Source organism: Cyprinodon tularosa, unplaced genomic scaffold (assembly GCF_016077235.1).
Source record: "Cyprinodon tularosa strain WSP-4 unplaced genomic scaffold, ASM1607723v1 ctg32, whole genome shotgun sequence".
NCBI classification, from domain to species: domain Eukaryota; kingdom Metazoa; phylum Chordata; class Actinopteri; order Cyprinodontiformes; family Cyprinodontidae; genus Cyprinodon; species Cyprinodon tularosa.
Genome location: NW_024039030.1, coordinates 1,169,116 through 1,313,294, shown reverse-complemented (window position 1 = coordinate 1,313,294; position 144,179 = coordinate 1,169,116). Strand labels below are relative to the sequence as shown.

The 144,179-nt window shown below is 37.4% G+C and overlaps 1 protein-coding gene and 1 long non-coding RNA gene across 30 annotated transcripts; both read left to right on the top strand.

Annotated features, from left to right (window-relative positions):
• Positions 1-29,658: 29,658 nt before the first annotated feature.
• On the top strand, positions 29,659-30,231 carry LOC119788551. The gene is made up of 3 exons (XR_005281487.1): positions 29,659-29,769; positions 29,852-30,028; positions 30,103-30,231. It is a non-coding gene; the product is annotated as an uncharacterized LOC119788551 (long non-coding RNA).
• A 69,734-nt stretch (positions 30,232-99,965) lies between these two features.
• pax2a (paired box 2a) lies at positions 99,966-134,018 on the top strand. Of its 29 annotated transcripts, none has more exons than XM_038293035.1 (13): positions 99,968-100,616; positions 101,720-101,885; positions 102,303-102,323; positions 102,731-102,928; positions 105,837-105,922; positions 106,049-106,168; positions 107,058-107,102; positions 116,799-116,974; positions 119,903-120,023; positions 127,753-127,968; positions 129,417-129,518; positions 130,488-130,574; positions 131,569-134,018. In XM_038293035.1, exons 1-13 carry the CDS (start codon positions 100,574-100,576, stop codon positions 131,688-131,690), a joined length of 1,503 nt encoding a protein of 500 aa, XP_038148963.1. In that variant the 5' UTR covers positions 99,968-100,573; the 3' UTR covers positions 131,691-134,018. The 29 variants fall into 29 exon arrangements, with proteins under 29 accessions (XP_038148968.1, XP_038148963.1, XP_038148961.1 ...); XM_038293033.1 differs by having other exon boundaries at positions 101,705-101,885; XM_038293032.1 differs by having other exon boundaries at positions 101,702-101,885.
• Positions 134,019-144,179: the final 10,161 nt, after the last annotated feature.

The window sequence follows — 144,179 nt, the reverse complement described above, 5'->3', positions numbered from 1 at the left end:
TATTTTTCAATTTGCTGCTGCAGTAGTTTAATTTATTCTATATAATTTCTTTTTCTGAGAGGGACATTAATCACTGACTGTACATTTTAGTGCCTCTGGGACTTTTTTAATCAATAAAATAAAGGGATAAGAACCTCAGGCTCTTAGAATGGCTAAAGTGAGAGCTTCTTTGTGTAACACTTTTACTTTTACAGTCTCTTTTAGTTTGCTCAAATTCACTTACAAAGGTGAGAACATTTTATTTGCTCTATATTCTTTTAATTAAAGTTGTAAATGTTGTAGATCTAAAAAAGACTTGTCCTGATTTTTTTTTTTTTTTTTTTTTTTTTTTTTGACTTTGATTATAAGGAGGTGACAAAAAAACACATCTCAGAAATACCGTCCATATCAATAAGCCCCCTGCCCCCTAGTAATGATTCTGGTAGTTCTATATTTCTGGTCTGTTAAGCTGGAGGCCTAACCACTTTTATCCTTTTTTTTCTCTCTTTTCTTGTTGTTTCTTCACCCTTTTACATTCATTTTATGCTTGGCTATTCCGTAGGCTATCAGTATATTAATGCCATGGCTTAAGCCAAACAGCCTCTGCGAGATAAGCCTTGGGGTTGTCATGTGGCTGCTCACAGTTCATACTCTGCTTTCCTCTTTTCTTTGAAAGCTAAAAATCATTAAATATTTATCTTTTTTATTTTCCTTATTCCTTAGCATATGCTGGCATCTCCGTCCCATTTTGGTGTTTTTAAAGTTTCTTTTATTTTTCTGCTTCATTGTGCACAATAGGCATATCTTCATTACTTATTGACTAGTTTTAAAGGCTTGACCTTCGTGAGGTGTGAGTGAAGGTGGGGGTTTGACTGTTGGTTGATGAAGGGGTTTGTTGAGATGGAGTGGGGGTGGGCAGGGGTGTCTGTAAACTCTGATACATAATGCTGTGAGCTATAATACTCTGTGCATGGCTGGTCGCAGGCCCGCTAATCACAAGGAAAAAGACCAGACTGTCTCACTCCATAAACCAGGCCCAGAAAGAAGACAGCCACGGGGGCACAATGTCACTTGTAAATCCCAAATTAAACTCAACTGCCCAAAGCTTCCCAGTGTAAAAACACACTTCAATCCCACCTTCCCTCCGTTTTCCTCCTTTTCTCCATGAGGTGTAAATGCATGGATGGAGCGCTGATACGTGTCCGAGCGCTAACGATGTCAAGGTTGCAGAGTGGTCAATTTGTGTGCTTGTTGGCAGTGTTTTGCTTTATGCATGCATTTCATTCTGCAAAACTTGTGGTGCAGCTGGGCCTGCTTAAGGCTCCCATGGCAGCACTCTGATTCAAACATTTAGCACTTGTCACTGTTAATGTTTCAGAGTTAAAAAGAAATATAGTGAATCATAAATATGTAAACAAGTCTATGTTAAGTAAAAAATGTTGGCAATGATGAATCATTTTATGTCCCATTTCCATCTGACATTTATAAGCGTCAGAACATTTTAACTAAGATACAAACTTTGATGGATGGACAAACAATCCATCCATATGTAAATATGTAAAAATAGAAAAGATTGAATCCCTCAGTTGAAAAAGCAGCATTTAATATCTTGCAATGAAGTTCTTCTGGACTATGAGAGTAACTCTTCTTCACACCCCCTACAACTCGCATAACAGGACTTTACCAAATTTAGATTCTTATGCTGGTTAGACCAATTCAAAACAAAGATTTTTCTATACAGATGCTGTAACTTGATTTAATTGTATTTAATGCTCAGACTAGAAGTGATACTAACAAATAAATTAATCATAAACAAAATATGATCTATTCATATTTATCAGAAAGCTGAAGGTATTCCTTTAAAAATAACATATATAAAGCTGTTCATGACAAAGACTTTACATCTATCTGACTAATGTAGACTAATGTAATAGTTTCATTAGAAGAAAAGCCCTCTGTCAGGCATACTTACTCCTTTGCTCATGTAAACTATTTATAAGATTGCAGTGACAGATAGAACTTAACCTGAACTCCTAGCAGCTTCTTTAGTGTTTATGTTAAAATCTTGTAAGCATTAATTTACTATTTTCTATCTTGTTTTTAAATATTGTTTGGAGAAGCCTCCAGTATTTTATGAGGCCATTTTGTTTATTTGGTGTTTATTAAGATAAGATCGTATTGCACTTATTTATTGGTATGGAGATTTGTTTTATTGTTTCTTTTAACTGAAACCTTTGTATAATGAGCTGTTGATCAGTCACTTTGTCTCTGCAGACTATACCTTTAGCGAAATGATTTAAATGAGACAATGTCAGGGAAAGTCCTCCAGTGTAGGAAGGCTGAATCTTAGTTTTGGTTACATTCATTATAAGCAAAAATATAATGGAACACAAAAAGCCCAAATCAAATTCGAAATCAACATTAAGAAAGTATTAAGTCAAGAGTTTATACAGTTAAATAACCAGGTTATAGCTTTTGACCACCATCATTTGTTTCTTAAAGTTGAGCTGTACAGAAAACATGTTATATTAAATTTGAAAACAGTTGTGAAATTATCTCATGTTAATTTTCTATCACAAAAGTCCTGTATTTTAACAGATGAACACTTTTGAGAGCCAGTGTACCAGACCAAAGGGTGGAATTGGTCTGCATGCATCCCTCCCTCAAACCCTTATCTACATTGTGTCATAGATACTAAAGAATTTTTTATGTGCATATGGGCTAGTTTGAGGCCGCTATAGGGGAGGGAAAATGGTCTCCTTCAAGGCAATATGTTCATTAAGATAATGTGTTAGTTCCAATTAAACTAACATTAAAATGGTCTCCATAAAGAGTCAGAGTCAGCGTTTTTCCCAACTTGCTCTTTTAATTACATCGTTCCTCTCCTGTCATTAAGGATATTAAAAATTCATTAACAAGAATAGTATTGCGCACTGCAGCGCTGCGACAAATCAGAGGGACTTTCATCTCAAGTTGTCAAGAGATTATTGCCGTTAGTATTTTCATCTGAAAGGTGTTAAGCTGCATTTAAGCTGCACTTCAAGAGATCTCAACAGGTTACTGTGGTGCCAAACTGTCAAGTTATTTAAACCTTGTATTTATCCGCTAGTAGTTTTAAAATGGAATTTAATATGGAAAGAGGCAGACATTTAAATGATGAATGAGTTTTAGGAACATAGGGTTTCATGTGTTGTATTTAGCCATTTATTAAATGTGCATTTATTTGCTGCGGCATCTAGTGTCCTCTCTAATGTGATTCCATTGCCGGTTGTTATGTTTTCTGTCAGTTATATTTCTCGCTCCTAATTTGTTTTCATCAAATGTGTTTATAGCCAGTTGAAACTGTTTTACAGCTTCGCTATTGAACCGTGCTGCTGCTGCTGCAGGAAATGAGTCTGTCCATGAATAACATAAGTTCTGCCAGCATCATCCTCGCAAGAGAGAACAAGGGAAGGACTCAAAATCTGCATCTCTTTAATATTAAAACTGTGAGTTTATCGTTATGCTCCTGCACAGCTCTCAGTAGACGGTACAAAAGCGGACTTTCTAAACCTTAATGAACATTGGTGCAGTGCCAAAGCTGACTCACTTAATGACAAAGATTAAAGAGACACGGCAAACATTCACAGGAAACGCAGCAGGTGTTCATTTTGAAATAATTATGGGGTTGGCATGATAGGAAGAAACAATTAAATGAATAAATGTAAAACAACAGTATTTAAATGTTTTGTTGGCACACATATGACATTGGTGCCCTCAAAATTTCCCATGTGGTCTGATTAAACACCCTCATTTAAATGTTCAAATACTAAAAACATAATTTATTTTCATCAGTGTCTTATATTGATTTTTAATATCTTAGAAGCAATGAGTGTAAAGAAAATAATAATAAAGCTGTGATTCTTGAAGTAGTGTTCAACTGTTTTCCTGTTCCTTAGCATTCATTTGTACTTTAACTAGTTGCAAGCAAATTATAATGATTTTAAATTCTCTCTGTTTTGACCCAGAGAGGGTTATTAGTTTCAAACTAAAATCTCTTTTTTTTTTTTTTTTTTTACTTTATTACACTTAATACCACTATGTATGCTTTGACAAATTCTGTTGTGGCTCATTTCTGACACTCTTTGGATCTGAACAACAAAAAGCAAAAAGTCATATGACAAATATTTTTGTTGTATTTCTCAGTAATATTACATCAGCTATATGTGAATCATCACTAGAAGTCCTAACAACATTCGGAAATAAACAGACTTGACAAGTTTTATAAATTAAAACATAAAAATAAAGTCCATACTAAATGTAACAGAGAATGTAGAAGAAAACCACGACTATTATGGACAGATGAGTGTAATATGCAAGTATTATGACACTATAACAGAGGACATATTTGGCATCAACCAAACACTGCATTCCAAGTAAAGAACCTTATACTAGCTCTGAGGCATGGAGGTGAAAGTCTCATGGTTTGAGAATGCTTTGCTGTGGCAGGACTAGGAGAGCTCATCATCATACGTGACCAGAAAAAAAAAAAGAATTAGCAGAATTAGAGCCTTTAATCTGAAAGTAATCTAAAACACAAAAGAAAATCTACCAAGGATTGACTAAAACTAAGGAAATAAGAAAATCCTTAGCAAAATCCTCAGTTAAGTGAGGTTTAATACAATCTCTTTTCTAAACCAGGGTAGAAGAGTGCTAGATGACTGCATATTTAAATGTAATTATTTAAGGCTTAGAGTATTTTAAGTTTTTTTTTTTTATATTAAATTATTTTATTGTGTTTAAAGCATTCTCTTTTCTACAAATCACATAAAAGTTGGTATATGTAAGCTTTACTATTGAAACAATATTTTCTGCAGGCTTGTCTAAGTTTTTCTATGTTAATTTGTGTGTTAATTTTAAAATAGCACTAGTAATAATCTTTTTCTTAATGGCAGAATTTAATTGTTAAAGCCAGATAAGTGTAACTCACCTTTAAAAATAATTAGAGCTGAATTAACCATCATTTTGAAGCCAGGACCACACATTAATTAGAAATAAAGTTTATAAAAAGTAAAATGCTTCTGAAAAAAATAAACAGATAATAGTGAACATGGCAATATAAACATTTACAAGGAACATGAAAACTTCATACTTTAATAAAATTAAATCTAACAGAATTAATGGAAATGGTAAGGATGCTACTGACCTCATTGACATTTTTGCTGAATTCAAGTTTGATTTTAATGATGCTTTAAATTCTAAGCTGCACAATAATTATTTAAGAATTATTTCTTGACCTATTTTAATTGCTTATTTTAGATTAAGGATTCCTTATTCACCAATATGGCACTACAATACTGAATGAATGGTAAAACTCAAATAGGCACAGCAATAATGTTAAAATTACAGTGTTGCTAAATAAAATACAAAAAGACTTAAAATTATACATAACAGAAGTTCCTTTTTAAGTTAAAATTATTCTCTATTGTGAAATCAGTAAATTCTATTTATGAGACTAAAGCATGACCACTGAATGAACCCTTTCCTACATGCACACCTTCACTGAAAGCTGAGAAAATAAGAACATAACGTCACCATGTTATCAATATTCCATTAGGAGCTGTTTGTGAATTCAATCTTGCAGCAGCCACCAGTGTATCATAGAGCACTGAAATATTCATATCCTCCTAATTAATTGGCATCAGAAGGGTGCCTTGTTTTGTTTTTCAAGCAGTACAACGGTAAAGTAAGCCGGAGTTTAGGCTGAGATATTCAGCGAAGCAGTTCATGGGATTAGTGCAGAAAGTTGAGGGCTGAAAGTTACCATTATATATTTATTTTATTCTGTGTTTATTATCTGACAAGTAATCTTAATCAACAATTAAAGATCTGGCCTTTGCTGCTATCCAAGTTAATGCAGTTAGTCCAACTCAGAAACATCAGTTATTGAATTGCATTACTTGGATCTGTGGGGCTTCCATTACTCACTCTGGCTAATCTGTAATGACTGGCTATCATCACTCAGCCAAGCTAAAATGGGCACCCTTATTGATTGTACTCCAACCACAAAAAAAAGAAAGAAAATCCCACTGTCACTCACGTCTAAATCCAGTTATATATTTTAGCACAAACTCCTCTCCATTTGAAGAATTTCCTATTGATTATGTCTGTTTGCATTGGCGAAATGGTGTGTTTGTTTGAGCTGCAGGCGGACAGCTGCATGCTTTTTTTTTTTTTACATACTTGCTGCATGTTGGCCTCAGTGTTGTGACCAAGATATATCCCAGCCGCGTTGAAGATCCATCAACCCTGACAGGTCCATTGTGCAAGCACTCTCTACAAGCTCAGACCAACATCTCACACTAAGGTATCATTTTCATAGACAAAAAATTCAAAAACAGAAGTGGATTTGAAAGGCTACAGCAGCCAGCAGATTCCTGGTCATTTTATTTTTGACCAATCTTTTTTTTTTTTTTTTTTTTTTTTTTTTTTTTTTTACCCCAACAAAATAGATAAAAAAATAACTCAAAAAGAAGAAGAGATCTACTTTTCTTTTCCAGCAACTTTATGTGTCAAGGTATTGTTCATTTTTTTAAAGCAAACATCTTCTCACACAAAGATACCTTAAATATCTATGGATGAATGATAGTAGCTCACTATAGTCGTTCCAAAACAAAACAAATAAATGAGGTCCTTGGAGGCCTGCAGATTCAGAATTCCAGAAATGAATGGGTATTTGAATGATTGCTGCTGTGACAGGCTTGCTGTGATAGAATAACACATTCTGTTAAACAAATAGGCCCTTGAGTGCCGCTTGGTCCCAGGGGTCTGTCTATAGCCCTGAGGCTGAGGTTTTCAGAAGGATGGGCTGCTCACAGCATGGCAGTACGCTGACGAACACAGTGTCTGAAACTCCAATACTACCCGAAAAACTATAAGTATATTATTAATTTTTTATAGCATAATGGCTCAACTAAGCTTAAAATTATTGATGCAAACAAATTTTGAGTTTTACCAAATTAAAATAATAAATCTTGTCCTGATTTAAATGGGATAGAGTATCAGTAGAAGGAACTAAAGGTTAGGACAATAGCAAAAAGTTCTTCTTTTTGTAAGAATGGCTCTAACTATTTTCACATTTTATTGTGGTGACAATGTGAACAAAGCAATATAATAAAAAAAAATGTATATAGCTCATGTACATTGTCTCCATATTTTAGGAAAATAATGTGTCATTTGAAATCAGAAATTTTCAGAATTTTGTCTCAAGCTCCTTTCAACTGCATTTAATCTACGAAAGATGGTGAGAAGAAGCTATGGAGAAATTGAACAATGAGCAAGTAATTCATATATTTTCATCATTTGTTGTTACACTATGTGGTAAATTGAATATACAAAAATATGAAAAAAATATTATTGAAAAATTCAGAATAAAATTTGTGATACAATAGAAATAATAAAGTCATGGCAAAAGAAACAGATTCTGTAGCAAAAAAAAAAAAAATTTTGCAACTTTCATTCAAATATGTTGTACATAACAGGATATTTCCAAAGTGACAAGATATTAAAGGACTTTGTCTCACAAAATTGACTTTTTCCTTTTTTATGTTCAAACCAAATAAACCGAAGCTGAGATAATAAAAATAGTCCAAGTTTGATCATCTTGGGTCATTTTGACAAATTAGAAATCCTTTTAAACCAAAAAATACCATCCAACATGTCCAATACACTTTGAAATTGTTAAATAGAGTTACCTTAAATTACATCAACTTAAAACGCAGTTATTATTTGGTACAGTAATGTATTTAAAAGAGATTCCAGTGAGACTAGATCCACTGGAACTGGGCTTTGTTCACTGGTGCCTTAAGAGACATGTTGCTGCCGTTGTATTGGCCTGAATCTTACCCTGCAGCTTGCCATCCCTAAACAGCACGCTCTTTGATGATGTCATGGGGTAAGATAGGCGCCATTGTAGATATGGGCTTCCAGAGAACTGCTACACACTGTTTTAGCATCTGCTGAAAGAGAAACACCCTCCCGAGTCGCTTTGACGGGGGATTTTTCTAAAAGGGAGCTGGACAAAAGCCACAGTTTCTTCTGTGATATCCTGTTAAGGCTGTTCTGGAGTCAGCCAAGCATGGCCTTCCTTCAGAGAGCTGGGGCAACATCATTCAGCTTCCTTCGTGTGTTTCAAGGCACACAACAAACCCTGTGGTCCACAGCTCAGTGGACAAGGAAAAAGACCGGCACGCATTGTCTTTTTACCTCTACACACATTCAGAGGCATGCACATGGTGCACAAACCCCACCCCCCCACCACCCCCCATTTGGGCATGTACTACACACCACAAATAAAGGACAGTTGGCCTCTGTTTTAATAAAGGATTTTAGGTTATTAATTTTAGCAATATATTATCCACTGCAAATCTGACCCTTGCATATGACCTTACTGGCAACCTGTTTACCTTGGTATAAACTAAAACCACAAGTGATCTGATTCAATAAAGTGTAAATTATGCTTCCATTTTCCCAGGGCCCATTTAAATGACTAATTTTGTATAATTAACAACCCCAATCAAACTGAATCTGAATTAATGGAAGCACTGATGAATTGACGACAGGTAGGTGGGGAGGGCCAGTGGGGGTGAGGGAGGGGGCGTACCCAGAAATACAGCTAACATATCTCAGGGGTAAACATGATAGAATTACAAAATGAGCAGCTTGCAAACTGTCTCATCTTTGATGAAGAAACGTTTAATTATCCCCCTGATGGAAGAGGTCCTTCATTGTCTGAAGCTAATTTGTCCCTTTTGGCTACTTCCCTACTCCAGAGGCCCCTCTGTCTCAGGTTACCCCCCTCCTTCTCTTCCTTACCAGCTCACTGCCACCCCAGGTATCAGCATCTCCCAGTCCCAAAGACATCCACAACCAGGAGTAGAATCCAGACAGTATTTTGTTTGTTGAGTGCAGCCCTAAGATCTGGCCTCTTGGGAAAAGATGAAAGAAGCTGAGCCGCCTCCCTCTCAAGGAAAGGATCAAGCAGGTCAATTTCCTCTGACTTTGTCCTGTCTTGGAGTTTGTGTTCCCTCTTCCCACAAAGGCCACCATTGGTCTATTCCGGAGGCTCTCTCTCTCTTAGCTGCCCCGTTGTTGCCCTCATTTGATTCCCAGAATAATAGATGGCAATCCACGCCTCCTGAGCACAACTCCTTTTTAAAAAGTGAAACAAGAGATAACACTCCCTAGCATAGAAGGGACATCAAAATAGAAACAGATACTGTATAATTCTTTCTAGTTTCAACAAAAACTTCTTGTAGAATACCGTGAAAATAGAGTTACTACTCAACAAAAACATTTTCTTTGTGAGCCATTGAGAAAACGACACCTAAAACGTCTCCCTACATGTTAGTATTCCATTTAGCCTTGAACGATTTCTCATGCTTTTCACATAATGGAATTAAATACACTCACATTAGGCCTGACAGTGGATCCAGTTCACATTTAAATGCAATTTCAAAAGGGGCATATATTTGCATAGTGAAATAAAATTAAGACCTAATTATGCAAATAAATCATCAAATGCGACAGAGGATGCTTTTCAATTTGCTAAATGTCTCATTTTTTAAGGCAATATCTATTTATAAAATGGCTTTGCACACATTTTGCATAGCACACTATTTAGGTTGACTGCAATCAAAAAAGAGAACACAATTAATCTCTTTGCATTAAAAAAACAAAACATTTCAAAACTGACCCTAACTTCATCACTCATTGCTCTTTATGTGCTTAAGAGGTGTGCATAATTTTTACGTATAATTATTTCTTTAGACACAAGGTAAATAAATCAACGTATCACTTACGTATATCCACTGAGAAATAGAGCTATTGTATTTGTAACAGAATTTGAACAGAAGTGACTTCAAAGATCTGCCTGAGTGATTAACAGAGGTTAAAACAGCGGTAGTTTACAGTAGGGCAACACTGCTCAGGCTTTTCTTCACCAGACCGTTTCCTTGAGGTCTAACTTGCAGATTCCATCTTTGACCGTATTAGTCTTTATTCAAAGGGCCAGAGCACAAAGAACAGAAAGCTGCAGAAAGGTTTGAAAAATAACATGTGGAGAAATTACAAGATTATCTCATTCTATGCATCATTACTTTTGACCTTAGCCATGTCCAACTAGCTATATGGAGAATTTTATTGGAGGCCTAATTCTAGCCAGAACCTTTCCCTGTGACACAGACTTGAAGTTTGGGTGGAGTGATACAATTTTGTAGGGTAAGTTTACAACAACAAGAAGAAAAAGACAAAGAGCCACTGATGTTCTTACAGTGTACATTAAATTAGATAACATGATTTGATAATATCAAAGCTATAAATCAATACATTTTTCAGTTAGAAATGCTTTTCTTTGTATTAAAGATGAACCATCAAATCTACACTGATTAGTAAGCACACCATATATATATATATATATATATATATATATATATATATATATATATATATATATATATATATATATATATATATATATATATATATATATATATATATATATATATATATATATGTATATATATGAAATTGTAATTGCCCTCCTTTTACCTCTATACAAATGCACCAAAAGCATGTACTTTAGTGGTTATTTTTAGTTTTTAATAAAAACAAATAGAACTTAGGTTAGTAAGCTGATCTGTACAAGGGACATAATTCTTCAGCTTCTGTTACATTAAAAACTCCTGATTTTATTGTCTTCTTTTGATGTAAGTCCTTTGAGTATCAAAAAATAATACAATTTTAGAAGTCAAAATGTGTATATAAATGTGCAACTCTGCAACTGACCAATGATGACTCCAGCACAGTTTCTTGCTTTCACGTTAAACTAGTTTATGTAATTTAAGTTATTATTACATTTTTAGGTTTTTAAAACAACAAACAAAAATGAGAAATATTCCTTAAATTTTCATTTTTCTAGAAACATTTTGAATTGCCTCAATGTGGTATTTCATACCATTTCATTAGGCATAGATTATAAGAAGATGTTGCAAATACAAGATGTTGAAGAAAAACAGAGTTTTGTGATTTTGTGACTGCAAAACTAATTTTACATTTGTAATGTTCTTTTTAGCTTTGTTCTTTATTCAGCAATTATTTGTAGCACCATTTTTACAAAAAACAGAAGCCTATTTCCGTTGCTAAACAGATTATTTAAATGTATTCCAATCTTATTCATTTAAGAGAAAAAATGTATTCAAAAATGTTTAACTACAGTTTAGACAAACCATTCGTTAAGTTTAGAAACAATTAGCTTGTTTATCCAACATGAAAAATTTGAGTTAATTTTTTTTCTTTACTTTTTCCTTAATTAATTTTTTTGCATATTTTTAACCAAAAAAATATTATTATTACCTTTAGAGCTTCCCATTTGGTCAGTGATCTATAGTTTTTACATTGTGTGTTCTAATTTATATCAAAGATTTTCAAAAAAAATATTTTCATTTTGTGTATGTATCATTGAGGGATGAATAAAGGTCGATTTAGGTTTATTCTATTCCAGTCTATTCTATTCTACTCTAACGGGATTACATTGGAATGGCAGTGTATGAGTTTAACTGTTGAATTACCATCTAAATTACCTAAACAGGAAATTTGTAAAACAGGTCCTATCAATTGATAATATTAAGTTAAAAATCTCACACCAAAATCTTTCAAATGTAAATCTTTAAAATCTAAATTTCTTTAAACAATTTAAAATCTTTCAAATCTAACAAATGGAAATTGTGTGGTTCTAACAGGTCAGTGGGATCTAAGTATAGGGCTGCTTTTGGTCAAAATGCTTCTTATGATAAACAGTTATCAATGCAGATGTTTAAGATAAGGTGGTGGATGAAACAGGTGGGAGGTAATGAAGAGTAACATAGGGTAATTGATGACATGTCCTTAACACTGGGGATATTGTTCCATGACTTAATCTTTGTCATCAGAGTAAGGACAGTTTGCATGCGTGTGACACGGGCAGAGGATGGAGAGCTTCAAGGCTTACTGTGTCAACTTTCTCTCTCCCTGTTTCTCTTTGGGTCAAGTAAACAGCCTTTGCAGGGACAGCTCAGGGCTAGTGTCTGACCAGCCAGGCTGAAAATGGCCCTTGTCCATTCCTGCCATGTAGCATTTTTTCCCCCCAGCTGTTTGTCCTTTGTCATGGACACAGCTTGTAATAAGAAGAGCCAACATATTTATGAAGTGGCCGACCTCGCCGGTGGATAGGACTTTAATCCGGCGTGCACAGAACAGCTTTGTTATTCTTTAACAATTCCCAGGCCTGCGCAGTGGAGGAGAGTGCCTATGCTGCATGTGAACAATTGAACATAATTGTTGTTTAAGGAAACTAAACGGAATCAATATCAGTAAAGGACATTGTATTTGCCTCATTTATGGCTTTATCTGACAGTTTCTATTTAGGCTTCAACTGAGCTTTTTTTTTGGAGGGGGGGTTAAGAAAGGAGTCCTTTTACGGGTTTAGCTGTGTGTGTGCTTTCAATAGGCAGCAGGGAATTCCCCTTTAAACAAACAACAGGATTAACAAGATAACGCAGCAGTCTCCACAAAAGTGAAAGTCAAGTTACATTAAACTGAGGTTTTTAGGGCCTTACCCAAACGTTTACAGAATATTTAAAAAATAGAATTTGTCGTAATAATTTATTTTATGTTTTTTTCAATCAAATATATTAAATATTTATTTTTCTTGTCAATGAATCATGGTATAATAGTCTGCAACCAGTTGACTGTAAAGAGGATGCTAATTGTTTTTTTAAAGAAAAGGTTCACGTAGTGGGCAATTAAAAATTCAAGTATTTATGCAGACTGTATAAAAAAGTTTGTTATAAATCTGAATTGAATGCTAGTATAGGTCACATATGTCAGAAGAATAAGAAATAGTTCAGAAAATGTTTCTATACGTTCTTCAAATTTAAGGGGAAACACCACATTTCATATACACTTGTTACAATATAAGACAAGACATCAGAAAAGATGTCCCATATTATGAAGGTCTTGGATTCTGGTTCACAATTGGGTACAATTTCAGATGCCTAAAGGTGCAATGCTATTCCGTTCATGCCTGCATTAAAAAAATATGGCCTATATGGTAAGGTTCCTTGATAACAGTCCTCCTGTTCCAGTCTTCTGCACCTTTCAGGTGTATCACTGCTTCAACACACCTAGATCACATAATCAGGTCATTAGCAGGACTCTGGGGGACTTGGCTGCATACTGAGGAGGTAATTCAGCCGTTTGATTTAGGAGTAAGGAATTGAGGGAACCTGCCCCTAACGTAATGCTTTTTGTCTGGCAGCCTGGAACCGCTGCAGCCTTCTGGGGCCGGGTATACTGTAGGTGCATTACATGGTTGGCCTTTAACTATTTTGGTCATACTTAAAATCATACATCTCCAGGTTCGAGTAAAATTGAATGACATACACATAAATAAGCAACACCACAAAATCACCCCGAAGAGTTGACGGTCTACAAGAAAAGGCTACTGTAATATTATTGTTTGGCTGCCTACTTAAATTATGGAAAAAAAAATTTGATTTAATAAAATTAGTCAGGCAATTAAAATGCTGTCTTCAGATTTTGTTTGTAGAGCAAACTGCCCTGTCAACATATGCTCCGTATAGTATGGCTGAAACACTTTGACAGAAATATGTAAATTTATAAGGGAATGTTTGGCTAACACACTGTTAAGAAACAGAGACATGTTCCTTTGCTTAAAAAAATATTTATTTAACTAACAAATTTGCTACTGTACCTCAGGATGACAGTAAAATACCCTTTGAACAGGCTGGTTGAAGCCAGTAAGAGAAACATTTCCTTCTTTAATAATGTCTGAAAATTTGCTGATTGATAAATAAACCATTACTTTAAAAGCAATATAAAACAGCGGATTGTTTGCACACACTTACAGAAAAAGGCTTGATATTTACAGACACTTGATGAGATTACAAGTGAAGTGTTTAGTATGTGGCAGCAATATGCTGTGGGACTGATTTGTTGCAGGTGTACATAACAAAATAAATGTCATCTTCACACTGAGTGCCACTGGGAATTAAATGAATAATAAACAACTGTAAACAGTTGCTCTTCTCTGAATAATCACAATACTGAGATTACTTAGAATAAAAAGATTTTCAGCTTTGTCTGCCCTTTTCTCTGGTTGGTGAAAACACCATGACAAAAACTTAGCATATATTACCCTAGAAACCCGTTTCTAGGGCAATTTCCTAGTAAAATGTTTAAAAGTTAAGTGTGCACAATGATGTGTGAAGCTATTCAACAGGAAACATAAAGACAGATGGTAATACTTTTAGGAGATAACATGAAGGCTGAATAGAATACAGAAACGATGTTGTGCCTGAGCTAAACATCTGAGTTGTGGGGCAAGTTAGCTGTGGAAACAAGGGTATATGCAGGAATTATTACTGTACATTGAATTTAGAGCCTTTTTAATACTTTCATAACTTTTTTAAACCTTTCTAATTTTACCTTTTAAATAAAACCCTTTTTCCTTAAAACAACACAATTGCTGGAACTGTGGTGGAAATGTTTTGACTCTAGATGTGTGACTCATTTATTAACTTATCAAAAACTACCAATTTTTCTGTTAAACTTTTGTAGCAGGTACAAGCAGTAATGCTTATGAGTCATATCCAATTATTTTATTTAAATTAAATTATATTTTAACTGAAATGTTCAGTAAAGGGGCCTCAACGTTTAACACAAGTGGAAATCTAATAAGGAAACTACAAAATCCTGGACTAGAATTAAAAAGACAATTGGTTTTTCAAACCTGTTTTTAACCACATTCTAAAATTGCTTATCCCTTGTAAAAACATAATACTCTTGTTTAATTGAGTCCGTTTTGGCTAGCTTAGGTTCCTATAAGTCGAACTAACCTAGTTTTGCTGAAAAGGCTAAGCTTGATTTTTAACCTTTAGTATTTACAGTATGTCTGTATAGTGTACTGTGAGTGGTGCAGTCTATACCCAAGTTACACAGCATTTCTTATGACATATAACTTCATTTCCTGCCACGTCAGATCTGTTTGCCTTCTAGCTTTGCAAAAACATAAGAAACTGAGTCTGTTTGGGCATCTTGTGAGACTAGTGAGGTGGAGAGAGCTGCTTAAAAATGCAGTTTTTTTAATGTAATAATATAAACATTTAAAGAGGTTGTTTTAACATCTTACCACCAGGGGAGGAGCTAAAGGGCTGGGAATCAGATTAGCCCCCCCTAGATTATTGGCATGTCAAGCACCAGGTCATTCTAATATAGTAGGTGGCACAATGTGACACAAATGCTTGTAATTTACCCATCTAGAGGAAGAACTTTACTGTAGACATGGGCAAATCTGAGATTAAGAGTATGATCAGGCAACAAAATAAAAATAGAATTTGAGAAAAGTAGAAATGAGGATGAAATAGGAGGATGGTTTAACAGCAGACAAAATGTACCAGGAAAAATAACTACCCTAGGGAAGAGAAAGATGCAAAGTTTATTATTAAGAAAAGCAAGATTTGAACATATTAGACTTAATTATACACTTTTTAAACTTCAAAAAACATAATATAGGGAATTTTTCCCACTATGGAAAGGATAAAATGAGACAACATGTACACTGGAATATCAGTAACATGAGCATTAGAAGATCCATGGATAGAATTTCAGTGATTTTGCCAAGTGAAATATGCCACTTTATCAATCATAAGTTTACATCAGAGAAAGACATCTAATGATTACAGTTAAATGGCTTAAATGTATTTTAATTCCCTCTATAAAGTCATGATTACAGCTGACGGGTATATCAAGTGGTCCTTTTATTTGGTTAACATGATCAAATTGACTCTTGTGTCACGAGCGATGACACCAGTTGTAATTAATTTCTCCATTAAGAGAGGCCAATGTGACAGCCATGCAAACAGAGCACAGTGACAGCAAGGACACAATACCTTCAGCAGTAAGACAGCCCAGCAGCCAACAAGGAGCAGTGGGTAATCACATTATCTGTTTGCAGGGAAAGTGTTGCTCATTAAAGGAACAACACAGACCACAATGTCTGTCGCAGCATCATCAGCATATTTGCTGATCTGGCTGATTTAATATCAGCTATGTATTAACATATCATAATGAACTTTTGAAAATCTATTCCAAATTACCAAGGGGAGCATTGAGAGCCTGTGGGTACTTCCACCAAGGGTCTTACACATTAGAAGTAATATAGATATAGATTTTCTCGCATTCTTAGAATATACAATGTAAATGGAGTAGAGTGAATTATTACAGGAAGAAAAAGTGGCATCAACACTTTAATTTTACTTTACATTTTCCCATTTTGTAGCTGTATATTAATGTATGAAAATAAGTCAGATTTAATTAAAATGCAAACTTCATCTCTTGACATGTGTGCCTTTTCTACATTATTATACTGTCAAGCTCACAAGATTCCTGCTTGCCATCTTTATAGAAATCAGTTGTGGGTTATGTACAACTGGTTTAGAATAATGTGTTTTTTTTCTGCCTCCAGGGTCTCTTTTCACTTATGGGAGATTCATTAAAAAGTGAAACCAACAGTTCTCCTCCAGCACCGAGACCTGGGGGCTTTTTCAATGGTGGGGGCAACTGTCCAGCATTTTCACGACAATGCTGCCATATGGGGAACAGAAGGATCAGCCACTGACTCCCTGCCAGAGCAAAAGCAAACACCAATCCACATATGCATAGAAGTGGTCATTTAGAGCCACTATGTTTTAACATAACAACAGATGAAACACAGGAGTCATTTCGCTTCCACTGAGGGGCATTGTTCCCTGGACTCTCTGCCTCTAAAGCTGTCACCATATGAGGCAGGATAAACTTAGGGGCCCAGGCCTGGGTGTAAATAACAAAGAGAGCCTCACTTACATGCTTCCTAAATCCTATCGAAAAGATGAAAAGAAGGGAAAAAAACACTCCATTTCCTCATCTTGTGAAAATGAGCTTAACACAAGACAAATGAATTTATTTAAGACTCTTCTCACACCGTCTTTGTGTGTTTTTGTGCTTTTTGCTATGTCATTTTGGAAATCTGAAGCAAAAAAGCTCCAATTGTTTTAAAATGTGGGATTTGATTCATTGTTAATCAGATTAAATCCATCAAATAAAATCAAATAATTCAAGCTTTTATCCTACAATCTGTCAACATCTTAGAACAAAAAAAGAAAGATTAACTAACAGTTATAAATTATTCATTTCAGACACTTTACAGAACATTTTTGGAAAAATAAAATATTAAAATAACATTCCCAACCATCTGTTTAGATTTCTAGCTATAATATTCTATCCAAGCTAGAGGGCTTTTTCCTGACAAAATACTATATAAACGTGTTTAGAAAATAATGTTATGGTATAAATATTCTCCAGTATGTAGATATGTAATAAAATGACAGTAACAAAATAAAAGTCTATCTTAAAATTGTATAAGTCTATTCCATATAAATATGTTAAAGATATTAATGCAATTAGCCTTACTTCAAAGGCATGTTTTGTTGTCAGAAAACTTCTTGTTTTAAAAGTGAGTAAGAGAAAGGCTTTTTAGTTGTACTGTATCATTACCCTAGAGAAAGATTTCATAGATCACCATAGTCTAATACACTCTGATTAACTTTAATGTTTATATATTAAAAATGCTTTGTTTAGCATGCAAATCAAATGTTTTATTCTGAAAATGTTAAAGACATTAATCTCTCAATGTACAGCTTTTACTGTTAATACTGTAAAAGAATATTAAATAAAAGCTTTGATTTGATGCTGACATACATATGAGCTATTTTGAAGGATTTTTCCAATTCTTAGGGGTTCAAATATTTATGATACAAAATCTCTCCTCTAAAATAAATTTCCACATACAAAAATCTGTGCATCCAAGCACTTAAAAGGCTTAGGTTTAGGTAGGCAACAAGTTTGTGTAAGCAGGTCTTAGCATTCTCATTGATGAGATTTTTTTCCTTCATTTTATCTCTAAAAAGCAATGAGCCAGTTGAGCATTTTGTGCAGGCTGGAAAGTAGCTGAATGTGTATTTCAAAGCTGGTCAGCCAGTCAGTGAGCTACTTAACAGCAGCAATACTGTAATAAAGACTCGCTGATGGGAAGGTAGCAATGGAGCTGAACTTCTTACATTCCTCTGATGCTGCCTCATTATGATTTCAAGGAGTAAATTATGTGCACCAACATCCTGAGACTATTCCTCCCACCAACCAGTTCATTTTGCTTTGAAGAAAAGGTTGTATTTGTTAAATAATGACTGGAAAACAAAAAAAATAATTTCAATTTTACAGTAAAAACTTTAAAATCTAGTTTTTATAAAGGTTCTTGTTCCACTTAGGCGCCAATAAGCACTTAAATATTATCGTAGAAGATGCATTTAGCGCAAAAAAAAACCCCCCAACATAAAACCTTTTAATCTTTTTTATTAATGCAGTAAGACAAATTGCAAATTTACAGTCATATACAACGTTTAAAAAGAAATGATTGGCGAAAAACTTGCTTTATATATTTATTAAATGCAGCTAAAGCACTGTTTAAGCCAGAAGGAATCTCAATGACATATAATACAGACTTTTAATAACCAGAGGGTGTTGGGCTGAAGCGGGAAGCAGTCAGCTGCTTCACTATAACCAAATGTTACAGTATAAAACAGCATGTCGCGCTGCGATTTGACATGGTGCAATGAGATTAGATGAAAATCATTTCTAAGTGAGGGTAAATTACAAGTCTATTGAAAACAGGCTGACTTGAACTTGTCTATGTGCGACCCAAGCATTGGTTTGAAAATGAAGATATTGTCTGAGTCTAGGTAAAAATGACCTGCCATCTTAGAATGTATTCTGTTGTTAGAGAAAATAGATTTTTAAGGTTAGGGTAGTCGTATCAAATAATATTTATAATTTTATTTATGAAGTACTTTAAAGTTCTTTAAATGGAAAAAAAAAGACTGTTACCTAAACGGTAAATAGAACTTAACAAAATAAAATACACTAGAACAATAAAAGCTGTACAAAAAACAACAATCAGGGCAAACAAAGTTAAAATGAACAAATATATCTGAATAACTTTCTGAATTTATAGGTTTTTTCTATCTGAATAGAAAAACCAAAATACTGGCATGGCTTCGGGGGTGGACGACATCTGCCCCAAATACCTTAGAGCTCTGGATGTTGTTGGGCTGTCGTGGCTTACTAGCCTCTTCAAAATCGCTTGGAGGTCGGGGACTGTGCCCCTGGACTGGAAGTCTGGATCGATGGTTCCGCGTCAAAAGAAGGGAGATCGGAGAGTACGGTCCACTTTTCAGCTTCCCCGTGAAGGCTTATGCCACGGTGCTGGAGAGGAGAGTCCGGCTGATGACAAACCTTGGCTGCAGGAGTAGCAGTGTGGTTTTCTTCCCGGCCAAGGAGCAATAGACCAACTCTAGACTCTGCAGGGTACTTGAGGGTTTATGGGAGTTTGCCCAACCAGCCCACATGTGTTTTGTGCATTCAACCATGTCCCTCATGGTACCCTATGGGGGTCACTTCAGGAGTATGGAGTAGGGGGCTCTATTCCTAGATGTCATCAAGTCTTTGCACAAGTAGAGCAAGATGTTGGTCCACATTGCCGCTATTAAAGGTATAGAAGACAATCCTTTATTTCCGGGTGGATCATCTCAATAGGTGGTCCTCCTAATTGTCATCAATAATTCTGGTGATATGTTTAAGTAAGGCCATCCTACATGCTCATGTAGCAAAGTTTTTTTGCACATGTGCACTTTCAGCCGCATCTGTTTGGCGAGCTACGGTATCAGACAGTCATTGAAGCTCACCTTTCTCACCGTGGTTCTTTGAAAAAGGCAGAAGGTCATGAGAGAAAAAGTGTCTACGAAGCGTAGTAAGCATGCTGTACTGTTTCGGTCTTTTACTTGTCCCAATCCCTCTTACCAGTGCTGCGCCAAATTTATCGCATGTAAAGTAAGCAGAGTTGTTTCAGCTTGTTACATCAGACGTGACCGGCACGGTGTCTTGGTGTCCGTACCTTTTTTCTTATTGGTATCACGTAAATTATCAGGCTGACGTGGGTTTGATGTTCCCACTGTTTCCATGTAATGCAGTTTATGCATACACCAACAGTGGAGAAAAAATAAACAGTAAACCTGCAGACTGAGGGCAAAATGCTTTGTTAGGAACATATTAATCTGTCTTTTTAATTTTCATCAGAACTCTTGCTGCAGCATTTTGAATCAGCTAAAGGCTTTTAAGTATATTTTTTGAAGAATTATAATAATCAAGCCTTGAAGTCACAAACACATGGACTAGTTTCTAAGCATCAGCTCTTTTATAGTACTTGCTCTCATTCTATCTCTTTCTTTACTACTGCTATACCATTTCAACATCATGTTTCAAGGCATTTTATTGATCATTTCAACATATTAGCATGAAACAAAACAAAATTATCTTCCCTGGTACCAGAGCAGCCCTATGTCAAGGTATATATATATATATATATATATATATATATATATATATATATATATATATATATATATATATATATATATATATATATATATATATATATATATATATATATATATATAAAATAAAGAAGATAACAAGCAAATACATGAAATAAATATATATAAAAGTCTACAACATTACCACAGTTGTGGGTAGAAATTGGACCATTATCATGACTCTTGAAGTATAGGCAAGTTACCACAGAGAATTATTTATTATTATCTATCATTTTGTTTCTGCGCTTGGCTTCCTGTCCCCCGCAACCTGCTCGGTGCTGCCTCGCTGCATTGTGCTACAGAATCTGTCCGAAATCTAAACATTCACATACAACATGGAGAAATTAACGCTGAATAATGTTTCATTTTCAGTTGAAGAAGTCACTAACATATCAGTTGTATAATGAATGCTGATTCACCCAGTAAAAACGGACAGACAACCATTACAGACGGAGTTAATTAAACATTGGTTTCATGTTCTCTTGTCTCAAAGGATATCAAGTAAAAAAAAACATCAAAAACATTGTACCATATTTATACAATACTTTTCATAAAATGGATAAGTTGATGGAAAAGGACATAAAAGTTCATTGAAAACCAACCAACTTACCACCTAGCATGTCGGTCACATGAAGGGATTATTGGGTAAAGAGAAAATCTAAGCAATACATACAAGGTTTTTATAGAAAAATAGACCAATGCAAAGGTATGGTTTCTGAGACTGCTTTATAAAGATGACAAATAGGTGTGTTTTTTAGCATCCGATTTAAGATTCTTCAAATAATTTTAAAGTCCAATAATATGCAGTTATCTACTGTGTTACAGCCACACTAAGATCCTGGAACAATAAAACCGATAGTGACTCTTTTTTTCCAATGGAAATTTATTTATGTAAATCAAAATTAACTTGTTCAAGGCGGTTGTTAGATGGTACATTACCTGAATTAAGAGAACTGCTTATATTTGATTTTCTTAGGTTCTATTTAATAAATATTTAGAACTGTTTTGTATTTTTTGTAAATTAAAAAAGTTATTTATCATTGTTGCAGCTAGGTTTCTAACAAAGAAGTCTTCCTCCCCAGTAAAAATGCCCTCTATACACACAACTGGATTCTCTTGCTCATTAATACCATGACCAGGTAGAGTCCTTTGACATTGTGATCCATGAACACATGTCTCAGACTTTGTAGCACATCAGGATGACACCTCAAAAAAAAGGAACTCGCCCTTTGGCTTCTTTCGAAAGACAACACGTGTCAGTGGCCCCCTGTGGGGCCTGTCAGGGGGTGAAGAGGTTAGGCACTCTGTGCGCCTTAACAGATCCCATCTCTTCACGAAGACCACCATAATGACTGCTAATTATGCTGCCATCTGTGGGGCGGCCTGTGTTATGTAGACACCTGTTCATTAAGTAGGATAAGAAACTTTTCTGACCAAAAAAGAAAAGAAAAGAAAAACAACTAACTCTGGATCTTTCCTGCACCCAGCGTTCTCTAAAACCTCATTAGCCCACATGCAAAATCCAATAGAACTTCTGAGCATACAAAATTGAACCGCTCTGTGTTACTAATGATCAAGTGAATTTGGTGTAAAACGTTTCCAGCATCAGAGCAATCACCAAGGTTAACCAGTTTTTTTGCAGAGGAAGCCAATAAAAAGCTCTCAGATATCTGCTGAGGGGAAGCGCAACTTGTCAATCCTCTGACCCTAAGAGGCGATCTGCCATTACAACTTCACAGAAGACTAATGAGAACCATTCTTTTTCCCCCACCTTCAATAAAATGTCAATACCTATTCAGGCTATGTTCAATGCTACCTGTTTTACTTTCACTTGATGTGTTTCCTAAAAATGGCTACCAGCTGCAGGCACTGTCCTAATAACTAATAGTCTGAAAACAACATCCTGCTATAGAAGCTCATATCCTGCATTTGATAAATTTTGAAAGGCTTTAAAGGTTGTCTGCTCCACTTTCAGCCACTCCAGACACATTCATCTAATCCCTATCTTTCAGCTGGAGATTTATGTAAACAGATGATGGTAAAGCATCACATATTTCAACTATTTATCTGTAAAGCTTATGACTCTATTTAGTTTTAGATCCTTGGAGATGAAGCCAGCACCGTATTCATAAAGTGAGGGCCAATTAGGATGTTGACGGATTGAGTTTGGAAGATAAATTTGGGATGTAAAAAGGTTGACATAACTGCTGTATCTCTTTCACTGCGTATGCGGCTCCCAATTAAGTGAGGAGAAGCAGTTCCCCCCCCCCAGCCAGGATCAGCATGTCTTCCTGACAGATGAGCTACTAATGAGAGCAAATCTCACAAAATCCTCAAGAAACATGATGAATTGAATCATTTTCACCCTGTTCATTTTTTTTGTGTTCACATATGAAGCCAATGCAAAACGTTTATTTAGTCAACAAATGGCAAATGAGTAGGGGGGTCAGTCGTTGCTCACACCATCTCTATTGAACTGCTGTTTTCATGCATTTTCTCATTATTTTATCCTCCTTGCCTAATTACAAATGGAGTATGGATGTTAAGGGAAATTTTTCATCCTGAGGCCTTAGCCTGCCTCCTTCCCAAATATGCATCAGCCAAAACACGAAGCTATGTCCTTCATTATATTTTCCCAAACCTCCACCATATGTTTGCCTATTATTAAAGAACCAGCTGAAGATGTCCTATTTTCAAATCTAAATTACTAAATCTAGCCTTAATTGATCCACAAACGCTGTCTTGCGGATGGTATCAAAGTCAAGCTTGGGAGAGACTCAAACAGATGGCTTAGTCTTATGACTTGTATTAACACCTTCGAAGTTTAATGAACTGTTAATTGCTTTTCTAATACATAATGGGGGCAGTGGAATATAAACAGTAATGCAAACAGATTATCTTGTAGACAACAGATAAACACACTTCAATGTCACCTTTAACTACCTGGAAGAATGAAAACATTTAAAATAGGAATATAGAATATATATGTACATACATATATATATATATATATATATATATATATATATATATACATATACAGTATATATAATGAACTGTTACTAACTGAATTGCTGACTCAGTTGGTAACTCAGTAACTAACTGAGTTGGTAACTGATCAACTATAACGAGTAACTATAACCAAGTGCTATATGTGGAAAAACATAAACCATGCAAGTGAAATCAGTATAGCACTGAGAAAGTAGAGAACATGTGTTGATTAAAGGCAGCCAGCTGTCAGTCAGTGTGAAGATAATGTGAGGAGTTTATTTAAATTATAGCTTCTAACTGATGTTTATAAAGTCTTTGTTTCTGCACATAATGAGCAAATCACAGAAACATTTACCCTTCAGTGAGCACTTTTTCTGTTGGAATATGGTCATTAAATCAGTGGCTGTGCATCATCGTCTCTGTGTGTAAGGCATGCGGAAGTTGCAAGTTGCAACGTGTCTATTATGTGCGCTTACATCAGGAAATTGTAGTCCTTATTTTTACATTTTAAGTAACGAAAAACAAATCTGTTTAAAAGCATAGTAATCACTAATGTGTTGTTGGCTTTTAAAAATGATTAGTTACAGTCCTATTTACTGCAAAAGTAACGTAGTTACTGTAACATGCTCCTTATTAAAGCATTTGTCTGGTGGTTATATACCAATAAAGGTGACCAATGCTCCACTTAAATTAAATTCAAGGTCTTCTTTCCATAGTCATTGTACTTTCTGTCATACTTTTTAAGAAAATAGTATGTGAATACTATTTTTTAGTTTATCATTCTAGTTTTTTTGTTTTCTTTTGTTTTGTGTAATTTTTTTTTTTTTTTTTTTTTTTTTTTACAGAAAGTAAAAAACTAACTGAAATTAGTCTATGGTTCCCTGTTGCGTGTACCTCATAGGCACCATCTTGGTCTTGTAATGGAGCGAACATTGTTAGACTCAAACCTTTAAGCACAGTACTTTGGGAAATTATCTCATCTTTAAGGTCAATATACTTCTGTAATGAATTGTCTCATTTTAATCATCAGATGTTAGATTTTACTCCTGTGCTCTCACAATTTAATGGAGTTGGCATTGCAGCTTAGCTAACAATAATAATGTTTATCATATTCCAGCTTAAAGTCAGTGCAAGTAATGCTTTGCATGCTTAAAATCCATTTCCATAACTAAGTGTAATTTCCCTTCAGTTTGTTCCTGTTTAATGAGGTGTCTTGTTTGTGTGCTTTTCAATGTCACAGGAAAAGTAATTCAAGCGACTGTATCTGATTTCAATCAAATTAACTTTACTGTGCTGTCACTTAGCAAAAATAAATAAATAAATTAAGGTAAAGATTTTAATGGTTAATCAGATTTAGATCTAAATTTATTTTTTCATTCCTTGCATTTCTGCCTTTCTATTCAAACTTCTTAGTGATGGAATTTGTAAATGCTTGAGGGTGGTTGTAGAAAAGTCAGGGGGTGGAGGAGTGAAAATGACCAACATTGATTTATCCTTGCTGTTCTCTTGTCTGGTTGGTACCCTCAGAACACCTCGTTGCATCCCATTCCCTCCCATTATCTCCCTGCGATCACCGCAGCCCAACGAGTTTCCTACAGGGTCATAAATACTTCCCTCAGACCCCATACTGCTTCCACATTATCCTCCAGACGCTGCCTAATGACAGCAAAAGACAGACAATGCATCCTCTCTCTCGTGACAACCATGCTTCTCTCTGTTCATACATATTTTACAGTGGTTGAAAAACATACACCTACACCAAGAGAGGCCAGCAGCAGCAATGTACCCCTCAGACTTTGCATTTAAAATGGTACATTAAAGCAACATGTCTGAAAATATCGTGCATGAGTGATGTTGGTAATGACGGCGTTTTCTCTGTGTGAAAGCCATATGTATGGTTTTCTCCACTTTTTAAATCTCCGGGAAAGAAATGTACTGAATAGAAAAAGGGACAAACAACAACGAAACAAAAAGAAATGCTGTCACTCATAGGCTTTGTTATCAAAAGCATCTAGTGAGTCAATTACTCAACAGATCTCGATGGGAGACAAGCTATTAGAGACAATGAATCAAATTAATTATTTTGACGCGCTGGTCATCCGGATCAATTAGGAGCCACACACAAAGAGCCATCAGCATAAACAAAGTGTTCCTTTCAAGCATCCCAAGGACCTGTCACACAGAAAACCACATTCATAAACCACATTACTGTGAGTCTAAAAAGAATGATCCATCTGATTTGCTACGGAAATGCTGCTGGGTCAAGTGGGTGGTCAATTGTTTTATTGTTCTTGTGTACAGACAATAGAAAACAATTTGATTTGATTTGGCATTTTACAGTGGAAGCACATTACTGGGCAAAGCAATGACCTCTACAAAACATTTGGCAAGCTTTAGAACTGGAAGTTCTCTTGACTGCAGAAATGTTCTTCTTTGCAAACAATAAGAAGGGGCAATCATCATTTATGCAGACATTTACTCTATTCTTTATTATGTTAAGCATTGCAGCTGCCTCGAGGAGTTAATTAATGAAATGTGAATTAGATCCTGGACAAGTCCATTATATGTCCAACAGATAGGGCTTCTTAGATTGTTTTCAGATTGGTGCAAGTAATTGTGTTACAATAAACGTCTTCAACAAAACGGGCTCAAATTGGAGGGAACCGGACTTCATTTAGACAATATTCCTGTTCAATATTTTCTAAGTTGCAGAGGAGAAATAAAAAAACAATGCAAATATGTAAGAAAATACTCAAAACATCTGGTTATCTATACTGCGTATTTGTTAAGTCCGTCAAAAAAACTAGCAGCAGCAACAATATTACATCTAATAATGAGGAGAAAATGGAGTAACACAAACACATTGTAATTCCATATGTTTCAGAAGTTTCAAGTTCATATTAAAGACAGACCGACTGAATCAAAGCTGAGAGTGCTGTTTATGCGTTTCAGTGGAGTGCAAGGATTGTTCAGACTCCTATACTGGAGAAACCAAACAACACCAACACACAAAAGCATCAAACAGCACAGTAGAGCCAGTAGTTCTTGCCAAGATTTAAAGGTACACTTTGACCTCTAGAGCAAAGGACAACAATTTGATGACCAAAATGTTCAGATTTTGGAGAGAGTGGACAGATGGTTTCAAATAGTTCTCCTGAAAGACTTTTTGGTAAAAAAAAAAAAAGAAAAGCCTTTACCAAAAAGAAGGGACATATGGGGGTTTTATCTTCCAAGTATCTACACCTCTGTCCATGAACTAATTCCAGAGGTTACACAAGCACACTCATCATAATTTATATGGCCAAATATAAAAATCATACAACACAACAGACTTCATTAACTCAGGAGGAAGATGGGTGGGTCATTGGTCATTTGGATCTAACTTGAAATCTGCTTAGGAGAAGAGTTTCAACTACAGATTTTCTAGTTCAAGAGAACACAATTGACAAAGCCTCCTGGATAGTTGTTGAAATATTTTCAGGAAAATAAGCAAAAGTCAAATTGTCTCAGATTTAAATCTGTTTTGCTGTTGCCATAACATGGATGATTAATAATTTACACAGGCATTTAAACATCTAATTCAGAAAAAAAAAAATTTAAATCTTCTGTTTTATTCAGAATATTTGTTGAGATCTTCAGTCCGATGAAACAGTTAAGTTTAGCAGTGTAAAGACATTGGGAACAGTTGAGCCTTTTTCACTCTACGTATATTTTCATATATGAGACTTACAAATATGAGTTGTTAAAAGGATAGAACTACATCTACATCTGAACTCCTTACATCTGTAAAATGGGGTGATTTCTGAATAAATATTGTATGCATTTAAGTGCATTGTAAAAAGACAACCAATAACCAAAGAACAAATTATGCCAAATTCTCTGACTTGATCAGGCATAAATTAGGGTTTTCCTATTCATACATTTCACATTGTGTTTGCCAGACTATAGTTAGAGAGTCAGCTGGATGAATGAATTGGCCAGCCTTAGATCCCTTGCATTGTAAAGCTGCCACATGCTCTATTAGCCCCCATGGTTCAAATGTGTACATTAAAAGACAGAACAAAATAAGACAGAAAAGCCAACTCTGCAGCATGAAATCAGGACACGATCATCTTTTGGTCTAAACACAAATTTTCGTTCCACGCTTCAGTTTACATCATTACATTCTGTAGCATATGTGCCAATTTGGGCTCTCAGAGGCTCTCCACTGTCATGGAGACCGAGCACTTATTGTAAGCTGTAATATATGACCTCGTGTTGGGCATATTCTTTGTGGGGTCTGACACAAGTCGTGCACTTGAGAGGGACACGAGTGACTGAGCATTGCTTTATTGAGTAAGCCTCCTGATAGAATGCCATGTTTAGACTTGTCATTCAAAGCAAAGAGCCTTCAGCTGAAGTGGATGCTATGCTTATTTTATGCACTTGAGCATTGAGAAATTTGAGCCATAATTGTTGGTAAGGAAAACATTAGAATAGTGACAAAACCAGAGATTCTGTTCATTTTTACTGTGTTTTAAAACTTGACTTGTAGCAGATTTGTTTTTTTTCAGTGTATGTCATTGTCTTTTTGTCCATCTTTCACCCTCCAATGAAAGGAGGAGGGAATCAGCTAATTAAGGCTGTAAAAGGGCTGCTTGTAATTCGCATGTAAATTGTGCCTTACCTCAGCAGAAAATTTATTACAGGAGACAATGTCAACTTTTACATGGAGAGGGCTATTTGCATTTTTCGAATTCATTACAAGGGTGGTGCTGCAATCATAAGCCATAATACCGACCCCTACTATCCCTCCATTCTCTTGCCACCAGTCTAGCCATCATTACTGGGTAGAGGATAATCTGATGCGTTCCTCTTCAGTGGTCACTCAGTGGTAGTATGGATGCAGAGAAGAAAAAGAGGAGAAGGGGAGAGAAAGAGGTAATGGGAGTTTTTTCTATGTGAAGCATAAAGCAGTCCACCACCTTGTTTATGTATGTGTGTGTGTGCATGTTGCCCAGAGTACATCTGTGCTGCAAAGCCACACCACTCTCTCGAGCGACAGACACCTTGTTTTGATTTATGCAGCCTGAGATATGAGTGCTGGTTACGCAGTAGCAAGACATCGATCTGACAAAGCAAACCAAACAATAAAGAGGCGAGGAAGATGATGTGCCCAGTGGAGTGGAGAAATGGAGAGTGTACCTATAAGAGCTAATTATCTGAGCACATAATTCTTCAGGTTAAGACAGGGAGAGCTGAACACCAGCCAAGCCACAGCTGTATGAGAAAAGGGCCTGGGCAACACACTAGGGCTAAGGTCCAATACCATGACCAAGAATAATTTAAAGTAAAACATGTGTATAGATAAGAATAACAAGACACTATAAGTGAATACAGATAACTGTGTTATATGTCAAGAGAAGTTATGAAAAAGGTAAGACTACCAATATTTGAAACTGGGCTTAAGCTGAAAAGGTGTTCATGTGTGTTCAGGAAATGAATAAAAAACTGTTACTATAAAGGATTATTGCAATAATTTCATGGTCACCTACATACAATAGTTTTTATTTAAAAACGCTGCTTAGTGACTGAGGGAGAAATTATATATATGCCAGGATGAGCGATGAGCGTGAGTTGGAATAGTGGTTTTGTTATGGACAGCACTGAAGATTTCAAATGGGTCTCAGCCTTTTGCTTTGACCACCATAAGGATGACATTGGCTTATTCAAGTTTCCTAAGGATCCTGAGCTGCTTTCAAAGTGGGTGAAGCTAGAGGGAGCTCGTCTGAAGTGTTTTCCTGCACGTGTTTCCCTTCCATGCGTTTTCTAACAGGGCAGTTGCAGTCATATTAAGCCGAGCATACACTGTGCAATATTTTCAATGGGTGCACTTAGGTACAGCTCAAACTGTACGACGAAACCGCAGGGTTTAAAAATACACAGCTTACGATGTGTGTTCTTACACCGTGCAGCCCGACGCTCTGATGCTATATACCTGCTCACACTGTACGTCCAGAGACCACACGATGGTGGTGGTTTCTGTGTGACTTGCAGAATCCCTGTCGTCCAAACAAGGTTAAATTGTTGGGCTCACTGGATTGTGTGCTGAGCTGCGTTAGGGTTCTTTCTCACCTTTTCCTCCTTAGACTCCAGTCCTGACGAGCCTCCAGCTGGTTCCAATTGGACGCAATCAGGGAGCAGTATTTAGAGGAGTGGATTCCCTGGGACGGACGCCAGTCGGTTAAAGTTCCACACAGTGGTAACCTACCTGCTAGCTCTCCTAAGACCGAACCGATAGTTTAGACTTAAGCTTACCTCCGTGTCCTCCTTCTCTCTCCTAGAAGCCTTGCTGTTTCCAAGCCGGTCCTCCTCTCAGTCCTCCTGGATCCTCCCCTCGACTGCTCACCTGCCTGTCCACCCTCTGGAGCTCTCAAGTCGAAGCCCTCCATCTCTGTCTAAGACTCAATCTCAGTGGGCTCTTCCAACCTCCCCTCCAGCTGCACCGCTCTCCAAGAACTGTAAGAAATCAGCATCTTCTCTAAATAACTCAGATCCTCCTGCTAGCATCTAACTTATATCTCTCTCCGTGCAGTTCCTGAAGAAGCCGCTGTTATCCGAACCATCACGCCAGGCTGAACTTTATTCTGTAAAACTTTTCAATAAACAATCTAACTGCTTCCCTACTCGCATTGTGTCTGCGCCAGAGTCAACTTTTGAATCATGTCATAAATAGCTTAGGACCGTTAGAATAGTTTTAACTCATTCATTGCCAGCATGTAGTCTAGCTTACTTTAAATTAGCCAGTAAAAGCAATACTGATTTTCTGATAAATTGTCTATTTTATAAAATAATACTCTAAATCGGAAATCTTTAACAGGGGGTCTGCCAACCCAATGGGGTCCATGGAGGTACTGCATGGGGGTCACCAAAGTTTTGGTTGATTAGACTTTTTTTTTTTTTAATCCCCCCTGAAATTTTTTCCACTACTTGAAATGTCTTTAAATACACATTAACATGAAATTAACACACTGTAGTAAACAGATAAATGGAGACAGAAGATGTCTTTCAGTCATCAATGCACACATTCAGCGACACACAGGGGCTCTTTCAAGCTGGGCACCATTTCATTCACAACACCTGTCCCGCCAACGAGGAATCAGATTCAGAATTACTTTAATAATCCCAGGGCGAAATTACTTTCGTTACATGACTCCATATGTAATAGAGTGACTATAGGACCAGTTCGATATAACACAATTTCATATAATATATATAAAATTAGGGGGTCTCCACTCCATCTCGTCCTTGGCCTGGAAAACGTTGAAGACCCCTGTTCTAAATGAATATTTGAATGGTGAGTAAAATTATTTATTTTACTCACCTATTTTCAGGCTAATTTGAATGTATTTAATGGATTTGTAAGGAGTTTTTTTTTTGATTTTGAAAATTGTTTCAGCTGTTTCTATTTAATTTCATTTGAATAGAAAAAAATACTTGACCTGAAATATTGAATTGAATTAAATTAATTTGCAATTTTTGGTGAGGTTTTCTTCCATATCTTGATAGATTTATTGCCAAAAGATTTTGGCCTACAATGACCATGAAGCTGATCCCAGTGGGAAATTTGTCCTCTGCATTTGTCCCTAACTGTGTAGGGGAAGTGATAGCCATGTCAGTCCAGGGACTGACTGCAGTTAAGACTGGGTTAAAACTAAGCCTGTTTGATTCGTAATTGCTCAGAAACACTTTTTAATAAATTAATATCACATCATCACAACTTTAAAACTGTTTGGAAAAGGCACCAAGAGTCATTTGTGACACAACACAATTAATTTCTATAATGTTTTCAAATGGTCAGCGCTGTTGGTTTGTCGATAAGAGAAGTCCTCTCTTCTCCGCCTTTCACACTTGCCACACTGAGACTGCCAACTGCCTCTATATGCCACTCCAGCATGTGGGTACCCTAGGTTATGAGAGCTATAATTTGACTCAGATCACTGAGAGTATGGATCAGCATGTTTGAAATTACTTGATGATAACTCGGTTGAGGGACATCTTTGCAACCAGGCACCCTTATGTGTGCAAAACTTACATAAATATTTTGCCCTTTTTAACGAATTTCGAACTGTCACTAAGCTATGAACACCTGCTTCTGTATACTGCTGTTCATCGCAGAGACAGCTGTCTAAGGATTAAATACTGTACATAGCAGGAGGTGACAAAAAGCGCTGCAGCAGTCAACACAGTATTTCAATTAAAGAATTGGTGATATGGTCTGTACTTCTGTAGGGTTTTATCCAGTCTGAGGACCCCAAAGCCATTCACACTACAGTCAATGCAAATGTGCCTCCACCCCTGCTGCAGATACTCTCCTGCACCTCTCCAAAATCGTAGGTGGTATCTGATTGGTCAAATCTACAACCGCTCTACACTATGCGTATTTCCTGTTTGGTACCTTGCTGGCTTGTTTTGTTTGTATAACTGCCGGTCTATTGCTGGAAACGACTCGTGAAGAAGGACCAGCTAGAAGAGCGAGGAACAGTGGGACCCTTTTTCCACCTGGATCCCCAGTCTTTTTTGCCCTCATGTGCCTCTGTTGTCGCACAAACTTGTGAACATGTGAGTTTCATGATGCAAAAAAAAAAACTACATTGATCAATTATTTTTAACTACATATTATCTACTTTCCTTGGCCACTCAATTCAGATGATTACAGTATACATTCTTCAAATTGTTTATGGTAGAAAACCACTTATCATTCATTTGGGCATGGGCTAGCATTCTTTGATAACACCAGGGCTGCCCAAAGTCCATCCTCTTGGACCTTTATCCTATTTGCTGCTTCAGGAAAACTGATTCCATTAATGGCTGAGAAACAGGCCTTTGCTAAAGCTCAGGACAGGGGGCCCTCAAGGGCCAACATCGGGCCTCCCTGGATTAAACCAAATCACTGATAGGATGATAAATAAGAGATTTGTGTGCATGTCAGATAAATTAATTGACTTCTGAATGTTACCTGATAACAGAAAGTATCAAGGTCAAAAGGTTAGACTAAATGAAAGAAAAATATTGTGTTTGACATTTCCTAACTGACATCCAGACATGGTTTAAACTTTGAGACTTGGTGGTTCTTACAAGTTTTTCTAACTTTCATCTCTTAAAATGCTGACTGCAAAGTTCTACAAGGCAAAGTAATTGCCTTATTATTCAGCTGAGAGAACTGTGAGGCTTGCTCCCCAGCTTGTATAACAGCCTTGACTGACCCTTATAGTTTTATCAGGGAATCATTACAATCATCGAGAGAGTTCACAACTCACTGTTCAAATACATTCTTCCAGTCCTGTGTCATTTCTCTATAAGCCAAAAAAAAAAACAATAATAATAATATTTACAATTATTACTTCCTATCTTGCAAACCTATTCCCTGCTTCTGTAAGCAAGGAGCCTTTAATTAGACACAAGCACACATACACAGAGGACTAGAGGCGTTGGGCGCTCCCTGTCATTAATAACGCTATATAAAAGCAAAGCCCGAATGCATGTGACACTTTAAGTAGTTTGGGAAACAAGATGTAATCTGCGTCTGGTGCCAGGAGCAGAGCAGGGCTGCATGTGGGGAGGGAGAGAGGGAGTGTGGCCTGTAAGTCAATGCAAACAGAGCAGTGTGAGTGCATTACTGATGAAGACATTATCTCTGAGTTATATTCACATAGATAACGGGGAGGGAAAAGGGAAGAGGACTGCAAGAACGACCAGCAACATGAAACCTCAAGAAGGAAAAGCAGCTGAAATATTGCTAGAATATTTGATGGACCAAGATGTCAACTATGTAGTGCCATGTAAAATAGTTTAGGCATTATATATTAGTTATTACTTCACATTTTAATGTGTTTTGTTTATATTTTATGTAACAGGCCTGCCATAAATGTGAACTGAAGAAAGGCTATAGATTTTATAGAGTATTTCATCTAGAAGCAATGCATTGGTATTCCAGACATTTCTTTTCTCCTAATACATCTAAATACAATCTAATACAATTGTTTCCCTTGACAGGTAGCATAATGTCCAAAGTTTTCTCTTTTGTTTAACTTAATCTCTGTAGAAATACAGATTTTCATTTTGAATCCTAAAAAGATTGTTAGAGAAGCTTAGTGACCAAAAAGCATTATGAAAACCTGGTAACAGAACACACCTGAAAGACCTGAGACTAACCTGAGAGGGTTAAAGATGAGTTTGACCATGAAGCATTATACAAAGCTTTAAATTGTCTCACAACATTGCTTAATCTATCATCTAAAAAAAATAATTGGTGTGGTATAACAGCAAGCCTTTCAAGACATGAAAGTGACAATTTCATTTGTACAAAAACGTTAAAGAAAACATTTTATCCTTTTTTCTCTCACTTGTGAATAATGTAGCACTTTGTGTTGGTTTATTATACTGAATTACCACCCCCCCTCCACAAAAAAAAATAAAATTTAAAATATAGATTTTTTAAAGTTTAAGAGTTTTTTTCCATTTGCATATTTTCACAAAGCAATGCTTTACTATATTAATCTAAGTTAAGCAGTAAATGCCATATAATAATAATTGTGGTGACAGTTTTTTTCTTGTTGTTTGTTGGTTGTTTTTCTGGTTTCTTCTGTGTGGCACGTTGTGCGATTTCTTGGCATTTAGTTTTGGGAGAGACAGGAGACCACAGCAGAAGACGAGGTTCCATTTAGTGGCACCCTTGGCACCCATCTAACCTTGGCATACAGCTGGGCATGCTCCACTGGCTCTGAAAATGCTGAGGTTTGAATCCAGAAATGCCTTTGTGCAGCACAGACTACCAGACAAATGGTGGGAGGCCCCATTAACATCCCCAACTGTATCGCATAAGTCAAGACTACATGGTCAACCCAGTGGATCTGATCTCCTATACCTCTGCAAGCCTGTATATCTACTTGAAGATGGAAGCTATCATGTAATATAATGAAATAATACCAAATATTCAATGATTGGGTAGATTTTTCTTAAACGTTGCTTTAATTTGCAGAATCAGTTACAGCACATTCACTTAACTCAAGGTTAATTTGTGCCATTGTTTTGTTGTTGGTGTGTTTGTATGTTTAATATAACTGATGAATTCTAATTCTGGCAAAACAGAATGGCAACATTAACCAGCCATGGCAGTCTGGGAAACAGTCCAGCTGGAAACACAAAGGGGGTGCTGCTTTCCCTGCAACCAAACTTGCTCCACAGCCAAAACAGCATCTCACTTCCAAGATGATTTTACAAAAAAAAAAAAAAAACTTTAAATAAGGATTAAATATTACTTTTTATCTTTGGGTCTCTGTCCAGTCAGTGGTCCTAATTATACAATGATTTGTAGATTGGTTTTAAAACATTTTATCTTGCATGTAACAGCACACAGTGATAAGATGAAGGGGTGGTGATTTGCTATATTCTCGGTGGAATGTTTAAGGATTGACTATTTTTAAATTTTACCTAGCAGTTCATCTTCCACTCCCTCTTGGTGTGCCTTTTACTCCACCAGCCTGGTTGGCTGCTCAGTTTGTGGGATGTATTTCTGAGCTGTGTCTTGTATGGGAGTAAATGTTGGAATGAGGGTCAGGAAAAGTGCATCAGCTTTAAGTTTGTGTGTGTGTCTCTGTGGGTGGTGGGTCCCTTGTGACCAGTTTTTCTTCTTAACATGGCAGTTTCTCAACTTCTTAATGAACTATCCTAGTCCTCACAAATCTTATTATGACCAAAAGTGTTTTTGTTGATTTTTTTTTAAGTCAGGGAATTCAACAATAAAACATAAGCACCTAGGCTTTCAACATCCTCCCTCTTCCCAGGGCTGTAACCAAGGATCTGCTTAAGATTTAATTTTCTATGGCCATAAAACAATGCTGTCACAATTCTGAGGTGTTTACATTTAGATTTTTTTTGTGTTTCCCAATAATTTTTGTTTTCTTTCCTAGTTTATTCTACTGCTCTGTGTTCATTTTCAGGTAATACTGTAATGTCTGACCAGATTTTCCAACAGCCTTCTTTGTATTTCTGCTCAGGCTCCTATGTTTTAATTAGTCTTCTTTCCTTGGCTGTCCTACCTTTTTCTCTTTCTCGGCTACAACTTCTTTAATCTAAATTAGCCCTTCTGATCTGAATGTAACTCCACCAACCATACCTCAGTATATATGCTCTGTGATTCTTATTGTTTTCAGCTGGATCCTTGTGTTACCATTCTTTTATGTCCTTCAGTATTTTACCTCATTCTTTGTCCATGTTCAACATTTTGATGTCCTCGCAGTGCAACCGTGCCTTTTACTAACGAGCAAATATTCTATTAACACCTGGGTAAGTTAAGAAAAACTTAACAGTTAGAGAGCAAAACGAAAGATGGTCATTAATCTCAAGAGGTCAGGTACAACAGAGAGCAAACATTTATTTGAGTACAGGTCTCTGGTGACCTTATACAGTATGGTAAATAAACTCACTGGGATAGTACCAACTTTTCTTTCTGAGAATTTTTTAATTTTTATTTGTACATTTCAGCATTTGGATGCTTTGGGTTCCATCTATCCACCCACCCACCCATCCATCCATCCATGAATCTGTCCATCCATCCATTCATCCATCCATCAATCCATCCATACATGAATCTGTCCATCCATCCATCCATCCATCCATCCATCCATCCATCCATCCATCCATCCATCCATCCATCCATCCATCCGTACCCCTAATCAATAAATAATTAATGAACAATCTGGACTTGAGCTTAAGTTTCTTGCAACCAGAGGACACTGGATACAAAACTTACAAGTTTCTTTAGGCAAGAAAACTATTCGACCCAATGAGGAACCCTGACACCCTGACATACTGAGATGGTTTGCCACCTAGGGCTCAGCTTGATAAGTCGATGCAAGGCTACCTTCACATGGGCACACCACTGGTAGGATTGTTTGAGGTTGGATGCTATGTGAGCCGGTGGACATGTCAGGGGAGATCCTAAGAATATTGTTCAAGAAGAAGTTGTCTGCCTTTTGAGTCAGAGTTTAACATTATTTTGCACAGATCTAGTAATTGATCACTAACGGAGAATTCCCAATTTTGTTGTAGACTATTTGTTTAACAAAGAAGCAGGCTGAATTAAATTCATCCATTTCAATGCTGCAGAAACACATTAAACATGTTGATCCTTCTCCCCTCCGCTGAAACACTACTCCTTACAGTACCACTCTAGCCCACTTGCAATGGATTGTCGCATCTTAGGTCCTCTTAGCCTGTCGAATTAGAACGGATGGAATAACCAACATTTACAGGTGCTGGTCATAAAATTAGAATATCATGAAAAAGTAGATTGATTTCAGTAATTCCATTTAAAAAGTGAAACTTGTATATTATATTCATACATTACATACAAACTCATATATTTCAGATGTTTATTTTGTTTAATTTTGATGATTACAAATGACAACAAATGAAAATCTAAAATTCATCATATCAGAAAATTAGAATATTACTGAAGACCAATAAAAACAAAGGATTTATAGAAATGTTGGCCAACTGAAAAGTATGAACATGAAAAGTATGAGCATGTACAGCACTCAGTATTTAGTTGGGCCTCCTTTGGCCTGTATTACTGCAGCAATGCGGCGTGGCATGGAGTCGATCAGTCTGTGGCACTGCTCAGGTGTTATGATAGCCCAGGTTGCTCTAATAGTGGCTTTTAGCTCTTCTGAATTGTTGGGTCTGGTGTATTGCATCTTCTTCTTCACAATACCCCATAGATTTTCTATGGGGTTAAGGTCAGGAGAGTTTGCTGGCCAATTAAGAACAGGGATACCATGGTCCTTCAACCAGGTACTGGTAGCTTTGGCACTGTGTGCAGGTGCCAAGTCCTGTTGGAAAATGAAATCTGCATCTCCAAAAAGTTGGTCAGCTGCAGGAAGCATGAAGTGCTCTAAAACTTCCTGGTATGTGGCTGCGTTGACCCTGGACCTCAGAAAACACAATGGACCAACACCAGCAGATGACATGGCACCCCAAACCATCACTGACTGTGGAAACTTTACACTGGACTTCAAGCAACGTGGATGAAGTGCCTCTCTTCTTTTCCTCCAGACTCTGGGACCTTGATTTCCAAAGGAAATGCAAAATTTACTTTCATCAGAGAACATGACTTTGGACCACTCACCAGCAGTCCAGTCCTGTTTCTCTTTAGACGCTTCTGACGCTGTCTGTGGTTCAAGAGTGGCTTGACACAAGGAATGCGACAGCAGAAACCCATGTCTTTCATACGTCTGTGTGTGGTGGTTCTTGAAGCACTCACTCCAGCTGCAGTCCACTCTTTGTGAATCTCCCCCACATTTTTGAATGGGTTTTGTTTCACAATCCTCTCCAGGGTGCGGTTATCTCTCTTGCTTGTACACTTTTTTCGACCACATCATTTCCTTCCCTTCGCCTCTCTATTAATGTGCTTGGACACTGAGCTCTGTGAACAGCCAGCCTCTTTAGCGATGACCTTTTGTGTCTTGCCCTCCTTGTGCAAGGTGTCGATGGTCGTCTTTTGGACAACAAAGTCAGCAGTCTTCCCCATGATTGTGTAGCCTATAGAACTAGACTGAAAGACCATTTAAAGGCTTTTGCAGGTGGTTTGAGTTAATTAGCTGATTAGAGTGTGGCACCAGGGGCCATCAATTTTGAACCTTTTCACAATATTCAAATTTTCTGATATGATGAATTTGAGATTTTCATTTGTTGTCATTTGTAATCATCAAAATTAAACAAAATAAACATCTGAAATATATGAGTTTGTATGTAATGTATGAATATAATATACAAGTTTCACTTTTTAAATGGAATTACTGAAATCAATCTACTTTTTCATGGTATTCTAATTTTATGACCAGCACCTGTAGTTTGGAATCTCCCCCCATCCTGCCTTTAAAACACTTTATTCCCACTGCCACCCCTTTACTCTCAGGCCACCACCATCATAACCTACTGCCCCCTCACCTTTCCTGCCCTCTCTCTCCTTCAGTGCTCTTCTCCCACTTCAAGTGCCTCCCATAACTCCCTTATCCATCTTGTGGAGAAAAAACATCATTTATTCTGTACTTCCCAGATAATTTACTTTTTCTCTCCCTCCTTCCATTCCTCTTTTCTTTCCATCCTCCTTTCTACAGGAATTCTCCATTTCCCTATAAAATGAAAATTCATCTGGAATTACATCTTATGTCATCATTATGTTTATTAAGCGTGGATGATGTATATGAGGAGCTGCGGCGTGCCGCTGAGTGCTTAATGATGCATAAGATTAAGCCGAGCCTCTCAGCTGTGCTGAGACTCCCCTCTGCTTCCCAGGCTGCAGACACACGCTGAGGGAACAGGCTCCAAACGGCCATCAGGTGAACATGGGGAAAAGGGAAAGCCTCTTTGTGTGTCAGCAGAGAAGTAGGGAAAGTGCGAGGCTCGTGAACAAGAGTTGCTGATTGGGGAGGATCAGAAAGTTGGCCTCAGCTTCAGAAGAAGAGATTAAAGTGCTGTTTGTAACATTTTGTAAAGTAACTATCTGACATTGTGTCGGCAGTTTGTAATAACCGCAGTGATTTTATGTAATACTCCTACTTTTGTCCTCGTATGTTTGTTATCCAAAAATCTCCTTTCTCTGATCTAGCCACACTTTTAATTGTAGCTCACACATACACATTCTTCACACAAGCACACAAGTCCTCCCTCCGTTCAAACAGCAGAAGCACCACCAGTCTGACAAAAACATTATCCTTCTGGTGCTAAACAATCCAATAAACCTCTCCACAGGGAAGAACTTAACCTCTCCTCTCCTCCGATGCTTGCATCCGCACCACGTGATTGGTGCCACAGTAAATTCCAATCATTAGTCTTCTCATTCCACCATCGCACAGGAAAGGGAGAAAAAAAAAATCCACCTCTATTAGTAATGGAGACCTCGTCAGAGACCTTCCTCTAAGAGCCCTGCCTTCCCAATTCCCACAGGAAAAATCCCCAGCAAAAAACTAATTCTACTTTTAATAATCTGTCATCAGGACCAGAGGCAGTCATAAATTATGTGGAGAGCATGTGCAGGAGCAGGCCACGAGAGGGAACTCAGGAGGAAAAAAAATCAAAGCTTGAGTTTGACAAACTTTGCCGAAGATAAATAATAACTTACAAACGGTATTAGTTGTAAAGTCACGGCTGAATGCCCCGCCAAGCCGTTTCCCTTGCAATCTATGCAGGATGAAGAATTTACAGACACACCTATCATCTCCTCACTAACACACACACACATGCATCCTCTTTTTTTCATTTTAACTCCCCCAGTCTTTTGCTGAAGCTCCTTTGCTTTTTCTCTCACAGCAAACAATGTTTCAGTTTCATCATTAACCCTCCTGCTTACCAGGGACAGGTGCAGAGGGAGTGATTCTGTGGAGATAAAGCAGAGACAGTAAGGTGCTTAAGAGACAGCGTGGTAGGGGAAATGGTCTCTTCCTCCTTCCTTTGAGTAGATAAACATAAACAATCAGCCTCCCACATAGACACAGGGCATAGTAAAAATACCAAATAAAAACTACAATTTGAGACACATTTATATGTAGGTTTATTATTGCTTTTTTTAAGTTTTTTTTTTTTTTTTTTTTAGTGACACAAAGAAATTAAACACAATGACTAAAGCAAAAAGACGGACCCTTCAGCTCTGGGCTTGTTTGTTCAATGTTTGCACGTCAATACCTGCGGTAACAATCGACATGCATCATAATCGGCTCCTTCCATCGAAGCTTGGCTGAAGGCCCATCGCCATGGTGTCAGAGACCAGTCAGGTGATGTATCTCACCACAGCCAGGCATGAGGGGAGGGACTGGCAAAAATAACTCAGACATGTTCCCACAAGTCTGTGGTGAAGCTCTATTGATTTAATCATCAACTGAGAGACGCGTTCTTGGCTAACACAGTGTGGGGTCATGGGATGTGTTAAAACAGATAACTGCCTTACCTTCATCAAAAAAATGTATAAACAACAAATATCACTGCAATTATTTATTTTTTTATCTTCATCTGAAAGTCATAAATTGGCCATTTTACAATAGGGCTTTTAGTTACTAAAATAATAAGGATGTATCCAGGTCTCCAAAAAATCTGTTAAAAAAATAGTAAGAAGGGGAAATGATTTATCTCTAATAAATGAAAATAAGGGGAGTAAAATAAAGTCTACATGAAAACAATTACTTTTTAACTGAAGGTTAAAATACAAACCTCATCAAATTGTAACAGTTCTATTACAATAGAAGAAGTTTGCAAGTTACTTTTCAAAATACAAAAAAAAAAAAAAAAGATTAGTCAATCAGAAGATAAAGAAGAGTAGCAAATAATTAAAAACAGCATTTAAAATCAAACAGTCTGGTCATTGGCTATTCAATAAAATCATTCCAACAGTCAAAACTCAAAACTACAGTATGTATTGGTCATGTTTATATGTTTAGAGAGAAATGATGGGAGCATTGATCAATGTGCTCTCTGAAAGCCTACCATAATCTGAAAGCTTTTGTTTGTAAAACTCCCTTGCAATCTCTTAATGTTTTTAATTTGATATGGATCAGATGAACATGCAGCACTCTTCAGAAGAGAAAGATCCCCCTGGATGTAACTCCATTGAACAATCAGTCAACTAAGTCGGCTTTGTATCATCTCAAAAACATGAAACGGTAAGGGTATTCCAGTTAAGAAAAGAGCATAGAAACACAAGTCTAATATCATAATAAAGTAATAATGTTCAAACCGTTACCTTGAAAAAAAAATCAGAAAACTGCAGTTTATTAAAATGCTGCTGTAAAATTCATGGTCAGAACATGCAAAATCGGTCATATTCCACTACCTAAACTAAAACACTGGTTACCATTTGTAAGATAAGTCATTTTGCAACTTTTCTAAATAAAGCATTATTGTACATGCTCTTGGACTTAAATACAATCATGAATGTCCACTTTTTTATTCTTCCATCTTTGGTGCTAGCTTGTTAAGCAAATGTTTTTGGGGAGGGGATGAGATCTTTAATGATGTTTTTTGCATTATAAGCTTTTTTCCAAAAATGTGGTCTTATGGTCATCGGCTTATTTAAAAGAGCCCAGTTTGGTTCAAGGATCTGCATGTGCCTTTATGTATAGTCCATCAGAGCATCTGGTTCACAGCAACTGAGATATTTGTGGATCTACCTCTTCAGTGTTTGTCCTGTAAATTAAAACAGTTAGTTTTACTCCAGCCTCAGCGGTAAAAGGAACTTAAAGCAGAACTTGTTTGTGCAACAATCTTGCCAAGTTCAAAGCCAGAAAACATTTTTGTGAGTCTCGCTACCTGTTTCTACATTGTTATTGCTTCACAGATAAAGACAATCAAGCCCGATTTCTGTGCAGATTTTGGCTTTTCAAGGACTAGGTGATTAACATTGTAGTCAAAACATGAACAACCTGTTTAAATCTTTCACTAGACTTACATCTCAAAGTTTTGTATCTTGTTTCTGATTCTTTCTTTTTTAATTTTGAAGCTCTATAAAATTAGTTTATTTTTAACCAGAATAAACTACAAATCTTCACCAGTCCTAAGATTTTGATCAGCAGTAAATGTGCCAAGAATCAAGTCTACTGTAAATCAGCTAACTATATTCACAACTAAATAAATAAAAATAAATAATAACTGTCAGTACAAGGAAACAATTATTAACAGTGATCTCAAGGTAATATAGTTGATAAGTTTAATATGAACTATAGTTGATAAAGTTTAATATGAACTATGTCTTATCAATAGGATAATATTACTCCCTCAGATTTCAAAACACATGTTATAGCATATTATGGACTTTCTTATAAAAAGGAATGAAATTTGTAGTTTTGAGTTTCTTCTTCCTCCTTATGCTACCTGAAGAGAGTGTCTTCTTATCTGCTCCTACAAAGGTTCTGTCTGCCACATGCCTTTGTTCAACAGTGAGTGGAGCTTGTCTATACTGGCAGTGGATGCTTGGATGTCCTGGATGTTCTGCTCCTTTGCTCATGTTGAAATGTCAATGCCAAGAGGTTGTGCTTGAAAAAAAAAAAAAAAACGTACCATAACTTACACATGTTTGAGCTATGAAAGACAGAGTTCACAATAATTGATTATTGTTAATTTTGGGGTGTTTTTTTTTTGTAATGATATTATTTAGTGCCCAGTGCCAATTCCAAACATTATAGTTAGCTGTTTAAGATGTTCATTCTAGTGCCATCTTTAGTCAGCGTAAGCTACTGTTTAATGAAATAGATCCTCTCATTGTCTGATTTTTATTTTTTATTTATTTTTGTTTCAGTTATGACTATCAAGGGCCAGGTGCTGACAATTATTATCATATGTGAGTTAGGGTCCATCAATTATTTTTGAACTATAAGAGTTGCTCATCTTCTTTATAATCATCTAGACGACATTAGACATTCAAAACCTCTTCAAATACTCTTTTGGATGCTCTCAATAATCCTAACTGCCTAAAGAGTAAGGGTATTTTAAACTTAGCCAGAGCATTCCTTGCTTTGCTTTGACCGCTTTTTTTTATTTTTCATTATTTCTGTCATAAAAGCATGTGTAAATTCAGTTCAGTTCGGTTTATTTATATAGTGCCAATTCACAATACATGTCATCTCAAGGCACTTTAAAGAAACAATTCAAAAAGATTGTACAGTCAAATTGATTCAGTTTTCTGTCTAAGGAAACCAACTGATTACATTGACTGATTCACTCTAATGCAATCCCTTACACCAAGCATGCTTATAGAGACAGTGGAGAGGAAAACTCAATTTTAACAGGAAGAAACCTCCAGCAGAACCAGGCTCAGTGTGAGCGGCCATCTGCCGAAGCCGCCTGGGGTTCAAGGAGATAGAAGTAGACATAGAAAAAGAAGCACAGATACACAGGCAGCCCCTTCAGGAAACACACAGCCAGGCAGATGAGCTCCGAGCCAGCTCCTATGACAGAGGATGAAAGAGAATACATACAGTTAGTCACAATCAGAGAAACAGGACTACACTGTAAAACAGGCCGAGCTCCAACATTTATAAACAAAGGTATTGATTTCTCTCCAGGATGGGGTCCCAGCCAAAGAGGAACAGACCAGATGAAGCTATTATGAGAAAAAGCAGAGAGAGCATAACATTAGAGATTGAACTAAGAAATTCTGCCAAGTGGGAGAGTAGAGAAAGAATGAAGCAGAATGTTGAAAAAGGGGTCCCTATGTCCTCCAGCAACCTAAGCCTATAGCAGCATAACTATAGAGATTGCTCCGGATAACCTGATCCACTTAAGCCTACCCTTAAATGTTGACAGGGTGTCTGCCTAAAACTGGTAGTTGGTTCCACAGGAGAGGAGCCTCATAACTAAAAGATCTGCCAAACATTATTATTTCAGAAACTCTAGGAACCACTACTAAACCTGCAGATTAAAGGCAAAGTGCTCTGTTAGGAACATAAGGAACAATCATACCTCTTATAAAGGATGGAGCTTTGGTCATTTAAGGTTTTATATGTCAGAAGGAGGATTTTAAATTCTATTCTGGATTTAACATCTGCCTATGTTGAGAGTTTCATGACCCTAGAAAGTAAATGTATTATTCTCTACTGGAATATTTTTTCACAAAACTCCAATTGTATGGTATTTACAAACAAAAATGCTATAGATATACATTTAAATAAAACACACCCCTGTGTCCCACCATTCTATGTTTTATTACATATATATAATTTATCAGGGACTAAAAACCACACCCTACTTTGATTTATAATATCACTTAGTAAATGCTAAAACGTTCCTCAACAAATTTCACAAGTTACCCAATGTGAAGGAGTTTCATTTTTGGACTCTGGTATTATTTTTTTCCTTCTTCTATGCACCTGTTTTAAGTATTAGATGTGCATAAGACCCATGGTAAAAAAAAAAAACACCTGTTTAATTTTTAAGCCACAGGTCTACAAGAATACATCTAAAACTGAGGTCCTGAAAAAATCTCTAGTTTTTAAATCTCTTGTAAAAATCCAGTTGAATGAATGGTGAAAGAGAAAAGTTTTGCTCTAGTTATGCTTTGACAGTGTCTCTTGAAACAATAAACACATAAAACAGAAAACAAAGAGAGGGAGAAAGAAATGTGTGCATACAGTACTGGGATTTGATGTCTGCAAAGTCAAGTGCTCAATTTTCCTTTCACTCTCCAGCGATACCAAAGAAGCTCAATCATATTGGGACAGTAATATGAATCAAGGACAGCTCACTCACTCTCAATTGCAGCACAGTCTAACTGGGACCATGGGTGCAGCAGAAACTGGATTCTCAATTCAAATGGGAGAGCGAGTAGGCTGGTCGGACTCTCGGGCACGTCTCAGGGCTGATAGATTACCTTCTGCGGTAAGGACAAAGGGAATGAAGATGACTACTCTGCCAAAGCTGGCTACAGATGAGACATGCACGGCTGAATGACCATGGTACACCTCACCCATTTGTCTATGTGCTCAAGATTTGCTCTACCTATGACAAAAGAGTCAGTACACCACACTATTGAAATATAGTCTCCCCTTTATATCTTGGAATACCTTGTTACAATTTTCATTTTGAGTTAGATATTGAACACTTTGGAGCATCCATCAACTGGATCAACCACTTAATGTTCCTACATGCACCTATTTATTACACCAAATGTGAAACGCAAGCATCAATCTAACTTCCTATCAGTTAACTTCGTCTCAGAGGTAACATCTGGTGACAAGTATGTAATGTTTGTAAACTGACAACATTTATTTGAGCTTTACTTTTCATATCTACTCAAATGGCTTTACCCTACAGGTACACTGACCAAATAGCAGACACTACCACGAACAACAAGAAGCTTGAAAAAGAACCTATAACATTCAGAAAGAGGACTACTTTACCAGCTTGACCACATGTTTTGGTAAAAAAAAAAAAGGCTGCATAACTGACCCTTTTTTAGGGTTTAATCCAGCTTAAATGTAGGGACAAAGTGTTAAACTGAGTAGAGAATAACTTTCAAGACAAAAAAACAGAATATTTTTAATAAATATATTAAGACCTTAGCAATAAATATAACATGTTTTAGAATATCTTTAATCATTACAAAGCAATTCAAGCTTTGTAATGATATATATATATATATATATATATATATATACCATGAAAACCATCACCTGCTTACATGGGATGATGAAAAACGGGCCTCTAAAATTTTTAATGAACTCAAATTGTTTGCAGCTTTAGCTCGATGTTAACATTTACTTGTTTTTCATATTCTTTTTATACCTTTATCACTGTTTCTTTTTTTTCAGAAATGAAATCACAAATAGGTGATTGGGACTTATTGAATTATTTTGGAACCAGGTTTTATTTGTCTAAAATAGGTTGGAGGCAGATTTTAAGCAACCAAACAACAGGAGTAAAACAGACTTTTAAGTTAGGAAAATCAGGGATGCTATTAGGTTTTACACTGTCCTAATAGTTGCTAAAAGTCGATACATAATGTCATTGTCAAATTAGCAATATGAGCAAAAGTATTGCAGTCATACCCCATGATCATTAATTTATTTTAGTATTTTTATTTTCTTTGGTCTGGTTCTGTGTTTAACTTTATGGTACATGTGGATGTTTAAAAGCAATATATAGTTATTAAAATATTGTATATAGTTATTAATCTGTAGAGACCAAACAGCACAAAAAATTTACTAATTCAGTTATTTATCTTTGGATTGTGATTTCTTAGTCTGAGACACCTGCATGCATGCCCAATTCATTTGCATTCTGAACTCTGCAAGTTTCTGATTTCATCTGAGAAGGGAGGCTGTGCAAGGAAGAAGCTGCCTCTCGAGTGCTTTCAGATTAGGGTGACCCACATATTACTATATGTAGAGCCTAAGACTGATGATTTCTTGTTTCGCTAAGAAGTCACTATATTGATCGTTAGTCACTTTTTGAAAAAGAGAGGCCAGGGGGCTCTGAATACTTGTTGAATATAGCAACAAAGTTGCTAACGCTGTTGATGACTTTATCATTATCTTTAATTACTCTTTTTCGTACTGTAAAATAATTGTCTCACACATAGATACAGCAGTGTGTCAAGCTTAAAACACTCACTGGCAAAACCAGGTGTAATAACTTTAGCTTACTTTCTTCACCAAAGTCTCATACTGATAGTAACAAGATAACGCTCTGCTTCACTGTCTTGGCCTTAAGATCTTGCAACACCACCAGTATTTGTAGGTGGTTACGATACTGAATTCCATTTGAGTTGTTTTGCATTACATCAGTAGGCGGTTTTTTTTCTGTTGTTTTTTGTTTTCGTTTTTTTGCATTGCGTCCATTAACCTAGATGTTCTTGAGACAAGGTTCACTTGTATCTCAGCCACAGTCGTATATTACAGTGCATCTATGGTGGCAGTGGCAGTAAGTCATTTTCATCTGTTCTCTTTTGTCTCTGCATATTCCACAAAGCTGCTGCTGCTCTGCACTTAGAAGGTCACCTCTTTCATCAGCTATTCTACTTGCATTCCAAATCGTATGCACATGAAAAATCTACCTCTAAGTTTTTTTCTTCCCGGTGGCAGATTAGAGATAGAATTTGCAGTATGAACCTTTTGCATGCTAACCTTTGCAGATGGCCCCACTATTGTGGGAAATGGATTGCCTAATAAACCATATCATCCAACATATTTGCCGCTCGGCTGACCAAATGGAGGCTGTATTTTTTGAGTAAATTCCCTTTGTCGAATTTGTCAGTGTTCATGCTGCTATTGTAGCTTTTAGTTAGAGGGAAAGGATCCTTAGAATATCAGCTTAAAGCGTTCCCTAATTTGCAGACTTTGCAAAAAATAGATAAGTTTATGGTATTTATTCAAGGAGCAAACAGTATTTGTATGTTTTCTTAATGGATTATGCTTTCAAGAAGATCATGTACTACTCAACAGTGGTAGAAAACTGTTAGTAACCTTATTTCTCTTCATAAACTGGTACAGTCATTAAAGCTATTGCTGGTATTATACAACAAGCAACATTTTTTCTGCTATATGTTATGTGACACAATGATCACCACAAATGTTGCAATCTTTATGGACCAGTTCTGACATTCATCTTAATAATCTCTCGCTTAAGTTCCCAACATAATTTTTTCTTTATTGTATAGTTACTGAAGAAAAATATGGTGATACAGAAACAATGCTACTTCAAATCCTTGTAAGGTTTTCACATGGAATCTAATTTCACAGTAGAGCCCTAATTTATCGCTCCCAGAAAAACCTCTTTCATCAAACTTTGCATATGAGCAGCCAAGTGATGCACAGGCTCTTAACGGCATGCTTTGCCTCCTTTGGTGAGTCGGCCAACCAATCCATCTTCGTGACTGTGCTCAGAGCCGAAGAGTGGGCAACCGATGCTCCCGTCACCGCGCTCCTGTGGGAGATGGATAGGGGGCTCCATCGCCCACCTCCAGTCCAGTACCAGCCCAGTGGCACAATCTGGACCTCTGCGCTGAGGGCCTTGTGGGGGATCTATGAGAGGGCTAAGGAAGGCAGGATGGAGGATGCTGTGCCTCAGTCATTCATGTAGAATCCAGATCCTCGCCTCCACAGGAGACTAAGCCGGACCTCCTGTTTGTGTTCCACAAAACAGAGTGAGGGTGTCCAAGTCATTGCCTGCCTGTGCAGTCGCTAATGCAGGCATTATATCTATGCCAAAATGTCATCCAGTAATGTGATCATCAGCAAGAAAAGAAAAGTTACAGACACTATATGAGTTGTTTAGCATATTAAAAGGCATAAATTGCAATCTGCTGAATAAATCTGTGACCTCCATCTCAAGTTATGTCCTTCATTGGCTGTTAGTCACTGAAGTGTCTGATGGAACAACAAATACAATAAATGATAGCCCTGATTCCTCTTAATCTAATATGTCTCTTCAGTGTACATGCACTATTACAACAGCATGTCCTTCAGCTGAAGGAGGAGTTTTTTTTTCATCTTTTCATGTCGTTCATCATGGCTGATTTTAAAACTGAAGTGAAAGCTTCTTTTATTAATCACGGAGAACTCAAGTCAAGGCTTTTCACTCCGTCGCTTGCATCCAATTTACAGCGGCTATAATTCATGCTATGCTAAACATTTCGTGTAAAATGTCACTTTGTGTTTGTAATGAATTTCCACATTAATAAGCAAAATTTCTCACAGTAGCGGGATCAAAACCTATGAAATCTTCGAAAGTGTGATGCACCAAAGTGGTACCTATGACACATGATGTAAAAATGTAATATTTGGCGCAAAGTTTCTGAAAGTTACAGTAATCTGACATCAATCAGGACTTTTTAAGACCTATGAATACAGACCTAAAACTAAGAATTGAGTTTTTGCAGAATGCATTATGCTAAACATACTGGACAGGTGTGACCTGTGGTTCCGAGTAATGCTTCTGAAAGAAAAGCATTTTGTCTCAGGAAATGTAAAGCAATAGTTCAGATGAGCTAAAGCTATTATCAGAAACCATCTCCTTGCCTATTACAGTTGGGACTCCCAGTTTTAGCTCAGTGTTACTGTTACTATTTTCAGGTTGCAGTCATTTATGCGCCAACTGTCAGACCACCAGGATGATTTCCTAACTACAAGGGCTGGTATAGCTCTGTAACATACTATCTTCACAGACCGAAGAGTAGCAGTTGTTCAGGCAGATTTTTACAACAAAAAGCAACAACCAGCACAACTTTACCAACATCACATAAGTATTATTTTGTTGTGTAAGCAACTCATTTTGACAAGAGGTTATGGCAATATCACTGGTAATAGCTTCACAGAACATTGCTTCAAAAAAACAAACTATCCTTTAAAGAATAGCAAATAAAAAGGCCTTTTCTTGCCAGAATTAGCACTGTCATTAACTCCAACCCTCATCTCTGTAAAGGGTAGCTCACTCTATAAATCTCATGCCTCCAAATCAGAGGCCTTGTGTTACCTTCTATGTGGAGTATCATATATCCCTCATTTATTGCAACCTGTGGGCCTTTGATCAAGAGGAGTCCAAAGAGGGGGGTCAGACAAAGTGTTTCATTTCATTCAAAGCTTGGTTATAAGGGCAAATGCACCTGTCACACACCAAGCAGGTGCACAAGAGGTGATAAATCAGTGCTCCCTCTTTAAGTTAATTCTACTGTACTTTTGAGGTTTGAGTGTCAGTGATGCTTTAGCTTAGGGAAGTATTGTTTCGAGATCAAAAAGCTATGATAATGCAATCTGTTTCATTATGGAGTTTTCCTTCACCACAGCTTGACCATCTCCTTTCCTGCAGTGTACACTGATGGCAACATCCATAACCTGTCCTCTGATATTTCATTCCCATACGGGTGCCGTGAACCTAAGATGTAATCGATACGCAGACACAGAGGCCTCCTGTGTTATTACAAGAGGGACAATGTCTGCTCAGCTTCCCATGCCGTTACACAGTTCAGGCTTCCAATTAACCTGAGCGGATCCCAGTGCCAATCACACAGGGCTTCTATCGACAAGCCCCATGAAAAGAATAATGTTGTTAGGATGATGTAGCTCATGGTGGGGGTAGGGGGTGTGGTGGGAGGGCTGCACACACACACACACACACACACACACACACACACACACACACACACACACACACCCAGACACACACACCACACCCCCACCATCCCACCAAACCCCAACCTCTACCCCTCTCCCCCAGAACTGACAGGGACGAGTGTTGCAGTCATTTATCACCTCCTCTCTGGTCACTGAAGGGCCAAACAGGGCCGCATGCTTCTCACACCTTTGCTTCAGTAGACTGCAGTCTGAGAAAGTGTGATTAGAATACTAAAGCATGGAGCTGTATCTGATTTTCACAGCAAGCAAAGCAGGCCTTACATGTAAAGAAATGGAAATTGACAAGTAAAACGGTGGTGGATGATAAATCTATAATAAAATAAATGCACCAATGTTTTGAAACTATCTAACAAATAAAGGGCCAGATCAGGAAACAGGAGAATGGAAACACATTGCCTAAAGCCTTTTATGTGCTATTGCTACTTTTCTTCTAAATATCTACACTGATATTCTTGGTATTAACAAGCATCAGTTCTAGAAATATCTTTATTGAAAGAAAATATAAAAGGCCTTTATCTTGAATGAAGAAACTGAAATTCATATAAATATATACATAAACAAACATAATTAAGGAGTGTTTGATTTCTGCTCACTTTTGTTTAAGTGGACTTTCCTGGGGTTGAAGGTTTGGTCAAAGACCATGACCTAATTGATTTAAAATAGTTTGGTTTTGTCCAATTATATGATAAATTCAATAATTCATTACATTACATTTATATGAGCTTAGATGTTGTCTTTGATAACTTATGTATAACTGTTATATATAATAAATATCTATTAAGAAGCCTTGAAAAGCTCTGGGCACCAATTTCCTGCCCAATATTGTTGAAGACAATTCAAGAACAGAACAAAATGAAAATTTTAATGTCACTATTTCTTGTTTGGATTTAAAATAAATAAATGGACAGTATCACCAATTCTCTAAACAGAGACAATTCTAAATAGATGTATAAATTATTGACACTTTGGAATAACTTGCCTCGAAACCTTTGCTACATTCACAGAAAATTATCTTCCGAGAATCCGAGACTCCATCTGATATCTTCAAGTGTTTTTTGTGTTTTTCTTATTTAATGTTATTTTGCATCATCTTTTGTGCATGATTTATAATTATTAACTGCTGTGTTTTGAGAAATTAATTTTTGGAGGATTTTTTTGTGTTCTTTTTATTGTTTGTTTTTAATTTTGACCCCAGGAAGACAAATAAAATAATTGATGGCCCAGATTCCTCTTAGTCTAATATGTCTCTTCAGTGTACAACCACAACAGCGTGTCGTTCACCTGAAGGACTTTTTTTTTTTTTTTTGTCTTTTTATGTTGTTCATCGCGGCTTATTTTAAAACTGAAGTGAAAGCTTCTTTTATAAATCCTGGAGAACTCAAGTCAAATTACTTTGCTGTATTGACAGGTGATCAGAAAAAAATCTATGTAAACTTTATTAAGCTGGACTTAGAGAATATTTTATTTTGTTGGTCCATTTTCTTTCTCTATAAATCCTGTCTCAAAACAGATGTGCACTAACTGTCGCAGTGGGACGAGGGATCAATCCATTTATTTTTCTACCCCCTCACCTTCTCTTCTGTGAGACATCATACAAATTGAGACTGTATATATGTTACAACAGCAGCCAAGTGTGGCCTACTAGGATTTCAGCTGTGATTGAGAGTGTGTTTAGACGCTCAGGGCCAAACTCTAAAAGCATTGTTACATTGACAAGGCCGACACAAAGGAGGAATGTCTCTCTGCATTTGCTCCCTCCTTTCTTGGGCACTGCTGCCACTGGCGACTTCAATATTGATTATTGTGAGGCAAAAAAAATCAGCTCAAGGAGCACAATCATTAAGACAAATGCAGTTCCACTCAATGCCAAATGCACAAAGACTTGAAACTCTTTTAAACATAGGTCTCAGTATGTCACACTTTAGAAGATAAAGTGCACACAACTTATCTGTGGAGGCTCTGTCTGTTTATTGCCACTTTGGCAGGTAAATATCTTTACTTTTTAATTAAACTAAAAAAAACTTTAAAAAAAAATACAATATCAAGGTAAACGACATGCAGACTTTGTACTTCATTCAACACTAAACATATGAACAAGTAAAAGCAAACATTTGTTCAAAGTCTTAGTACACAAAGCTGTTAAAAAGGCTAATACCATTACTTGTGACAAAACAATATCTCTGACAATGTAGTTGTTTAGTTAAATTCTCTTTAAGTGACAAATCATTGTGGAAGTTGTATTTTAAAGGCCCTCTGTTTGGGTCTCTCTACATGAATAGATGCCTGAGCATAACACAAAGACCATCACATGACAAAGACATAGAAGGAAAGTAAAGATATTAATACTGCCACCGTAAAATGTAGAGATCACTTAGACTCTAAGGAAAAAAACTCATATTTTAAAGACAGAAGTAGTTGCAAGACCTATATGTAATTTGTGCAAGCTCTGAATAGAAAATTGGTTTAACTTTTTTTTTGTTCAATGTAGTTACACCTATACCTACTGTACAGAACCCAGGTGACATTTAGAAATTTAAGGGTTCTAAGCCCTGTAAACTCTGCAAGTTAGAAGGCCTTCTGTCAGTATATCACTCACAAAGATTAAATAAAAAAATATAGTCTACCTGTAAAATGCATATTTATTACTTTTTTATTCTGCATAAACTGCAGAGGTGATGAAAATTCAAGTCACATTTTCATGTCTTTTGCAATTGTTCTGGTATTCTTTGAGTAATCCAATAAAAAACCTAGTTGTCAAGAGAATTGAATGTAGATCAAAATGTAATCAAATTTGTTCATTAGGTTTGCACTGTAGATTTAAAAGCAGATTTTATGGATTTAAAACACACAAGAATAAGATAAAGATAATATGTCAAATAGAAAGAGAGCTGTATCTTCACTTTTCATGGATTATATCAACAGGTTAAAGCCATGATACCGACCCGAACTCTTTAGTACAGTTTGAACAGTGCATTATGTTGTCACTTCACTTTCATAAAGTTTACACTTTCATTTGATCAATCTTTCCAGCTTAGCTCCAACAAAAAGATGTCAACAGATTTAATGTGGCCCTCTTACCTTTAAAACTTTCAATTTGTTATGTTTGGCCAACCCATTAGTTGCCATTTGTTATCATTAGTGTGATAGAAGCCTCTTCCTTGCAGAGGCAGCAAAAAAACTGAATATTTTCACATTAGACAGAGCTCCACTGATGCGTCAGATTAATGTTCCTTTTAGAAACAGAAAAAGGTGGGTACAGCATCAACTTCAGGAGCAGCTCCATAACTATTACATTATGCTGTCTGTTTATTTGCTTACTCCCTTGATGGTTGGATAAGTCCTAACATTTTCATGATGTTTGAAAATAAAGCCTTCGTCTGAATGTGCTTTAAGAGCCCGTGATGAATGCCATATTTGTTCCCTTGTGGCTGCTTGTGCTATATTTAGCTACAGGTAAAAATTAAAGTGAGAGTGAGCAACATCAGTAATTTCATGCCTCAGATTCCCCCAAAATAAAATCATCATTTTGGATACAGTAAATCACTTCTGATATTGTCTTGAGTATTTTGTGAAGAGATACACAAGATATTTTTTTTGTTTTGTGTTGGGTTTTTTTTAGAGATCTGAAATATAATTGCACAAGAGGAAGAAGTTTTGAATCAGTGAGGTCTAAAATATATTTTTCTTGTTGAAGTGGGTGGGACTTTGCTTCAGGCTCATGTTTCTGCCCTGCCCAGTTTGAGCGAGAAGCAACATCGCTCCCAGGGAACAGGACATGTGTGGGGCCGATTCACTTTGTAATACTCTAAAGGTGATTAATGGTTTTCTTAATATATTCACGGCTGTAATAGAAGCCCCCCTCAAAACTAACCTTGCATAAAAATGCAAATGAATAGAGACAAACTGCTGAAAAAACCTCAATGGGCAGGGCTAGGCCCAAAAGCCTTGGGAAATGGGTGTGCATATTTATTTATTTGACGTAAACCGACTTCAAATTGCAGATTAGACCTTGTTTTTTATTGGTGCAATTGAAAAATGTCTCTTAAAAAGAGATTACAGTGAGGAAAGTATTATTGAATGTATTTTCACTGTTAAACAGAAAAAATATTTTTTTATCTCTAATGATCGGACTAAAATAAATGTTCTTATATGGATGTCTTGTCTTTGCAAGACATAAATAAAAAATCCAATTTAAAGTTATCCATCTAAATTATTTTCCATCCAGTTATAAGCCAAAAAAGCCTCATCCACAGCTAAACAAAAGATGATATACTCTCATTTATACACCCTAGTCTACTCAATATGTGAAGTAAATTATGTCCTTTTAACTCACAGGCAAATAAAAAAGGTATGAAATTTGATCAAGAATAATGAGTAAAAAATTGTTTACCTAATTTAAATCACTTAAAATTCACTATTTTAAAAGACAAAATACCATTAGATTAAGTATAAATAAATGTGTATTTTATTCACCAGGTCAAAATTACCAACTTTATGTATAAGAAAGGTTTATGTGCAGCCTTATAAAAGTACGACGGAGTATTAGGGCCACACATGAAGAGAAAAAATATTTTTGCCGTGACGAGATTAAACTCGACATGTCGACTTTAAAGTCGATGTTGAGTTTAATTTCGACGTGTCGACAATAAAGTTTAAATTAGTTCAAGAGAGCCAACCGCTGCACAGGATACACGCACAGAAGCCTATACAGTTGCAGCGCCTCAAAGACTACCTTCACTCTTAAAACGCAGACTGCAGCTGTGGAGCGCGGTTGCTCTTTTCTCCAAACTTTGGAATGTCGAGATTAAAGTCGCCACGATATATCAACTTTATTCTCGAAATGGCGAGTTTAAAGTCGACACGTCGAGATTAAACTCAACATGACATTTCAACTTTATTCTCAAAATGTTGAGTTTAAAGTCGACATGTCGAGTTTAATCTCGTCATGGCAAAAATATTTTTTCTCTTCATGTGTGGCCCTAATACTCCGTCGTATAAAAGTAAAAGTCACGTTAGTTTTTTTTGTTTTGTTTTGATGACCTTAAATCATTAATTACAGCATTCTTTTTTAAAGATATCTCCATAATTATAATCAACAGGCTGCAATAAGCATAAACCTATTTAGATTAGAAATAAATTGCCCACAATGTCCCAATGTCTGTTGCATGTACAACTCAGCTTTCTGCAGGAGAAAATCCAAATGAATGTCACTGGTTTTCCTATTGCAAATTCTTACTCTTTATTAAAACTGCATAAAAACATTAACTTGGAAACCGCTGTTACCTCATTTTATAAGCTTGTCCTGTTCAGAAATATCCTAAAGCCTTTATGTGTTTTGTGTAAATTTATCGCATTATGTTTGTATACACAGTGGTAACTCAAACAGGAAAACAATACTTATCTACTTGTACAGACTTAATTTATCTCCGGAATACATTAGATAAAGATTGCGTATTAGATTTCAGTCCTAATCCATGTTTTAAATCCTCAGAGTAGGAGTCCCAGTCAAGTCTAAGGTGTTGTTCTCATGAACATAAGATGCTAGCTCTGCCAGTTGAAGATTTGAAAGGAGCTTTAAAGCTGCAGAGCCACCCATAAACAGGAACCTGTGATATAAAACTTAAATATATCAGAAGTTTACTCAACATAGTTACTGAGGCGCCCTCTTTATAAACCTTTTTTTTTTCACTGTTATTTTCACCATAAACAACGTTGATTAATTATCAAGTCAAAATCACTGAGGATTATCTTTGCAGAATATATCACTGTCAGAAAGACTGTTGAATATTGCATTTACACCAGAAGCATTTTAATTACAGAAGTCTTAACAGATTAATTAGAGCTCAGGAGGCAGTGGAAAATGGAAAACTGAAAAAAAAAGAAAAAGCAGTACGGTACTTATTCAAAACTAGAGTGAATATTTTATTTCTTCTTCATTATGTGTTTAGCTCGTCTACATCAGTAATTGCTTTGTATATGCATATATATATATATATATATATATATATATATATATATATATATATATATATATATATATATATATATATATATATATATATATATATAGGGAGAGAGATATATACACACCTCTCTCTCTCTCTCTCTCTCTCTCCATATATATATATATATGTATATATAATTGTATATATTAGATTGTGTATTACGTTATAGATATGACCTATCTTTAGTATTTCAGACAAAGAGCATACAAGTGATATTGTACTGTATAACTATACCATCACTATTGGTTTTATTCAGTTTGTAGCCTCATTGAGTTCAATTGTTTTGTGAAAATACAGACCATAATATTGTTTTTGGAGCTTTTAAAAGAAAGTAGAGAGCTGTAACCTAGCTCAAAAGTACATTTGCATCCTGACAACAGGTCATATATACATGAATGGTCTGAAAAAGTGAAGTCAGATAATTATCTGAGCTCCAAGATTTGAAAGTTTACTAGCAGGTGGGACGCTGCTGATGAACATCTTTCAATGTTAGAAATGAAGATTGATGCCTTATATTGCTGTTATTAATATATTGATGATCCTGTCAAAACATTACAAATCATATTTTTTGTTAATATTGATACATTAGCTGAGATAATTGATTATATTTCTGCAAGCCTCTTAATTGTTAACCATCTGCTCCAATTATAAGAACTCCCATGGGGAAAGCCGTGATAGGTTTAAATGAGTGGTTTGAGAAGACTGAAAGCACCCTGGAGCTCTTTTTTCTTCTTTTTTGTTAGCTTACATTGAGTATTTTCCATAAAGTCCTGATTCGTGTTTCAACAACTTAAATCTTCAGGAGTTAGCTTTTAACTTTTTGGTTCACTTCCTTCTGAGCTTAATGTATACTTGAGGAGATTTTAAAAAATGGCATGGCCTCTCGCTACGTTTGCAGCTCTTTATAGTATGATACATATCATAGTAATTTAAAAATTAGAACTACACTGAATCTATATAAAGATTATGATGAGTGTATTATTTTTTATGGGAGGTAAGCAAACAGTCAGGTAGCACTCACCTATATTTTCCTGTTACATTGCATGTTCCTGGTAGAAATCTACTTTTCTGCTAAAGTAATCTTCGTTGTTCACATTTCATAAATGATTTGATTAATTTAAATCATTTGTTTTGTGGGAAAGGTTCTTTTTAATTTGCCTTGTCTACCCAATTGGTTCAATCCAGTTCAATTCAGTACTATTTGCATTCTGCATTTTAAGCACAAGTGAAACTTAAATCAAATACACAACCTAAACCAACATTATAAAAGCAAAGATAGTAAAAGACAGTCTGTTACAATATATTAACTCGAGTAAGGGTTTCATTTTTTTTTTATGACAAAAATCCATACTTTTCCTTACTAATAAATGCAGTTAAAGGCATACTATGCAACATTTTTCAGTTAATTAATGTGTTCCATAACATTTTGGATGATTAAATGAGTCATTTCAGGTCGAACAAAGGTTTTCTCGGCCGCCCTGGTGGTCTGTAGGGGAAATACCGCACTTGCAATTGCAGGAGCCCTCGGCCCGCACCCACAGGCTCAGAAGTCTTGTGCATCGCGAGAGTCAGTCTTGCTTTACGGCGAGAATTTGGCTAACTACAATCTTTGTTATTTAGACACAAACAAATAACAAATAATGTATGAAAACAAAACAACAAAATAGTCACTTACCGCAGTAGACATGGTGATTCGTTGCGTTCGCCTCTCTGCTAAGCTCAAAACAACCGCGCCTGGCTTGACGGAGAAACCAGGAGAACAGCTGAGCATATTTATGACAGTGCACTTTTACTTTCGCCCTCTGGGGGGAGCCTCGCTGGAAAATCAACACCGGTTGCATAGTATACCTTTAAATCTAATTCTTACAGCATTTGAAAATTGGGGCAAAAAAAAAATAATCTTGAACCCTTTTATAAGTAGTTTTTTTTATTATTATTATTTTTTTTTTGTAGGTTCCAAAAAACACGACACATTGCATATACATGTTCACTCTGCTTCACAGAGTTACTATTTTGAATCAGATAGACAAGCGCAATTTTTTTAACATTTATAATTTTACTGACTCGGGTAAATATCTAAGAATTGCAAATTATTAGTTCTTTAGCAGTTCTTAACACATTTAACGACTTGTAAAATTAAAAGCCGTTTGATGTGTTCTTCAGCATTTTGTTGTTCATCTTTCCCAGTGGGGTAATCTACAGCAATGCCTATGTACAGTAGAGGAATTTGATTACAGGAACCAAAGGTAAAATATTTGCTAAACCACCACACCACCTCGGCTGATTTGCCTTGTCTTCATAGTGCACCTCTGCATATGTTACCCTGGTAAATAACGCACATTTAGCATCTATGTTATATAAAAAAAGCAAGATTCATGAGACCAGGCCATCGTCTTCCATGGATTCATGGCCCAGTTCTGTTACCCTTATGCACAATGTAGATGAGTTTTGTTGGACAAAGTAACATTGATCCCTTGACTGCTCTGCCATTATTGCAGAAGACTTATCTGTGTAATCTGAAAACTTTTTTTAGATTTAGAATCAACTTAACCAGCTGTTTGAGAGTGGCTTTATCAACTACATTTTTGGAAAGGATCCAATTAATTTGGGCATAATGTGGGTACTGAATTATTCTGAATATTGAATATTTGTAATATAAAGTAAAAGCAAAAAGTAAACAGAATTTATATCCTTTACTATTATTGTGCAGGTAAAGCTTAAACATTGGTTAGATAGAAGCATATTGTTTTATTATGAAATTAGTCTAATCAGATTTTTTTTTTTTGCCACAGTAGAAGTCGTCATTATCTAGAAATTTCTCTGTAACTTTGACACCTTGCTTAGATTTTGAAAAAATAACACCAAAAGGTTAAAGAAAATAAACTCATGACTTGATTAGTGGAGAATTAAAAAAGATTGGTGAGGGCATTTAATCTTTCAATAATCATAACAGGCGTTGATGTGAAACTGTTATCACTCTCCTTGGCCAGTTCACAGTGGTCAGCGGTCCACATCCAGGAGACTAGATTGGATTTATTGCTACTGGGCCAAAGGTAACAAATACATGCAATATAAGAGGTAAGATGGATGCCATTATCACTGGGAGGATTTTGTGGCCATCATGAGAAGCAATCACATGGAATAGATTGGTACTGCAAGCAATAATTCATATTAACCTTTTATACCTTAACTGGACATTTCACTTACAGGAGAGCTAAACAGGATGCAGACTTGCAGACACACAGAAGACAGCTTTAGGCTGAAACAAGTCAGTTCACAGAAAGTTTTCACAGATTACTTTTTGAGGATAAAAAGATCTGGTAGGTCAAACTCTGACGCCTGTGGTTACTTATAATCTATCAACACCCTTAGGTATGTCACTTGGCTGAGGCCAGAATATCTTCATCTCCTCTGCAAAGTAGACTGAAACTTTCTAAGATCCCTCAGAGAGGTGGGATAAGGTTATGAGAAGTCATGTAGAACAGCTCTGTGTGGCAACAAATCTGAGTTCACTCTTCTGGTCTTAGTTTAGAAAAACAGAAAATGAAACCAAACAAACCAACATGTCTTAATGTCTCACATTTTTGTCCTAAACACAAAGATTTAAAATATATTTTCAAGAACATTTAGCTGTACATACTTTCTTTTTAAGTTTCAATTCAGTGTAATTACTTATTTGGAAAATAAAGACATGCCACATATATGTTTTAAAGTGTTTGGTAATAGATTTTTAATGTTCATTTGTCTGTGCCCTGCAGGCTTGTATCTTTGACATTTGAAATAATTGTTGTTCGAAGGATCATCACCAGGGGAGCGTTGTGAATAGTGCAGGGACGATTTGAGTAAATGAGTGTGTCAGCCTGTTTATTTGTAACGATAGTGCCTCTAGGGCTGCCGCAGGACAGCTATTAGAGGGTCTGGCCATAAAGAGATGGAAAGAAAAGCCCAGAGATCACCCAAAAGTTACCACTTAATGTGACAACTTATCAGACAAAAGCTCCCCCATGGAGACAAGAAAAATGATAAAGAAGGAGGAGGGAGAGAGGGAAGGAGGAAAACATTATTGTCCACCAATAGAATAATACAAAATGAAGCTGAAGTAACTGAATCGTAATTTTTCGAAGAGGCTGTCGTGTCAAATATCACTTGTCTATTCAGAGTCACAAGCATTGTCCCCATATGCTTCACATGTTGCATGATGGCTTTTAATCCCTTTAGGCCCAAGGGCACACGGGGAGCAGGGTAGGGCATCCAGTGCTGGATTTAATTAGATGACTTTGATACCTCACGCCTGTGGCAGGATATCAGTGCAAGTGTGCTTACAATGTAGTGTTTAGGAGGTGCTCAATAACCCGGCTGGTCCCAGCAGGCCTCAAATCATGACAGAATGTCGCTCCCTGCATTTAAAGAATCTGACTCTCTGATGGACGGAAAGATAATTGCAGGAAGAAAAGGCATTTATGTTTTATCCAAAAGACATATGGAATACACAAAATGCACATTTTGGGAACAGGTTAAATGTCTCTTCTCAGAGACAAACTTAGATTCATCTGCAAAAGTATATTTTTTCATTTAGGCTTTGCTTCCAGCAATTTGGGAGAACTAAACTTAGTATTTTAGGATGATCTAAAATAACTGGTTCTATTTGTCCATCTTTACTTGCGAAACAGATTTAAAACAAAAAAGTCTTAGCTGTTTCTCTCTCTGCGAATGGCATGCTGCTCTTTGCTGTCATGTTGTTGTGTTGTGATGTGATCTGGTTGAACTCTAAAGTGCCTTGAGATAACTTGTGTTGTGAATTGGTGCTATATAAATAAACTGAATTTAATTTAATTTAATTGTTTACCCCAAATGAGTTTCCTGCAGAGGCCCAGTGTTTTTGTGTATGTTTTTAGTGCATTTCGCTGGCAGCATCAGAGCGCCAACAATTAACCTGTCATAAAATAACCTTTCTTTTGGTTGTGGGTGCACTGGTAAAGATTTACACTTTTTCTAAGCCCTTTTCAAAATGACATGATTTTGTCTTTTTGTGGACCTGGCATTATGGATTGAATAAGGATTAAATGATTGCTAAAAGCAGGGCAGCACAGAGACAAACAACCATTCACACACACAAGGAGAATTTAGAGAAGCCAATTAACCTAACAGTCATGTTTTAGGACTGTGGGAGGAAGCCGGAGTACCCGGAGAGAAGCCACGCTTGCTCAGGGAGAACATGCAAACTCCATGCAGAAAGACCCCAGGCCAGGAATCGAACCCAGAACCTTCCTGCTGCAAGGCAGCAGTGCTACCCACTGCTCAGTGGCACTCAGTGGCTTTAGTTGTGGGATGTTCCTAGAGTGTGAATTTCTGCCTAGGTCGTATCTATTAAAGGAATAGTACACCCAAAACATGATTAGCCTTCATTTTCTACTCACCTCCATGCTGAACAACACTCTGGAGTACTTTTTTGATATCTCAAATGCATCTGGAGATCTGGGAGGCTTCTTGCTGTCTGCTGACATTCAAATAATGGAGGTCCATGGCGCCCGAGACAGAAAGGTCCATAAAAGTCCACAAAAACGTGTCAATATTCCTCCATACTGCTCGTCCAATGTAATCCAAGTGTCCTGAGTGGGTAGCATCCAGAATTTACTCGAAACGAAGTAATTTAGAATGTTTTTAGAGCATAAACAGTAGTGTATAGGATTTCCTAATAGCGCCCCCATGCGCGCTCACGATTCTACGGAAGCCGGCAGACCAAACCGGAAGGAAGTGCGCATTCAGCGTCTGGTCTGCCGATAATGCAAGCGTAGAAGAAGAAATGTGCTGTTTACCTGTGCAAAGAAAGAAACAACGAAAGAAAAATGTCTGAGGACTTCAGTGTTGAGGAAGAGCATGAGTTCTTTGCCGAGCTGAATGCGCTGGTTTGGTCTGCCGGCTTCCGTAGAATCGTGAGCGCGCATGGGGGCGCTATTAGGAAATCCTATACACTACTGTTTAGGCTCTAAAACGTTCTAAATGACTTCGTTTCGAGTAAATTCTGGATGCTACCCACTCAGGACACTTGGATTACATTGGACGAGCAGTATGGAGGAATATTGACAAGTTTTTGTGGACTTTTGTGGACCTTTCTGTCTCGGGCGCCATAGACCTCCATTATTTGAATGTCAGCAGACAGCAAGAAGTCTCCCAGATCTCCAGATGCATTTGAGATATCAAAAAAGTACTCCAGAGTGTTGTTCAGCATGGAGGTGAGTAGAAAATGAAGGCTAATCATGTTTTGGGTGTACTATTCCTTTAAAATTGGTCCATGGAAAACACTGTGAACAACATCCAACAAGGTCATGAATGGCCAAGGTTTGTTGATGCACAGCCCATCACATTTGATGATATTAGCAAGAAGGAATCAGTTTAGCAAATCACTCAGATATCTAACTAGTTAAACATAGGTGGGTTCTACTGGATTCTTAAATTTGATAGGCCCCACCTTCCAACTTGCGGGACAAAATGCTTCTGCTGCCATCTAAGTGGTAGATACAAAAACAAAAATTCAGAGGTCCACGCAGGACAATGCTTTGACAGGTCAGGGTTGGTTTGGGGGTATTTTCTGTTTATCTGTAGTATATTTCTTGGAACTATATTACCCATTAGTCTTTGGGCCTTAGAAAAGGCTATCAACACAGTCACGTGTACCTTCTAACATGAGAGCAAATAAAATTAAAAGCACACTGGCTTAGATGGAAGACACAAAGTTATAGACGTAACCTCTCTATTCGATTTGAAAAGCATTTGGGCGTAAACAGTTTTCTAGTATATGAAATATAAAATAGAGCAAAACTTCAATTACATCTAAATATACACTCATATTGTTGTAGTATTTTTTTTCAAAGGGTATCCAACATGGGCTGCTCAGTGGCGCACTGCTGTATTGAATCAAGAAGGTTCCGGGTTTGATTACCGTCTTGCGGCCTTTCTCCATTGAGTTTGCATGTCCTCCCTGAGCATACATGGGTTCTTTTCGGGTACTCCGGCTCCTTCTAACCATCTAAAAAAAGATGACTGTAGGTTAATTGGCTTCTCTAAATTCTCCTTTGGTGTGTGTGTGAGTGAATGATGGTCTGCCCTGTTTGTCTCTCTGCTGTGCTGTCCCGTGTTGCCCTGCGATGGACTGGCAACCTATCCAGGGGGTACCCCGCCTCTCGCCCGTAGGCAGCTGGAGATAGGCACCAGCACCCTTTGCAACCCCAGCTGGAATAAGCATGATGGATGGATGGATGGATGGATGGATGGATGGATGGATGGATGGATGGATGGATGGATGGATGGATGGATGGATGGATGGATGGATGGATGGATGGATGGATGGATGGATGGATGGATGGATGGATGGATGGATGGATGGATGGATGGATGGATGGATGGATGGATGTGTATCCAACATGTAGTTTAAATTATAATATTACCACCAACATTAATAGGAGTACAGCATATCCTAATACTGTGATTAACTTCAGTTTTATACATTGTTGAAGAATTAAAACATCTCCTTTAAGAGTAAAAACACAACATTTCGGTTATATTTTTCCTTTGATTCAACTCTTGCTTTTGGTTAGCCTCTTGCTGAAACATCTAAGATGGAACAGGAAACTCTTCCATTGTACACATCTTCTGGTAGTTTTGGGGGGGGGAAAGTTTCTTTTCCACTAGAAAAAAAATTCTCTGCAATCACACTACAAATATGGCCAGACTTAACAACAGAAATATCTTGAAAGTACATTTACTACCCTGGTGGCTTGCTTAGTCCAAACAAAAGAATGTTTTCTGCATTTGGTTTGGACTGAGGCCGGCTTGTACCGTATTTTCACGACTATAAGGCGCACTTAAACGTCTTTTTTTTTCCTCAAAATGTGCGGTGCGCCCTATGGTGCGGTGCGCCTTATGTGTGTTGTAACTGCGACTTTTGAGACCTCCTCATTGAGGAGATGATGAAAGAGTGGCTGAATGTAAGGAGACCAGGTGTTTTTTTTCCACCCCTCACCATCGCTGTTAATATGTAACTCCATGCGTGCCCATCTCACAGCTGATGTGAAAAACATGGGGAAACAAATTAACGCTGTGCTCGCTGTTCAACCGCTCGACATCGCCGGACCCAGCAGGTGCAGCAGAAGCAGCGAGTTTACATGCAAAGTCAATGGTGGACGCGCATATAGGTGCAGCACGTCGGGAGCGTTTAAGCATCTGACGCACCGCCAACGCGCTGCTGCTGCTCAGATGGAAAAATTGAAGTTTTGCTGCTGGACGCGCCGCATCAACCAATCAGAGAAGCTGATCTGGGAGCTGGCTGGGAGACAGACACAGCGCTCTGATGACATGATATTAACGCAAATGAAAAAGGCTGGATGAATAAGGAGATGATGAAAGGCAGGTGTATGTGAGGAGACCAGGTGCTTTTTTCCACGCATCACCATCGCTGCGTGCCCATCTCACAGCCGATGTGAAAAAAAGATGAATCAAATGAACGCTGTGCTCGCCGTTATCTCGGGGGTCTGACAAAGGAACTTCAACCGCTTGACATCGGTGTGGAGCGGCCGTTCACAGTAAGGCTGCGAGCGGCGTGGGAGCGATGGATGACAGACTGAGACCACAGTTTCATGATAAATGGAAGGCAGCGCCGTGCAAGTTACGCCACCGTTTGCGGATGGATTGTAGATGGACTGTGTCTGCTGGCTCTGTTGTTCAAGCTTTCGCAAAAGCCGGCATTATTTCTGAGGAGCTGCGCTGCACGGAAAGTGACTCTGACAGCGAAGAAGGGGAAACTGGCATGTCTGATTTAGCGCAGCTGTTTTATTCAGAGGAATGCTGAGGATAACAGAGGATGATGACTTTGATGGGTTTGATTAATACTTTGTAATAAATACATGAATAAAGCATAATCATACTCAGGTTTGCTCCCGCTCTATTTTTCTACCTGAAAACTTAATTCAACAGCAGCCTCTGAGCGCGTCTCCTCCTCTTCAGCGCGGTGGCTGGCAGGTGTTTTTTCATCTAAATAATCTAAATCTTGCAGCTATATTTGCTGTGATCAGTTGGAATAAAGTAGTTTTAATATGTTTTTAAGTGAGAAAGGCCACCTGAAAACTTAATAATTGCAGTCAGTTCATCCAGATTATCTATTTCTGTCGGAGGCGCTCAGACCCCCACATACCAGCGGTGCACCGACAGTAGAAATCCTTTCGTTCACCGCGGCTGCTGGCAGGTGTTTTTCATCTAAATAATTTTAGCTGCAGGCACCAGGATACCGGTAATAAAAGCGAACATATTCCGTCGGCAGGTTTAAGTTAATTTAGGAGTGATCACAGCGCTGTGTCATCTGCGATGTGTCTGTCTCACGGCCAGCTGCCAGGTTTGATTAATACTTTGTAATAAATACATGAAGAAAGCACAGTCATACTCAGTTTTGCCCCAGCTGTATTGTTAAATACGCAGTAGAGGTATTTAAAGGTAGTAGAGGACATGTACCTGTATATAAAAAACGCGCCCTATAGTCCGGTGCGCCTTATGTGTGTGTTAAATACAGAAATGGGACACATAACTGAGAGTGCGCCTTTTAGTCCGGTGCGCCTTATGGTCGTGAAAATACAGTAATAATATCCAAAGCAGACTGCACCGCACTCAAAAAGTGGGTGGCAGTCCAGTTGTTTGGTCCAGGCCAGAGGTTACTTGTCCTTCTTCACATCTGTACAAAAGGTCCAGATCAAAGGAAGAAACCTAAAGTGGTCTATAGAGTGCAGTGCATAGTTTTATTATTTTCTATAATCTTAAAAGAGACAAAAGATAGAAAGACCGCACAGGGCCCAAAAGAAGAGGAATCATATTCTATTAGGTAATGAATATAGAAGAAAGAGAACAAAAACTATCTTATTATGGTTATGTATTTCATGAGCTCTTCTGTTTAGCTATGGAAAAAACATCCTGTTGGCTAGAAACATTAGTTAAAAAATATCTGCTGCAGAAAGTGGGTGTGGGAGTTTGTCTGACAAAGGCTAAAGGGGAGGGCCCAGGTTTTTTGAGATTATGCTAAACCAGAAGAGGGGGTGGAGTAGAAGGCCAGACAAAGACTAAAGATGATGCCAGTGCTGGTATTTAAATGGGGAAGACGATCAAAGATTAAAAATGAAAAAAACTAAAAGAAAGAGAGAGCAAAACCAGAGTTTCTCTTCAACAGCAGACACAGTTTTTCTGCCTCCTCAAACAGATGCTGAGGCAGATGGTGGTGAATTAACAGAAGATGAGAGAAGAAGAAATGGAAAAGGCTAAAATGGGCCCATGGAGGGAAGACATTAAAATATTGTGTGTTTGTGAGTGTGTTTGTGCATGCTCCAGTGTAAGTGTCTCTGAGAGGGCATGTGTGCAAAGCACACGGCTCCAGGAGACAGACTGTTAAACAGTATCTCAGCTGGGAGGACTAAAGAGGATGGGTGGAGGATTCCCAGTCAGAGACAGAGCTCGCGATAATAATCACAGGCGTGAAATTACAATGCTGATATTTGTTGCACCCCAGGGTTTGGTGTGGAGTGCTGGGGCTATCGGAGCTTGGAGAGCCCACATATCACTAGAGGCCCCGCACCGGCTGACTGTCGGTCATCAATGATCAGAAGAGCGGCCCCTCACCCACAGTAATGCCAAGAGAGAGATCCTGCCAATTTAGAAAAGTCGCAGTGTTCAAAATAACATAAACTACTTGGAAAGCGAAAGAAAATACATTAAAATATAATTATAGTTTTTGTAATCCTAATACATATGCAAATCTTGTGTGAAAAATTTTATTTGCGTTTTTTTTTTTTTTTTTTTTTTGAAATAATCACCATTGTAAGGGGGGGAAAAATTGCCAAATCAGAAGTGTTATCTATTTGCTGGTAGAAAAAGGATTACAAATCTTTTTGGTTTGTTTTGTCTGTTTGTGAATGTTATTTAGCATCTGAGATGTAAAATGTCTAATTAAAATGGTTATGTTCTTTTAAAATATTTTCACCTGGGAAATCAGAATTTGACAAAAGTCAAAAACACAATTGTCTATTTTGCTACTGTCAATTACTGTCATTAGACAATACATAACCCTATGACCAAATTGCTGTTTTGAAATAAAATCCTAGCATTTATTCCAAACTAAGTCTAAAAAATTGCTATTATAATTTATCAAGTTATATTTATCTCTCAAGGGCAAGTGTTGTGCATGTAGCAGATGTGGCCAGGCTCCAACAGAGATGATACCGTCAACCATCAAGCTATGTAGGGGTTTTGTCCAGAACCAACATTGATGTATTTTGAACCAGAAACTTTGACACTGACCCCTAATTTCTGAAGTAAACATATTCCATTGTATCTCTTGCAGAATGTTTTTGAGTTGTTAGAAGGTGAAACTTTGCTTCACTATCTATTTTTCTGCTGTCTCTAACAGGTTTCCCTTAAAGAGGTATGACGGAGTTTTCTAATGATACTGCCACCTGTGGCCAAAACAAAAAACTGCAGCATTCTTTTGCTTCTTATCATAGCTTGTGCTCCTGCTTGACAGTGTGTATCTTGCCATTGGTGTTGGAGTTTAGCTACATGCCATTCGCTTCTGAGTATCCATAAAATCCATCTTGAATAAAATTTTCCATTCGTGTTTTAGATTGGACCCATTCGCTACTGCAGAAAAAGCGTGGGAACTTAAATAGGCTACAGGCTTACAGATACATAGATACATCAGCACTGAAATACTCAGGTGCAAGTTTGCTCATCAGATGATTTTTTTAGTTGTAAACGGTTGAATAAGAAACACATTGTAAGAATATTTTTCAGTAAAAACCTACAAACAGTGATGGGCAGTAGCGCCGCTACATGTAGCGAAGCTATTAGTTTAACTACATTTTCAAGTAGCTTGACCGTAGCATTGCTGCTTTATTTATCAAGTAACTTTCCTGTAGCGACGTTATTGTTTTGATCAAGTAGCGACGTAGCGTCCACAAACGCTACAAAATCCAGGGCATAACTAAGAAATGAAACCAGGTTTTCTATTTCTAAACAACAATCAGCACAAAACTACTGTAAATAGCAGTTTCAGCTGACGCTTTATAAGTGGCGTAGTAGCACAGGCACACTCAGTAGGGTTAAACAAGCGCACCCTTTCCGAGGCTGTCGTTCTATTGGCTGGAAAGGTTGCTAGGCAACGATCCAACTGCAGTCTGAGAGAGCAAAACAAATCCGCAAGCAGAGCCTATGGGTTTGCGAGCGTAACTGAGGCCCGTGCAGAGCGCGGTTTGTGCGCGAAGAGATGGAGGCAAGCGAGAGGAGAAAATATCTGTGATAATATAGAAAATATCTGTTTAAATCTGAGAGAAGAAACAAAGATTTTTGAGAGAAGAGAAAATATTTGAGAGAGAGCGCATGTTTTGAGTGTGAGCATTATAAGTTTTGAGTGCAAGAAGATGAAATTCTTTTCTATAATTGAAGTTATGTGCTCTTGCATTATGGCAGGATAATTCTCTCATATCTATGTGCCACTAAGATACTCTAATTAGAGAGCAGTAATGAAACTTCGATATTGTATTTTCATGGCCTAGTTTACCTGACAGGATGTTTACATAAATCTGTTTTTAGGCTGTGCACAGAAATAAATAAATGCTCAATAAATAAATAAATAAGCATTCAATTAATTGCCTCCAAAAATACAATGAATAAATATGTAGGTAGAAATTAAATTATATGGTGAGTCATATATATATGTATCTCTTAATTAGCTTCTTTATTTTTTCACCTTCTTTTGTAAACAGTTTTGTTTGTTACTTGAATCAACTGTTTAATTGAGGTCTTTTGTAGGGTTTCGTTTTCCCTAGAGATGTCCATTGAATGCAAACTCATAGCCATGTCTCGATGTGTAGAACACTACACAGTACCTTTAATTTGGTTCTAATAACAGCAGATTGTTTACTAGTTTGTCTACTAGTAATTACTTTAGTTTTTATTTTAATATGCTGATCATAAAGCAATGTTTACACTGTGTTATGCCATTGGCTGATCTTTAATAAATATTTTAACCAGTGTATCAGACTCATTTTGAATTGACATTAGGTTGGTACAACGTTAAGTAGCTTCTGATGTAGTTAAGCTACTTTTAACACATTAGTGTAACTTAGCTTGCTATAATTCTTTAGGTGGTAGCTTTGGTGTAGTGAAGCTTAATTTATTGTTGAGTAACTGATAGCTTAGCTCACTACAATGGACAAGTAGCTTGCCCAACACTGCCTACAAAATATCTCTTTAATGATTTTCCTGTATTTCTCTCCTTCAATCTTCTCAACAATTCTAATAAGCTTTTTCTTTCTTTATCAGAAAAGCAGAGACACAACAGGATGCCACAAGTTTGGACACACCTTCTCATTCAAAGAGTCTAATTGTTTGTCTGTCTCAAAGACTGGAACCTATTGTTCTGAGCTTGACAGAGTTGAGTAACCCTGTTACTGCTAGCTGTATTGTTTCACCACACTTAGGTCTTTACCCTACCTTAACTATTCCCTCGGAAAAGTCATAGATGGTAAATATTTAATTATCTAAAAGGTGATTGTTTTCTAATTTAGACATATCATTTAATAAAATATAATTTTTTACCAAATGGTGTTTTACATATTTACTTGCATTGTGAAATTGGTTTAAAAATATTCAAATTGCTCTAAATTAGTTAAAGCTAATTTAACCAAATCCCAGTCTCTTTTAGATAAATGCTGGTTTTCAAAAATAAAATCTATGCAAAACCGTGATATTGTTACGTCATTCTATTGATGATGGTTTTCACCCATTTTCTTCCCTTTTTCTTTGTCTACATATTTGCTAAGTTTAGCTGAGTTTCATCTGTTTAGTTAAACTTTGATCAGAAACATGTTTGACCTAAAGTTTAATTATTAAAAAATCTTCTATTTTGAATAAAAGTTGTGAATTCATTCCAATTTATATGCACAGTTAATCAGACCATGATTTAATCTTTTGAAATTTGAAATTAATTACTGTCTAAAAGACTAACAGTGGATTCTGCAGAGAAATCTAAAATATAGCTAACAGTAAAGATCACAGGAATTTATACTTAAAAAATGACTTCAGTCTCCAACATAGCAAAGGAGGCAAAGGGCCCAAAGATGGAGTCAGGCATCCAACAACCTTCAATAAGGGGTTATATGGATGACCTTACAGTGACAACCAGAACCCATGTGGAGGCGAGATGGGTGCTAACAGCACTGGACCAAATGGCAACATGGGCTAGACTGAAGTTCAAGCCAAAGAAATCCAGAAGCATGGTGATCAGAAATGGGAAGGTGACCAACAAGTTTCGGCTGTATGTGCAAGAGGAAGTGATCCCGTCGGTGGAGGAAAACCCAATCAAGTGTCTCGGAAAGTGGTTTGACAACTCACTGGCCGACCGAAACAACATGGTCAATACAGAGAAGCAGACAGAGGAATGGTTGAGGAGTATCGAAAAGTCAGGACTTCCAGGGAAATTTAAAGCGTGGCTCTATCAACACGGGCTGCTGCCAAGGCTCACATGGTTACTGACTGTGTATGAAGCCCCAATGACAAGCGTGGAAGGGATGGAGAGGAAAGTCAATAAGTATCTCCGGAAGTGGCTGGGGATTCCTCCAAGCTTCACGTCAGTAGGCCTGTACATAAGATCAGGACAACTTCAACTTCCTCTGACATCCGTGGTGGAGGAGTTTAAAGTTGCCAAGTGCAGAGTCGTCATGACCTACAGAGACTCCCCCGATGACCAAGTCAGACAAGCAGGGATCGTCACGAGATCCGGCCGCAAGTGGGGAGCTGAGGCAACGGTCACACAGACGGAAAGCATGCTGAAGATCCGTGACATCATAGGGGCACCATGCACAGGAAGACAGGGTCTTGGAACATCCCATTTCCAACAGTGGAGCAAGGCAGGAACTAGGGAAAGAAAAGTGATGATTCAGGAGGAGGTTAGAAGTTTGGAGGAGGAAGGGCGAAGGTCAAAGGCTGTGGCACTATCTTCCCAAGGAGCCTGGACCAAGTGGGACCTCCCCAAGCGTAAGATCACTTGGGCAGAGCTTTGGAGGCTGGAGCCGTTTCGTATCTCCTTCTTGCTGCGATCAGTGTATGACACACTCCCGACCCCAGCAAATTTGCACAGGTGGGGGCTATCTGAGAGCCCCCTGTGCAAGCTCTGCGGGGAGAAAGGGACCATGGCGCATATCCTGTCTGGGTGTAAAATTGCACTTGCCCAAGGAAGATACAGGTGGCGCCATGACAAGGTGCTCATGACACTTGCCAACACCCTAGAGCAGGAGAGGAAGAAGAAACGGCAGAAACATCCAAAGGCAACATCAATCCAGTTCGTAAGGGAAGGGGAAAAGCCACCAACTGCAGTTACAGCAAAATCTAGTCTACTGCAAAAGGCCCAATCCTGGGAAATGAAGGTTGACCTGGGCGGAAGGTTGAAGTTCCCACAGTTTGTCCAGACATCCCTGAGGCCAGATGTGGTACTGTGGTCAGAAGAAGCGAAGAAGATCATGCTTATTGAACTGACTGTCCCATGGGAAGAGGGGTGTGAACAGGCCTTTGAAAGGAAAAGTGCAAAGTATCAAGACCTTCTGCATGAGTGCAGAGAGAAGGGATGGCAGTCATGGTTGTTCCCAGTCGAGGTCGGTTGTCGAGGGTTCCCGGCACAGTCTGTATGGAGAATGTTCACAGCCATTGGATTGGGAGGGAGGGAAAGAAAGGTTGCAGCTCGCAGGATGGGGGAGGCAGCGGAAAAAGCCTCATGCTGGTTATGGAGTAGGAGGGAGGAGGTTAGCTGGAAGCCAGGAGGAGGAGATGGGCAGTGACTTGGCCACCACTGCCGACCCACCACCGGGAGGCTGTAGTGGTTCAGGGTCGAAACAGCCAGTGAACGGTGGATGCCACCTGATGACATTGATTCCTCCTGGCCAAGGCTACATTCACTCAGGGTGAATGAAAGAGAAGCATCTTCGGATGTATATGTATTACCATATAGGTTAAAATTAACTTTTTTTTCTTTGCCAATTAAAAATAGTTAATATGCGTCATGGAGTAAAGTAGCTCTTTTATGTCCTCTCATCTTGTTCTGTAATAAAATCAGAGGCAGAAAAGTGACTGGATACACCTTTGCATAAATATCCTCATGGCCGAGCACAAACCTCAGACAAGATATGACACAACATTTTTTAGTTCACTTTGTGAAAGAGGGAAAAAGAGGAGCTAATTTTCATGTCCATCATCTCTTGCTCCTGCCAGTGCCTCTGTGAAAGCCCAGTTATCCTCCTCCATTTCTGGGGTGAAAGTGAAAAGTAGATGCGTTATCAGGGCAAAACTGATAATGGCTGTGAGGCACAGACTGATCCCAATTGCCCTGCTTTCAGCCCCTGCCACCCAATGCTCCCTGACACTAAAGGGTTCACTGACAGATGGGACTGGAGAACTGTCAGACAGAGTGCTGATCTGGCATCAAAAAGCCCACCAAATGGGCTTTTTATTTTCTGGCATCATGTACTTGCAGATTTTTTTTTTCTTTTTTTTGCAGCTTGGATCATGATTTTTATTTTGCAAAACACTCCAATCCAAATCTACTAATGAAACTCATCAATAACTTTCTGGGGCTGTCTTAGCTCTTGTACTGTGGTTAGTGCTTACTGTTAAATTTGGGATGCATTCAAAATAGAATTCCGAAACTTGAAGAACAGTGGGATGTTACTCTTCCTCCCCTTGCTATGTTTAATGTCTGCCGTTTGTAAAGTAGCCGAGTGGTCATAATGCCTGGTTATTGCTTCACAGGCGCTCTTCACTCAGATAAGCCAAACCTCTCGACAGGACAGAGAACTGAAGGGATCTATCGGCAAGGGGAAAAAAAGTGAAAGTTATTATAGAGTCATCAAAAGTTACCCAGACCCAAGGGCTTAATATTGCCCTCTGGAGAATGTAAATAAAATTTATAAACTTAAAAACAGAAGGAACAGTTACAGAGGGAAACATGGATATGTTGACAAAAGAGGAATTATATAGGGGGGATAATCCCTGGAAACATAAACTTAATAAGGAAAAAAAGCATGCTGTTTTCCAAATTTTGTTACTTTGCAAATTATGATTAGGGTGCCTGTGTGACTGACACAATAGAAAATATGATGGTAGGATGCCAGTTTCTCTTCAAAACCTGAAAACAAGGCAGATTTTCTGCAAAAATCCCGGAAGGAACTTGTTGACAAATTGTGTTTTTACAATTCTTTATTTATCCCATATTGAATTTGGATAATAAGTTAAATATTTAGTCTTGTATCTTATTTTCATCACTCTTAGCTATTACATAACAAACAAACAGCTGCTTGTCTTATGCAGTGGTGTCTTCAAATTTTGGGATTGAGAGCCATTGAAGTGCCCATACAAACAGGTCAAGATTTTTAAGTGCCTTAGTAAGTCATAGTTTAAGTTTTTTTACCTTTCATAATCCCAACACAGAAACTGTGAAGTGAAGATGTGCATAACGTGAAATTAAATCAAAATAAATAAGTCTAGATCAGAGCAAAAAGACCATAAAATGACAGATTCATAATGGCCTTTCCTTATGTCTTTCTGTTACCATCTCCAGCAAAATCCCCTGTGTCTAATGTGTCTTTTTTATGATTTTTGCAAAGGACTGGATACATGCCCATTTGTGACATCAGGGTAACCCAATAAGACTCATCAGATATTGGTAATTGTGCATTAATGAAGTCCCTGTAATAGCCCACAGAGGAATACACACTTGGACCCTGGGGGACACTGGCTGGGAGAAGAAAAAATGGGGCCTGTGGCTTAAACATGTTCCCAAGGCTGCAAGACTCTTTTAATCAGCCAGTCAATACATAGCATTGGCTCATCATGCCCTCTGAGAGACCCTTGGGGGGAGGGGGGGGGGGGTGTTAAGAGCTTTTACAAAAAAAGGAAGAACTGTGCTCTGATTAGCCTCAATCATTATTAAAGATGAATGGGGAGGGGTGGCTAACAGGTTTGGTTTGTTTTAACTGTCCGCCTGTGCTCCTCACTTCTGTTCTCCTAACTTTATCAGATAAAGACTGTAACTGCTTTTGTAAATCTAAGGGCATCGCAAACGTAAAGTGACATTTACTTTAAATATCAGGCTAGATAGAAATTAATAAAGTTAGACTGCCTTCTCACTGAGCAGTTTTATTCCTAATTCGTTCATTTGTGTTATACGGCACAATGAAAGAGGATGTCATTACATAGAATAGCACCATCATACAAATACACCCTGTGTCCTTGAACGCAGCGTAATAAATGCTTCATCACTGGCAACCAACTTGCAGGACAAATTTATGGCCACTGATCTCCTTCATCATAAGGGTAAAGTACTCAGTAAAATTTCATTGTAACTACCTGAAAAATAAATAAATTTGCCCCTTGACCTTCAGAAAAAAATCATCCCCTCCCACTCATCTCAGTTGAGATGATGGACCCCTGCCTCCATCCCTCCCCCACCAATTCTCTCTTTCTATCACCTCCATACATCTTACCTCCTTTGGCACTGTATCCATACATATATAGCAGGCTAAAGATAGGTTATCTCACCACCACCAGCTGTAGATCCCCAGAGATTTGTGAACTGTCTCTTCTTGCCTCTGACGAGGCTCCAGCCACCCCTGAAGAGCCCCCCTCTCTAAGGAATGAGGAGCAAGAATGCAGAAGACAGCACATCTGGAGGGAGGAAAATGAGAGAATAAAAGAGGAGTGGATAAGGCGGAGGCGGGTGAGAAATGACAGGAGAGGAATATGCAGAAAGTCTCAGTTTAAATCATGATAAAAGACAGAAATATAAAATAATAGAGGAACAAACCCCTGGATGCAGACTTCTCTAATGGAAACACATGGCTGAGGGCGAAGGTGTTGTCAGCAGTCTGCCTGAGCACAGTGACATCCTTGCCTGATAATCCGGACTGCCATAAAATTAGAATAGCAAATACCCCATTGACAGAGATGCATGTCCTCCCTCTCTTGCGCCACCATAAAAAACTCCCGCCGGTGTCTCAGAACGCCACGAACTTCAATTTAAATTTACAGCACTGCAAAAAGGCAAGGTGATACGCATTCAAAAATTTTAATAACCTATTAAGTTATGACTTCAATTTTCTTTTATGAATATTTTCCTTGGGGACTGCTGCCATCACTAGAGTAAGTGAGAATTTTAAAGGAGATAAATAGTGCCATTAATGTATAACATTTCACTTCCATTTTTCCTGAAAGCAATACATTTCTATCCAGATTGTGCATAATTAGCTCCTAATACACTTGACAAAATATAATCTAAGTCTGTTTTTTGAAGGGAATAAATTCTTATTTGTTTAATATACTGTACATTTAACAAGCAAGATTTGAAGACAAAATGGTTGCAGTTGCTTTGTTAAATGATATATATAGTCATTTTTGCAACTTTTTTTATATCTCTTTCAGGCTTGTTTCTCATAGCTATATTCATTTGCTTGTCTAAAAAAGAGAGGAAAATAATATCAAAGTCTACATCTTAAACATAAATTAGACAGCGAAATGTATAGTCCAGTTAGGAGGAGAAAGACAGGACAAAAGTTACCTGAGAATATGAGCTTCAAACCCCAATGTAAACTTTACCCTACTTAGGAACTTCACAGCGCTTTGCAGACAGCAAAGGTTTGCCTTTGCACAGCAGTGAATGACCATTTGTGAAAAAAAGCTGCAATTCAAGAACCCAAAAACTTGTTCCATTAAAACAGGCATTTAATGTAGTTTTCAGATTTGATATTCTGGTAGACTCAGATCGATTAGGGGCAAAATTACAACATTGTTATGATTTTCATCTGGTTTGGTAAGATTTCACAAGGCTCTTTATCAAGCCGAAACAAACTTTTTGACCCAGCTGTTTAGCCCCTCACCTGTGGTGGCACTGCACCAAGAACCACTGTAGAAAGACAGTAGGTCAACAACACAAAACTAATTCCATACTGTCTTTTGGCAAGTTTGCCAAATCTTTCAAAAATGGGCTCAGCATCAAAGAAAAACAAGGCAGACAACTGCAGAGACAGATTTTTAAAATTTTTATATATACACACATATATATATACTCAAGGTGGGTCAGACCAAATGAGGCTGTTATATCCGAGAAGTGGCACATTCTACTTAATTGCACTGATGTCAGGACTGCACAGATGTCCAGCATATGAATATTTTTAAGATATGAATAACCCAAGTTGTATTAATACGCAATTATTGTACAATTAAAGCTTTTGATGCGGTCTCCAGTCCACTTGGCATTCGCATCTCTATTCACATCACACCAAAGTTCGCTTCAACCAAGACCTAAGTTTTGAGGCGGACCTAAGTTCACTTTTTTTTATCTGCGTCAGAACTTGAATGTGCATTCATACCTCCCTAAATGAACCAAACTCTCTGGATAAACAAACTATAGCCACATTTACACTACCTTTTCAAACCATGCAGATGCGGGGACAACAGTTGAGTTTAAAGGGCATGCACAACTGAACCGGTCCGTGCCAGACACAACTGAACCACATGAAAGGGGTACTAGTTCATCAGAAGTTCAGTTCTCTGAGTGCTGCTTCAGATCTGTTCTCAGATAATAAAGAGCACATGAGCAGACAGTGTCATCTCCTTACAATCAGCCTCCAAAATCATGAAACTTCAGTCATAAAAATACTAGCTTGTCTGCCGTGCTACATGATTTCTAGTAATGATTCTGCTTAGCAATGTGATGAGTCTCAACATCCATTGTTGATTCCTGCGTCTATAAGCCCTGATTACTACCATTTGTTGTATCCAGTTCCCAAAAGCTGACTGTCAAGTAAATTCACCGAAGGCTGCCTTTGTCACCTGACTCTCCGCAAACAACAAAATATCACAATAAAAACAGAACATAACTTCCTGAATGTCACGGGCACCGCCATGTTGCTTTGCTTAATTACCTCTAAAGAGCAGTAGTACCGTATATCACTACTAGGAGGAGAGGAACCATGCTAGCATGGTGTGTAAATGGTCATAAGGAACTGAACGTGGCACGGTTAACTGATCCAAGCTCGGCATGGAACGGTTTTCAGAAGGTAGTGTAAATGGGGCTTATGCTCCCATTAAACCAGACTAAACAGGGCTGGTATGAAAGAACCCCTAATGTCATGGACAAGAATGTACTAGGATTTCCCTTCCAAGGAACGGTCTCCCTATATTAAATTACTTTACAGTATATATGGGAAATATGCAGTTATTGTGGAAACTTAATCAGTATATGTTTTATTTCTAAATGATATACCAGTAAAGGATTATAATGGATTTAACCCCTTACATACAATCAGAATGTAGTTAGAGCCAAACGCTCCTTCATTGGGGTTTGTCACTGACAGAAAAAGAATCAATCTTGCAGTGATTACCAACACATTCTACATATCAGTAGTAGATCTGACAAAATACAGGTAAAAGGACAGTAAAAAAACTCTTTTTTTAAACTTATGTTTGAAAACAGTCACCGCATCTAAGTGTAAACTTTCTGTTAGAAGTGTTGGTTGCCACGAAGGTTATGTTTTTCTTCCTACAGAATATATTCAAGCTGTTTAAACAGGCTAGGTTAAAACATGTTTTGACTTTATACATCTTAAATTTTTCACTTTGTCAAAGCTCACTAATTCCCGAATAGAGGATTTTGGGAGAAATGTGTCACAAATGTAACTGATGTAAAAATGTTCTTTAATGGGTTTCAGAAAGACTTCTCTTTTTTGTGAAATTATAAAAGATTTTTAGGCTGTTTTCTAACATATGAGGGTAATAGGCTTTAAAATGGAAATGCACATAAACGAAGTTCACTTCAGTTTTTTAGAGAGCATTAATGTGAAGCGAAACTGCAACAAAGACCCAGTCCCTTAGATATTTGCAAAACAAATAAATTCTCTCTTATCGTTTATAGCCCACCACCGTGCTTTACTGCATAAAATTGATATAAGGTGCAAAACTATTAAACAAGTCATCATAACTCCACTTTGAACAGGGTAAGTGTGGGAGTGCGGCAGGGAATAATGGCTTTAATCTGTCTGTTGTTTGTCTCATGGGCATTAAACACCATCTTGATATGAGTGAGACTACAGTGCGCACAGGAGGGGGTCCTCATAATATTTAATAGGTCATCAAAGGGAATGGAGGGCTGACTGCTGACATTTGCCTGGATAGTTAGGAGAAAACCCCAGGAGTTGTCATATGACTCATTACCAGAACATAGTCAACTTGGCTGCATCATCGTTCAAGACTATCTGGCAGAAAAAAATGATAATAATAATAATCAAGCAGATATGACTATTCAAGTCCCATTAACTTACATGGAATTTCTGGTCTCCTCACTGAAAATAGAGACCAATCACTTGATAAAACCCTATTATTGCTAATGTGAATTAAGTTATTTAGTTGGTGTCATTAGATTAAAAAAAAGATCCATAAACACTACAGCCTAATAGCATCACACACTACATGATAAACAACAATTCCCTTGAAGAGACCGCATTTTGACATCACTACCTTTAGACCCCCCTGCCCACGTCTTCACCTTCTACACCTGGCTAAAGATTAAAAGTTCAAGCCTTGAATATTATAACCTTTCATTTCTTCTCATTTGGAGCTTCAAAGTTTTACATACAAGAGACGAAAGGGTGGCTGGATCAGCTGCTGACGGTCTTTGTAGAAAGCAGCTATTTGTCATGATCATGGCACTGATGACTGGCTTGATTGTTCATTCCATTCACCTTTCTAGCTCCACCCAATTTTTCATCACCATTCATCTGTGTCACCTGCTTCAGTCTTGATTCAACCTTCCTGCTCCCAGCCATTAGTGCCGGATTATTCGAGCATTTGGTGAGAGTGGGCATACCTGTTTGTGTTCTGATTGCCTGGTCCTGGTCTGTTCTGCCTTTGGGCCTGCCTGTTCCATTCTGATCTGTTTGCCTGACCTGTACTCAGACTCTGGACTGCTGGATTCTACTTCCTGACACCGACCTGGATTTCTCTTTAGTACCTCTTCAGATCGGCAGATAGTAATGCCTTCCTTCATCTGCTTGGATCTGACCTCCTTCCAGTTCTGCATTCTGCAAGGCTTCAGTGTCTGAAACTCTCTGGGCGTTCGCAGTGTGGTGTTGGTAGCCATTTGGATGGAATGCACCTCCTCCTCTGGGCACGGGCTGAACTTTAAGACCAGGGTAGTGACTCACGCGTTCGTAATCATCCTACGTCAGAGTTTTTCTCCTGCAAAGGTTCCTGCCTAGACCTCCTTGCAGTTACTGCAAATCCACCGTTTTTTGATTTTTGATTATTGGGTTCTATGTTCTGAGCCTTGAAACTGTTGTAGATGATAATAAGAGTAAGTCTGTGAATTTGAGATTTTAGATATTGGAAGTGCAGATATTGGAAGTAAGTAGAATATCCAGAAATTATACTCAAGTAGGAGTAGCACTACATTATAGTTTAAAAAAAAAGTAAACCAAAAAGTTTACTTCTACTCATTATAACATCATCTTTAATATTTAAAAAATAAAGTGGATTTACACAACATATCATTATGCCACAATCCATTATATACATTTTGGACATCCAGTAACAAGAAACGCTACTATATTTTCACTTGACCTGTAACTTACAGAGCGAGATCAGCACATAGAAAATGAGATTAAACTTATGAATATGAGAACAAAAAATGTTATGTAAACATTGACTGTAGATCTGTGTCTTCCTAATATATTTTTGCTTAAAACAAAGATGTTATTTAATGAGTAAAGTTATTCATGACTGGCAGAGTAGTAAGATATTTTACTCAAGAAAGAGTTTTGAAAGTCATAATTTTTTTTACTGAAGTAAAAGTAAAAAGTGAAAAAATGTGAATAGTTACTACCTCCCTCTGTTACGTTAATAGCTGTTGATATGTAATATGGATTAAGACAATACTTTCTTTATTAGATCTTGATCATGATTTACTTTTAATGCCAAAGATTTGTGATTATAGTTAAGCACAAAATATTAACCTGTAAAACTGATCAAAAGACGAGCTCCGTTTCCCTTTTTGTTCTGAGTCGAAATTTTTGCTGGGTAGCTCATGTTTAGAGTTTGCCCGGTGGCTGAGCTGTTTTTGTTGTTTTTTTAAATGTGTTCAATCTGTTAGGATTTCTTGAAGCAAGACCCAAAAAGCATTCAAACAGAAACGAGAAGTAAGGCGATTTGAAAACTTAAATGACAAGAAAAATAAAATTTACAGCCTTGCATAAACAGTTCATTGAGCATGAGCAAAAATTGGGCTTCGATACAGGAATGGAAACAGGATTGTACTAAGGAGATGTGATAAGAGGTCTAAAAATCAGGCTAGGCAATGTTCAAATGAACAGAATAATAATTAGACTGACTGCATAGTGCTGTGGCAAGACAACTGAAAAGAACACGAATGGAGCTGGATAAAAAATATAAAAAATAGGAATTTCACAAAAACGAAGTAATAAAGCGAATACGGCCTGACAAGAATAAAACAGATGAGGAGCACAATAAACTACAACAACAATGCTGAAAAAAATATGAACCCATACAAACACCATAAACCGATGCCTTATTTCCGTGACACAGTCCTCTTAACATCCAAAAAGCTGCATTGTTGGGCCACAGGGTGTGTCTAAAGTGCTCACTGGTTTGATCATGTGTATACAAGATTGCACTGTGATGGACTAAATACTGATAGTTGGGGTTCTCACTTCTCAAAAAAAAAATTCTCATTATATATAGCAGAATAAAACATATTGTGACAGAAAAAGAATGAAGAATGATGTTTCTCTTGTCAAGATGATTGTAGTGATCCAGTTTTTAGATAAAACTGAATCTTGAAGGGGCAGAGCACCTATCACATCATGATGTCAAAGCTGCAGATGGACTTTCTGATAAAACTTGTAAAACCTCTTGCTCAGCAAAGTCTATCCCCTATCCTGCATTCAATCTCCTTTTTACCCATCTGTTGTCCAGACATATGACTGATGGTACTATCTACGACCTCATTCTTATTCACCACAGCATCAGGATAAGTTTTGCAGGAGCAAGTACAGTAAAAGGTCAGTTTTGTCAGTAAGTCAGATCCACAGATGTCACTTCCAATAGGTCAGACCACAAATATATATAGGGTTTTTTTGCATTCTCTTGAAAATAAAAACTTGTCCAAGGGACAAACAAAAGAAGTAGTGGACCTGCCTCCTACTTTATGTACCCTGCAAAAACTTCTGCATTTGTGTCTTGGTATCCGAGCACATATCTTTCCAATTACCCTCTTTTGGTCACCATGGCTGCTTCACCGCCTCCTTAGCAGGTCAGCATATAGCTTAAGGCTGATTTATACTTAGAATTCAGGTCTTTTGCGTGTGTGTCGCAGTGAATGCAAAATGTGCCCCCACCCCTACCGCATACACTGTGCTGAACCTCTCCAAAATTGTAGGTGACCACAGACACGAGCCATCTGATTGGTCAAATCTACATCCACTCTACACAATGCGTAGTTCCTGTTTGGTTGCTTGTCGCCTTGTTTTTTTGTATGACCGCCATTGTGGAAAAAAACTTGTGATGATGGACCAGTTAGAAGACCACCAGAATGCTGAGACCCTTTTTCCACATGGATCCCCACTCTTTTTTGCCCTTTCTTTTGTACCTCCGTTGTTGCAAATATATATATATATATATTTATATACATACGCACATGTATACGTAGCTATATATATATATATATATATATATATATATATATATATTTAAATATATATATATGTGTGTACATATTCGTTATAATTTAGCTTTAAAAAAGGATTTGATCTCTAAGTTCATATCTCAAAATTCTAGACTATCTCAGTCAATTGCTCTAAAACTTTGGACAACCCCCTCACTGCTGCACAAAAACAGCAGCACTCAAATGCCTCTTGCACATTGATTCCATTCCCGAGGGCCCAAACCAATTTCTCTTGTTTTCAGACATCGTCCCTCCCAGAACCTGAAGTGGCCATCAAAGACATTCATCCATCCGCCTGGGATGACTATGACTGATCTTGCCACCAAACGATCAATTTGTGTTTTGCTCCCTTTCTCCCTCTTTCTCCTGTGTGGATTTCTTTCCCTCTTTTTCTTCCTGTATTTCATCTCCCTGCTGTTTTCTCATGTGCAGTATATGATGAAAAAGCGAGAGGGCAGATCATTTGACGTTGTCGCATGTGAGAGTTACAAGGCAATCACTGTTTGACCTTGGAAAACAACAAATTCTAATTTTCATCCATCTATATTTTGGACACATGTATAACTATTTCAGCAGCAGCTAACAGATCATCCATGCAAACAAACTGTAATTTTTCACAGGCAAGAATGAACTTGCCTGTGAGTGAAAAATAGTCGGGAAAGTAAGTACTGCATTCTCAGGGAATTGATTTCCAATTTTATGAATATGAAATTTCCACTAGATGCTAATATATCCAGGCATAAAATTATAACATTTCTAACTTGAATATAAGAGTGATGAAGGTAAACTGAATTTTGAAAAATCATTAAAAAATCTTGCTGGAGTTAATGGGTACAAAATCTTTGGTTCAGTTAAATATATATATAAGATGTGCTTCTAAGTTGTTTCCAATAATTTCTCACTCCAATCCAGGTTAGGTGACCAGGTGAGTCTAGTAACTTTACTCTCCTACTCCTAAACTTCTCCAACTCTTCCTTGGATGCTGTTTTGTTTGTTTGTTTTTTTGTTAATGAATTAACTGTTTAATCTTCAGATCCTTATCAAGGATATTCTGTTACATTTTTCATTGTTCAACCTTACATCATATGGAGCCTTATGCTATGATGTGTTTACAGATGCAACTATTGTTAAAGTGCTTTTTGGGTGAATTTGTAGTGCCATTCTTTATCCATTTAAATTGTGTAAAATGAAAAAAAAAATATATTTAATTATTTGGTTTTCCTCAAGGTCTGCAGCACACAATACCTTTTCAGCAGAGGGGGTCTTGTAAGTGTTCATACAGGCAATTTCTCAATGTTTTCATGAAAAACACTATTCCTTACACCTTCTGAAACATGGTCCTAATGGTAGAGACACTGAGAAGTTCAGGAATAGGTCTGTTACCAATGCCATAAATATGTTGTTTAATAAGGTTGAAAAGGTCTTAGGAGAGCTGTTAGCTTTTACCCATTATGTCATGCTTCTTGCTTAATATCTGGGTAATGAGAAAGCTTTTATAGACCATTAATTAAAACTAAACCATACAATACAGGAGACATTGATTGCTTTCTACATACCAATAGATATTAGGTGTTTTGTTGGTCATCTAACAGCACATATTTAATGATTTTTTATAAATATCCATTCTCTTATTCAATTTTACCACACAATACTTAATTAATGAGCTAACCTGTGTTTATTTGTTCATATAAGTACATGTTTTAGGGTTGTTACAGACTTTTAGGTATAGCCTAAATAGAAATATACTGTCCATACTAAGGGAAATGTTGAATTCTTTAATATTTATTTTCCAGGGCATAAGTAGTCTTCATCATAAAAACTAATAAAATGATCTTAAAAATGTGGAGCAAGTATCACATTAAATTTGCCTAAACAGTGCTGTAAGTATCCCCTTCATTCATTATGCTGTAATTAAACTTGATTCTTATCCTGGAGTCTAACATTTTCAGATTCCTCCAAGGCATGATAGGTGATGATGAAGATGCTTGAAAGATCCGTTATTCCATTTTGTAATTGCACAGAGCAGATTGTTGGGTTGGATATGTCTGTTGAAAGGCAGCACAGAAACATTTGTTACCAGATGTGAACAATAGCTGGCATTGTTTATTTGGGTGTAATAAAAGCTTTTAAATGTGTGGGTTTTTTGGGCAGTCAGTGATGCATGTGTGTGAATCTGGTTAAGGAAAGTAAAACTGGATGCGGGTTTTTCATATGTATATAGGTATATATTCCTGTGTGTTTGTGGATGTGTGTGCTTGTGTGTGTGTGCAAAGTAGGGGTTTCCTTTTCTTGCTATTCTCAGACAATTTGTAAAGGCTGTTGAAATCAGGCCGAATCCCGTGGAGCAGCTGGAGCCCCTCCATGATTGATAAACGCAGCGACGAGAACTTCATCTCCCCGTGAATGAAGACAAAAGCCCTACAATGCACAGCCAGTGTGTTACGCCTTTCTATCGTTAAGTGTGGATCGCGGACCTGCCCCGGTCCTCAGCTGGGGGAGTCGGGGCGCCAAGAGGGAGGTCAGGACCCAAACTAATTACCATTTTATGACAAAACGGTTCCTTTGTTGCGGTTATATAATTGATTTACCTTTCAGGGGGAGATCATTATGGAGTAGGCTGGAGAGGGGAGGGATTAAAAGGGTTCAAGAGGGTTTAAGCCTCAGCTGTACATGTGATTAAAGTCATGAAAGAAGCATAGTGATACAGTGCGACTACAAATACAAATACATCTTGAAACTTTATGAGTTTTAATTTACAAGGAAATATTATGACATTGTATTTAAAAAGAAAATCAATAATAAATCACTTTTTGATGCAAAAAAATCATTGATATGATTTTCTTTCAGCTATGATGTTCAATCATGGCAATGAAAGTCAAGTCAGTGATAAGTACACTTTATAAACAATATCTTCCAATGTCATTTGGCACATCACAGTCATATATGGTTGGAGACATGTTCAGATGGCCTCTATCTCAGTATTTAAATTGCTTTTTGTGTTTGTTTTAATTTATCTGTTTGTGATCTATCAAGAATGTGCTTTGAGTGGCGTCAAAATCAATAAGGGCTGATAATTGTTATATTTGCTCATGATATTGTCCATGTGAGAATGCAAATTTGAAAATCTAAGTTTATGGTTATAAGGTGTTTAATCATATAAACTATATAGACTTTTTAGTAGTTTTGCAACAAAAAAAAAATCTAACAAGTTTGAATGCTTTTTCTTTGAAAAAACCCTATTATTATTCCTGTGTCTGCAGAGGTGATGTCCCCAAAATGATGCTGCCACAACCTTGTTTTGCTGTTGGCATGGTGTGTGTCTGTCTTTTCATGTAAAGCCACATGTTAGCTCTGTCCACTGCAGGTTTTGAGCCAACAGGACTATTAATGACTTCCTAGAACAGCTAGCAGTGGTGTTTAAAAAAAAACTAAACACAGATAACACAAATTTTTAGCTAGTAATTACTGGAGGAAAACATTGCATTAGATATCATTTGGGTTAATGAGAGCCAAAGGTGTCAATTTATTCGTAGGCCCCATTTTTGGGATTTTATAAGTGGACTGTTTTGTTCTTTTTTTTTTTTCTTTTTTTTTTTTTGTTATTGGTTGCTTATGGTAAATCTCAACAGAAAACACTGGGGTCTCTGTTTGTAACATAGCAAAATGTGAAAAAGTCAAGAGGCACAAATATTTAAAGTTAGTGTATAGCTCTTTGTTTTATTTTATGAATCAAATATAAATAGCTTTAAAATGACAAAAAATACCCTCTTTTATGCTCCTTTTTGTTGCTTTAAAGCATCACCAAAACTTTAACACTTTCTGTTAAGAATACACTCCCCACCATGTTACAGGCATTAGTTTATGAGAGAAACATTCTTTGTTTTTTATTCAAAGAGAACTGTTGCCTACATACATGAATCCTTGACCAATTTAACGGTTTGTGAAAATTGGAAAGTTTCAGTCACTAAGTGAAATCTATGACTCTGCCTCCATTTAGCAAAAAACTTAAAAAGATTGTTTCTATTTTAATTCTAGACTCAATTTTAGACAGTGGATTTGGGCCTAACATTTTAACTGCCACTAGACACATGATGTATGAGTGAATATTAAGCATCAAATATGTTCCCAAGTCATTTTTCGCTTGTTATTGTTGGTGTGGAGATGGAGTGAAGAGAAGAAAAACTGTGCCCCTTGGATCCCTTGGGAGTGTGGAAGCCCTATCTTTATTCAGATTATTCCCAGTGAAGTTCAGAAAGAGATATCAATCTCACTTTGAGGTGCTGCGCTGTCATTTGTTTGGAAAAGATGCGGCGTGCTGCTCAGATGACTGTGCCAATTCTTCAAATCCCACTTACAGTAAGGAGTTCACACATACATGCATACTGTGCACTGAAGAACATCTGCCACTTCTCTGATTCGCTGGGATCAGCAGCACAGGAGTCTGCAGCTGAACGTCTGTCCGTATCTGAGGGCTTAGAGTAAAAACGACTGTTTGACCTTAACAGCTGAGGAGTTTATTGGCTTAAATTTTCCATCTCTATGTGACATATAAAAAGTAAATAGGATCATGAAAAAAGCATGTTCCATGCTTTAGATATGAGGATGGTGGATAAATTTATTTTGTTTTTTTAGATTAACTCTCAGTCAAACTCTATGAAGGCCTTAGAGAGTCACTGAAAAAGAAAACCAGTCATTTTCTTTTAACATTAAAATCATGCAATTAGTATTCCAACTTGAAATTAATTTTCTAATTGTATATTTTAAATGTAATTATTATAGAAGAATTGTAAATTGTATTTATTAATACATTATGCAATACTGGAATTTGAAACTGTATTTTCAAAACCTATTTCTAAATTGACATTTAAAAAGCAAAATTTATAAATCTGATTACACATAACTTTCATAATCAAAGATTCAAAAAGGTTATTCCTTTTCAGTTTCCATTTATTTTTCAACTCCTTTTTGAAATTGCGTTTTCTTTTTCAACATTTCCTGACCCTTCTGGTCCTTGAGCACACTGACACATAATAAACCAATAAGAGCTGCTCTTCTTCATACTGTTATGTTCCAACTGTGGCTGTCTAACCAATGAGAAAGCTGTTTATATCTAAACGGTAGAGCAAAAATAAATTATTTCAAAAAGGATTAGAAAATGCACATTAAAAAAGCTGCTCAGTGGTGGAGTGGGTAGCATTGCTCTCTTGCAGCAAGAAAGTTCCGGGTTCGATTCCTGGCCTTGGGTCTTTCTGCATGGAGTTTGCATGTTCTCCCTGAGTATGCATTGGTTCTCGTTGGGTACTCCTTCGTCTTCTCACCATCTAAAAACACTTGACTCTTAAGTTAATTGGCTACTCTAAATTCTCCTTGTGTGTGTGAATGGTTGTTTGTCTCTGTGTTGCAATGTGATGGACTGGCAACCTGTCCAGGATGTACCCCACCTCTCGTCCATTGACAGCTGGAGAAAGGCACCAGCACCCCTCACGACACCTTCAGGGATGAAGCGTGACAGAAAAAATTGATGGATGGACCTTAAAAAGGAAAATGGAATAAGGAGTAAAATTAGAAATTTGTTTTCAAATTCCTTGTTAAAATGTTAATCTTGAAATTAGCGGTTGTGTTTTTCAGTGACTCTTTAGATCCTCCATAAAAATTTACAGAATGAGGTCAGATTTCCTATAGACACGATTCAAAAAAACACAAAGGAAAGAAGGAATTTCAGCCGTAACCATTTCAGAAAAAGTAACTTTATACTAAATTGACCTTTTTGTGAAAATATATGAATCTTATTAGCCTATAGTCTTAACTGTAGCATATTCAAACATTTTATGTCTTCAAACTGGATTCTAGGTCATTTTTCTACGGTGCAAATTTTCTCTATATTATTTTTATTTTCCTCATACCAGCTTTCATTTTCCTTAATATAAATTCAATTTGTCCTTAATAATATCATTAAGTAATTTAATTTGATAGCTCCATTACCTCAAAGTGATTGAACTGAGTCTGGTTAATTTGCTTTTTGTTGTTTGTTGTAAAATAACACAAAATGACATTACATGCTGCTCTTCACTAACCTAATGGTATTACTGTATGCCCATGGATGTGTAAAACTACACAGAACTGCAACCATTTGGGTAAAAGTTTTTCTGGTATACACTGGTGATACCAGGTGGAGTGTGCACAGCTTAAACTCTCCAGAAGAACCACCTAATTTAGAAACCACAAAAGCTTTTTACCTTTTAGAGCTGGGCCTTTTTTAACCAGTCATTTTCAAAACATGCATACATTAAATCAAAACATTTAAATAAACAAAACATTAACCTGGAGGGGTGTGTTTGAAGGGTGTCAATTAGCAAAGATGTCACTTTCCATGTATCTGGTGATGTGAATAAAAAAACAAAATTTGACAATGGGAAAGCATATATTTTACTTTTTTCCAATCTAACTTGATAAAATGTAGTAGCCTTATATTTGTTAAGCAGAAAATGGATGAAAGAACATATCCTCAGTTAAAATAGGTAAAAAGAGGAATAAATGAACAGATATATCATGCATACAGTATAATACAATCCCTATAGTAACTTCCTCTTTAAACCAGCAAACCCCCAAAAACATGTTTGTTTAAAAATGTAGAGGGTACTTAGTTGGAGAGTTCTGGGTTAATGACAATTATTGAAAGATAGTAGATAAACTTGAAGGAAACACATGTTTGATGTCCTTGGAACAATATCCCATCATTAATTATTTCCACACATGCAGCCAACGTTGACCTCAATTAACTCCTTACTGGGTTCCATTCTGCACATGCTGAATTTTAGTTTGATGTTTGCTAACAGAAAAAAAACTGATTCACTAAAGATGATATTAATTCAACCTATAGGGCATCAGAAGTTGAGAAAAACTTGATGGGTGTTGAAATTGCTATGTTGCTATTGAATATTAAAATAACAATACTGGTTGCGATTAACATTCATTTTTCCTTCAATCATCCTGAAGCCCTGACTACTATGCACATGTTTTACCATCCCAGTCACTAAAATCTTTCTCAAGTGGCAACATAAAATGAAACTTAAGTCCTTCCAAATGGGCCAATATAGATATATAAAGTAGTCTCCAAATGGTCCTTTTTAAGTTATTTTTCACACACTTTGTCAATGATGTGATGATATGTGCAGTTATAGTTTTACAGTGTTATTTTTTTCATTGTTGTTTCTATTTGTAATTTAAGTTTTACATGGAATCTCTCTATTTGATTTGGTTTTTCCTGCTCATACGCCAGCATGCCAGGTGCCCAGCCTGGTTGTGTTGTGGTTTTAACAAGGCAATGGGCCGTGCAGGCCCCACACAGGGATTCCGAGCAGAGGCTTTGCCCTCACATGCATTCAGTCGGGCCCACTTTACCAACACTATTGATTGCAGGTGATGTCCTGGACTCTGTTCAGCTGACCTCAAAGGGGAGTCAGATACATCATTGTCCACAGAGGAACCTGTGGGACCTTACAGAAACAGCACATAAGCTAAGCTGCCACACTCTGTCCAGCTAATGCACCTGTCTGTTCTGTATGCATTCTATGATTCCAAACAGAGGATGCCATGAAAAAAAAAACATGTTTCAGCTGTTGGAGTGATCACACATGCGTCACGGATTTCTAAATTAATTCACCTTTTCCTTTTGCTTGCTAATTACAAATATTCATACACAATCCTGTCAACATTAGGCCTAATTTGTGCTCTGTACCTCTTTGTTTCTTACACACCTCATAGCAATTGATGGATATCCAATGAGACGCAGAGTCCCAGCCAAAGGGAGCAGCTCTGCAGCTTGTGACATATCACTGTGACTGGGGGGAAGTACGCCTTAAATTAATTAACATCGGACCTCTTGTAGCTGTTCACTTCTGTAAACAAACATTTTAATATGCGGTGATTAATTAAATCTGCCAAGCTCCTCTGCCCCTCCCATGGATCTTCCTTCACTCTTACTTTCGCCATCTTGTTAAAGAGTTTATTATACTGGGTGTTGTAAAGATTTGTATAGCTGCATTGCATCTAAATACATATTTTAAATCAGTTATCTGGAACCTATTGGATGATATTATCATTAAAATTCATTATTTACATCCAGAATTACTACCTTTGATAGTTAAAAGTAAAACCACCTTGCAAAGATATTAATATACTTTGAAAAATAAAAAACTTTTTATACACACTTCTGTCTTTTATTAAAGAGAGGAAATAAGAGACTCATTGTGAAAGTAAACCTTCAGAAATCAACAAGCTATTTGGGGAGAGACTAAACATTGTGGCAGGAACAGGTGAAATAAGAGCATAACTGAACTTTTTGGCTCATATCATGATCACTGTACTCGTCCTAAAGACAGCTTGCCCTCATTGGAACATGGTGGTGAGCGCATGATGCTTTTGATGACTTTTTATTACTGCATAGAAGGGGAAGCTGGTCAGATTTGATGGGATCATGAAAAAGCAATCCTGAAAAAGACCTTTTTGAGGGTGAAAACAATAGAGTAGAGGCTTTCCTTCCAGCAGCAGCATTAAACTCACATCTTGGGCTACATTTGAATGGTTAATATTAAAGTAAATCCATTACAGTCAGAGTCCAGATTGAAATGAAGTTAATAATATTTGGCAAGACTTGAAAGGAGACAAAGAAGGATGGGAGGGCTAAATAAAAATGGATGCCACACCTTTTAGACTGTGCTAATAAGGAAATGTAAGCCTTGCATCCTATTTGCTCCCATTTAAAGTTGTTCACTATTTTTTATTACTTCATTCAGATTTCAAATATTGACTTTTGTGTTTGAAACGTAACAAAATGCAATAAATTTATGAAGCCCTGAGCAGTTCTGCAAGGCACGATTATATAGCCCAGATGTTACTGGATTTTTATGATTTATCTGGCTGTATGAGAAATAAACCATCTCCAAAATTCGGGTGGTCCTGTGTCCAAAATGCAATAGACATGTGTGGTCAAATAAACAGCCAAAGTGTTGAGATTTTAGCATTTCAGTATATGAAAGATAACTAGAGGTGAGCTGGGACCAATCTGTTTTTATGATTGAACAAGATGTTTTAATGAAATAAAGTGTATTTTTTTGACTGCCTTAACTCTTTATGTCTCTGCTAGACATACTGTACGTAATCAAGATTTTATTTTTCCATTTTTTTAATCTTTAAATCCATTAAGAGCATACATGGTGTTAGAGAAAGATAAACAAGGGAAAAAGAAGCTAATAGAGCTGAATCTGTGAGCCAGCCAACACAATCCCGTCAAATACTTATGGATTAAGATTTGTTTTTAAGTCAAGATAAATTCAGGCACTTAATAAATCCCTTAAATTATCTACAGTGGATAGTTTTGCATTTATCACATCTGAAAAAATGAATAAATGAATGAAAACACTGCACAAGTTTATGGAAATCCACATCGGCAGGCAGTGGATGCAGACTCAAGGGGCATCGCTGCACAGGTAAGCTGCTTTTGGAGGGTTCATGTAAATCCTAAAGTCCAAAAAGTCAATTACTGGGGCATCTCAAGCGTGTGTTACTGAAAGACTCTGATGTTTTATTGAAGAGAGGCTTTAATTCATCTGGTTTCTCGGCTCCCTTTCATGCAGCTTGGAGAGGGAGAGCATAGTAACTCCTTCAGATGGCCAGTGTCATATATCACACACACAGAAAGAAAAGTCGAGGGATGGGAGAACACACACTAATGCCCAAAAACAACTCTCAGGTGGTCTGCTTCACTCCACTGACCAGACCATTACCCCTTACACACACACACACTCACACACACAAAGTTCTCTCATTGTAGACCACACAGACTAAACAAAAAATACCTGTCACCTATTTTTAAGTATTGATATAAAAACTGATGATAATCATTAAATCTGACCAAATCCGGTTTTTTTGGCACATGTGGAAAGCATTCTTGCTCTGCCTAATTCTCATTGGAATATTCATAAGCAAACGCAGACCGATGCTCAGTCTGGCTCTAATGTCTCCACAGCTGGAATTAAGGCTCATGGTGGCATTGCCCAGAGTGAGGCAGGCAGACAGCTTATTTTTCCAACGTGATTAGCCAAACTGTGGCGCTCATATACAAATGGAAATGGGATGTGCATGAGTGTGCCTCCTCTTCTCATCCTCTCTCTCCCATCTGTCAAGACAATAGATTTTAATCTTTAATCCATGAGCAGCCATTGGATGCTGGAGAATCACAAATTAGAGATGTTTTTTTTTTTTCTCTACGCTTCTTCCTTTTCTCCATCTCCTGCCTCTTTCTTTTGCTTCTCCTGCCCTTTTGTCTATCAGTCTGCCAGTTCAGACCCTTCAGCTATTCTCGCGCTCAGGATGTTAACACACAAAGGTGTTGCCACAAACAACTAAACACTGAGCAGAGACATGGAGATGGAGAGAGAGAAAGAAAAAACAAGACACACATTTTAAACACTCGTTCTGTGCCATCATGGTGCCATATGACACTGTCATCATTTGGTAATTAAACCCTTGCTGGCTTTAAATATGAAAAGCTGGCAAGAGTTGATGATGATGATACTGGCTGTCACTCAGCCCAGATTTTAAACAAACCATCCAGACACCAGGCAGGAAGCATATTGTTCCATTGTTGTCTTATTTTAGCCCATCCATTTCCCTTCAGATGAGGAGAAGCACATTTTCCTTCCATGCTTTTATTCCCTGTGCTTGAATACAGTTGTGGGATTTGACATGGGCATTATGGCTCTCTGTCCAGAGTGTCATGGTCTAAGGAGCGGAAATAGGCAAGATATACCTGAAAATATGAATCAAAGAAAACAAAAAAATTCTCTAAAATAATTTTTGTTTTGGATGTAATTGGAAAAAGTATATATCCCATGCAAAAAGTAAGCCATGTTACATAGCATGTATTGTCCTTCAAATGATCCTAAAGTTGGTGTGTGATTCAATGTATGATTCTAAATAAAATGACTGGATTTATGTATCTCTATTTCAGTATATTAGACCTTAACATGATATCTAGGGCCCTTACCTTTCAAAAGCCAGTATTGGTTTAGCATTTGGACCTCAAAATAGAGAAATAAATAAAACAGTTTTTAAATCTGCACTTTTCCACAGTCTTTTAAGAGAAATCTTTATTTGTTCATCAATATATTTTTTTTTTAATCTTTCTGCATTAGAAGTTGTTTTTCTTTTTTTTTTCTTTTTTTTTTTTCTTTTTCTTTCTCATTTGTTTGGGATTTTTTTTTCCACAGATCTTCAAAGGGAAGCCAAGATATTGGTCTCAAGTATGGTTAAGTGTAGCATTGACAGAAAAAGAGCTTCACCAGGACACTAGTCTTGCACGAGGCAGCACTGAGTAGTATCACTAGTGATAAAGAGCTTTTTGTTTTATTAAGTCAGAAAAGAAGCAGGGAACTAATGTATCCCTCATAGTTGATACAAAGGAAAGGCACAGGCTGGTGAACAGGGTTCCAGTGGCCTCAGAGTGAGGAAAGGGAGGTGGTGCCAAAAGAAAGAGGAGCAAGCAGGGTGAAAGGTATGAGGTGTGTTTAATGTTCAGCCCATAGGCAAGTGGGACCCTATTAAAAAAAAAAAGAGAGAGAAATGGGGAAGGGGGAGGTGGCTGGACTGGAGTGTGAGGACAAAGAGGAAATAAGCAGGTGAGAATACAAGAAGTGCACAGATACCTTAACATCAGCCTACCCTTTGCACAGATGCTGCTTTCCTTCCTTTCCGGGTGGCCCTCTCACACAGAGTAGACACTGTTGACCAGCCTGTGCCATAAAGATCTCTTCCCCTGTAACTAACATCACTCCCCTCTGTCATTTCCCATTCTATATCTCCTCATAACCCATAAATGTGCTGTGTGTAGAACTGAGAAGCTTTGCAATAACTTTGATTTCATACAGATTTATGACATCCTTAGATATGTTCCTTTTGTTTTAAGGTTCTATGGAGACTTTTGTCTACTTAAATTCTTTTTTTTTCACTCTTTAACCAGTATTTTTTGTTGTTGTTATTGATTTGTTTGTTTAAGCACATTTTGAAAATATAAGCTTATATATTAACCCTGCATGTGCTGGAGATTTCTTTCTTTCTTTCTGATAAAAAGTAGTTGTTTCTATCCTCTGTTGTCACTCTCTCAAGGGGAAATTGCGGCCTGCAATTTGGTATATTGCATCTGGTATTCATCAGCTCACCTTTATTGCACAGACAATAAGGTCAGATATATTATGACCTGGATCTGATGTTTGTAGCAAAGTTCCCATGAAGAAATAAAACTGACTGAATTCCACACAAATGGGTTTTGTTTTAATCCTGCAGAATTGAAATGAAATAAATTATATCTATTTCAGTGAGACACGCTCATTAATCACACAGTTAACACAGTTGGTTTAAAATATCAAGAAATAAACTTAAACAGGGGGGGAATAAAAAAAATTAGATATTTAGTTTAGATTAGAGTTTAAAATACTTTTTAAAAAAAATTTACTTGTCTTTTTTGAGTTGCTCACATAGACCACATTTGCAAATAATCGATTTAACATTTATTTCCCTTCTGAAGATTCTTTTTTTATTCCCTTTTTTGCATGTGAAAGAACATTTTTTCTGTGTCTTTAAATCCATGAAACTAATTTAGATGTGCAGCACGCCATGGCGTTATAATGTTTTCAAAATCTGACAGAAAAGTGGCCCTCTTGTCTAAATGACATTTTAAGTAAGGAACAGATCACTTCCATCTGAGTATAAAGCGCTCCACAATATCCATTACTGGTCCTTGGTCCAGTGGCAGCCTTATAGCCATGTCTGAACTTCAAGCACTGTAAAGAGTCTTATAACACAAAATGTTTGTTAAATAGCCGATAGAAAAGCTATAATCTTTTAATGTTGGCTTTATGGCTTCACCACGCTCTGCTGTTCTTGTGGATACTGTAATATTGCATTTTTACTGGTTATTCATCTGTTAATGTTCCACTTACTAAGTTTTATACTCTCCCTTTATACATTTTTAGTATACTCGGACACTGTTAAACACACAAAGAAACTTTACTGTATAATAAGCTTTTCTGACTGCTCAGTTCTGCTGCAGGTTTAAAGAAATTCATGCATAAATACAGGACTAATTATTGTATCATTCATCAAGTATTAAGATTAAGAGAAAACAACCATATTATTAATAAGATATTCTATTTGTATAGGAACAAGATCATATTAAAGAATAAAGAAGGGAACAGTACAGATTCATTTTCATCGCACTGTGTTAAGGGGTGCATCTGTATGCAAAATAAAGTCTTATTTTTTATTTGTCGTTGGCGAGTTTTAGACTTCAATTTAATTCTGACTTTTTTTTTTTTTTTTTTTTTTTTTTTTGCTCTCTACTTTATCAGTTCGTAGCTCATTGGAGCAGGGTTGCTTCCTCTTTTTGTTGTCGCCCAAACCGTTTAGTTTTGGATGATCGGTCAAAGATTCTGACAACCAGCGGGGAGAAGCGCGCACACCCGGCCGGGGAGTGAGCGCGGGAGGCCGGGCAGATCTACTGGGCTGCGTCGGAGGGAGACGCTCCATTAGACAAGGGAGAGCCATGCCTCACAGCGCGGGTCGATCAGGTAAAGATCTTTGCGTCTCTGCCTCACACTAATGTCAGCATTTGTTTTCAGGTATCAGATATTTGCTTAAAAAATTCATCTGAATGTTATTCAAGCAATTGAACAAAACAAAGCATTTTTTTTGTAAATGATTATGGTTATGATTATGAAAAGGTAGGACAATATTATTATTATTATTATTATTATTATTATTATAATTATCTTTCGAATATTTTTTGTTTATTACCTTAATTAAAGATATAGATCACTACCTAATTCACCTCTCAATTTGGGGGGTTAAACTGGGAAAGATCAATGGGAAAACTGTTGTAATGATCTAATTAATTATGGCAAAATTAAAAGCAAGTACAAAATCAATCTGGGATGGTGTCGAGAATAGAGTCAAATTGATATCCATCTGCTCCCGTTATAGAGCACATGAATAGGCAATCTGAGGACGCAGCTGATATCCTGCAGAGTGGCAGAGCCTATCCATATGGCTTCCAGTGTCAGGAGACTCCAAATCATTGTGGGATGCTGCAAGGGACTCCTGATATGATGCTGATGTTTTAACTAATAGGTGAGGGGATACAGATAGAAAACTGAGGTTTTCTTCACTCTGAAGGGTCACGGCCTGCAAAGTTTAGTCGTTTATCTTAAGTCTATAGTTAGATTTTTGCAGATATAATGCATCGAATGCAATAACTTTTTTTATATTCAAAACGTATCAGGGAAATTGCAGATAGGCTGCATTGTTAATCTGTAATTATGCAATAGGCCTACATTTATATATTCAGGTTTATATTTTAAGGTAAATAAAACTTCATATTGAAATATTATAAATCATCCAAAAATGACTTTAGAGTGCTTATGGGAAGCATGAATGGGTTCTGATGACTATCAGAAAACAAGAGCCTTATCGATCGGTGCCTATGCGTGCATCACGGCCCATATGTTTGTAAACGGAAGTAAAAGATTTGCTCGCCTCTCCATGAGAATTTGTCACCCTCCACTACATTTACATCTTTCAACTTTTTCCTTATCCATTTTCCTTATAGATCATCACAAATTAACTATTTTCTAATATTTTCTATTTTTGTTTAGTTATTCTGCTTTGTTGCTTGCTTTAAAAACATTTAAATCATTAGGAATTATGGAAATCTGTGTGACACTAAAGAGTCTGAAACACTTTAAAGCTGCTGTTCCAGATATCTTTATTGCACAAAACCCGAAAAGGCTGATCTCTCCATGCAGGCCCTTCAGTGGCCCGGACCTTTTTTTTTTTTTTTTTTTTTTTTTTTTTTAAGAGGGAGGGCTGAAGTCATGACTAACAGCTTCTTAATCATCGCGCCGTTTGTTTTGCTGTACCGCCGTGACACGGGGACGTTATGGAAGCAGTGCGGAGAGGTATACGGGGGCAAATAGGGCTGTTGTGGGCGAAATAGCAGCAGCTTTAGGGCAAAAGTGCACTGACGTGTGAAATTACAGCCGATGGTGCTACATATTGTACCAGAAGCTCCTTTCCACCCCCTTTCAAAATGAAAAAAAAAAAAAAAAAATGCAGAAACAACAAGAGGGATCGTCCTCAAACTTGTCCAGAGGGGAACGATGGACGCACCGAGCAGCCATTAGTCTATTAAACTTCTCGAAAACAACAGCCACTGATGGTAACGTTACTATATATCTGATTAAAATCAAATCTAAGCAAATCGATGCAAATAATAAATTGTGTGGGTTACACTATAGAAATTAACTTTGGGTAGACCATTATAATTACATTAAAATCAGGCACATTGGTTTAGGTAAGATAACGGCTCCCTCATTATTGGCTTCTTTGAAAACACTGCCTACTTTGGCATTTTGAATCAAAAGTATTGAAAGACTTTGGTTCAATAAAGTGTTATTGGTGTGCAGCATGGAGCAGATAGTAGTGGCTAAAATATTTTTTCATCTGGTTGGTATTTTGAATAAAATTAACAAAAAACTTAGAGAAAGTTTTTAAAAGGGTGACTTTAATGGTGTGGTGAGTGGGGACTCCCCTTTCATTCCTTCTTTAACTTTTATCACAGCTAATTGATTTTTAGTAAATAGTCATGAAAATGTTCATAACTTTGTTAACTTTCTTTAAATGGAAAATTATTTTCCTTGTTGACAAACCAATTTTTGCAATGATATAGCAAACTGTTCATTTTCAACCAATAACATTATTTCTGTATATTTAATTTGCTTGGTTTTTATCTATATTTTTGAGTAGAAATTATTAAAATCCAACTAAAAGATACTTAAATACATACAATTTCCATGAATTCAAAATTGTACTTATTCAGCGAAAAAAAATACAATTCAGTAGTTTATTTTATATCTACCAAAATTAATAAATGTTTTGTTCTTTTCTAGATCTAGTTCTAACTATTATGTTTTATACTGACCTACACATGGAGTTTGTATCATTTATATTTAACTAATCAATGTGACAAGTAAGGTATTGTCAGTTAGCCAGTTGAGGTAAGGGCTAAATTATTACTGAAATAGAGATAAACCTTAAATTTAATATGAGAAGCAAAATATTTTCCCTGAAAACCTCAGCTAATAGATGCTGCTTATTTGCATTAAGAACTTCCTGCATGAGGCTCATATTGTTGCTTGATCTAAGGTCTGTTGGAGTTGGATGCAAAATACAGCTCTTGCCACAAAAAGCAAAAAGCATTTTCTGAATAGCAAGTGTTATGAAAGTTTGTTACTTACAAACTCTCATAAGGCCAGAAGTGACAAGTTGATATATTTACAATTATTACAACCTTCATGTGGTCTGCTGGCCACTGCACACAAAGGTCAACATCTTCATTAAATTGTTCCTTTTTTTATATATTTCTCCAAATAGGTGTTAGGAGTTAGCCATTATTGGATATTACATCTACAACATGTTACATCAAATCTAAATGATTTAATAATACTCAAAACATTACGAAATTCATTTTTAAGTGTAACAAATCGAGCCCATACACCTAAGGAGGTTGCCCACTTGCTCTGGTAGAAAGGGAAAGTAGAGACATACCAAGGCAAGGCAAGGCAAGGCATATTCATTTGTATAGCACAATTCAGTACAAAGACAATGCAAAGTGCTTTACATGATTAAAATATAGGAAAATAAAACAGCATTAAAGCAAGTAGGGAAAAAATGCAGAAACAAAAAAGAACATTAAAAACAGTTGGACTAAAGAAAATAAAAAAGTTGAACTAATGATGTTTCATTTGAACTGTTTAACTAGAACTACCAGCCTACATAGGCTTTTAACATTTATTTCTAAAACATATTGCTTGACCTAAAATAATTGATATTCTTTCTTTGATCCTTTGAATAACAAACAAACTGTTACCTATAAATTAAATTAGTTTAAATAATAAAATAGGGAACTATATTTTCTAATTAAAAATATTGAAATCAATCAGAGTAATCCAGTTACGCAAATGTAATTGCTTGAATTTTGACTATTTGTTTTATAAGGGAACGTACTGATAACCTCATAGATGTTACTCCAATCTCTACATATCTTAATTTACGAGCATCTTGAATGTTTTCTTTTCATTTCTTTTTCGACTTCCGGAGGTGATTCGGGCGCGTAATTTCCCCTCCGCTTCAACCTTTGGCCCGGCCGGCCTCAGCAGCTCCAGCTTGCATGTAGAAACCTCCGCACAGCGGGCTGTCTATCCTTCTGTATGAGCGCCATCTACAGAGTAGAAGCGAGCACAGGCAACTAGATGATGATGATGATGGTGATGATGATGGCCTACTGACTGACTCTCTTTCACCTTCTTCTCTGAACATATCCGATCAAATGCGCACACAAAAGGCAGCCTACAGAAGAAACTATACTTTCTTGTCACTTATAGGAGTTTTTTTTTTATTGAATATTTTTAAGCGAACCAGGCAATGAATCCACAATGCAGGTGTGTAAAAATCTGAAGTATTTTGTTATGCAATCCAAATAAAAAAAAATGTTTCTTGCATCCAAACATGTAAGCATCCCATATCGGTTCTTTTCGTGTAAACATCTGATAGAACACATCCTAACATCTCATCTACTCCAATGCCTTTAATTTCCTTGATTCTTCACCCCAAAGTCTCATCATTTCCCATTCCGTCTCCCTCCCCTTCCTGGCTGTCGGATGCAGGGACCTCCTCATTTGAGCTGCAGGTTTTTTTTTTTTTACGTTGGCGAATCACAAAGTGTTGGAATCTATTGCCTTTGTCTGACAAGTCATCCATCTCTATGCAAGGGGATCTGTGGGATGGAGGTAGGCAAGGAGGAGAGGAGGGGGTTTTAGTGGGGGGTGATGGGGGGGATCTGTGGGACTGCGGCTTTTAGAAACAGACACAGGAGAAGAGGGGTTTCATTCTAAACCCAAAGCTTCATGCAGGCACAGCCCCGTTCCGGAGGTTGAAGGTGGACGCAGTGCTCTGTCTCCTCTCTGTCCATGTTGCTGTTGTCATCTCCGCCCCTTATCTGACTGAAGCGCACAGCACCGCCGGTCCAGCACGCTGTCACAGGAGAGAAGGAGGGGGGAGAGGATTTTCTCTTTTTATTCCTTTCTTCCTTCGTCTGAGTGGAGCCTCACAGTTTATATACCGGCTCGTTTCGTTTCCCTCACGATGTCCTCCAAACAAGCAGAGTGATACAAGTTTTAGAGCCAAATGTTGAGGCAGCCGGTGCGCTTTGCACACGCGTGGGTCATGCGCTGCACCTGACAGGCTCTCTTCTATACTTTTTTTTGTTTTTTTGTTTGTTTGTTTTTTAGGGGAAAAAACTTAAGAAGTTGAAGCACAAGCGGACTCCATCCAACGCGGACAGTTTTTTTGTTCTTCACCAAAACAAATCCCTATTTATTAATTTTTTTTATTTGTTTAAAGCTGCATCACAAAGGCGAAACGGCGACCACAGTCGATTACCTTTCTTTCCTTTGCTATCCCATGGATATTCACTGCAAAGCAGACCCCTTCTCGGCTATGCACCGTGAGTATGCTAAATTAGTTTATAGAGCGAAACATCTCTGTGATGTGGCTCCGGCTTAAATTAGATTATCTGCGGAAGTTAGCCAATTCCCACAAAAAAAGACAAGACTAACGATTAAAAAGATGCACATCTTAAATAGATTGTGGTTTCAAAGCTTTTTGCAAACTTTTTTCAATTAAAAATCTCCAAAGGTTTACTTAAAACAAAAATTGCATGTTTTCTTGCAACCTTCTTATGAATGCATCTTTTTTTCTTATAGAAATTACTTTTTTTTATTAATACATGTAAGTTCAAACCACAGAAAAATATTATTCATGTGACTAGGAATTTAAAAAAATATATAGCTATATATGCCAAAATTTTAAGACAGGCTTCACTGAAACATGTGTATGTTTTTACATTATATTATTAATTACTAACTTGTAAAGCTTCTTATTTAAATTATGAACACCTCGATTTAAATACAGAGCTTTTTATTACCTGGGGCAATAGGAGCCTCATTGTGAGCAAACGAGATCTCGCTGTGTGTAAATGCAGGTAAACGTGTCCCATTATTCACTATTTGTTTCACTTTAAGGTGAGGGTAATGCAAAGTGAGCTGGTTCATTGTTTTTCTTCTATCCTTTCATTTTTATTTTTTTCTTTACTCCATAGACCTATGATATGGGTAAAAGAAGACCCGGGCTGTCACTAAATTATTGATATGCCCTCCTTCGCACAATCCGCGTTGGTAATATGAGTTATCAAAGCTTATTTTAATTATTTACAATAATTGTAGCGAGGAAAATTAAACAGGTAGGAAACATGATAAGTACGACATGTGTTAAGCTGCAGAGGGGGATATGCTCATGGGGGAAAAAATATTATTTAAAAAAAAAACAGGATTTTCTTTTTCTTCAGTTTCCTATATGATAAAAACGAAAAATATTTATTTTATCAGCCCATATATAAAATAATAATAATGATGCTATACTCTTTTTATAAGATTTTGATGCAAACTGAAAATTGCATTAAACGGACATGCATAAACAGCAGTGTGCGTCCTGTCTGCGGGTATGTAATGTTATGTCCCCCTCCTCGCGTTGTTGTTGTATCCCACGCAGGGCACGGCGGTGTGAACCAGCTCGGCGGGGTGTTTGTGAACGGCAGACCCCTCCCGGACGTGGTGCGGCAGAGGATTGTGGAGTTAGCCCACCAGGGCGTCCGGCCCTGCGACATCTCCCGACAGCTACGGGTCAGTCACGGCTGTGTCAGCAAAATCCTCGGCAGGTAAAAGAGAGGATGGCCCATCATCCAGTGTGTGCGTGAGCGTGCGTGTTTTTCAGGCATCTTTTGTTTTTTTGTTTTTGTTTTTTTTTTTTTTTTTGTAGAATATATATATGCGCATCTTGATCTCTCACAGCTTCAGCCAAGATCTCTTCTTGAGCTTTCATTTCATTCATCATTCTTTAATTAAGTGGCGGATTTTGCCTCCTCGCAATGGAAAAACGTCACAATATTGTCAAAAAAAAATGGAGAGATTCTTAAACTTTTATGATTAAAAGAAACATGAGAATGTGTAGGAATTCAGATCCTATTTAAGTAATTTGCAGTTCATATTGACAGGGGAAAAAAAACACATGCGAACATCTAAATAGGTTTTTTTTTCTTAAGAGCACCAATAATTTTGACATATATTTTTTTCAGCTATCAGAAGGCATTTCAGAGGTATTTCATTTCACACACACTGAATGTTTGTCACCTACATTTACCAATTGGGCACGGTGGCATTTGGTGCATGCTACTGATAGAGGGGAAAACTAGAATAAAAAAAATAATAATAATGTGCTCTTAAAGCATTTGTTTTGTCCTGTCTGCCCTATATTTTATTTTAATTAAAATATTTTATGCTCGCCTTCCAGCTGACGCTTAATTAGCCCCCTAAAATGCTCCTGGACCAATTAATATATTCTATTCGTGGGTAATTATTTGCAATAAATGTACATAACTGCAAAAAAGCCGGTGGAATAAGCGTTGTTAATATGTTAAAAAGCCACCTTTCTTATTTATCATATTACATTTGATGAACGGAGGCGGGAATCCATTCAGGAAGGGTCCATTTGTCCCCAATGCAGGTACTACGAGACCGGCAGTATTAAACCCGGAGTCATCGGTGGCTCCAAACCAAAGGTCGCAACTCCGAAAGTGGTGGATAAAATCGCAGAGTACAAGCGCCAGAATCCCACCATGTTTGCCTGGGAGATAAGGGACCGACTACTGGCTGAAGGGGTCTGCGACAACGACACTGTTCCAAGTGTTTCATCCATCAACAGGTTGGTGCAATTTGTTCTTTATTATTCATTTATTCAGCGTGTGGCAAAATATATCTTAAAAGTGCGCTCAGTTAAAATTATTTTCTTATTTTAAAGGAATATTTTATTTTATTTTTATTTTTTTATAAGAAAAACTAAAAAAAAAAAAAAAAGATAGAAATAAACTAAAATGAATGACTGGCGGAATATATTTGGCTGCCGAGGTTGATCGGGGGTGGTCAAGTAAGTGCAATTCAATCCCCGATGTGCGGCCCTCCACAACACGGAGGCACCGTGGGGCCCCGAAGGATCACATCTGTCTCGATAAAAACCGATCGATACCTGCGTAACCAGATCCAGAGGCGGAGGGAAATACCCAACACAGACGCTCAATACGCGGACCACACTGACATGGAGCCCCCTCACTAATATCCACGACTGTCAAATATAATGTTCAAATTAATACTATTATAATGTCGTTGTTTTTTAGTTATTGTGAAATAAAAAGTAACTGATTCTTGAATTAACCTAAAAGGTAGTGAAAGAAAAAACGCATTTTTATTATTTAAAATAATATCCACTCTAAGTCTTTTCTTTAGATATAAAGGTTCTGGTTTAAAAAAAACGCGCTGAAAGGCTGCAGAATTAAAGAAAAAGTCCCCTAGCCAGTAATGAACCTTAGTTAGAAGGCACTGTTCCAGAGAGCTGATCCAGAGCATTACATTTTAATGAGATGAAAACAGTCTCATAACACAACCAGTTAAAATCAAGGAACATGTATGAAAACTGATGAAAGAAAACAGAAAAGAAGGATTTTCTTTCTGTTTTTCCACACATTCATCAAAGCAGTTCTCTTTTCTCATCTGGTTATTGACACTGGTTATTTAATTTATTTGTTACTGTTTTGTTTTATGTTACTGTTGGAAACTTTAGAATTTATTTCTTATAAGGAAGTCTGTGTCCATAGAAACCAAGGTGTTTTCTAGTCTGTATATTAATAATTAGCAACTCAGATAAAGCCAAACAACACTAAGTTCTCAGAGGGAATTTATTCCTCTGATCTATTCAGATATAAAGAGTATTTCTTTATTGAACTTTTTTTGTTAAAACATTATAAAGTTAAATTGAATTCCAGAAACACAAAATGGTAAAGTATTACAATGTGTTTTAGTGTTATTATTGTAAGAAGATTCTAGAAAAGGAATAATAAAATTAATTCACTGGAGGATATGAATTAACTGGTGGTGGTCTACTGTTAAGGTGTCTAATTCCTGCTCTGTTGACAAAACCGCTTAGTTTTAAACATAATTTCCCATTATTGATTTTTAAAGATGACAAAAGACAGGTTGTAGTTTGTTTCTAGTCTCCTTCCTGATGGAGAAAATTAATAATAAGCTTTCCATCTGCATTGAAAAGTAGTTTGATGGCTTTTACTCAACATATTCTATTTTTTACACAGCAGAGTAACAGCTCACCAGCTCAGATTGCTTTTTCAATACGAGCAACACACAACTCGAAACAAAAGTCCTTGAATTTACGAGACTCCCTCAAGTCATGAGGTCAGATAACTGTTGTGATGAGATGTTGGAAATTCAAATAAAATATTGATGTGGGATTTTCTGGAGGAGGCTACTTGCCTTTTGTTGCCCTGCCTGAAGGAGAGAGTAGTGGAGGACAAAGTGAGATAGTGTGGAGAATGAAAAGAGTCTAAGTTTAACCCTTTAGCTGATGGATTCCTGGTGACTTTGTGCACGCTTAGTGTCAGTCACCTCATCTGCAGCCTGTAAATGTCTGTTCTTGACACATGTTTGCAGCCAGATGTAATTCCATGTGGGATTATGTCGCTGTCTGTTAATGAATGATCTCATGTTCTCCTGTCAATCAAAAGATCACTATAGTAATGTCTCAATGTGATCATGTCCCAGAAGAGCAGATTTTACAGAATGGCAGCATGATTTGATCAAAGCTTTCCTTAGAGTTTACACTTCTATTTTTTTTTTGTTTTGTATTTATATATATATATATATATATATATAGATGTGTTTATTGTTTAGAAGTGAAGAAAGGATTAAAACACATTGGATGTGGTGTTGGACTCTGCTTGAGCCACCGAGACACTATTGCTAACCTGTCATATTTAATTTATAGATCACAATTTGCATTTGCTGTTTCTCTCCAAGCAGCTGTCGTCAACTTCTCTGCCTGGGGGTTCCAGTCAATAGACTACACAATATTTAGGCAGTAAAAAAAAATATATATATATATATATACATTGGTGAGAGGATTGGAGAAAGAAAAATAAAGGAATACCGAGGAGAAATTTGGTTTGAGAAATGGCTGTTATAAAGTACAGTATGGCAATGCTAGACAGAAAAGGGTGGAGAAATGATAAAAGTGCTTGAAGAAGAGAGATCAGCTTCCAGATATAGAGGGAGAGAGAAAAGAGAGTGTGTGGGGTGCAGGAGAGGGAGATTATTAGAGTTGGCCAGGTAGAGCCAGTGAAGCTGATCATTGAGGTGAATTGATGTGATTTCATGCTTTGTTTGCAAGATCATTCAGACCAAAGTGCAATGAAGACTTTCCCGCCACATCACATCTTACTTGTATGGGGGACTTTATCATATTTCTAACCTCAGAATCCAACTAGATTGAATCCACAATCTCCAGGGGGCAGCCCTTATTCAGCTGCACACAAGTAGCAGAGAGATTGGACCTAAAGCCCAGAGATTGGCTATTTGTGACAGGGACAGGTCAGAATATGAGGATATACGCAAGTCTACAAATGGCAGGAGCGCTTTGTACATGCACAGACATAAAGTGGATGTGATACGGCGTGTTTAAGCGTTCAAGGCTGGGCTGGTTTGATGTGAAGTCTGCACACTGTCCAAACCGCTATTGATTGATCCGTGTCTGTTGTTCACTTTATCAGGATTATCCGCACTAAAGTCCAGCAGCAATTCCACCCGTCCCCTGATGGATCTGTCACGCCACTCTCCACACCCGGCCACACCATAGGTGAGCGAATTAATGAAGCAGATTAAAGGGCAAAACAAAAAAGACAATTGGTGGAGAAAGAAAAACTTAGAAAAATTTGAAACAAGCTCAAGTGTGCACACACACTAACACAACTTTCACCATCAGTGCCCAGCACAGCCTCGCCTCCCGTGACCAGTGCCTCGAACAATCCAGTTGGATCCTACTCTATCAATGGCATTCTTGGTATCCCCCGCTCCAACAGCGAGAAGAGGAAACGGGATGATGGTAAGGGAAAAGACAAGATCCCTTTGTTTGCTTTTTTTTTCAGCCTTTTTAATCCATCTCATCTCTCTTTTCCCACTTTTTTTTCCCGCTGTGTGTGAAAAAGTTGGCATTTATGATAGCACTGCAGCCAAGACAGGGCTTCTGTATGTTGTCTCCTGTGACTTGTTATGGTGTTACATCGGCGGGCCTGAATGTTCAGAGACCACTTTGATCCAATCAGCTTCATTTTAACCATACAGATATATGGCTACAGAGAAATATCTCTATTTGACACCACTCACACTGCATATAGCTGTCATTACACGTCTAATCTCCCTTGACGAGTCATCAGTATTGCTGCCTCTATCCCCATGAACTCACAAAAGGCAGAAAAACCTCCTCTGCGATCTAGATATCATCAATTAACCTTCAGTCATTTCATTTTTTGCTCTATGTAACACAGCAGGGATGTTTTGCTTTTGCCTTTTGAAAAAGAAGAATAAAAAGTGTATTTTACTAAAAAAAGAACCTAAGAATTGGCAAGAGAGCAGGTGTACACACATTCAAAGATTATTTGAAAGGTTTTCCAGTTAAAGCCAAGAGTTTTTTTTTTTTCCATCATTCCTGGGCAGAGCAGGAGAATGGACACACAATGCCCAGGGGCTAATAGATTATTGGTTGTGCAAACAATTGGCTTTTTTAATGCCTATGAATTAACATGTCCCCGGTGGAGGCCTGAACAGGTGTAGGAACAGACCGGCGGAGGCAGGGCAGCGGCTGTGTGTGTGTGTGTGTGTGTTTGTGTGGGCACATCACGGATGTTGGTTGGGATGATGTGCCTTAAAATGATCTCAGAGAGCACTGATGAAAACAGGCCACTTCCTTTCCTTTTATGTTTCTGTCTCTTTAGTTCTCTGGAGTGGCAACCACTTGGATGGAAGGAAAATAGGACATTGTAAGTTGAAGTTAGACAACCTTTTTTTCTTGTTTGCTTTGCTCAATCAATTCAACCACATATCCTCCCCTCTTACCTGCAGCTTTTATTTATTTATTTATCCTTGTTTGTTGCTCACCAAGTGTGGCGGGAAAATATTTTTTTCCAATAAATAATCTCCAGAGTAATTAAATTTAATTAACCTAAAGCAACTGTGGAAAATCATATTTTCCATCTAATAGCAGGCAGTTCAATACTAATCTATTCTGTGTTTTTTTTTTATTAACATCAAACAGCAGCGTTTATATATTTATAGTGAATAATAAATGGAGTATATTGTGAGAATTATCTTTGTCCTTAAATTAAAATCTCTATTTTTTTGTAGTATGATATAGAATTACAGATCATTATGTTTGGCTGCATTGTCACTTTTTTTTTTTTTTTAATAAGAATATCCTGCTTTGTTTCTTTTTTATCCGAATCTAAAAAACTGACATATCTTAATTTTTTTAATCAAACTTTATAGCACTACAATATAAAAGGTTTCATAATAAGACAGTCCAGTACATTTCTAGAAGTAGAAATGTTTAATGGTAACAGCAAGAAGAAGGTGAGTAAAGCCACATTACCTTAACTTAGTCAACTTTACGCAGATGACTCACTGATGTTTTAAAGCTACAGGTATTTCTACCCTATACATTCTCATTGTGGTCTGTCATAAGATACATTTTACAAAGAATTCCTTGTTTGATTTTTCTTAAGTGAGCATCTCTTCAGTTTTTAGAAGGAAATGTGTTTATTTTATATTTTTTTCTTTTTTTTTTTTTTGCTGCATTTGAACTTTTTTAAGATGGGCTTGAATTGATATATTGTGTATCACTAAAGCACTCAGGGATGATTTCAGCTGCAACCAACAGTCTTTAATTGAATCAAAATTTCTTTAGTGTAGTAAATTACAAAACATTTAAACTACACGGTAACCAAGTAAATTCCTTAATGTATAAATAACCAGGTAGAAATCTAAAAAACAAAAGACTAAGTTTTGCTAAGATTTTTTTGTTCCTCATTAAAACGCTTTGCGGCGGATTCCTTGGTATTCACTGTATGTTTTGCAAAAGAAAAGCAAACTGTTCTAAATTTGAATTTAGCATGTGATTTTCTCTGCATATTCTAAAATCTTACAGATGTTCTTTTATAAGAAGGAATGGTATGTTCCTACTATGGATTGTTCCACTAAGGTGTTGGCTTGTGGGTCTTGTATGACTTAAGTCAGTGGTTGCCCTTTCAGGAAGAAAAAGGTCCCCATTACTGCAGGGCTGTAGAGATAATGTAGTGTGACACGCGTTATGTACACCTGGTACCCTGTAAGATGAGCCTCAGGGACGCCGGTGCCATAAGAGCTATTAATCTGTCCTTGTCATGTGTTATTGCAAATTAAAAGTAGCATGTTACACCGGACAGCTCACGTAAGAGAAAAAAAACAAAAAAAACAGTTTTGTGAGGAAAGGAGGGAAAGGGCAGCTCCTGGCAGATTCAACAGGAATGGGGCAGTGTTTCATTTTAGGATTTGTGGATATTACTCCTACTTTTACATGAAACAGTGTTTGGGAGTTTGCAGTTTTAGATGCTTCTCTCATTTAAAATATAGTGACATTTAAAAAGATCTTGCAATTGTGCGGAGAAAAGCTATTAATTCACAAATCAACCCACCAACCCCTCCCATCCGTACGCCCCCAATCCCCTCCCTGTACCTTGGATGTGCAAGCTATCGAAAAGACAAAAGAAATAGCCTTAAGGGGGGGAAAGAGAGAGTCTCACCCTATCTGTGGAGAGATTGGTTTGCATGTCTGCAAGCAGTGATACCAATTATGCCAGGGTAGGGAGTATGCGTCTCAATGCACCTCGCTCCCCTCCCTCACACCTTCATCCCCACCACCACCCAGCTCAGAATCTATCCATAGCCAGATTTATTTGTGTATCTCATTATGGGGAATGGAATGTGGTTCCTGCCAAATGCATTAATAGTAAAGTGGAGGAAATTAGCCCGTTGTACAGCATGTTCTCCCTCAGTCATTTAAACCTATGGCTTGTGGAGTTGAAGCCAAGAAAAGTCAAGAGAGGGCTAGGTGACAACTGCTGAGCGTCAGAAAAAAAGTTTCTTCAATTCCGTTGTATTTTCAGGAGTTATTTCCAGTTCCTGTGTGGACTCTGAGGTTTCATTTATTTTTTTAAATAAATTGCAGCTACGGTAATAGCAGACTAAGATATGAGTGAATTTTGAGATTTATTGAGGTCTCAGCTGGCCTTTGGTTCCAAAAGCACCACAAATATAAATTCAGCCATAATCATTTAAAGATTGTATGAGAAAATATGATATTATGCTGTTGTTTGTAGTAAATTAGCGGCAAAATGTTGTTGTTTTCTGAACATGAAATTGCCTCAGAGTTTTGGAATCTGTCAAAAGTTGATAAACAACAAAGAACATATTGGAAAGTCATTTATTTTTCCTTTTCAGTAATTATATAAAAAATAAGAACTTTCTGCATTTTAAAGGAAGTGGAATCAAAAGAACTGAGATTGAGGACATAGTAGTTATAGTTGGTAGATATACATAAGTTTATTCCTGAACAAAAAAGTCCTATAATATTTTTTATTAGAATACAAAACAGTTACATTTATCAAAAAACCTTCAGCATATTTTTCTTTTAATGTATTATAGCTCTTCAGGGAATAAAAATCAGATTGAGTCAAAATTCTAATTAGCAAGTCAGATAATGAAGTAGTATAAAGCTGATCACTGCATTTTTCCTTTTCTCATAGCAGCTGGGCCCCAAAACATACATAGCAACCCTTCTCTCACATATGAACTATTGCATCTGGCTTCACTAGAAGTTTTTGCCTCAGATTAAGTTCTGATTAGTAAACCCCACATCTATAGATTACGTTAGTTCTCTTCTGGTGTTACCATGCAGTAATAGGTTACACCTCGATGCTGTTTGCAGTCAGGTTGCCATGACCCAAAACTGTTCTTTCTTCTCGATGTTGCACAGAACCAAGAGGAGCTCCTGGGAGGACAGGCAGCAGGGAGCTACAGTGATAAATTATATGAAGAAAGCAAAGGTCATAACTTGTGATTGTAGCGTGGGTGTGGGATGAGTGCAGAAGGAGAGCTGATGAGTATGTGAGAGCTGAGAAAGAAATATCGCCTCTACGTTCATGACACAAAGAGCGATCACTGTCAGCTACCTGAATCATAACAACCTTGCTCAAAAGCTTGAGAGGGGGAAAATACAACTTTGATTGGTTTTACATTTTGTTTTTTGGCCTTTTTGGACATTGTTTTGTGCAGATATTTTAACACATACTGCCCATTTGTGAAGTTTAAATCAGTCAGTGAAGGGATTTGAACCAGGGCCTAAACTGGTTGACTGGTCAAGCCACTCCATGACAATGAGTCAATAGAGGAGCACTTTAAAAAATAAATGCATCCAGACTGAGAGAGAAAAATGGAATCATGAGGTCTATAATGGCCTTGATTTTGTGTTTGTATGTGTGTGTGTGAGAGACAGAGAGAGAGAAAGAGAAAGAGAGAAGCACAGGTTTGAGAGGGGGCCACAGAGCGTAACATAGAGACAAGAAGCTGTTAGGGCCCTGACAGTAGGAGAGGCACAAAAGGGGTCCACACCGTTTTTCTCCCCCTTCTTCTTTCTTCAACATTTCATTTCTTCTCCTATTGTCCCCCTCTTCTTCATCTGTCCTCAAACAGCATGACTGCTTGAAACCACGTATATTGCTGTAAACAACATAGAATGAGATCACTTTGAAAAATATATAATATAATAAGGTGGGGACTCACTTTGTAGAGAGGAATCATGTCAGAGAAAAGTCAATTATGGGCAGCAATGCTGAGAATTAATGGAGCGTTGCGTTGCTCCACATGAGGAGGGGAGAAAAAGGCGCAGGAAAAGTAGGGAATTCATTAATTGCATTTCCAGAAATATACACCACACAAGATGGCAAAGCTAAACGACAGGATGGTACAAAGGAGATAAAAAGCAGAAAAGGACAAAAAAATCTGAATCAGAGATGGGCAATGAGTCATATTAGCAAGTCAGGGATGTAAAATTGGGCTTGTTAGCAAACTACTTTACCTTTAATTCAATCTTGAATGAGGATTTCTCGAAAACAGATCAGTCTAACTCAAAATTATATTTGTATACACACAAGAGTATTCACTACTCTTTTTTTTATAACATCTGTTTTTAGCTGTAATGATACTTGGACAAAAGTAGCTTGAATGTACAAGATAGTTCAGGTTTTTTGAACAAAGGTTATATATCCATACATATAAAAAAAAAACATATGATCTAATCCGTAAGAGCGTAACCTAGTGTTAAACTTAGCTTTGCGCTTCAGTACATTATAGCCATTATTAAATCAATTCAAACCTGTAAGGTCACAACAGCTTTATAAAATGCACTTGCCCATGAGGCTGATGTGGGCATTAAAAAGAATGTTAAAGATAATGAGCAGAGACCATTAGCAGTTTGCTTTTTTTTTGGCCAGAGAAAAGCTTAAGACAGAAATGTTATCATGATTTTTTCCTACTTACGTTTTGAATGAGGCTCTGTTAAAAGGCTTAGCAGTTAATATACCTGCAGCAGATAATGGTCTTTATGACTTAATGTATTACAGAACTAAATTATCTGGTCTTAGCAGCTAAAACTCAGAACAACTTCCAGTGGGGCCAATACCAAAAGTGACTTTTACCAGACTGTGTTCATGGTCGGTTTGTAGGGGATGCATTACCTGCTACCTCAGTTTCCAGAGCAAATAGACATCGGCTTCTTGGAAAGTAATCACCCAGCAGAAATTTGACAGTGGGATTATACTTTTATAAGATTTGCATGTGCTGTAATGATATATTTGAGACACATACAGTATTTGTTTAGGATACGGGAACTTCATTTTGATCTTAACACATCTTAAAATACCTGAAATCCTCTGGAACCAGGGAGTCTATGTACTGAAATTAAGATTAAATGGTTATGTGTCTTTACAGGAATCCTAATTCACAATTCCTTAACTATTCTCCTAAATCCCTGATTTCGTTCAAATATTTATGGTTGGGTACAACTTCCTGAATAATCTTCAAATCATCATCCTCTTAGAATATTATCAGCACCTCCTCAGCACCTAGAGCAAATATCAAGTCGGTATCACTGCCTGCTGACTGTCGGAACATTGGTTGGTGGTGCTAAATTGAATTAATAAAGCTCTTAAACACGCCACAACATAACAGGATCTTAATAGCCATGGCAGTGTTGCTGCCTCTCTGATTCCACCCCCCAACCATCACCACCACCACCCCACCCAGCTCTCTCCTTTCCGCTTCAGAGGTTTCATAAATATAGCTAGCTTACAGGGAAGGAGTGTTCACCCTCTGGGTATACTGGTTTGTTTGTGTTCGCTCTCTCTTTCTTTTTCTCCTAAGCTCAACAGCATTTTAAAAATCATCAACAAATGATCCACAATTTGCGATAGCATCATTTCACCTATCATCCCAGGACCAATACGCGAACGGCTGGCTCGCAGCCTCTGATCTGGGAAAACCCCACGTCATTGATTTATGGAGCGAGCCAGGCCGTGTGTAGGAATTCATTTGCCTTTCAAACAAGCCTCCCCCTCTAGACTTCTCTGAGTTATCTTATCTCAGGAACACAAGAGATGAAAGAAGGACATTTAGTACAACTGTGCTACACCAAGTGGTTTGCTTTCTACTCACAGTTGCTATTGAATGAGGATGTGTTTGATTTTTTTGTGTTGCTTTTCAACCTGTGCTGTATGTACATGGTCTATTCTTAAAAAAATCCTCAGGTAATAGCTTGACCTTCTTATCAGTAAAGTTGACAAGAAGATCAAACAGCATTGGTTGAAGCTGATCAAAGAAAACATGTTCTAGAACTAAAACGTGTGAACATCCTAGTCAGAGATTCTTGTTTTTATCTCTTCACACGACGGTGTTAAAACAAAGGGATTCAGTCAGATGGTGATTTAGGAGTGATAAGAGAATACCTGCTGAGACACCCGAAGGGGTTGAAGAAACACTGGAAGAAAACGAAACAAGCCAGTCAGCGAGACAGACACATACATTCGCAATCTGACAGTAAGGCTTCACACTTCACTTGACACAAAGACTGTCAAAGGATGGATCTGATTTACTTTACTTACCTTACCATACATCTAAAACATAAACCCTTTAATGGCACACGTTAAACGCTCTAAAGCTAAGACTGGACTTCATTCTGTTTACTTTAAAGTGGTTTTGAGTACCATAGGAGAAAATATTCATTTACTACTATACTACATTTACTTCTATACTACTATAACCAATTTCTGTCAAATGTGTGATTCAAAAATAGCTTTTTTATGATAATATGGATGGAGTTGTTCACATTTAGGTCTTAGAAAAGGAAGGATTTTAGGAAATTACTCCTGTGATGGAAATTAGTTGGGACTTGCTTCCATGTCAAAAAGCTCGAGGAGCTAAAATCATGAGCTATTGATTGAGCTTCATTCTTTCCTTCACGCCTGTAAATGCAAAGTAATTAAATTCAGGATTTTTGATATGGCTCAGTTTAAAGCTTGTTAGTGTTTAACATTCTAATTGCACCTTAATTAAGCATAAATTCAGATAAGTTGGTTCTGGATGAAATTTAAATTTTCGCCTTTAACCCCTCAAACAATAAAAAAAGGATACAGAGTAGCTTATAATTACTACTAAGAATAGAGGTAGGGGGATGTTAAAAACATACAGGAAAAAATAAATATATTGGACTTTTATTCATAGTATGAAAAGCTAAAAGGGCAGTTTAAGTAAACTCTAAGTAACATTTAAGTCAATGCTAGTTTACTATTAGATATTTATTAGAACCATAACATCTACATAATTTTGTTTCAAATAAAGGAGAGTAGTGCCACACTGCCACCTACTTTCAATTTCTTGGTAAATAGTCAACTAATTGATTATTGGTAAACATCACCTAAATACAGAATGACTATACTTTAAAGGATCATTTAATAAAATTGTGTAAACCAGTAATCTCTGCAGGAAAATACTTTCTGAGTATCCTCAACATCCTAAGCTGGTTCCAGAGACTGTAACTTACTGATAGCATGGAAGAGGCCAACACGTGCATGGACATCTGTATTCCTAAAGGAAATGCATGCTCAAACGTGTTATTGTGACATATACTACAAAGAAGCCAATGACTATTTAAACAGCAATGGTGGTTAAGATAAGATCTACTTTCAGTTACCTTTCCTTATAACAGAAAACAATTAGTATAAACGATGTCCCGTCCAATGCCAGTGAGATTATGAAAATGTGTCACTTAAACAACTATTATATTTTTGCCTTTTCAATGGCTTGAAATGGCAAAATAATGTTTGTATAGATTTCTGAGACCTTTTCATTTACACATTGGAGCCCTTTTTAAGCCCTTAGAAAATCCTTTTGGTTGTGGTTAACCTTGCACCGGCTTTTGGCCCAGCCTCTGTTTTTATCTTTACTGCATTTATTCTAAATAAAAGACTTATAATAGATATCTACTGCAGGAAAGATATTAGGTACTCATGACCTTCCTATAGAATCTCACTTAAATGGCTCTGAACTAGCTCTTTACCTTTTCTGTCTTCCTCTGAGCCAACTTCTTGGTTTCATTTAGAAACATCCCTGCTCTCCATCGAAGAGAGCTGTTGGTAAATGGAAAAGATGTAAAAAATGTTGTTAATTCATGGTTGGAGAAACACATATTGTAAGGAAGAAATGCTATTCCTCTATCAATAGTACCCTAGGATAAAATCAAAGTAGTGTATTTTAGCAACAGCCTTCTGTTTAACACTCTACACATTCCCAGTTACCATCCTCCATTCCATTCTCTCTATGGATCTATTTCTCGGAGCGAATCGGGTTCATCCTATGGCCTCAGCCATTGAAAAAAGGTCAAGCAGCCGAGCAGAATGGCAATAACGCCTCTGAAATGGTACCATCAGTGGAACATGATTGATCAATTGAATTCCATAGCACAGAAAAATGTGGGATTAAGTAGAGTATTATACGCACAATGAGTTGAGGCATGATGTTCATTCCAACTTCATTTCGCCTCCCTCCTCTGCGAGCGGATCAGGCAATCAATAGCGGCCTTGCATATCATATATCACCGCTGCCTCGCCCAGGAGAGAACATAATCTGCTGCAAATTTAGAATGACAGATTTGTACGGGAGCTGAAGCCCTCATCCGCTGTTGGTGGCGCAGTGTGAGGAGGAAAGGGAGGGTGGTGGGAGGCAGCCAGGAGAGAGTGCAGGTTCCTGGAATACTGGGCTGAAGGTTTTAGCTTTTTTTTCCTCCTTTAAATGGTCAGAACATGATGAGTGAGCAGAAGGAGAAGTGCAGTGGTGGCGGCAGGCTGCCAGGCTGCGTTGATAGGGTCAGAGATCAGAGAGACCAGGAAAGTATAGGCTCATTTGTTTATATAGTGTGTGACCAAGTGAGGAAATGCATACGTTTGCCCTCTATGCCCTATCCTCATTCGGTCCCTGAATGTTGCATCCCCGCTCTGTTCTGCTTTCCAAAAGACAGGCAATATGTGGGGGGATGGAAAGAGAGAAGAGGTACAGGTAATACGTTCAGGAGGAAATAGTTCAGTTAAATAATGGCTCTCTATTTCCCAGTGGCAGAGTGAGAGGCTCTGTATGTAATCGTCAGTTCCTACTTTCTCCCTTGAAACATGTGCTCTCTCTTACAAGTATATATCTGCACTAAAGGTAATCCATCAATTACCACAGGCCCATCAGAGGATGATCATGGTGATGGTGCCAAGGGTTCCTGTGGGTAGGGGGTGTATTTGGAGAGTAAGAAATCTTAACCAAGAATTCATATAAATTCATATATTTCCAGTTTTTATGATTGTTGATTTGATCAAATCAGTTTTAGTTGATTGCAATTTCTTAGCAAACTCTAAAAATATAAGAAGATAAAAACAGCACTGAACATTATCTTTATAATCATCCCATCAAAGTCATTCGACAATTGTTAATTTTTTTTATTATATGAGACATCACCCATTAAAGTCACAGTTAAACCCTATTTTATGGTTAAGTTTAGATGAGAAACAAATTAATACAGACTACAGATTTTGATGTTCCCTTAACGTTATGGTTCATTGTAGATTAGCATTGTTGGCATACCTAGCATTGCTAAAACAGCCATCTCTATGTGTTTATTCTAGAAAATGCAAGCTTTACTCTAACTGAGTTTTACTATAGCCTGCCATAATTTCTAAATTTAGTAAGTTCAGTGACATACAGAGGATTTCATGCTGATTAAAATAAAGAAATGTAGCTCTACCATGTTCAGCCTTTCTGCTGTCTACTGAAAGTTTTGCTCTCTCTCTCTCTCCCGCAGCCAAAATGACAGAAGGATCTTTTGAAACACAACTGTGCCTCCACTGCATTAAGTTTTAACGATCTAAAAGATACTAAAAATAATGGTCCAATTAGCTAAACTTGTCTACAGCAAGTAAAATTGTCTACAGCAAAGAGGAGATTAGAACAAAGTAGTACCAGATCTGTAAAACTTTATATCATGTAATGCTATAAGAATAACCTGACAATGTTTTCTTTTGCACCACTTTTTTCCTTTCCTCTTTCTTTAGATGGCTCAGATGGTTCAGGCCCAGGAAGTGACTCTCAGGGTAGTGTGGAAAGTTTAAGAAAGCATCTGCGAGCAGACGCCTTCACCCAGCAACAACTGGAAGCCCTGGACCGCGTGTTTGAACGGCCTTCTTACCCTGATGTCTTCCCCACTTCAGAACACATTAAACCAGAGCAGGTTTGTCTTTTCCAATAAAGCGAATATTTGATATATTTGGGAGCTGGGGGCTGTATTTTTCAAACGTCTTCAGAACCAATACAGATGTCTGTTGCATGAAGTCTTTGCTAATCACAAATGTTAATAGTATGCTCAGCAACACTGCTTTGAAAGACCAATGATCACAATTAGAGTCAAACTAGATTCCAGAGTGAATGAACAGATAGATTTGAAAATGTTTATAACACTAAAAGTGTGTATCATACTACGTAGCAGAAAATAACAGAACTTCCTCTCCCCCACCTGTTGCTGTAAACCACCAGCTTACAGCAGCTTGATACTTACAAGAAACTTAAATTTGTTATTTTGGAAATCTTCAATTGAAAAAAACAAACAATCAAGGTGTGGATACTTAAGAAGTTACATTGTTATTAATTAATGCTGAATAAAAGATCTACAGTTAGCATGCTATAAGCCATGTATCTGTTTAGGAGCTTACTATAAGCTCTACCCAAGCAGACAGCTTTTCTGATTGAGCAGATAACAGTTTCTGCAATAAATACTTGAAAATCGCTGTTGAATTTAGTCAGTTTTTATGTTATATTTTTGCTGCATTTTATTAATGCGTCAATAAATTACGTTTATTTAATTAGGACTAGTGCATTTCACAACTTAGAAGAACATCTGACAATGATTCGGTTTTTGTTATAAAGATTTTAAACTATTTCTACCAAGGACCTGAATATGGAAGAGATGGATGGAAGAGAAAAAGGCTTAAACATGAAGCCACAGTCATTAGACTAAAGACAACTGGTTCTCAGATTCCATTCTAACAAAGCTATTTCAACCACATCAGCAGCTTCAACCTTTACATTTGATCTGGTTTGAGGGTATAAAGGAGTTTATTCAGTGTTTGTTTTTTTAGAATCTGCAGATGTCCAAACAGACACTAAAAAATTATGTTTCTCAAGGCATTTTCTTGAGTTTTTGTTTCCTCTAAGCCCATACAACACTATGTTCTCCATGTTAACCAATCTCAATATGTTTATATTTGTGTTTCGTAAATTCTGTACATGCTACTTTTTCTTATTGAACAAAAAGTGATGTTGGGAAACTGGTGCCTAAATGTAGCCTTAAAGCCTACAATCTATTACAGAGGATAAGCTTTATTTACATTCATTATACTGTTAAACAACAAGAGACTATTAATTTTTCCATTGGAACTCTATCTGGGTGCCCACACAGCCTTAGCTGTGCCCTAATTGAGTTCATTTTCATCTCTGTGCGATCGTGGGGAATTACAGCGGCGATAAATCAGAGGGACAGCCCCTCAGCCTGCTTTACAGCCCCTAATGCAGCTAATTACCAAAGTGATTTCTATGGCAAGATCAATACCAAAATGAATTGGAAATGACTTGCAATCACAAAGAGCGGAGGAGAAGGTATTAAGAAGGCAAGAGGGGGCTGAAGAAAGGGGGCGAATAACGGCGTCAGAATGGTCCAGAAAAATCAGTTTTAATTTAATGTAATATTAATCAGGCTGCTTTCCACTCTTTCCATGCGCCTCCCCTTTTTCAGCTTGTTTCCAACACCCCCTCCTTTTCTGAAACTGGTGAAAAGGTGGGATATTAGGCTATTAGGGGCTTGTCTGGTGTCTGCATCAGGACATTAAAAAGCCATTTTGAAGAGGCCAGGCTGAATAGGCTGCATCCCTCCCACACTTCTGGCAGCCATGTGGTCAGGTCATTCAGGTCCCTCTGCGCTTGCCACTCGCCCTCCGCCCAGCCCCTGCCCAGCCTCTACCCACAACCCATCTGCATGACAAAATGGCTCTTGTGCGGCTGAGGCCCAACGGGATAGAAGAACATCCTGCCTAGTGCCAGGGAACAGTTGTAAGCAGACAATTAGAGTTTATCTGGGATAGAGGCAGACAAGACTGGGGTCACCAGCTTGCCCCTCTGGGACCCTATAGCCCCCACCCCCAAAACACAATCCTTTGAGACAAACAGATGCACACACGCACTGTGACATATTCCTCATAGACACCAATGTGCATGCAAACACTTCTCTTTTTAAATAAGCACAGGGTCAGGAAATGTCATCTCATTACCAAACAGGATTTATCACAATTGCAAACAGAGTCTTTACCTGGGATTAACATGGACAAAACAAGAGATTATATGCTCCCACCAAATTGTTTATCACAGCACCAACATAACGAAATTTGTAAATTATAAAAGAGGTATCTAGCAGCAGCTTGGTTTAAAAGCTTGGCTTCGAATGAAAAAACAACATAAAAAATAAATACAAGCATTCAGCAATATGCAAAATCTCAGTTTTTGTATTTATCTTGAATGTAAAGCACAAAGGCAGAATTTAAGCTTGGGCACCCCCATATCTTTTTTTTTTTTTTTTTTTTAAAGAAAAGATAAAAAAAAAAAAAACTAAAAAAAAAACACCACATGTCTCTCCTGTAACAAAGCCCTGAATGTCTCCTCCCTTGACTGGTCACAGGGATGACTGCAGTGGAGCACAAAGAGCCAGCTGACACCCCGTCCTTTCACTCCTCTTCGAATCCCTCTCTCATCCCACTCTCCCTCTCTGCCATCTTCTCAGACAAGCCCTAATGCATGCATACATCATCACAGGTCTCGGTGAAACACAGGGAGCACAGGCAGGGGTGATGTTCACAGAATTTGCAGGAAACATCCTGTGTGAGAGAATACAAGAAACACCAGGAGGTGTCAGTCAATCTTTTTCTACATAATGTCACCTTAACTGGGAACTCTGCTGCAAGTCGGGCATCTACGATGAGCCAATGCGCAGTGCATGAGTAATATTAATCAGATCACGACCTGATCTGTTGGAATGTGAAATTAAATAAAGCCAGAGTGAGCTGTATATCTTTGATTGCCACCTGCTCATGTGTGTCTGTCTGTTTGTCTGCAGGCGAATGAGTACTCCCTCCCATCCCTGAATGGCAGCCTGGAAGATGTGAAGCCCAGCCTCTCCACCAGTGCCAGCTCCGACCTCGCTTCCAGTGTCTCGCAGAGCTACTCTGTTGTGACAGGTACAATCTGATTCATGCTGCACTGGGTCTTAAAAGAATGTGAGCAGGTGCAGCAGTGAAAGACATCTACACCAAGGTGGTAAACGTAGTCAGTAAGAGGAAGACAACAGAACAATGTGTTCTCTGTGTTTTTAACTCCCTAAAAACTCCTTCCTTGAATCCATTCATCGCTCTAACTTCCACAGGTTCATAAAAAGATGTACACATTATTTAAAGCTCTGTGAAATTGTGAGAATCACTGATGAGGAACTTCAGAAATAACAATACAATGTTATTTCCCCCTGTTTTAGGGTTTCACTTTAATAGTTATACAGTACATCCCCACATTTGAGTAAAAAATATATACATATATAAATATGCATTTGGAAACGTTTTAAACAGCGTGTCACACCAGCACACATTTCTAAATGTTTTATAAAGATTTTAAGTGCTTTTTCGACATGAAGTGTTAAAAAGCAAAACTAAAATATATATAAAACTTTAAATTATGTTAAAGAAATAAAAGTAAAATGAAAAAACAAGCATTTTTATTGAGCCCTCTTTAATCAAATATTCGTCAATAAAATCAAAAGCAATCCTTGACTTTCAGGGTCAAGATATTAAATCAAATTACCTGTGCTTAACTCAGCATAACTGCAGCTAAATTATAGGCCAGGCAGCTAACAAGTAACATGTAAAATTTGTTGCTAGAGTTGTAATAGGAAGGTACTTTCTTGCATAATCTTATTTTGTTGCCAGTTGTTAAATAAAGCTGTTATCTTTTGCCAAATCCACTATATGAAATAAGAACTGGCTAAATGTTATGGGCCCCAGGCAAGCGTATTAAAGTCAGATACTGAGTTGATTTCTTTCTAGTTATCTGGGGTGCAAAGTTATACCAAAGAAAAAGTCAAGAACTCTGTAGGAGCTATGGTGATCTGCAGCCATGGTGGAAGAATCTGTTGACAGGACAATTAGCCTTGCATTCCATATATATATCCACTTTATGGAAGGGCAGCCAGAAGAAAGCTGTTGTTGAAAAATAGGTATAGCAGTTTCAGTCTGGAGGTTGCAGCCATGCAGAAGACCATAAGGATGTGGGAAATAAGGTGCTGTTGATGACGACTGAAAAAAAAAATGTCTTTGGCTGACATGCCGAAGTTCAATTTTGGCAGAAAACTTACATTGCTCCATTTACTCAACATATTATCTTCATAATAAAATAGGGGATGGCAGTATCATGATGTGAGGAAGACTTTCTTAAGTAGGCACATGAAAGCTAATAGATAGCGGTAAAGAAATACATTTTTGTTTTTCTTTTGGTTATTATTTTGAAACAAATCTAGATTTTTTCTTTCAATTCCCATTTACTGTCTGGTCTGTGTTGGTCTTTAGCCTATAGCATCAATGAAAATGTTGTTATTGTTTTAAAGTAAAGTCACACATTAAAGGTTTTAAATACTGTGGGCACTGTAGATGCTGCATAACATACGTATTTATAATTTTTTTCAACTCCACCGGCTCTCATCACTTTGTAAAAAGGCTCTTTGTGTTGCATTTTGTGTTTATCTTTGAGGTATAGAATGAGGTGATCCACTGCCTGAGCACATTAGACCCTACAGGTCTGTCCCAATTACAGCTCCTAACCTCCTAACTGGCTGCTGTTTGGCCAGAACGACTTGCTAACAGATTGACTATGAGTGTTTCTCATGAGAGACAGCTGCTGTCCTCGCTACTGCACCACACTGCCATCATAGACTCATATCTTGCTGACTGACAGCAGCTGGAAAAAGACCATGTCTGGCAGGCTTGCTACTGACTTTGGCACTTGCATAGAAAAAATGCACAAATCGAAGATTTGTTTTTTCTTAACACTTATGATGTGTTTGCAGTCTAAATACATTGCAGATGCTGTTTTATTCTATGGCTTCTTCTCTTCTGTCCAGGCTGATTGTCACCTGGATCATTTAAAAAAATGCTTAATTGTTGAGATAGAGGCTTTCTTTCAGTGGAGGTTAGTTAGGTTTATTCTGGTCCATGCATACTATCTAAATATGCTAAGGTTTTAATAAAAGTTCCATAATGGCGCAGTGGGAATCAGTTAGCGTGGGTTTGTGTGTGGGGGGTTTGTGTTTGTGTATGAGCTGGTCAGGAAAGAGGACAGCATGATTGAAAAACTGCAGTCGCCCATCTCATATGATCCCTGTAGTCTGACCCCAGACTTGCGCAAAGAGTGATGGGAAAAGAAAGAGCCCCTTTTTATTCTGGAATATGTGGGAGGTAGCTTTGCCCCGGAAAATTGGGCCTCAGGAGAAGAAAGGTGTGTTTTTGTCTTTTATGTTGGGCTCCTCCTATGAAAGTGGTCTCGCTCTAGGGAGCAAACTCATAGCAGGTGGCCTCCAAGTCCACCTGGGGGCTCGGGGCCCCCTAAAGTGATATCTCAGAGGACCAGAGGTAGCACTAAGAGATGGAAAAACTTCAAGAAGTGTAATTTGACAGAAGATATCAGTGTAGCCATTTAATTAAACAAATGTGTCTGTGTGCCCTGAGCACAAACAAAATTAAACTCGCAAGTAATATCCAGTAAACTTTATCACTTCAAACATACAAAGTAATATACGAAGCCGTGTGTAGGTTGTTAGTGTGCGATATAAATTTTTTTTTCTACCATTAGCAAACCCTGTAAATAGGAGTGTATGCCAAGGCTGAGAAACTGCTAAATTACCTTCCTCACTTAGGCTGGAATCCAATTATCAATAAATTATGCTCTCATACTGGATGGAGCTGTGAGATTATATTCATTCCTTAAATGTTTTCTGCTCCCAATTAAAATGCATACCGTTATTGATCTTGTTGATTTTTATGTCCTGAAATTTGCATAATCTATTAAAGATGAATGATTAATGAAGTGTTCAGTTTTGCATTCCAGGGGCCCCCATAGAGAAAGCAAAGTCGGCCATCTTTTGTGTCCTCTGTTTACCCTAGCAGGTCACACGAAGCAGTTTACTTGCAGGAAGGGTGGCAGCAATGTCACAGAGTTAGTTAACGCACTGAAGCACACCATCATTGGCATTTAGGAAGATCATGAAAAAGTAAAACGTGGCTGCTAATGTTAAATAACTTACCATTTAACAAATGATTCAATAAATGGAATTTAGAATTCTATTATGTTTATTTAGAATATGAATCATGAAACGCTTTATTGCCAGTACTGTTTTTACATGTATGAAGAATGTTTTGGTGATGAGGTGCAATACGTAAACAAACAAACCTGCCGTTAGCATCAATAAATAAAGGACAATCAAAATGTAGAATAAATAAATTTAAGTTGCATATGAAGAGCATAATGGCTTTTTTTATTGTATTGCTTGTAAAGACAGATAAAAAAAAATTTGCCCAAATATCCCAGTTTTGGAATTGATATGAGCTAATTTACTGGAATCAACAAAAGAAGCATCTTTAAACAAAGTCATAAAAGGCACAAGTACTGCACCTCTAAAGTAACTACTTTGTGCAACCACCTTTTGTCAATAGGACAGCACATGGATGTTTACTACAGCATTTCACAATGCTCGATAAAGAATGAAGGAATCCTAAATTTTTCCTTTTTGCACAATTTCTATCGATCCTGGAGAATATTTTCTTTATTCTGGTCTAAAGTTAAATCATCAGCCTATTGTGTTGAAAGAGCCAGTAATAGTCCATGTTCAGCTAACTTATCAGACAAACTACATTTCTGGTATAAATTTCTTGGTCATGTAAAGATTAAATTATGCCATGTACTCTACTAAAGTTCCCAGAACCCCCAGCATCACAGATTTTATTTTTTAATTAATTATTTTTTTAGAGCTTGGAATCCTGAGGTTCTGATTGGGACACAGACTGCCATTCTGTGTCCCTCCGGGCGCCGCACAATGGCAGCCCACTGCTCCCCAAGGGGATGGGTTAAATGCAGAGAGTGAATTTCGTTGCTCTATTCCTGTGACAGTGTAATGACAATAAAAGCTGGATAAAAAAAAAGCACAGATCCCCTCTATAGATCTTTACCCGGATTAATGTAGCTGTGTTTTAAGCAAATCTCTCAGGACTATTCAAAGTTAGATGAGGACAGACCTGCTAAGATTCAGTGATGTCGGTGCAAGCTGGGTTAGATAATCGCTCTCAGCAGAGCCTTCCAGGAGCCCAGGTGTAAATGGGAACCCCTCTGAACCTGAGCAACTCTAGCAGGTGTAAATAATAAAGCTGGTAGTTTTACATTTACATTTTTGTATTGTTTTTGCATCCACTTCACACTCGCTCTGGTGACAAACAGTAAATGTAACCAATTGAAAGAGCTGAGTGCTTTACTTTCGAGGACTTTCAGCTGCGCACACACAGATGGATTGGAGTCTCCTTTTTATGACTTGGCAGCACCAGTTTTTTTCCTGCTGAGTTGCAAACAATATGCAGCTACCTAACCTGTGGTGCCTGGTGTGTAGCCTGGTGACAAATGGTTCGTCGCAGCTCGGTTAATGCCTGCAGCCCTGAGCTTAGAAATTAATTTGTTGTCTCCCTCTCCTCTCTTAATGCTCACGTAAAGTTTTAAGCACACATTTGATAATGAATTTTAGGGAAACTGCGGACTGTAGGTGTGTAATTCAGCTCATTTGGCTCTGAAAATGTTCTTTGCTCAACCAGAAATGGGTGCAACTTTTTTTTTTTTTTTTTGCCCCAACACCATATTTTAAAGTATATTTGTAAACTTTGCCCTGAATGGCTGCTTCAAGCAAGATGACAGCTGTGCTTTAAGGGAAGAAAATTGTTCTTCAACTGAAAGAAGAGCTTAAGCAGCCAATGTACACCAAAGTTCCTTAGTGTGCATTTAAAAGTAAAACACTCACTTGAGGGCAGCCTGTTGTAGCTATATCTGAAAGCATCTCTCTGAGGACCGCTACAGGTTCCTAACAGTTTATTTCTATGGTTGATGAGGTCTGTAGATGTGGTATCAGTGGTTGAGTGGAGACAGATGTTGGAGAACTCTATACCATCTTCCCTTCTCTCAGAGATGTGTTTGCAGGGGGAAAAAGGTCCCCATGGACTCCAAGTTTATCTTCCATCTCCATCATCCAGGCCCGGGATTTGACAGCCTCCCCTTTTCCCCGGCGCTGCCTCGTCTCCAGGACAATAAGCAGCACCATGTCTGATTAGTTTCAGAGTTCAGTGGTCTCGAACGCAGCATTTGTATCAGTTGTTGGTGCTCTGCAACTACCGAATGTTTCTCAACAGTTGCTCTGGTGCTGACAAAACAGAAGCAAACTAGGTTTATCTTAAATAGAGTTGAAACAAATTTGTTCTAAGCCACGAACAAATATGAAATAGTTTCCAAACAAAGGGCTACTTTAAAGCTTCTTGTTAATGTAGACAATTTTTTAAGCAATATTAAAATCTTCTACAAAAAATGTAAAATCTTTTACATCTAAGTTCTAAGAAGCAATGTTGCATTTATTGGTTGGGAAATATTTAAACTTTTTTTTTTTTTTTTATAAAATTCAGGAGCTTAATAAATTTACTAAATACTTTTCTTGGCATCTTTTTTTAATATTCATCCCGATTGGTTTATCTGATAGGATGAGGCTAACAGCCACTGTTTTACTTTCCAATTTGTCAGTTTCTTTGACTAAAAATGCTACACATCTTTAGGACTATTTTGTGGAGTACATTCATGTACCTAAGTTTCCTGTGTAAAAATAGCCTGGTTAGCCCCTGACTTACATATTATACACATCTTTTTAGTCTGAAGAGAAGCTAGCAGCACCTGATTGCAAAGGTCAGAGCAGGACTAACAGAGAGGGGAGAGAACATCTCCAGTAAAAACACATTTAATGCAAAGTCTTCTATTTAAAAAGAAAATATCTAACAGCAGCCAGCTGTTGGAATTCTGAAGTTATATCAGTCTCATTTGGGACAAAATAAAGTGCATTTTTAGAACATAGCTCTATTGTGGCTGCAATATTGACTGCTGTGATTACAAAAAAGTGCTGTTGCATTATGGGTGTTTCTGGTGCTAAAGTAAACTCCTGCCTTTCTAGACTGTTTTAAGCCCTGGGTGAATCATTGTGACTGGACAGGCTAGTGTAAATAATCACCTGCTTGATTGTAAATTGTTATAAGATGCTACCAAAAGTGGATATGTTTCTCACTGTCGTAATTATAAATCCAAATAAGTTGATCTATGAATATTTCAATCTCTCAGTAAAAGTTGGTCTGAGAGGGTGAGGCCAAAGCAAAAGTTATGGTGCTAAATTACCATTCCCTCACAATTTGTTGCAGTGGTTGCCTTGAAGTCTGTGTTCCTAATTCTTTTACAATTGTCATTGGCTGACAATAGTTTTAAAATTGAGTTGCTTTTAACAGGTAAAATACAGAAAAGGTGCACTTGGAATTGTATTAGAAAATATAGGTTTAAAAGAAAATGTTACAAAAAGCTTGTATTACATACAAATATGGCCATAGAGTAAAAATGGCAATTAAAGGAAAACATGCATCATGGTGAATGTAGTTGTTTAACAGTTTAAATATTAATAATATGTGTTCATAAACAGATATGTTTTTTAAGTCCTGGTGTTTTCTAGAGTGTAGAAACCTCACTAAGTCACTGTCCTTAGACTGGGCGTTATCTTTAGTCTGATACTGTGACTTTCTTATGATGTCTACAGAGTTTCCCCTGTCCATCCATTTAAATCTTAAACTGACTCGCACTGATTTAAAATTCCCCGGTTTTAATCAAGCAATCTTATACTAAAGCCTGAAATCATTCAGGTTTTCTCTGTTTAAGGGAATGTTTACAGCTATGAAAAGGATGCGAGAGAACTTGGCTCAAACAAATTCAGCTGTGTTCCCTCATTCTTTTTGCTTAGCATTTAAGGACTGACAGTGTTAAATCCCCCTTCAGCCCTTATCTTAATGAGGAATCACAACACACAGTCCTGTTGTAAAACAACAATGATGGGGGAAGCAGCTAATGAGGCTATCATGGTGTCGGGGAGGTGGGGGGGGGGGGTCCATCTCAGGCCCCAGCAAACAGAGCGGGGCACCGCAGCACAACATGGAGGGACCAGGGAAAGACAGAGCTTACATTGATTGCACAGGTTAAAGAGGCAGAGCTGGATAAAAAAAAAAGACGAAAGATGCCAGGACTCATCAGCCAAATTAGTGCAAAGCATGGCGTTTTCAACTATCTGTTAGCTGATTGTTTACTTCTTTAGCTCTGAGACAGAGCAGCCATGAGATTATGCTGTTTGTTTTCTCAAAACCTTAGGGAAATTTTGTATGCATTTGAGCTTGATTGATCAGGCGCGATGTGTTGCTACAACATTTCACTGGTGTATGTTTACACTCAGTTGGATGAATATATAAGATTAAGGGTGCATATAAGATTAATATAATAAGCTATGTAAATGAACAAATCAAACACTAAATGCTGTTTTTATGCTCTTTCACATCTGAAATACCTAATATAATTTTCCTCAAAGATAAAAAAAAATAGGAGTAAAGTCTTGGAAACCTTAAGTACAGTTTAAAGAAAGTGAATCTAGGACTTTACACCCCCTTTTGTGTTTTATACTATGCAGTGTTTGATTAACACAAAATAAAGCCCTCATCTCATCCTACATGTGTGATTGATTAAAATGTGAGTATAGAACGTGTGGCAATGTATGCTTGCATTCTATCAAGTTTTTTTTCTTTTTTTTCTTTTTTTTCCACATGCCAGACTCTCACCAGTCATATCCGCCTTCCATGTGTGTAAAGCGGGAGCCCCATGAGGCATCCTTTGCTCCCTTCACCCCCTCCTCTGTTGGGGATTCTGCTCTAGCTGACATCTTGCCCCACCAGACCAGCCTCTCTGTAGATGCCTCCACTCCCAGCTACCTTACCCATGCCCACGGCCCCAGCTACAGCCAGTATGCCAGCCAGCCCTTTATAGCAGGTACAGCCTTGCCCATGAGGCCTGACAGATGAATTGAAAAAATAAAAAATGTCCAGCTGATTTCAGTCTATGCTCACTTTTAACCATTTAGCAATTCTCAGTTATGCACCAAATTAAAATAGCCACCTTCTCATGCTGCCTTTTGGATCTATTGTTGTGTAAACAGGAGCTAAACTGACTGTTGGGCCCTCATTATCGGAGCTATGCTCTTCCGAGCTATGGTCAGAACTTTTCTCTACATCGGACCTATTGCCTATCTATTAGGTTCACAATAGACCTTCCAGTCTCTCCAGCCTTGTGACGGGCACAAAGTCAGGGGGCTCAGAGGAGGTCCAAAATGGGTTTCGGGTGGGGGGTTGTTAAAACAGAGATGATGATGCTGGGGCCTGGCTTGGATTTAGGGCACTCTTACTTACCCCAACCCAGTGCTGTCATTGTTAATTAAAAGTCTGAATATAGAGAAGAAAAAAAAGAAAGTTTTCACTGGTACAATGCTTCCATCACCTTTAGCTTCTTTGGTTGTAGTGGAATAACTACTGTTATTTGCAGCCTCTTATTTTATATATTGCATCTTGAAAACATTTACACAGCTGAGCTTATGTTAGTTATGTTATTCCAAATAATATTCAGTGTACTGCATATGTATAATTGTGTCAGTTTATTGCAAATAGAAAACTAAGAAATGACATTTACCTAAGTATTCACATTTTTGCTACGAAGCTCCAAATTGAGCTAAAGTACATACAGTGTTCCCTGATGATCCTTGACATGTTTCTACAACATGGAGCACATCTGTGGTAAATGTAGTTGATTGCCCAGGATTAGAAAAGGCATGCACAAAAATAAACTTTGCTAAGGTGGATCCATAAAATAAAGATCCAAGGCTGTTAACACTTAGATTCATGTATTTTTATTTTACATTGCCATAATGAGGTATTTTGTGTAATTTGTAGGTATTATTTATTACAAATTAAGGAAATCTGCTGAGCTGTTAATACTGAAAAAGCATATCGAAAGAAATACATGTCGAAACTAATTTGATGTAATTTTCTTTAACATGAATATAACACCCTTGGCCCCAAATTCGGAAATACTACTACGAATCTGAAAAATACAAGGATTTTCATGTCATAAAGCATTTTGAGCTCATTTGTTTTTTGCATTGTAAATTGGCTTCCTAAGCAGGTACTGGCAACAAACATTGCTCATAACTTTATAGATTTAGAGTCTCTGAGTGTTCCTTGGGGTACATCAAATAAAAATAATTAAATAAAAATTAAATATGCAAAACAAAACATAGCTAAAGTAAATGCATTTATGCATGCAAAATAAAAACACACCCATTTTTTTTTTTTATAAAAAAATGTGTAATACAGTATGGTCACTCTATTCATTTAGTTTTGTTGGTAGTTCTGTTTTTACTAATGAAATCTTCTGTGTACTTGCAGGTCGAGACATGGCAAGCACCACTTTACCTGGCTACCCACCCCACGTCCCGCCCACAGGACAAGGGAGCTACCCCACCTCCACACTTGCTGGCATGGTTCCTGGTAGGTGAATCAATTTTTTTCTGGGATCCTGATAATTATACTAACAGGCCCAATGAAACCTCATTCAAGGACTGCTGCAGAGCTTGGGATCATGTGAGAGGAGACAGCAGTTTGCTAAACATTAAGAAAAAATAAAAGGACAGTGAAAAAATGTCCAAGCTTTTCTCATGGATTGAAGCAAGCTTGTTATAGCCTTAGAAGTCTGTGGTTAGCGTGCGGTTAGCATCAGTGGATGAGGACATTAGATGAACTCGATAGGCGATCACCACAATCAGTGGCCGTGAGATGGGACAGTTCCTCTCAGTTACACTCCAGCTCCCAGCGCTCATTACCCTCACCGCTTCCACATGCAGCGCCCCCTCACCAGCCCCGTCGATAAACACTGCCTGTGCTCTTCTCCTCGCCTCCACGGACACCCAGGGCTACAGAGCGTATCTCTTTCCCCTCTACTTAACCTGTAGTTCAGGTTCACAGCAAACAGTTAAGGGTCAGAACACAGAGGCGTAGAGGGCCTGTAAATATTTAAATCACTATCTCTCTCCGGGATGAGCTCGAGTTACATGAGCAGCGGTGAGGATGCTATAGCTGCCAGTGTGTGTGTAAATCTGTCGTCCAAACAGCTGCAAACACAACTCCCTCTGTTGTTTAGAGATGTGCTCAGCTCAAACAGCAAGAAGTGGCACTCGAAACAGTTTCACCGATTTTGCAATCAGTTGTGGTATAAAACCTCCTGTTAATGTTTTGCTGATGGTCAAATGCAACTTAATGGAAAGTGTGAGGAAACGAATGTATAGGGATGCCCAAAAATGAGAAGAACAGAGAAGAATGCTGAGTTTATGGTGAAATGGGCAGAAGTGACTATAGAGGGAAAATAATTACAAATGGGTTGTGAAATTTACAATTATATACATATTTTTGTCTGTTTGCATATAATCTCCCCATGAATAATTGTGCTTGTTTTCTCTCTAGGGGGGGACTTTTCTGGTAATCCCTACTCTCATCCCCAATACACAACCTACAATGAAGCTTGGAGGTTCAGTAATCCAGCGTTACTGAGTAGGTACATTCACTGACTTTATCCTATTTACTGTGCCTCAATAAAGTATTCAAACCCTTTGAATTGAACACAATTGTCACCTTTTATCATAAACTTTGTTGTTTATGGGGATTCTAATTCCTTGACCAAAATACAGTAGTCCATAAATGAGACATGATGAAAAATGATATATTGTTTTCTAAATGTTTAACAAATAAGGTATATCAATACTTGCATTTACATTCAGCTCCCTTTAATCTGATAACCCTAAATAGTATCTATAGCAACCAACTGCTTTCAGGGGTCATTTACTTATTAAACTGTGTCTAATTTACTCTGAGTAGAAATTTAGCTGTTCTGTGAAGACCTCAGAGTTTTGCTTTTACAAGACCGTGGAACAGATCATACAGGTCAAAGATAAAGTTGAAGAGAGGTTTATAGCACATAAGGTTAAAAAAAACAATATCCCATCTTTGGAAACTAATATGAGCTTGGCACCTATGCAAACTTACCAAGACAGGGTTGTTTAAGGAAACCAACAGGCTGATTGTAATAGGCAATAATCAAAGAAGGGTCACATTTTAGAATGGTCTAGTCAAAGTCTCGACTGAAAATCAATTTGCAACATATAGCAAAACCTAACCAATGATTTTTTCTCATACTTTGCAAGGGATCTTACTTTGCTTGATGTATCCTAAAAATGATAAAGGTAAAAAATTTCCAGATGTGCAAAGCTTGTAAAGAAAAACCCCAAGAATACAATATTTGCAAAAGTCGATTTCCTAGAGCATTGACACAGATAAGGGTTTATTTGTAAAGAATTTTGAAAATTATATATAATTTTCCTCCATCACTATTGGAGATGTGTATGACTTATTTTCCAGTTCAACTGAAACTTCTGAGATTTAATGTCTTTAAGTTCTTTTAAAATTTTAGAATCTGTACACATGCCTTTCAGATGGTTTCCAACGACTCGTTCTTCTGTTAACTTTCAGGTTCCCCTTATTATTATAGTGCCGCATCCCGTGGCTCCGCCCCTCCCACTGCTGCCACTGCCTACGACCGCCACTAGTCACCCCGGAGACCAGTTCAGACTGCAGGGCCGGAGCTTCGGCCTCCACGTTGGTCCTATATGAGAAAAAAAAATGGGACCCCTTCAACTTATGCGATGCAGAGGAAGGATGCAAGAAGCTGGAGCAGTTGCACCCAGCTCTAGCTTTACACATGTTGGGATAGAGATGGGGGAGAGAGGCAAGGGACCCCAAAGGAGCTTGGAGCCTGTAAATCTCCCACAGGCCTGAACATTTTCAGAATGACTTCAACAGATTCTATAAATATATATATTATAAAATATAAATTGAAGAAAAACTGTGTGAAGATTACCATGTGGAAAAATGTTTGTGGGATTTATAATTTTTTTTTCGTTGTTGCTGTTGTTGTTATTTTATTCATGGATCCTCACATTCCTTTATGTAATAAACTACAGTATTTTTTGTCTGCTCTGAAAAGACAAGTCTAAGAGAAATTGATGGTTGTCCCACAGTTCAGTAATGTAGCAACTCACACCAGTGTTGCGGACCCACTTTTTACACCTAAAGAGATGGGTGCTCCATTTTTGCTGTAGTAAAAACCTTTTTTTCCAGGTGCTTTGAGAAAATCCAGTGGTCTCCTTTCTTGTCCCGTCCATCTTGTGCTATCAGCACGTCCTTCGATGCTTACCATCCTATGTCCCATAGGGAACGTCCCACCTGTGGCAAACAATCAGATGTAAAAATGTAAATCCTTCTACAAAGTATGAAGCCTGTCAGGATGACCATGAGTTTATAATGGTCGTGTCAGGATTTAAAAAAACGTCAAAAATTTGTTTTTTCTTCTGTAAAAGTTATTTTTTTTTGTGAGCAAACTTATCCAACATTTTCCTGTCATGTTAATTTGCTCTTTTTTGCACTAACAACTCAGCTTTTAGATTTTTTTTTTTTTATCATCTTTTTGTGGAAGATTTACATGAACGTATTTGATAAAAATCACATAATTAAGTTAAACAGACACAGTTCATCAGATAAATGAAAACTCCTTTTTTAATTACATAAATAAAACCACAAGTTAAGCCATGCCTCTACTGTACATTCAAGATGATACAATTCTGACACAATATAACCATATAATTGTTTCAGTACATGCCTTATAAACTTATTTTGCAAACCTAAAATCAAATGGGTTTGATGGTAATTACCCATATTCACGTCTCCACAGGGACTGGAAGGATTCTGCATCCCACTTTTTTTGTTTGATTGTTTGTTCTGGGGGAAATATTCCATAAATGTTCTTCTCTTACCACATTTGCCAAAGACTAAGTTTGATATTTAATGTTTTATTTACAGTAAGTTTATTATTTCAGTATTATCCTTTAGATGAGTCAACTCAACGTGTACGCCGAGAGAGTTAAACAAGATGCATACGAGGAGGGGGAAATTTAGTGGCTTAATATTCCAACAGTTGAAAACAAAGTGCTGCTTTCTATAAAGGTTTGTGAAAAATGTGAAGACAGGTTGTCTCTGTAAATATATAACGTCATACACAGACACCACTGCAGTATCATATCCTGTACTGGCTCCTTTTGTAGATAAACACACTGAAGCTGATAAAAAAAAGAGAAAATCATGCATTACATTTGTGTCTTCAGTGTAATGTTTTTGAGGAAAATATAACCTATGGGTATAGCAGTGGCAGGTTTCAGATGCTAACATCCACATAGGTTGTCTTTGTTGCTTGTTTTATTTTGTTTGTTTTGTCATGATGGTGTTTTATGTCACTATGCAATGAGTTAAATGGCTTTCTGTCACTGTTTTGTTGTCGGGCCCAGTATAACCGGTACCCATGGAGAAGGGTATAAAGGTTAACTAAGGGATTCATAAAACTTGTGGTGAGACTTCTTTTTTCCATTTTTTCCATTTTTGCTTCCCTCACATTAAGTCCTTGGTAACAATCAAAAATATAATCCTATGTTTTGTAATCATCTCCCAGATTAAATGATGTGTGTCTCCTTGTGCAGAAACACAGAATTCCTAAACAACAAACTGTCCACTTTCCCTTCATCAATATGACTGTTAGCATTGGATTACCATGTAAAACATAATCTCTTGCCAGGAAGAGAACCAGAAAAAAATGAGAAAAGAAAAGAGAAAACCACTTGTTCTACAAAATGCACTTGAATTCGTGTGGGATTTCCATATCTGAAAATGTTACAACACAGTTTTCCTCTCGGACATGGAGTACCTTTGCTGGACTGGGTCATCCGCTGCTGTAAAGATGATACAGGACACGTGTCACAGACATTAAAAGGATCTCTGATGAAAATCTATAAGGAAAGCCTTGTGGCCTCAATCATTGTTCCTTTTCCAGTTCTGTTCCATTTCTTTTTTTTTTTTTTTTGTGCACATGAGAAATAAATTCTTTTATATATCCATTGTTGATTTGATGTGTGCTCATTATTAACCCCATAAGAGATGATTCAACGATCAAGGTTGCAGGAGGGACAGTCTCTCCTCAGGGTGTATTGATGTTTGGCTTTATGAACAGTCAGTACTACAATGCATAGATCATTACTCTATAATATGAAATGCACAAAGTTTCACAGTATAATGTTCAAAGGCATTTTTGCGAGACAGTAGAATGAAATTATATGAATAATGACTGCTGTTTAATTAGCCCATGTCCATTGTAAAAAGGACAACAGCCTTTTATGAATGTCTGTGTGAATACAGCTGATAGAAGAGAGTTAAATAAAGGAGGAGGACAGTTAGGAAGGCAGGGGAGCGTTGCCCCAGCTTCTGACTTCCTGTATATTTAATGATGCATCGGTTTCATCCCGCCATAGCCCGTTGCTGCTGCTGCAGCCTTACTCTCACTCTGAAACACACAAACCCAGTCAGTTGTAATTCAATTTCTCTGCTTCCCTCTGCCTATTGTTTATTTCATGGATCCCCTGTGAAGCATCAAAAGCTGCTGTTTCTGTCAGCCCCTAACTGTCCTATGTGTTTGTCATTCAGGGCTTGTTAAAAGATAAAACACACAGACAGACACACACCATACTCACACAGAGAGACACATGCACTCCCTTTTCCCCCAGCTGAGAATTCCCAGTGGTAAAATTATTCCATTTAGATGGGAACTTTTTTGTCACTACCCTGTCTAAATTGGCATATCTGGCTCTCTTGGAGAAACCAATAAACTGTGAACCCGGATGCATCTGTCAGTCAAGCTCATCTTTACTTTAGTGGGGCCAGATGACAACAACAGCAGAGGAGAAACACACACCAGGCAGAACGCAGCACACTGATTGGCTCTCATCAGTTAGGCATTACGAAAAGCACCTGTCATCCTCGGGGCTTCTCAAACCGACACAGAGAGGCCCCCACTATAGGGCCAGCGGGGCTGGGTGCGAGATTTACTCAAACACTTTACCCTCATTGTCAGCGTGGCCTGCTGATGCCCCACAGCTTGGCCTCTCTGGTGTGATGCATGTCTGTCACTGATAATATATACAGACAAATATGCCTCAGCTAGCAAGTAGAAACAGTCCTGAAGAAAGCAGAGAAATGTTAAAGCTTTAGACATCATAAGCTGGATTAAATGTTACTTTTAAGCATTAAATCTTAACTTGACAAAACTTTATTTTTTAGCTTTTTTTTGTTTGGTTGAGGATCAACTTTGTACATTAACAAACATGGTGAAACTCTCAAATGTCCACTTTCTGGCCAGGAGATACAGACTGAATGACCTAAATCAAATAAGTAAAATTTATATTGACATTGCAATTTGTCTGTCCCCCAATAATTAACAAAAGCATACCAACAGGTAAACATGAAAACAACCTGTGCATACACAATACCACTTAGAATGAGTCTATTAACCATGCCTATCATTTTTTGGGGGGTACAAATAGCAGAGGCTTAGAGCAGACTAACTCAAGCAGAGTTATGGGTTCTTTGGTGTGTTTCTGAAACTTTTCTTAATCTTAAACGGTCCTAAAAACAAAATAAGCCTTTAAAAAGGATCTTTCTTGTGTTTTCACTAAAGGAAAATTAGAGCTATGTTCACTGTAAAAAAAAAAATCCTCTTTGGATTAAAATTTATAGTGGAGTATTTTTGCGAATTTTGGAAAAGATCTGCCCTCTCTACTTAAAAAAAAAAATGCGCATGCACAACCCTGTACCCGCTACCAAAAGGGAACGCCTATTAAAAGAGAACGAGAGTATGCAGGAGCCCATTTCTCCTCGTGCATGTTCTGTTTAAAAGTTGCTGGGGTTTTTTCGCTCATACAAGCTTACTTTCCAAAAGAATAGTTGCATTTTTTCCGCAATCTCAGACTCACCATTAGTGAGTGAAAATGAGAACAAGGACGTAGGAAGTCCTTTGTAAACATATCACCAGAATGACTGACAATTAGTAAGAACACTTATTTTGATGATCCACCTGGAAAAAGAACATCCTCTACTATACTATAACAAGCATTTACTGTTCTTGTATTGGTGAAGATATGATAAAATTTAATCTAGATTTCCTAAAATCTAAGACAAAAACTGAACTTACACAATGCAATTAATTATATTAATTCACCTTTTGGTTTTTGGGTCAAATCATATCTAAAACTCTGGGCTAATGTCAAAAATTTCATAGAACATAAAAAAAACAGCATGGTTCTGTAGTTTTGAAGGAGTGAGAAGTTGTCGTCTGGCTTAGAGCAAATGCAAAAGTAGCATGGTGTATTTCTACCTGTGCGTGCATAAGCTCTAACCTTTAAAGAGAACTTTACATTAACTCTCCTGTTACTATTCTAAATTTCCTGATAATCGTTATGCTTTATTTAAACTCCGTTTACAAAAAACATTCTTTGCATGAAGTTGTACAGAGCAAGACTTGATGAGTCTAGTGGTGTCATACTGTATCGTTCAGAGTCGAGAAGCGTCGGTGGTCTGGCTGTGATGTCCTGTCATCCGCCTGCATGGGAGCCTGTCATCGTCCTCATCATGTGGTTGTCATAGTTGATGCAAGCGAGGGGAGAGGCCAACCCTCTTGTGTCAATCAACGAGCCCTCATTAGAAGCAGCTTTAATTAGTGGCTTCAAGGGAGCAGTGCTGTTCACAACGCTGTCTTCGTTAACTCTGTTAATCCCAAATGAATTTGTGTTAGGAAGACAAAGCACTGCATTAATCCAGCGTTGCAACTTTAAATCAAAAAGATGTATGTGTCTTGTCATTTATGTAAAGAGAGTGTGTAAGATGTTAAAGTGTCCCTAGAGCAGTTCTCTGCTTATTATCCCTGCCTGAAGATGCAAAAACCAAGTTGCATTATTACTTTCTGGGGGGGGGGCTTTTAGCCAATTCAAATCAAAATAAAAATAAAAAATCCATCATATGTGTTGTATTATTAAGGTGAAGATACGTCGAGCTTCTGCGTGTAAGAGCGGTTGCTTTAAAATATCCTTTTACCAAAGTTTTATTTGACAAAGACAAAATGATTGCTTAATATCTTAGTTTAGCAAATACCTTTATCGTACCATGTTCTCTATGTGTCCAACTCCATCCCTAAACTATCTCTAAAATTTGTAAAATGTTTCCAAAAAACAGCAATTTTGCTTTCATACATACAACCTTCCTATTATCTGCTGAAAGTCTTACTCTCTCTCACACTCTTGAAATCTGAGAGAACCACAGACATGTCCTGACACATCATAGACAAAACGGTTTCTTTTTAACACACGTTGAAGTGGCTCACATTGAGTACCCTCCATTTAACTTCGACATCAAAGAGCATTCGTAGCATGTATCAATGGTCCGTTCACTTATTGATAAAATTATTGGAACCACTTTAAAATAAAGGCAGTTACTGTAATTCTGGTCAACACTAAATTTCCCTGCATGTCTCAAAAAGACGTAAAACCCAAAATGAAGGTTTGTAAAAAAAAAAAAAATCTAACTGAAAATAAAGCAATCCACAGAGTAAGAGAGAAAAGGAGTCCAAACTGATTATGAGCCTATTTTCTCAGTTGGCGGGTGAGACCATCCAGGCGACAGGAACATGACTTTGTGATGTTTGTAATGAGTGAGCATTGATTGACTCAACATAGCCTAAAGAGGTCTCCTACCATGTGCAAGCTCAGAGGATTCTCGGGCTCCATGTGCTTCTTTTGCCTCACAATTAAAATAATGAGCTTTCTGTGAGCTGTTGCTGCTTTTCTCAATCCAGGCCTCATCTGCCAACTATATGCTATTACTGTAAACCATTCCCACCCCTGTTAGGTCAGTCAGCAGTGCAAAACAATTTCCCTTCAGTAGCTAAATTATCTTTTTGAATGGCCGTTGTGTAACACATAACGTAATTAAGCACAAAACATGCCCTGCTATCTTATTATGTCACTCTCCAGAGACGTCTAAAGAACTCAGGAGTGATTTGCCGGTGCTGGTGTGTTTGAGTGGGAATGAAAAATGGCAAAAGGGCTGAAAAGGAAATGCATAGAGGTGCAACAAAGGGCCAAAGTGCGTAACACAGGGTAACCCTGACCTGCATGCCCTCTGCTGAGAGAAGGATTTGAGTTTGGCAGGAGCTCAACCTGAGAAGGGGGGGTTGGTTTGTTTCACTCCTGACTGTTTTCGGAAAACAGTTCAAAGTAAGCGCAGATACGTCTGCATCTCGAGATGGACAAAGAGGAAGAACAGACAAGGGATGCAGAAGGGAGAGGATAAGCTACAGCTACAACTGTCAACCCCCCCAAATCTCTGATTGGCTCCCAACACCCCTCATGTACAATCAAACACACATACTCTCATACACTCTCCTACATCTCCAACCTCCTCCACCACTCCACGCAGCACCCAGTCACTGTCAGGCCAAACACATGATGAATTGCCCTGTCAACAGAATTCATTCAGGGACCAATTAATTCAGCAGAAATGAACTAGAGCCATCAGTCGCTGAAAAACTCAGTGCAAAGAGAGCAAAGTAGACCCACTTCAGAAAAACGAGGAAGCAAGGGAGGGAACAGGGGGAGAGAAGGGGTGAAAGCACGGTGGAGACAGAGGGCAAGTGTAAGAGAGAGGGAGAGAGAGTGTGGTGGAAGTTAGTCTGACAGAAATTGGTCATTTAATGCTTTAGCGCACTGGAGACAGCCCCTGTCATAGACGAAGGCATGGCAGGGGCTCCCCTGGTATTTTATTTATTAATTATCCCATACAGCGAGGGGCCTTTAACTGTCTACGTCCAGCCTCATCAGCCCGAATCCCTGTCATTTTCTCTCCACAAACAGATCCTTTAACACCGTGCTCCAGGTTAATGGAGACAAAGCCAATATCCAACCAACCTTGCCTTCTCCCCCAAATACAGTATTCATCTGTACCTTATCCAGGTAATTATGTCTCAGGCGATCTCCTGAATATGTCGTTGGGATGCTAATAAACCACTTTAGATCTGGCGTGCTGAACACGTCTGACCTTTTCAACTCCCTGCTTCATGGTGGTTAAACCTCCTGAGAAGGGCAGCAATTATTTACATCTTACAATGAGCAGCATATTACTGGGAACAAACAAAAGCTCAAAATAATTTAATGATCAGAGCATATAGCAATCAATTCTCCATCATATTTCCTTTTATTGTAACTGACAGCTAAAAATATACCATTATCCTAAGTGAAACCTTTGTTTCCTCAGATAGATGCTTAACAGACTTTGTTTCATCTGCGGTGAACAAATTAGCCCTCTGAAGGGCGTTATCAGCATCAACTAATTAAGGTGTCGTGTGATTTTGGGCTGCAGATCAAGAATCTGCTGATTCATCCCATGGGTGATTATCGGGTCCATATGGTCGATGTACACCAAGCTACGTTCAGAAATACTATCGGCCTGCCGCAGCACTGCCGCTGCCAAAAGGTGGACACAGTCTTTTGTGGCTGCGCTGCGTGGTGTTCATCGCAACCCTAAATTATTTACCACATCTTTTCTTTAAGCCTGAGATCCTCCAGTGGAAAACATGGGATGAGGGTCAGCTGGGAGGCTGCCTGCGACGGATTGTTGCTCTTCTTTGACATTAGGAAGTGAAATTCTACACTGTTTCCACTGTCGCTCTTTACGGGCTTAAATTCTGTATATGCCCATATTTTAGTTTTACACAGCTTTAGGGGGATTATCACACCTTGATCATACTTCAGCCTTGAGACACCTGTGGGTAACTATTAACATAAAATGCAATTCTTCTTACGTAGTCTTTTTTTTTTTTTTTGGGGGGGGGGGGGGGGGGGGGTGGTTATGTTTTTACATGTTCAAAGCCGGTTTTGCAGTATATAAGACATGATGCTTCCATGAAATATTGACTTAGCAGAGCCTGGAATATAAGAGCATGCAGTTACTTATTTGTACAGCATTTTGAAAACCATTTATCCTTTTTTTCCCCACTTCACAATTATCCATTACTTTGCAATTGTCTATCAAATGACATCTGCACCAATCAATAAAAGTTGTAAACAGGTAATGGAAAGTATTTGAAAATTTCTCACAGAAAATTTAAAATCCATCATAAAGCTTATGATTGATAACAACAAAAATTACTGCTTAAATCTTAAACATGGCATTCCAGCTAATGAGAATTGAAAAGATAAAACTGAATTGTTTATTTTATTTTTTGAGAAAAAAAAATACTGCTCAAAATCTAATAAACCACCAATGAATAAACTTTCCCTAATTCCCATTCAATACCATGTTCTTTTTTGGGGAAAAAAATCATCTGCATGGCAGATTTTGAATGAAAAGAGATTTTTTTAAATCACTTATTTGGCGGTCAAACCCAACATTGTGGTTGTCAAAGTGAAACTGTGTCTTCCGTCATTTTTTATAGACTTAGCTAAAGATTTGGGAACAGGTTTGGTCTCCATGACAGGACATGTTCAACAGGTAGTGGGGAAACACAAGACTTAAGTACTGGCAAGGAGATTATTGGAGTGGGAACAGGTGAGAATGATTATCTGAATGTAGTACAGCTGGGACCATGAAAAAATTGTAACAACAGCAAAACACAAGGGGAACACAATGTTCAAATGAATTATAGCTTAGCTGAATTATAGGGCTGAATACATAATAAATGTCACAAGATAAAATAAGGAGACCATAGTGCAAATCAGTAATCAGATTACCAAAAAAAAACACAGACAGCATTTTAAAACAAAACGTGGAAAATGCTAAAGTGCAGATAAAATTATAAAATTCAACTTTAAGATCCAGCTTGACATTATTGTGTCAATATTTTGTTGTTATTTCTATAGAACCTTGATGTTATTCAATTGGAGGACTCTTTGCAATTACCTCCTTGTGCACCCTTCCCCAGCCTGTTGGTACAGCTCCATATCCTCACCTCAGCCAATCATTTAAGACTGCATTTAAATTTCTAGTGCCAATGACGCTCTCTCTTTACAGCCAAACTACAACCCTCCTCTACCCCCTCACCACCTTCATTCCACTGGCCTCACCATGGCTCCCCGCATTTTTCAGCCACCATTCCACCACCTGTAATTGTGTTTCCATTGACCATCATATTGCACATTTTGTAATTAAAGAATACATTTGCTAAATGGAAACGCTGCAATAAAAAAAAAAAACTGGATGCTTTTTTGGTTGTATAAAAATTATTATATTACGCAAAACTGAATTGTAAACATTTTTCTCTCGCATCACTCGTCATATGATCTGCAATTAGCCCTTACTGCGGAGGAAGAAGGTGAAAAAGAAAACCAGAAGTAGTTGGAGGATGATGGAGCGGCATATTTGGATTTATGAGGAAACTATTTTTTTTTAAATTTACGTTTACATTCGTGCCAATGAGGGCGATAAGTACTAGAGCCATGACTGAAATATGTATATATCTCATTTAATGATATATCTCATTTAATTGTTTACATCCGCTGCTGCCATGTTGTTTTCATTAGTTAACGTGTGTACAAAATGTATTTGCATGCAATTTAATATTTTTTATGTACTAGGAAATAATGCAACTGCGAAAATGTGCTTTTTGTAAATTAGGAAATAGTGATATAATTGCGCGCACATTTGTAAAAGAAACACAACTGGTGTCAAACTAGGAAGGGAATACCGTCTCTAACCTATATGTAATCTGATCATGCAAATCTTACCTGTTTAGCTCCTATGTCTCATGGCCGGATATGATGGCCAAATATTCTTTATATCAAAAATTAATCAATATCAATAAAGTTGATATGTGTGATCCTGTCCAGGCTTAAAAAGAGTTGAAATTTATTATAACAGTAAAAAATCTCAGACATTTAAAAAGCCTTAGCTTTGTATAAGGTCTGGTTCATTGGACAACCCAAGACTTTAGCCCAATGCATTGGGAGAGTCTGATAGTACTCCAGCTAAAAATGTTTCACCTTCAGCCTTTCTTGCCTCTACTTGGAGCTTCACCTCAGCGCTAAGCACAGTGAAAACAAACCTAATAGATAACAGTGGCGTACAGGCCAAGTGAACCTGACAAATGGAACGGAAGAGCTAACAGAGAAGAAAGAGGTGCTTAGGCCAACTGTTAAAGGTAAAGTGCTTTTCTGATTTCTGTTTACTCACTGGCCTTGATACCTGACTTGTTTTCCTCCAGCTTACTGAAGAGATTCTGCTTGTGAGTCAGCTGGTTGTCAGGTTTGGAGGGGAAAAAAACTCAGGTTGTGAGTCTAATATTGGTGCAGGAAAACTTAGAACATATATGTTCTGAAAATGTGACAATCTAACTGTCTGAAGGGTATCTTTTTGCAGCTCAGTCTCCTCCTTTAGAGAATTAATGAAAAAAGCATATAAAATGAATGTCTTTAAATAAAGAGGATATGTGCAGTACAATATAATTAAATAAACGAGACTAATTAGGAATAGGAGAGCAGGTGCCAGGCTAGAAGCTGACAGGAAAGACAGCAAAACAACATGCCTGTACAAAAAAAAAAGAAACTTAAAAAAAAGCACATTCACAAACACACACCCATGCAGGAATACACCCGTTATGTGCACGCGTACACACAGCTGCGGTTATGAGGGTGGATCGTGACAGGCACGGGGACAAAACAACTTTCTGCGTTTTTGTCATGTGAAACCCCGCAGGAATACTCATGACAGGAAGCAGAGACCCAGGCTCCATGGGGGTCTCCTGTTCCTTTGTCTCACACGCATTCTCTTTATTACTTTGTTCTGCAGCAGTGGAAGGAAGTTTGCACAAGCCAAAGATTTCTTTTCCCTAATTATTTCAGCTTACTCAAGACTGCAAGCTGTGTAATTCACAGGTTTTCCTGCTCTTAGACCCTTCAGAATGAAACTAAGGATAGAGCTTCAGAAAAATCAATTTAGAATAGAGAGTTACTATATGGTAAACATGCAGTAGATTGGAAATACCCCACAACACACAAAAACAGCTGTATTGAAGGGAAAAAAGATGCATAACAATTTGATAATGCAAAATAAAAAAGATCTATTTTGTCATAAAGTAAACCAATATCTTCAAAGATAAACATACAGTATCTGTATCAATCTCTTCTACAAACCAAAAAAAATACAAATGAAAACTTTGTCTACAAAAGTATTATTTGTCTTTTATTCAAATGATTATAAACAATGTTGAGCATGAAAAAAAAAATTCTTCAGATAAAACGAATGACTAAAGATATTGAAAGCCAGAAATGTTATATATATATATATATATATATATATATATTTTTTTTTTTTTATGTACATCTTATTCATATTATTACACTGAATTTCTTTTATTTATGTTTTAATCTGGTTTGCCTCCCTTCAATCAATTAAACAGTCAATTTGATAATATAGGCCCATTGAACAAACAAGCTTTTTGGAATTAGATCAAAATCTGTAATGAATGATCAGTCTGAATGGCTGATTATAATCATATATGTAACAAAGAGCCTTGAATGAACATTAGCCAGTTTTTGCATCATTCTTATCCTGGAAGCAGATTTTTGTTCAAAGCTTGGATTTTCTGAATAAGAAATAAAAGAAAGAAAATAATTCTTCAATATTTCATACAAAAAGAAATAGAAAACAATTTTTACCCTATTTGTTCCATTTTAGTGTTATAGCCAAAAGGAACTTAGTATTGAAATATCAAAACGTATGAATGTAAAAGCCAAAGCTTTTAATTTGATCACTATTTGAAATATTACTTTGTTTAATATTTAATACTATATGGCTACCAATACCACTTTAATACTATATTGTCATGAAATGTGGATGGTGATGATTAAATTTTAATATAACAGGCATAGTTTATAAATGAATGAAATAATACTAACTACAACATCACAATTCAAGCTAATGTTTCTTATAGGAAAATGTGTTGAACAAAACCACCAAACTCCAAGTTAATTACATAATGAACATAGCCAATCTTGAAAAAAATGTCAAATGGATTGTCAACCTGGTGGAACTTCAATAAAAAAAACTAACCAAAAAACATGTTTTCATTTTTTGTAAATTTTATATTAAAGTTAAATTTAGTCAGATCAGATAAAAGTTAATGTTATACTTTGAAGCATAGTTATATAAATGCATTACATTTATACCCCAACATTTTTT

What these genes read in the sequence shown, in the direction of transcription:
- pax2a (XM_038293032.1), top strand. Translation starts at nt 100,574, where the DNA reads ATGGATATTCACTGCAAAGCAGACCCCTTCTCGGCTATGCACC. An exon ending in GAAGAGGAAACGGGATGATG is followed by an intron (nt 106,169 to 107,057) that starts GTAAGGGAAAAG and finishes CTGTCTCTTTAG; the next exon opens with TTCTCTGGAGTGGCAACCAC. An exon ending in CAGCCAGCCCTTTATAGCAG is followed by an intron (nt 127,969 to 129,416) that starts GTACAGCCTTGC and finishes GTGTACTTGCAG; the next exon opens with GTCGAGACATGGCAAGCACC.